This window comes from Lytechinus variegatus, chromosome 1 (assembly GCF_018143015.1).
Source record: "Lytechinus variegatus isolate NC3 chromosome 1, Lvar_3.0, whole genome shotgun sequence".
Classification (NCBI taxonomy): Eukaryota; Metazoa; Echinodermata; class Echinoidea; order Temnopleuroida; family Toxopneustidae; genus Lytechinus; species Lytechinus variegatus.
In genome coordinates, this window is record NC_054740.1 from 34,463,677 (window position 1) to 34,587,942 (window position 124,266).

The 124,266-nt window shown below is 35.6% G+C and overlaps 5 protein-coding genes across 10 annotated transcripts; 3 read left to right on the forward strand and 2 right to left on the reverse strand.

The window, feature by feature from the left end:
* Window positions 1-511: 511 nt before the first annotated feature.
* Window positions 512-33,950, reverse strand: LOC121412306 (OTU domain-containing protein 4-like). Of its 4 annotated transcripts, none has more exons than XM_041605195.1 (23): window positions 33,482-33,950; window positions 31,479-31,562; window positions 27,157-27,207; window positions 25,483-25,529; window positions 24,154-24,226; window positions 21,294-21,375; window positions 20,773-20,954; window positions 19,620-19,755; window positions 18,815-18,879; window positions 17,990-18,090; window positions 17,309-17,397; window positions 16,308-16,488; window positions 15,319-15,432; window positions 14,543-14,705; window positions 13,859-13,988; window positions 12,794-12,862; window positions 11,566-11,624; window positions 10,939-11,119; window positions 9,943-10,026; window positions 9,454-9,494; window positions 8,772-9,090; window positions 8,184-8,366; window positions 512-6,966 (listed from the first exon to the last, which is right to left on the reverse strand). In XM_041605195.1, the coding sequence occupies exons 1-23, from the start codon at window positions 33,596-33,598 to the stop codon at window positions 6,587-6,589; spliced, it is 2,931 nt and encodes a 976-aa protein (XP_041461129.1). In that variant the 5' UTR covers window positions 33,599-33,950; the 3' UTR covers window positions 512-6,586. The 4 variants fall into 4 exon arrangements, with proteins under 4 accessions (XP_041461129.1, XP_041461128.1, XP_041461130.1 ...); XM_041605194.1 differs by having other exon boundaries at window positions 17,261-17,397; XM_041605196.1 differs by lacking the exon at window positions 15,319-15,432 and having other exon boundaries at window positions 17,261-17,397.
* Window positions 33,951-40,264: 6,314 nt separating this feature from the next.
* Window positions 40,265-58,703, reverse strand: LOC121412352 (cyclin-I-like). 2 transcript variants are annotated; one of them, XM_041605198.1, is made up of 7 exons: window positions 58,460-58,703; window positions 57,113-57,278; window positions 56,037-56,171; window positions 47,456-47,530; window positions 45,987-46,127; window positions 44,944-45,174; window positions 40,265-44,411 (listed from the first exon to the last, which is right to left on the reverse strand). In XM_041605198.1, the coding sequence occupies exons 2-7, from the start codon at window positions 57,233-57,235 to the stop codon at window positions 44,022-44,024; spliced, it is 1,095 nt and encodes a 364-aa protein (XP_041461132.1). In that variant the 5' UTR covers window positions 57,236-57,278; window positions 58,460-58,703; the 3' UTR covers window positions 40,265-44,021. The 2 variants fall into 2 exon arrangements, with proteins under 2 accessions (XP_041461132.1, XP_041461133.1); XM_041605199.1 differs by lacking the exon at window positions 58,460-58,703 and adding an exon at window positions 58,198-58,309.
* Window positions 58,704-70,785: 12,082 nt separating this feature from the next.
* Window positions 70,786-79,929, forward strand: LOC121412378 (cyclin-G2-like). 2 transcript variants are annotated; one of them, XM_041605204.1, is made up of 8 exons: window positions 70,786-70,876; window positions 74,250-74,378; window positions 74,639-74,776; window positions 75,208-75,282; window positions 76,064-76,330; window positions 77,049-77,168; window positions 77,554-77,777; window positions 78,389-79,929. In XM_041605204.1, exons 2-8 carry the CDS (start codon window positions 74,259-74,261, stop codon window positions 78,603-78,605), a joined length of 1,161 nt encoding a protein of 386 aa, XP_041461138.1. In that variant the 5' UTR covers window positions 70,786-70,876; window positions 74,250-74,258; the 3' UTR covers window positions 78,606-79,929. The 2 variants fall into 2 exon arrangements, with proteins under 2 accessions (XP_041461138.1, XP_041461134.1); XM_041605200.1 differs by lacking the exon at window positions 70,786-70,876 and adding an exon at window positions 70,923-71,070.
* Window positions 79,930-86,660: 6,731 nt separating this feature from the next.
* LOC121412398 (serine/threonine-protein phosphatase 6 regulatory ankyrin repeat subunit C-like) lies at window positions 86,661-97,790 on the forward strand. The gene is made up of 5 exons (XM_041605212.1): window positions 86,661-87,426; window positions 88,467-88,516; window positions 91,159-91,324; window positions 95,968-96,093; window positions 97,126-97,790. The coding sequence occupies exons 1-5, from the start codon at window positions 87,393-87,395 to the stop codon at window positions 97,179-97,181; spliced, it is 432 nt and encodes a 143-aa protein (XP_041461146.1). The 5' UTR covers window positions 86,661-87,392; the 3' UTR covers window positions 97,182-97,790.
* Window positions 97,791-112,476: 14,686 nt separating this feature from the next.
* Window positions 112,477-117,759, forward strand: LOC121412403 (extracellular matrix protein 3). The gene has a single exon (XM_041605216.1). The coding sequence runs from the start codon at window positions 112,681-112,683 to the stop codon at window positions 117,742-117,744; it is 5,064 nt and encodes a 1,687-aa protein (XP_041461150.1). The 5' UTR covers window positions 112,477-112,680; the 3' UTR covers window positions 117,745-117,759.
* The last annotated feature ends 6,507 nt before the right edge of the window (window positions 117,760-124,266 follow it).

Below are 124,266 nucleotides of genomic sequence, written 5' to 3' on the forward strand. Positions count from 1 at the left end.
AAAGATATTTGGAAAATCTAGTTAAATTTTTTGTGCCCGATTTGTGTCTAACAAGCAAAATAACAGTAGCATAAACTGCATTATTCAGTCAGAAAAAAATGTCCTTATTTTCAAAACACATTACCTTTTATATATATTTAGTTACAACTGGAATAAATTAACCACAAACAAAAGGGGATAGAACTTAGCTTACTTCGGAATTTTGTTAAATTTATTCATAACAAAATATGGAACAGTACTGTATTTGTTTCTCCATCACTTTTTCTTAACTCGCATTTTGGGGGGCAATTTTCTCAAATTCTTCCAAGCCCAATAAGAATATAGTTCCCATGGTATTTTTTATAACTCACCTTGTTTTTCTTGTACTTTTAATATTTTTTTGTGCTTTTTTATGTTCCATTCTTGAACAATCTTGTTATTCATACTTTTGCTTTGGGGGCCATTTTCTGAAAAAAAATGATCCTTTAAATCTCTCTTTTTTTAAACAGACATTTAATTTACTTTAGATTTCTTTTTCTTTCTCTGAAAATATAATTTTCAAGTTAGTAGTTAAGATGCAAATATATGTACACTTGCAAGATTTAAAATGGCGAGTTATTTTTCACCATTAAGTTAAGCTCAAAAGTTCAAAAATTTATGGGAAAATAGTTCCAGCTATACAACAAAAATATACTATATGCAGTGACATATTCAGAAATTTATCTAATGAGAATGAAAAGTGCCTTATTAAATAAGATCAAAACATAAATATAAAAAGTTGTAAAGATTTTGTTAAAAGATAAATCCTTTGAAATGTATGTAAGAAATAAAATATAAATTTCTTTGAATAAGTTACACAAAACTCCACCATCTGTTGTGGTGAGCTATAATTTGCACAAGAGTTACTTAAGAAAAAGGCAAGTAAAACTTATCAGCCCATAAGATGGTAAAATGAATTAAAAGGATTCATAGTCACAAGTGGCTTATAGTTTGTTTTTGTTCCACCCACAAAGAAGAATTGACTCAGACATGCAAGCTAACTTGACACACTAATACCCTAAGGTAAAATATCTTTCAAAGTGGAAACAAAAAATCACTGTAACTGATGATTATCCATTTTTAAAAACAATCGCCAAGTAAAAAGTAGATCAGTTTCAGAGAGAAAACCACATCTTGTACTGGACTCATATTTTTGCTGTGAACTATGAAGAGAACTTTTTTTTATAATTATCTAAATCAATCTATCCAAACCATTTGTTTCATTAACTAAACTTTTGAAGAATCCTGCAATTTCTGATCATTCAATTTTATGTCAAAGTGTGAGGTGAAATTAACAAGCAGAATACTTCTTGGGTTTTTCATTGGGGAGGTTAGAATACAAAATGCATGTGCTTATCATATTTTTGTGATATATTTTTGAATATTTTAGATGTGTTTAAAAAGAATTAGTCATATCAACCTAAGTTAGGACTGATATAAATGTATGACTAGTACACATGATCTGCTCCTCACATAAAGGTTGTGTATAGTTTTGTAAAGATCAAATTACTGTGAATTATATTGGACTTTTATTTCTACTTCATTGTATCCTGAAAGTTTCTTCAGTCTATATTCATCCCAAAATATTTTTTATACAATATGGTACACTTTTGTTGTGTAGTCACAACTACCTTCTTTTAGCTGAAAAGAAAGTTTCTTTAATAGTACCAAAGTCTCCTTTTCGACTTTTCAACGAGCTCAAAGCTTTTTTTAATAAAAAGAGATCAAAAGAATGTTTTTGTTTCAGAATGGCATGCCTTATCTTTTTGGCACTTTTTTTTCTGTTTTCCTTTGTACATCTAACTTGTTTAATCTAAATCATACTGACATAATGAGGAACAATTTCTCATTCACTTTTATAAAAATCATGAAGACATTTACAAGAATTTAAATGCAAGATATTTGAGTCTCTAAATTGCATAACTTTATGCTACTTTACAGAAAATGACTAATATTAAATCAATGAAAATGATTAGCATCTGACTGTAAGGACTTAAGTAATGTGATAATGTTCCACCTGCTTCCTACTGGTCTGACAGAGATAATTTCCATTCCTTTTTTCATAAAATAAATTATCAATAAACTACTTGATAATGTTACCCGAACTTATTTAGCATAGTTTGGGTATTTTAAACTACAGCGATACTTGTCACTAGATATTAAAGTCTGTGGTAAAAATGAATGTCACCAACACTTGTTACAATTTACATTAATAATAAAGTAACTAATTATCTTCAATAGCAAACTTTTGTTATTTTACCTTTTCATACTTTTTAATTTCTTTTTCAAGGCAACGAAAATAAGACCTGCCAAAAAAAGAACTCTAGACTCATTGAAGTATGCAATTTGAAACAATATTTCATAATCCACTGGATTGTTTTTTCAACATAAATCTAATTTTTAAGTACTTACCAATCTTCGAAAATAGATTGAAAAGAATACTTAAAATAAAGCCTGTTAATGTTGCTTTATCTTGTATTTCTTTTATCATCGTTGCAAATTCATATCAAATCAATATAATATTTGATGATAGGGCCTACATATACACGTAACTGCAAATATCATAAAGTACTTTTTTCATCCTAGCTTCATACTTTAAATGTTTTCTTTTGCATCCTTAACATAAACAATTTACTTCGACTTTACAATATTCTAACAAAAGTAGTAGTTAACCGATTGTTAATTTCTTTTCTATCGACTTTTCCTCCATACAGGACAGAGCGTTACACAATTTCAATTGTTCTCTTAAAATATATGTATATAAGGCACGCAACTCTGGATCTGGTAGAAGATAAAAATATGTTCTTTCTTTCAGGAATTAATATCAATATTATGAATGTATCATTGAAATTGAAATTCCATGTTACAAAATAACCCTTTCTTTAGACTTTCTCTTCAAGCAGTGCTTCCTGCGAATATATGTTTTGGCACAAGCTTTGGTATAAAGATAATATATTTCATATATATATACATTTCAAGGTAACAAGATTAACAAGTTTCAACAACTTTATTGACATAGCTGTTTTATGGGGATATTTCTCTCCCATATCACTTTCATTATAAAGCAAGAAAAAAAAAATATAAAAACAGCTTGGTCATACTAACTTAAAACAGTTCTTTGTCTGTTGGATATAAAAATAAAACAATAAAACATCCCTTAGCTTGAATACAAGTCAATAAAAAAAACAGCTGCATATTATTAGATGCTGGAAACAAAGACATCATACATTTAAATAACTGTAAAGAGGAGTGATTTTCTTCTTTTCATATACATGTATGTTCACTCAATGACAAGTCCTTTGCACATATAATTTTGGTCTCTAATATTCATATAGGTAGGCTACTGGTTTAGCACACAGGAATTTCTCAAACTCAAACTGCATGTCAGGAAATATGTGTTCCTACTAACAGATAAATACACCATGCTCCAATTTCTTAGAAAAAAAATTGTCTGGCGAACTGCACATGCAGTGTTTACATACATGAGCACTGGACATTATTAGCATCTTTTTACATTTGCTATACACATAAATGGGATGTCTGTGAGGAAATTCACGTGGTGAAATGTTCGCTCTTCAACTAAAAAAACTGAATCAACTCAATCCTTGTAAAAATAGCATGTCATCAAAAACAGATATTCTACTATTCTAACTCTACAAGGAGTCTCATTTTGTCAAAATGACAGATTCATCTACAAATTTTACCAAGTGCTTCTTTATTTTCAGCTGACATTTTAAATACTTATATCAAAATAATAGTGGTGTACATATTTTCTTTTGTCATTTTAAAAAATAATCGCACACATCTGTTTCCTATATGCTAGAAGTAAAGCAATTCTTGACAATAGTTTTCAGCCAATTTTTAATACATACAAACTACACATTTAAATTAAATCTTGACATCATATATATGTACATATTACCCTTTGATGCATGAGTTGGTTATTATAATAAGAGTGTAATTTTCTTTTTCCTCCTGGACAGTTGAAATTCATGTTTAATAACTACATGCTGTTACCAACTACCTTTACAACACCCTGTTTACATGAAACTACTTTATCAATAATTATAACTGATCTAAAAATTTCTCAGTTGCTTGAAAAGATCTACTTTCCTGTAAATGCTTTTATACTTTCAATTAAATGAGTTGACTGAAACTTGGTGTCAATTTTACATGTATCTGAAAAATTAAATGGCAAGTTAAAAAACAAACAAAATTTTCAACACAAGTTTAAAATATTTTGGAAGGAATGTATATTAAATTTGGCAAATACATGTATATAAACATTACAGAAATTAAGGCATTCACACATTTGGTCTGATTCCAGCTGTTACTAAAGAGAACATCTCAAATTAGGTTCTCACCACTCCCCAATAGTTTACAAACTATGTTATGAAAAAAAATATTTTACAAATCTTTTAGCAAAGTATTCAAATGGAATATCAAACAAAATATATCATAAACATAACTGCAAATGCCTCTTAAATTTACACATACTTGAAAACATGAGTGATAAGTTTAAAAAAAAAACATAAATAGCATTGCAAGACAGTTTATTTTCAAACATCACGTAGTTAAATACAAACTTTGTAAACAGTTACTGTATGTTGAAGAAAAAATGTCATTGCATCACTACTTCAAAGGGACTATCAAATAACTAAACCATTAGAATCACAAACAAGGTTGAAAGCCAGTAACCAAACTCAATCATTGCTAGTATGTTGATCAGTTAGTTTTGTGTTCAAATGAATCAACAAGTTCAGACTATAAATGCACACAGATAAACAAACTCCTAATATTTTTAGATGTGACAAAATACTACAGGAACAATTGCTTTGTAAACTAGGTCACCCTGTTTTGTTTTGGAGCACAACCCATTATTCAACATAACAAAACACAAGATAAATACATCGCAAAAAAATCTAAACTAGGAATTCACGTTAACAACATGGGAGTAAACAATTATAAAATGCATATTAAGCATAGACACATGTAGCATATATTTCTGATGAAATGCATGTTATGTATGAAGATAATTTGAATCTAAAGAAGCACCCAAGCATTCGACCAACAGTTTTTTCCAAATTTTCTTTGATTTCAAGTTCAATCCAGCGCCTAGCTTAGGTATCTATAAGACAAGTTATAAATTTTACATCTCCCATACTGTTTTCAAACAATATATGATGGCACATTTTTCTCAGTTTTATATATTAAGATGCATGGCATTCTTGAGTATATATCAAAAAATATCATATATTGTGGTATATACATATCTATGGGAATGTTTTGAAGTATCATGTTGTAGATAATCAACATGGAAGACATAAATTAATAGCTGGAGGGGAGGGGAGGAGTATTCATTTTACTTTAAAAATTCTCATTTTAATTGTCAATTGTCAAGTTTAGGTAAAAATTATGCAGAAAAGAAATCTACAAATATAGATCAAGAAATGGTTGAGATGTTTTAACTTATATTTGTTGTACTTTTATGTAAAAAAAAACCCCAAACATGGTTATTAGTTGTGTGTTACTTCTAATAGGCAGTGCACATTCATTTCAGATTATAATAATAACAATGTAAATGTACTGTATTAATGAATTCAGAAGAAACCAGTCTCAGGAAGGAATATTTGCAATGTGGAAGATACCATATATTCAATCCACCTTTCTCTTTCTTTCCATCATTGCCAATAGGAAAGTTGCGGTGGCCAAATTTTATATCATACTTACTTAAATGTGGAAAACATTTCCAATTGCCTTTTCAAATTTCTTTTTTACATGTGCTTAGTATAGATCTCAAATACATACATTATTATATACATCTTTTTCTGCACAATTCCTTTTGAACTATTTCCAGTATGTTAAACTAGTTAACGTATATTAAACTAATGCGAGCTGTATTTTGTCCATGTACATACATGCATAAGGATGAATGCGTGTAATCAATGAGGAAATAATCAAATAGTATTTAATGAAGAGAAAGATCAAAGTAAAAAAAGTAAAATTGTTTAAAGCAACAGTAAAATTACATTTTACTTTCAACATAAAAAAACCCCTCAACTGTTATTGCATAAACTCTTTGCCTCAAAGGGCTAATCCACCATCAATTTTAGTATTGTAATTGCATAAACTCTTTGCCTCAAAGGGCTTTTCCACCACCAATTTAAGTTCATGACCTACTACATTTTCAACAGATCAGTCACGCAAGAACACCTTGTCACGAAAGAACACCAATTTGTACAACATTTTCCTAAATAAGGCACATCTCAAAAATACTTCATTTATAAACTGCAAACAACCAAATAATTTGCAGAAAAATAACTTGTAGGCATTCACAATCATTTTCTTCAGACTCTACTCAGTTAACACAATCACGCTCCTGTAGTCTTTGTTACTGATAGCACCATTGCATCATTTTCATAGATGTATTATATGCATTCCATTATTTCAGATCTAACACAATGGATGACTTGCTGACATTTACAATTCTATCCAACAGGTTCAGTAATTGTTCCTTATATGTGGCTTACCACTAAGTTGCTCACCACCCAGGCCGAAGGTCAAGTCATTACTGGCCACTTGCGGCATACGGCACCTGCGGAGGACTGCAGCTCAGGATACCGCTATCTTGGCTGCTGCAACTGCTGTTGCTTACCACCGAGGTGCTGTGAGTTGAATACTGGCCACTGCTTGATGCTGCTACAACATTGCCTTGGTTGTTTTGCATGGCCAAGCAGGTTTGTTGTTGATGTGGTGGATGATGTTGCTGCTGGTGAGACACTGCAGGTGAGGCCATCTGGACATAGGTAACAGGGTTGTTGGGAGAATAAGCTGCTTGGGGGTTTGGGTGTGGCAGCATCTTACCCCCTGTGTACCCCATGGGTGGGGTTACTGGGTGTGAGTACATGTAAGGGTTCTGGGTAGTAGATGCCACTCCCATCTGATTGGCTGTGTGGAAAAGAGCAATTTTAATCATTCAATGACTACAACTGTAGTTTAATCTCCAAACAAATCTTTCACTTTCATAGGCATATTTCTGAGTAAGTTTCAGTGTGTTTTTGTATAGATTCAGAAAAAATCAAAGTAAAAAATGATTCTCATAAATGTATATCTTTGAACCACCACTTTGCATTTAAAAGGTAAAAATCAACAACAATCTGTTTTTACACAGATCATGCTACATAAATTCCTATTTTTATTCTCAGTACAGTCCGACCTCTCTTATTCGGCCTCCCTTATCCGGATCTCTCTATTATCCGGATGCACAATTGCTGAGTTTTTTTTTTTTTCAATTCACTCTAGTACGTGAGGAAATGAGATTTCAATCTAAACTCAATCCTATACGTAAACTCACTTTGATTACATATATTTCCCAATATAGTCAACCTACAACAAAATTATTTTTCATGAAAATATCTCACCCAAATCACCAAAAGAACTTAGGCATGATAATTTCCAGTGAATCAGGGTGCAGCGCAAACATTTCATCATGTTTCTCTTTTTGCTACGCAGGAAAAACAACATATGCCTCGCTAGCTAACGTCAGGCCTCAATACGGACAGCGCCATCTAACATGTTTGAGCCTACAGCCTGTGTAATAATGGCTGACATTGCGAAGCTGCGATACCTGCCGCGATGATCTAATTGTAAAACTTGGTGTCATCGAGTCATTCTCTTTCTTTCGAGGTATGCTCGATGTATACCTCAGTCATTTAAGCAGGTAATTTATCCAAGAGTTTTGGCCATCGATCGACTTCATTTCTGTAAAAACACTGCCTATAATTTGCACTGAAACTGCAGTGAATACTGTCTGTACGCGCACTAAGATAGTGTAGCTACCGCCGTTGGCCTGGGGAGGCAGCCGACTGAGCAGCTGTGTGTATTTTATATTGGGTCTCCCAGATCCGGATAAATCCCTTATCCGGATTGGTGCTGGTCCCAACGTGTCCGGATAAGAGAGGTCGGACTGTATTATCATTTATGTCAATGACTTCCACTATAAAGAGGTTTAATCATTTTTTATCCCATTTGACAAAATATTCAGAGTAAATCATTAATACTCTACATTTAATGCTCTCTAGATTTAATACTCTCTAGATGCTGTTCTTGGTATTTTCACTGTAACAAGCATTTCAACAAGTACTAGTGTGACTGGGCAAACTAACCTGGAACTGGGCTTTGCTGCGGCATTCCTTGCGACTGGTAGGCCACAGGGACATAGGTTTCACCTCCTACATTGCACATGTTACCATAAACAGTACTGTTAGGTTGAGATATAGCTGTACTGTTGATGGGTATCGGCTCAGACATGTAGCTCTGGTTGAAGTTTCTTCCTTGACCACCATGAGCTGTGAATGGAAGATAGTGACAATTTGAAGTTAAAACTCTTGCAAGATGGACTGTTTGGGGAGGCAGTTGATGAACGGCTTGGATCTAGAGGAACTGTCCTGTAATGGGCAGAAAGTCATTAATCATGATCATGTCCATCTCCATTATCATCATCACAATCATCACCATCATATTCATGGTCATCATCACCCTCCTTCTTCTCCTCATCAATCATCACCATTATCAAGATCGTCATTTAATCATAGTAGTAATCAGTCATTATCATCCATCATCAATCTTGTCATCCTCATCATTCTCAACCTCCTCCTAATCATCATTCTCATCATCATCTTCCATATCACTATACTCACCACCTAAGCACGACACAAATCCTGAGCAACAAGGAAGAAAAAACATAATCTCACCCTCATATCCAACCTGTCCATCCTGCTGGTCTTCGTCTTCTTGTCCACCTGCTCCTCCACTACTGGCACCACCAGCACCGCAACCACCAGAGGTGAGAACTGCAACTCCACCTCCTACATCATACACAGCCTTACCACCACCACCGCCCATAGGTGGGCCAACCATGCCGACACCAGTGGCATGGGGCATCACGTGGGTGTAGGCTGGGGAGGTTCCATGTTGTGGAGGCTGCTGTTGTTGGGGGAAATGACCTGATGCAGGGAATTGGTAGCACTGTTGGTGTTGTAGCTGCTGGATCATACAAACCCTTCGGTAGTACTAATGACAGTTTGGGAGATGGAAGGAGAGGAATGGGTTGAATACATAGAAAGAGATTAATTACAGTTTGATTGTCTTGAACAATTAAAATTGAAGAATATTATAAAGACTTTTTAACATAAAAGAGCAACATAAAACCAAAACCAAAACCAAAACAAACGAACATGACTTGCACACAAATAAATACCCTATGAATCTAATATAAATACAAGAAAATCAGAAAGGTAAGTATGGTACATGTCCATGTCTTACAAAAAGGTAATTTTTCATTGCAATTGAAAAACAGCCATTGCTACAATTATCATGAAGTGACATTATTTCCATCAAAATGGGGTTCTGTAATGATGATTTTTAAATTCTTACCTCGACACCCAAATTGAAGAAGAATCGAGATGTGCTGATATCTGTTCAAAATTGCAATCAGAAATTGATAAATCAATAACAAATACCAGCTTCAAGTTTGAATTACATGCACAATACCAAGAAAATACATAATGAATCAAAATAAAATACCTATGGTTTGGGTTCAAGAAAAGGTTTGCATCAAGGCTTGCACAGTGTTCTTTTATTGTTGAAAAGCATTTTCATGTTATCATCTATATTTTGATATTTTAGACTTTTTTCTGTTTTGAAGATAAAATATAGGTGAATCTGACGATCTTAGTTTTCTGGGGATCACAGATCTGTCTGACCTGGGCATAACTGGACTTAGAAGCTTGATTTATGCAGAATATACTGTAGAAAGGGTTAAAAATGCTTTTTATCTACTGTTTAAATAAAGTTGGAGTGTTGCTTTGATAATAAGGAACTGAAGTGGAGCAATTGTACAACAGATGAAAAAAGGGTACATACCTGATAGTGGTAGATCACTGCCGTTTGGATCTCGTGAAATTTGTGTGTTGAAGTTGACATTTCCTGATATATTCCAGTCTGTCACTGTAAGCAAGACAAATCAAATAGTCATTCCTTTATATCAATTATACATAAAGGCAAGCATCACATCCGAGAAAACAATCTTATGAATGAATTAAACAAAAAACTATTTAACTGAAATATAGTTAGGGGAATGTCTCATGCCTAAAATAGTTCAATGCCCTGTAAAAAAAATAAATCTAATCGACAAACATATCACTAAACTAAACATGGAAAGTTAACTTTGTATAAAAAAAAACCCCACCTCCTTGTAAAATCTTAAACAAATCTTGTGAAAATCGTGAAGTACACATACATAATTGTACTGTTAAACTACTTTTAACAGCATGTTTTTCAGCATTGTTTGGCGAAAGCAGATGTGTATGCCTAGCATTTTAATTCATAAAGTCTTCCTGGAATGCTTCTCAGGGAATAGAAAAAAGTTAATTCATTATGAATGAACAAGACATATTCTTGATTAACAAGATAATATATCTTTAAAGTACTTAGAGATCTCATTCCAATCTTTTTTCCAGTCTTTTTCTGCAAAACTAAAAGTTTTTATTGATAAAATTGGGATTATGTTATAAGTTTTTAACTTCCAAAATGATCCCCTACATTTACATACTGTTTCTCTTCTTGTCTGTTTGTAAATAAGTATTTAGATTTCAGTTTATTGCTTCATGTAATGTTTTTCTTGGGGCATTGAATATTTTTATGTATATATTGTACTACTGGTGTATTCTGTAATGCCATTAATGCACTGTTTTGTAATGTTCTTTTTATAAAATGTGGAAATGAATGAAACAAACGTGGAAGATGATTTTTTTTCATTATATTTAAAGAAAACAACAATTCTTAATATAATTTTAGTGTCATATATAGACCTACATCAGTAATGTACACAATCAAAACCCCGAGTGTCCCAATACTCACATGAAATGAAGAAATGGTAGAATGGTAGTCCCATTGCCATAGGTGGCACGTACCCTGCCGGAGCTATGGTAGGAGGAGACCCTGATTGTGGGTCTAGAGAGGGGCTGACACTAAGACTAGACGGTGTAGCGCTCTTAGGTATGGATGGTGAGGTGGAGGGGTGTATCATGCCATCATCAGTCTGTGCAACAGTGTGTGGTGAGAGACATTGGTAATTAGATCAAAATTGAATCGAACAGAGAGGGGTTAGCACTCATGGTATAGACTGAGGTAGATGGGTGTACATATCATGCCATCATCTGTCTGTGCAGTGTAGAGTGAAAGGCATTGGTAATTAGATTACGTTTTAGTCAACATATGAGCTCAATGGGGGGCATTACAGGGCCAATTTAAAACATTCAGAATAAACAAAAGGTAAACATACTCATCAATCTGTCATATGCTGACATAAGAAAACGATCTTATGCCTAATCATAATGCTGAATCAGCAACTATGTCATATGCAGCGCCATTTTGATAATGATTGCATCCTTAGAAGTGAAAGCTTTTCAATACAAGTCAAATTTCAATTGAAAAAAAAAAAAAATCAGTCTAGTCTCTATTTGACAGGTTTATCGTTCTACTTACAATGGTGGTAATTGGACTATAACGTTGATCCATACAACCCGCATCTAGGCCCCTTTGATCTGTCAAGACAACATTGAAGTCACAATAAAAATGATCAAAAGCTGATGTCAAGTGCATTTATCAGGGCAATCTTTGCATTATTCCAAATTTCATGCAGAAAGTGGTCCATGTACAGTGATTTATTTTCTCAAATAACAACTAGTTTGAATCCATTTATTTCTTAATAAAAGTGTAAATGATGAAATTGAAGTCACAATATCACACATGAGAACACAAAAATAATGCATAAGCATTCAGGAATACCCGACTAATCAAAAAATTATAATCTTTCATTGTTCATTAGAGAGTAAACATTGTGCACTTAATTTCATAGGTCCCTATCAAGGCCGGGGCTCGGAGGCCCCCCCAACGAATCGCGCGATATTTTTGCCGTGCGAAATTTTTTGACCGTGCCGCTCACTGAATTTTTACTTTCAAATTTTGCGCAACTTTTGAGACCAATTTTGCGTCACCCGGATACGTGGTTCCAAAGTTACGCAACATTATGTAAGTGCATGTCAGACCAAAAATTGCTCAAAAACGTGGATTTGTGTACAAATTCCATGCAAATTGTGTTTTCAACCAATATTCATAAATGTATGATTATTTTTAGTTTTGCTGGTCTAAATGTATTTATTTTATGCTTTTTATAGTCTCAGAAGTGTCCCTAACAAATTTCATTGAAAAAACAATGAAAAAGAAAAGGTCGAAAAAAGAAATACATAAGAAATTGCAAAAAACAATATAATACATAAGAAAATGATTTTATATTGCAATTTTATTCATGTACGCTTGCTAAGAACACCACAAAGGGTTTCTATACCAAAAATTAGTACATTTGGAGCTTTATTTAGGGAGTAAGAGGAAAAAGTATGATTTTGCATACTAATTACGCATAAATTAGCATAATTACTTAATGGCGATTCACATGAAATAAATTACAATACAATCTTGTAGATTATGTCCCAGGCAACCCGCGTGCCAATTTTTCGGCGCGATCGCACGGTCGACGACCAACAAGATCTTAAGGGGGGCCTGGGAGGCCCCCCCATATGAACTCCCAAATTACCGCGGCCTAGATAGAGTTAAGCAACTGCAAATTTATACTACATTAAAATCACTCATTATATTGGATTGTTGTTATATTAAAAAAAAAAGAAATCGCCAAAGTATTGAAAAATTACTTTACCTTGACTTGACAGCATAATATCCTGAAACTGCCCTGGTAACATGGCATCCATAGGATCAGATCCTCTCTCTACACAAAAAATTAGATTTACAATGTCAATTTGACTTCTTCTGTTGCTAATTAATCATCTTATATCTTAAAGAGAAATGCCAGTAGTTGCAGTAAACACTGATTTCATGAGAAAGTCTGTAAAACCAGGCTTAATTGTCAGTATATCATCGAGGATCTAGATCTGGTACAGTTATATAAACTGAACTTTGTGAAATCTTGAAATCTACGCTGAAAAATTTTCACACTGAAGATCACAAACACAGATAGGCATACGTGGGACAGTGTATTATTATTGCTGGAATAAAGACCCGACGGAAGTGACCGAATCCGCGCTTATTTTGCTTATTTCTCAGCAATTACACAATTTCTTCCAGAATCCTTTGGCACATATTTTTTATTCATAAAGACACTTGGGTGGTCATTATATTAGATTCTGTAAAATGTCATTTTGAGATTGTTACCAATACTGGAATTTATCTTTAACATTTTTAATAAAGAACATAAAATTTAACACTGCTCGAACAATAAGGATGACAACTACAGACAATTTCTTCCATATCGTATTTCATAAAACTAGTGACTTTCCTCCCGCAATGCATTTATCCCCCTTTACCACCTCTATCTTGGTGTATTATGTGTACCTGGTAATGCTGAGATAACAGACGGGCCCTCATGAAGAACTTTATTACAAATGAGCCTACTATGAGCAAAAGAGATCATATCATTATTATTACTCTTGCTCTCACGGTTTCATTAATATTTCCTTTCTTCTTGTTTTCATTTGATTTTTTATTTCTACTGCTTTTTTAACTGTTTGGTAATTTCATAAATTATGTACGTCTCATCCCCTATATGTGGGAATATCCTGTGAAAAGTCGTAATGCTATCAATTAATCTTGGCTTGAGCAGGTATTGAAGTAAACTAAGAATTGGAAAAAAATGGGATCGGACAAACAAAAAATTTCATTATCTTAAATAATTCCATTGTTATTATGAAAAGCATCCCATTCTTACTGTCTGTCATATGTGGCGATGGCGAGTCCAACCGTTGCTGTGGTGATATGCTTCTCCTACCGTCTTTCCTCATCTTACTCCAGAATTGAGCTGGGTTGTTGCCTGGACCACCTTGAAGTCCACAGTTGGACTGCACAATGGAAATAATAAGTGTAAGTGTTATCAAGCCATCTCTGTCATTAACATAGTGGGTTTTTTTTATAAGTCTCAAAGAACATGAATTCCTAGCCAAAGTAGCAATAAGACGCAGCAGCAGCAGCAGATCTAGCCGGATAGATAGAATACGATTTTACGGTTCCTGCACAATGGTGGGCCCATCAAAGCACTGTATCTCATACAGCTACATCCCTCACTGATGAGGTACAATGGTCCAGATGCTCACTATGATAGAACAAACACAATATATTCCTTCTGTATTTTCTATATATTCTTTCTATACTTTGTATGTATTCTTTCTTCTAATAAAGTTTCGCTGAAGATGTATCTTGTTCCAAGCATCTACACTCATGTACAAACACAAACCCCCTCTTTCATTTTCTTTAGGAAGAGGGGGATAACAAACAAATGGATAACAGCTAGTTATTGTTTGGTAGAAAGAGGTGTGCATCAAGGTAACCTCCTTCCACCATACTCATTCATGGGCAACACAAAGCATGTTTAATGTCACAATTCAAGGGAACTTACATGCAGAGGTGGAAACATGGTAGGATCTTGAGCTTCGTAGATGGCCAGGTTCTCTTCGAAAGACTTCCTATCCTCCATCTCTTCACTGGATATACATGTATCACCGTCGTAAGGATACCCACCACCCTGCATACCGGGGTTACACATTCGTCCTCTGCTTCCCCTGTTAAGTCATCATAGAATCATGAAGTACAAATGTATAGAATACCTCATGTTACATTTCCTATTCTACAAGCACAGATTTACATTTTTAGAGTTTTATATTTCATGAGTTGGTAAAACACCTGGTGTCTCAAAATTTAGAATTTGAGCACAGCTAAGAAAAAATTGAGTTAGGATGACATAAGTAGCAACCTTCTTTTGCATAGAAAGAGTTCTATTCTGGAATTAGGAGACTGTTTTTTGATAATGTGAGTTAGCTACCATTGCTGAAATTTGAAAATACAGCTTTTTTCTGAGATGTCCTCAAAATGTTCATTATTTTGAGACCAAAGGATTTACCAGCACACCGAAATGTGCACTCATAATTAAATTCCATTTTACAAATCATTGATCCCTTTCATGAAGTACCAAAGTAACAATGTTAAAAATAATACCATCGCAAAGAAGTACAATAATAAGTATCATCTGAAACAAGTCTGATGAGTAAAATAAAATATCAAACAGGGCTATGTAATAAAGAGATAAAAAGTAAAATAAAGGATATTCTTCCCTATGTGCCACCTTAGTTGATAATCCCATTTCATTTGCCCACTCTCTCTTCGTTCCTTTCTGACCTGTTATCTTGCATCATGTGTGCTCCTTGGTACCCCGGAGCTCTCCCTCTCCCTATCTGCTCCAGGTGGCCCTCAATACCCCTGTTCATAAACCGAGGGGGTGGTGTGGTAGACCTACAGGGTTGCATGCATAAAATTACTCTTCACATGTTCAAATGGCTAATCTACAATGTGTATCCCCCACTGTCCAGAAGAACTGATTAAGTAGATCTACGGGGGTTCCATTCAATGTAATTATATTTCTGATTCAAAAAGGGTAATCTAAAATTCATGTAAAGTAACCATTGGTAATCATTAAGTGGAAATTCTATCCAGAAAAAAGACTTGTTTCAATAGTGGTACCAAGAAATGTTTAGAACAGGCCAGTGACATCTTACATTAATTGGGATAAAAAAATATGTTTTGATCGTTTTAACAGAATTTGGGATCTCAAAGGCAAATAAACACTACAATTATTACAGGATACCATAGAATGCATTATTTCATGCAGCGTTTGTAGAGGAATATTCTTCCACGATCACTTTGGTCAATCACACTAGAAGACTATGGCCCGTATAATGAAGTCAGGTTTAACTTAGACCATGGTCTAACTCTGTGCTAAAATTTTGGGAAGCCAAAAGTCTCAATTTTTTAATTAAGTTGTATGTTTCTTATTTTAGTTGTGCTCTCTCCTGATTCATCGATGGTGAAGATAATCATCGATTTATACTTCCTAGACAATCATGAATGAATTGAGAGCCAAATGAGCTGAAACATGACATCTCCACCATTAGTGATTTATGTAACAATTGGATATCCATACTTAAACCAAAACTTTAAACCTGAGTTTAAGTTAAACCTGACTTAAGAATACGGGCCCTTGAAAACATATCTGTCCCTGTACAATGCCCCTATGAAAAGTCAATAATCCCAGAGTGGATCCCATAAGCAACAACAATCCATAATCTCCAGCCAAATAAATACCTTGCATAAACTTTGCATTCACTTACCTATATGAGGAGGGTGATTTTGGTCCCTTATGACTTCCATTCTGCTGGCCTCTCATCTGGAAGGGTATATTCTGACCTTCACCCATGGGCTCTCCTCCAGGGGGGAAAGACTGGGTTAATACCATCACGCTCTGACCACGCGACCCCCATTTGACAGGTGGTTTGCTTCTTGGTCTGAAATCTGTGTAGAAAACAATTGCTGTGCATCATGACATTTCATAAAGACAGAAATCTTCATTAGTGAGGGTAAAACCAGAAATTATCACCCCAATCATAAAGTTAAAAAGGGAAGTTTTTAAATCTCTAGCATAAGAGCATTTCCCTATTGTGTGTGTGTTTTCTTCTTATTATGATTATTATTGTTAAATGGTTTATCTACAAATACTGAAAATAGCACCCAACAGGCTGAATTTATACAATAATATGATATATACAAACATATAAAAAAGACCGACAAATAACAGTGTCTGAAAATATCACTGAAAGCCTGAAAGGTAATACAATTTAAAGATAAGTCGAATGCATATGCCCACAAAGGAAGTGATAAAAACACACAAACTAGTACAATGTCTTTTACTTGCACGGTGCACATTAACTTTTAATGTATATAAGTGAAATTTCAAATTACTTCACCATGGCACCTCACACTGATACACAGGATGTTTTCATCCCGGGATAGCTTTGAAGCTGCTGAAAGGGATTACTCTTCAAGGTTCAAGGATGTCTGCTTACAGACTAAGAAAAAAAAAAATTCCCAATTTGGCCTATATGTGCATTAGTTTACAAGCGAAGAATACCAAACATAATGAACTTTAATTGTGATGGGCCGAGACTAATACTATAATCCATACTTTAATGCAACATACTTCCATCAAATCTTTCTGAAGTTAATTAACATGCAATGTTCATATCAGCACAAAAGATTCTCCATGATCCATCTGATGGTATCTTACCCCCATTCTGAACACCGTTACTATATTTCTGGTGATAGTTTGACGCACCCTTAAAGCTCCCACGCGGGCCTACTACAGTCCATGATCTTGGTGGATTGGAGGGGTGTGGTTTCACATTCTTCACTGGAATCTCATACCTGTACCAAATTAAATAAACAGCAGTAATAGTGTTATTTTTATAGTGCATATTTTGTAGTTGGTTTTAGCATTATATTATTTATTTTAAGTATTTTCATTGTAAGCGCTTTGTGCCTTATAAGAAAAGCACCATATAAGTAATAAGTATTATTATTATTGTATCATTTCCTGAGCTAATATTTTTATGCACAACACCAAAGGTCTTATGCAGCACTCAGAACAAAACATTCAAGGAAACAATCCTACTTTCCATAGAGTACATGTACACTTGATTATGTGCTGAACAAGTGTCCCATATCATCATTACCAGCGGTCCATTTCATAATGCTGTTCATAAGTTACATACAACTTTACAATGAAGAAAAAATAGCATCCTTATTACTATTCTTTACCACTTTGAATTCTTTCACTATGTCTCCTATATGTATCATAACTCAATACCTGTATGTATATATTCATATTGTTTGTTTACAGATTCGTAGACTTTATCTATGCTGTATATATTCTTGTAACAACCAGTAGCAAAATAAATTTCCTTTTGAAGGACATTAAAAAGCTTTTACGTATGTTGATTAAGAATAAAAGACTCACTTTTCTCCTAGATCTTCCACAAAGACTGTAATGGGTCCTTTATCTGGCTTGACCTCCTGGATATGAGCACTGTACCATTTCTTACTATCATCAATGACCACCTGTCAGTGGAACAATTATCAACAAAGAAAAGCTAATTAATCTTCATCACCAATGATATTAATTTTTGTGAGAGTGTCGAGGTCTAGTGGTTAAGACTATTTGTCTTTTAATTTGACAGACGTTGGTTTGATTCCCAGTCATGGCACATTTTGCTTTAACAAAAAAATTACCCACATTGTGCTGCACTCAACCCATGTGAAGTAAATGGGTACCAGCAGGAAGAATTCCTCAAAAAGCTGTGCACAACGGAATAGGTAGACTAGCAGTCGGGTAATATAGGAACGCCTTGAGCACCTTACTAGGTAGATATATGCACTATATATAATTCCTATATTATTATTTATCATTTATTAAAAATGAATAACTCAATAAGAATCACATCCCATATTAATTCTACATGCATTTAGAAGGTGGGTGAGATCAACTTCATATATTATATAGCAGGTCTTTGCTAAATATTTGCATATCTAACAATAACAATCTAACTTATTCTGCAATATTTCAAAACAAACATCTATTGTTACACTAGCATTTTTAAGTATTAGATATAAAAGAAGAAACTTTTGAATATAAGCTGTATTGAAAAATTCTTATACTTGTAGATATGTTGAAATGCGTTTACATATTCAGTATGCACGAGTGAGAAATTTTACCATTGATGACAGTTTAAACAAATAATTCAACTGTCTTTTTTATCTTAATGAAAATCAATCCAAGGTTTACCTGTACTTTGTCTCCAGGACAAAATTGCAGACCTGTGGCCAGTAGATAGTCCTGATGTACTTGCTCTAAATATAATAATACATCAGATTAAAATGTTGAAATAGAGCACCCGCAAAATGATAGCTCAACCCTTTGACAAGTTTATCGGGAAGAAATTCATGAAATATGGCATGAACTATTTCTGCTGTCTCAGTATAAACCCTTCACTTGATGAAACTGGTATGAATAGGCAACCCAAGGTTCCTGCCATTGACTTTTATATGTAAAGAAGAAATAGCAAGTGTTGGTAAAGTTCCAATCGGGGTCTGTGCCCGCAGACTAGTCTTTCACTGCAGCTATGTCTTCAGGGCTCACTCTATATAATGTCATTGATAAACACTATAATTGTCTTCAAATAAGGACACACATACTTTTGTAATACCTTTGTGCATTTGAAATGTATATCTATATTCAAGGTAAAACTGGTCAATTAATGGGGTTATTGTAACATATGTCATAAATGACTTATATGACTCCTGCTTTGACAGACTTACCAACAAAAGTGAACAGTTTGAAATGTATACACAATTGTCATCGCTATACCTATCAAAAAACCTTTTCAATCTCAAACAAATTGAAGATAAAAATTGTATTTATCACCCAAGTTTATAACCACAATAGTGACTCTTTCTTAATCTAGTTTCTACTGGTCAGCAGGGCAAGAAAATCATCATAACTAAACAAATGAAAATGATAAAACCAATAAAAATGAACAAAAAATATGCATGTACTCTATTAACAAAATGTATAAGGGTAAGAATAATACCTTTGTTTCCCGCGTTCCAGCAGTCATATTCCACATTCCTGTACATATCTGGATCCAAAGCCTTGGCTACCTTGTAGGGCAGAGGAGGACGTCTTTTTTCTATCCTCAGTCTTCCAAACCTGTCACGTTCCTCATCCTGTTGATAAAACAAAAGAAACGTGTTTTGGGTACTCTTAGATTATTAACATAGGGGGTGATTTCATGAGCTTTTTTTGTCCAATTTTTCTTTTTGGGGGGGGAGGAGACCTTATTCCATAGGCTCTTGTACACAATTTGAAAATCAGGATTGCTAGTTTGCTACCAACGAGCATCAATATGTGATGGGGATCTAAGAGATGATTTCGAGATGAAGAAGCCAGGCCCAACAGGATTGAATGATTTGAATGTACCAATCATTAATTTTGTTAGGCACTGCAGATGGTGATGATGTACATGTTATATTGATGTATTTTAATTCAATGACCTATCTTTCCTCTCCCTAACAGTTTTATTGATAACATTTGCAATACAAACACACAGACACATTACCTAATATTTTAATGTTTTCCCCACGCAATATGTTTTATTTTATGCTATTCAGACAAAAGATTCTTAATCCTTGACTATCCTTAACCCATATCTTTTTTTTGAGGGGGGGGGGGTTCAGACTATCTTTCTTAACCCCAAACAATTGCTCAGTCAGGGTTAACACCTTAACTCAGGACTATTGCACTGCTCATGAATATTGATGATTTTGCCACACAACACACATTCAATGTGAACTTCAACTTCTGTGATTGGCTAATGATTAGCCCCCCTCCCCCCTCCCCTTTCTAAGCCTGGTTTGGTTTCAGACTACAGCTCACAATACCATAACTGCCTAGCTAGAATAAAGCCAGCTAATCCCCATTTTTAACAAGGGCAGATTGTACCTTGCTATTTACCATGTAAAACTAATTTGGGAACAATTTGTTTGAAACTAATGTGGGCTGAGCTTACCCATGTAAAGAGGTGGGACTAATTTTCTGGGGTCAAGGAAAATGTGTGTGGTCGGATACTAGTAAGCATATTTGAGTCTACATCTTCAGTACTCCTTGAATAAAGTGTGGAAACTTTGAATGATCAAGAACTATCATTTTTCTTCCTTTTCATTCACCCTAAAATTGTTTAATACCTCATGTCTCCTTGGTGATCGTTGATTGAGTGAATCACCTCCTGCATTGGGCCCATGATCTGAGTATCCATAATGTCTTGAATGGGGCTTCTTGCCTGGCGAGTTCCGTAAGACCTCTACAGCTTCATCAGCCTCCTTGGCAATGTTGAACACTCTCTTGTATAAGATCTCATACACAATGGCTGTATTATAGAAGAGAGATAGAACAAAATAAACCCCTTGAAGGTGAAGCTGGACACATGCACTTTCATTATTTTACCTTCAGATTTCATTCACATAAACACCTTGATAAGGCAAATATATGTTTTTTAAGAGTTATCACAACAATATGCAATCTGTACAGAGAATAAAATAATGTAGCCTATACAAATATAGTGCATAAAACTAAAGTTCCAAGAATGCTACGACAAAATTCCCAAACAAACAGCACGAGTTCAGTAGCTTATAACGGAAGCTTTTAACATACTGCTGACAATTCCTCTTATGACCTACAATAAATCCTTCAAGTTGTATATACTTACATTGACACACCCCAAGACTATTCTGGTACTGCTTGGTGAATACACTGTCATAATGATTATTGTTGGAGAAACAAAGAAGCACCTGTAATGAAACACAAGGCAAAAATTATTTATGTCTCGCCAACTTATGAAAATAACCACAAATATTGATTTGCAAGGGCACATAACAAAATTGTGTATTGAAACTTTATTGTGAAATGACTGGGATGGAATAACACTTGTCATAAGAGCCTTGCACATTAACTTTAATGTTGACCTGAAAATGACCTTTGAACTTACCATGTGACCTCCGACTGCAGCATAAGATGCAGGTCACCTAAGTCCATCTACCATCCAAGTTTGGTTGAAAAGTGACTTACAGTTGCGGAGCTAGGTGTCATAAGAGGGTCTTGCATGTAAACTTTAACATTGACCTGAAAATGACCTTTGACCTTATCATGTGACCTCCAACTGCAGCATAACATGCGGGTCCCCCAAGATCATCTACCATACAAGTTTGTTTGAAAAGCGACTTACGATTGCGGAGTTAGGTTTCATAAGAGAGTCTGGCATGTAAACTTTAACGATGACCTGAAAATTACCCTTGACCTTACCATGTGACCTCTGACTGCAGCACAACATGCAGGTCCCCCAAGTCCATCTACTATCCAAGTTTGATTGAAAAGTGACTTACGGCTACAGACTTAGGTGTCATAAGAGAGTCTTGCATGTAAACTTTAACGTTGACCTGAAAATGACCTTTGACCTTACCATGTGACCTCTAACTGTAGCATAGCATGCAGGTCCCTCAAGTCCATCTACTGTCCAAGTTTGTTTGAAAAGCGACTTACGGTTTAGAGTTATGTGTCATTAGGTTTGTGACGGACGGACAACGGAAAAAGGGATAAATAGGCTAATGGGTTAATACTGTTCATACATGTATGTCATTTTCAAGAATATTGTATCTTGATACAAACTTGAGCGTAAGATTGACTTGTTCCCCCTATACCCCCCCCCTCCCCTGCACATTCATTGAAGGACAAGTCCACCCCAACAAAAACTTAATTTGAATAAAATGGGAAGAATCTAACAAGCATAACACTGAAATTTTAATCAAAATCAGATGACCAAATTGACTGAACCCTAGGAAAATAAATATTTTAATTTTCCCTGTGGTTCAGTCATTTTGGCAATTGTTGTCAAATCTGTGAAAATTGAAATATTGTACAATTCAAACAATACAAAAGAAATAGTGAGCGAGGGAAATCGTTGACTCTCTCATTTCCATATCACTGAGTTGTGTATTTACATAAACTGTCTTATGAAAATGAAGCGAAACTTTATAATGCATAACTTTCTAATTCACATCCGATTTTGATGAATTTTTCAGTGTTATGCTTGCTTGATATTTCTCTATTGATTCACATCAACAACTTTCTGGGATGGACTTGGCCTTTAAGAACCACCATTATTTATCAGGATGACTGTTTTCAGAAGAATAATTGACATTGAAGTTTGTATATAAAATGGAGATTGAACTTTTGTACACTATTAATAAGCTGCAACAAGTATAAGTTTTACTTCATTTTATGAACTGAAATTTGTTAATACCCTTTTTACACATGACTTTCAACATCTTTTGTTTATGATTTTTGTATGAAGAAAATCTTTAACCCTTAACAAATTGCAAAGTAAATGCCAATGCCATTTAATGAAGACTTAGTGTACAAAAGATTGAGAAAAGCTCTATGTAATTATTCAATCAGATAATTCAGAGCCTTTGAAAGGCTTCAGGAAAATCTAGGTAATCCTTTTGAATCTCTATCTATTGTTGACATCTGCACAAGTATCCTGACAGGAAATTCTTTCTTTCTGAAAATGTGTGATGGCTTTGCATATAACAATCAAAGAGACTCCTAACGCCTCCTGATCAATGATTATGAAATCAGGATGAATTAAAGTCACAAAGGAGGTTTGAAAAAGGCAGGCTAACATTCTTTGTCTGCATCATTAACAACATCCTCTTAATACTGCTCTCACATGCTTCAATACAAGTCTCACTTTTGAACTATGAATACCCACATCATCAAGCTCAGCAGACAAAGCCAATGGCAAACTTTACTGAGAGGCCTGCCGCTCTAGTATTTTAATTCAAACATTTTCTGACTTTTGATTCAGAAACTATTTGATCAATCTGTTACATGCTTGGCAATGTTGAAGGCAGGTTATTTTTGCATAAAACCTATTGTCTCCTTTCAATCTGTCTAAGATCAGATTCTGTACAAGGTTCTGTACATCTACTGTATGTAGTCAATGCATTTGGTATTAGAAATTAAAAAGCATGTAAACTCTTTCATTCTGAAAAAAAAACCTTGACTATCATATGCATTTTTGCAACACCTGTAACTTGCCCCCCCCCCAAATAAAAGAGTGGGTTTAAAAATGTTTTGCAACACATAGGCTCCTTCTGTTCATACATTTTTAACATATGTCAAATTATCAAAATCTGATCTCATCAATACTTACTTCCCCTGTAATAATCAGAAAATCCCTAATACGTTTGAGTAAATATGCAAAACATATATTAGTTGAGATATAAATCCCTCCAAATGATATCATCAGTTTAATGTAACACAAGCTTCAAATTTACAATATTCTTGGTTCTCTGCTCAAAATTAAAGAACCAGGTTTAAAATTTGTTAATAGTAATAATAATATTCTACATTTTATAGCAATGTATAGGCCTACATGTACATCAGAATAATGCCTCTCAGGGCTTTTCACTTATCTATGTTCAACACTCCTAACATTTTAAGTCAAATTAATGCCAATTTTGTATCTTTTGATGCTGTGATACAAAAGTCGAATAAATGAAACTTACTTTGTTAGGATATCCATTCTGAGTCACATTACTTGGGGGTTTCCCAGGATCTTGATATATGATGAAATCTCTCCTGTGAAATATAAGAATATCATAATCTTGAGCCCGACTCTGCCCAGGAGAACATTCAGTTCACACCATTTATGACCAGTACAAAAACATAATATCAAACTACCACAGAACCACACCATTACTACTGCAGTAGACTGGTAGTATAAGTAGCAGTCGTAACCTATGGTGGAGGTCGGTATCAGTGTCGCAGTCGTACATGAAGTTGTAGTAGAAGGTGCAGTAGTAGCAGCAGATGCATACAATTGTATCTGTCTCGTACCACATGGTAAATTCCTAAAAATCTACATACAAATACTCCCTGTCATAGGAGCAGGTTTTGTAATGTTCTTTTAGGGAAGACCAAAGTTCTTTTTATGGTCTTTTGACTTCAAATACTTATCCCCCCCAAAAAAAAAAAAAAAAAACACCAAAACACTAAGCTGTTAAATGAGCTGTTCCCTTTCAAAAAAATATCTAACAGTACATGAATAACATTCTCTTTCTCTCTTTCTCTTCTCCCATGCCTTATTCTTTCTACAAAAATTGGGCAATATCCAATAGACAGGAAACTTGTATTTCACAATACTAAACATACTCCACTTTTGTGTATTACACATTAAACATGTGCACATAACTGTACATACACGTATCACAGAGCTTGGAAAGTATTTCTGTTTACCATTTAAAAGAAAAAGAATTGAATGGAATAAAAGTTCGAAGAATGAAAAGAAACATACAAACATACCAACTTCATCTTTATTATTACCATTCAAAAGACTAATAGTATATCATTTTTGTTGAAAGAATTTCATGCAATCATTTAATTGATGTATACAATCGTTTAATTGAAAGCATTCAAGATTCAAGATTGAGCATACAATTTATTACCATGAAAGTGAACACATTTCAATATTCTATTATATGTGTACAATGTACTGCAGAGCCAGATAATAGACGTTAAAACGTGAAATACATTATTTTTCAATGGACGCTCATAAACCATAAACAATTTTAACAATGCTGCTTACGTTATGAAAAATGTCGATTCAATCTATATTTAGGAATAGGCAAGCCCTAACTTTTTCAATCATTTTGGTATGTTGCAAGGCCAACAATTACACAGTTCACACTTCACAAGCATTCACAATGAAAACACTCCAACCTGGAGAAGAAACGTCATTTTGTATTGATCTCCTGTGTGGTTAATGTTTTAGACAACAGTATAAGAAAACAATGTTTTCCATTCACATTGCTATAACAGGAAACAGACAGTCTTACTTGTACATTAATGACAAAGCACTGATTTCCACTTGACCAGCCCATTCCTGTAAAGGGGGAAACCAGGTGAATATTAATACAGAAAAAAAAACTATCATATATTTACTGGCAAAGTAGCAATAAGAATTGTTAATGCTTTTTTAATGTTTAACATTTTAAACAATGTGGGGAAACCCCACAAACTAAATCAAACGTGCATAAATCAACACTTTACATTCATCACTATCCCATCAATAGAAAACAATTACTAATATGACTGTTTATTCTTGGTGGCAATAAAGAATTTTCAACACTGAATTTCACTGGGTTTGCTTCTAAACTCTTATCTTTCATTAAACAATATAAATTATATGGTTAATGAAAGACCCATTTTGATGAGTTTAAAAAATGTGAATTTCAGTAAATAAAAATCTTACTTCAGAGCAATTTCCATCATGCATCGGTAAAATTAATTGGAAAAAACCACATTATTTCTTTGAAAATGTACGCATTATTGTTATTTCCATATGATCTTGGTTTGTGTCACAAAATATCACCCTCAACATGTTCCAATGAAATGGAACAACGTAATTTGAAACAGGGGCTGATTCACCAGAGGAGGTTGAGGGCAATTTTGCAACAAGAATTACAAAGAAAAAAATGAGCACCACTCATATGGAGGATTTTCATGTAAATGTTTTGAAAAGCAAATAATTTTTTTTTTAAATTGTTTCAGAGGGTGCAGGGAGCTCCATACCTGATCATATGTTCATAGATCAGAAGAATCATTTTGACAATATAGACTTAATTTTAAAAATACTTTTATTTTAATTTCAATCAATTCAAGAATAACACCAAATTAACACAAATGGGGTTTTCTTCAACTTTACACAATTTCCATAATTTTGCAACAAGAATTACAAGGGAAAAAGCGAGCACCACTCATATGGAGGATTTTCCTGTAAATGTTTTGAAAAGCAAATTAAAAAAATGTTTCAGAGGGTGCAGGGAGCTCCATACCTGATTATATGTTCATAGATCAGAAGAATCATTTTGACAATATAAACTTAACTTTAAAAATACTTTTATTTTAATTTCAATCAATTCAAGAATAACACCAAATTAACACAAATGGGGTTTTCTTCAAATTTACACAATTTCCATAATTTTGCAACAAGAATTACAAGGGAAAAAGCGAGCACCACTCATATGGAGGATTTTCCTGTAAATGTTTTGAAAAGCAAATATTTTTTTTTTAATTGTTTCAGAGGGTGAAGGGAGCTCTATACCTCATTTTATGTTCATAGATCAGAAGAATCATTTTGAAAATTCTTTTATTCTAATTTCAATCAATTCAAGAATAACACCAAATGAACACAATTGGGTTTTTCTTCAACTTTACACAATTTCCATAATTTTGCAATTTGAATTACTAGGGAAAAAGCAAGCACCACTCATATGGAGGATTTTCCTGTAAATGTTTTGAAAAGCAAATAAAAAAAATGTTTCAGAGGGTGCAGGGAGCTCTATACCTGATTTTATGTTCATAGATCTGAAGAATCATTTTGACAATATAAACTTAACTTTGAAATTCTTTTATTTTAATTTCAATCAATTCAAGAAAAACACCAAATAAACACAAATGGGGTTTTCTTCAACTTTCCACAATTTTCATATGAAACCCCAGTATATTACCTTTGCAGTCTGCAATTTGTCTAGGTGCTGTTCGAATGGACCTTCAACAAACTGAAATATAAAACAAGCAAAAAAAAAGAGAACTGTGAATACAAATACATAAATAGACAACACAACAACCTTTGCTTCTGACAAGATTTACAGATCTACATCACATTTTTATGAATTGATTTGAAGCTGGATTAAATTTCATAATATTCATTAAGACTTTGGATGGGGGTAACCTATGCTGAGAGAAGATACTTGAAAGAGGGAAAATAGTAAGTTGTGATTTTTTTTCATAGCATACATTCATATTTGATTTATGTCTTTGTGAAATACCTACATTTGAAGTCTATGTTTTAACTTGTTATGCTCCAGGTACATATTTTTAGTTTTTTTCAAGCACAAAGAATTGCATACTCCATATTTTTAAGTTTGGACAAGTTACAAACCTAGTAAAAACCAATGTTTCATTCAATCATTCAAAGTCTTACTAAAGAAGTAGAATACCAAGACTACAATTACTATGTCCCAAGGAAAGAAATTCGAAACAGGTATTGTAATGCGCTGGACTTTTGCATCATAAAAAATGCACAAGGAAGTGTTGATTACTAACAGTTTTTTGAACAAACATGCATACAAATCTTCTGTACCTACATGTTTGGTAGACACTTCATAAACTAGGCTAATATGCATACAATCCCATTACAAGCTGGTGTTTTCACATTTAACAGGTGAAAGGAATAGTTTTGTGAATGTGTATTCTAACTCTAATACACACTTGAACTCATACTCGGTCTCGATCTGTACTCAATAACTAGGCATGTCTGCTTGGCTTGGAGTCACATTCACAACTAACTTTATTCTCTATATTAAACTACAATATATAATTCACTGTACATAGTTACATAATATTCTGAGGAAGGCAATAGTATCCCTAAATTAGACCCCAAAGTAGCCAATCTGGAATAAAATTATTGGAAATGGTTTTTTGACTGATTTTAGTAGGTATGGGTGTCAACATTAATTTTACCAAAAAAAAGTTAGGATGAATACGGGTTGGGAAAGTGCTTTTTTTCAAGGTCAAAGGTCAATGACCTTTTCATATATACTGTATAATTGTATCTCTGAGATGGAAAGGTGCAGGTTGGTGATAATGGTGTCAAAATGCACAAATTCTTACCAGAATATCAAATAAAATAAAATTAAGTACCTAGAATGCATATTCACCGATAAAATTCAAGGTCAAAGCCTTTCAAAGGTCAATGACCTTTTTTTACATTATATACCATACTGCATAATGGTATCTCTGAGATGATAAGGTACAGGCTGGCGATCATGGTGTCAAAATGTACAGATTCTTACAAGAAGATAAAATAGAATGAATTCAAGTACTTAGAATTGACATTCACCAATGAAATTTAAGGTCTAAGGTTTTAAAAGGTCAATGACCTTTTTACATTATATTTACCATACTGTATAATGGTATCTATGAGATGAAAAGGCACAGGTTGGTGATCATGGTGTCAAAATGCACAGATTCTGATCAGAAGATCAAATAAAATAAAATTAAGGACATAGAATGCATATTCACCCATAAAATTCAAGGCCAAAGGTCAATGACCTTTTATACCATATTATATACTGGTATCTCGAAGATAAAACGGCGCAGGTTGGTGTTCTTGGTGTCAGAACACACAGATTCTTACAGGAAGATCAAATAAAATGTAATTAAGTATCGACAATGCACATTCACCCTTAAAATTCAAAGACAAAGGTCAATGTCCTTTTTGACATTAGATAATAATAATGGTATCTCTGAGATAAAACACCGCAGGTTAGTGATCTTGGTGCCAAAATGCAAAGATTTGTACAAGAATCTTCTGAAAATGGGTAGGATAGGTCTAACTCTCATGTCACAGCTAGCATCATCTGAGAGCATTTCCAAACAGCAGAGGGATGATGATGAAGTGAATGCCATCATTAGAGCTGCATGTATATCAACTTCAACAAAGATGAATTCCCGTATTATTATTAATTGCCTCTCATTGCGAGCTGCCAGAATCTTTTGAGATCTTTTTGAGCTAATGTTGCAGGACAAAACTTCATATCTGCTCTTTGCCGTACGTCACCCATGATGCTATTTCTACTAGGTGTCAGTTTGTACAAGGATCATTATTTGGTCCAGAATAACTGAGTGTTATCATGCACAAATTAGGCATATGATAATGAAATTCAACAGGAGATAATAGCTTAAAAGTACACATCCATTGACCTAACAAAACTACAGCATCACGTCCAGTTCTTGAGAATCAAGCTATGCAACATATCAGCAATAAAATAGACCCTGGTCTGATATCCCTTGACAGAACGTTATTAGGCTTTCATTGAATGGGCCAGATCAAAGTCCTGAAAATGTCAGGTTTTCAAAAGTTTAATTACTCTTTGCTGAAGTTGAGACACTTAACTTCATTTACTATGACAAAAGCTGCAGCTGTAATGATTGCCTTATTTTAATTCTTCATCATTGCCCCTGGCTATATGAAAATGTTCTTAGATGATGCATGCCATTATATCCTTTCCATTTACAGATTAAGTTAAAGCTTATAGTATTGATTGTAGCAATTGAGGTTAGTGACCTATTGCTACAGAAAAATTAGATTTAGATTTAGATTATATCATACATGATTTTTTTTACACTTTTGGCAATGCATGACTACAATATATATTAAAAAGTGCTATTTGATATCGATTTCACCTCGAACTTGTATTTTGACGTCATCATTGGTCAAGGAATCAACTATTAAATTTGTGTTCATTTTCCATGCAGGTCAGTCTTTTTCCCATCAGAATCACTATATACAATGAAGTTATCAAGTTATCGACCTATTTACTTAAATTCCCTGACGTTATTGATCTAGTTGATTGACTTCTAACCCTTAAATATATTTTCCATGGCCGCCATTATTTATCCTTATTTCAGAGTGAAATTATTAAACATCTAAGTTTTCATTACAAATAGGTATCTTTCTTTCTATAATTCACAAATAAAATGTGAATATAATAATTATGAATTACTATCTTTTTTTTGGGGGGGGAATCATGCATGGATGTACAAATATTTATTAACTTTGACCTTTGACTCAAGTGGAATGCCTCTGGCCGTCTCACCTGCATCACGCGGTTCAATATAGCAGCAGTGCTGACTTTGAATACTACTCTAACTCGCACAAGATGTTCAGTGATACATGTACATGGTTACTCTTATGTCCACTTTTTATGAACTAGACCAATAAACTTACAGAGATATGGTTATTCAACAAAAAACCCCAACATGGCCAAAGTTCATTGACCTTACATGACCTTTGACCTTGATCATGTGACCTGAAACTCGAACAGGATGTTCAGTGATACTTGATTACTCTTATGTACAAGTTTCATGAATCAGATCCATAAACTTTCAAAGTTATGATGGTAATTCAACAGATACACCCAATTCGGCCAAAGTTCATTGACCTTGGTCATGTGACCTGAAACGTGCACAGGATGTTCAGTGATACTTGATTACTCTAATGTCCAAGTTTAATGAACTAGACCAATAAACTTTCAAAGTTATGATGGTAATTCAACAGATACCCCCGATTCGGCCAAAGTTCATTGACCCTAAATGACCTTTGACCTTAATCATGAGACCTGAAACTTGCACAAAATTTTCAGTGATGCTTGATTACTATTATGGCCAAGTTTCATGAATCAGATCCATAAACTTTCAAAGTTATGATGGGAATTCAACAGATATCCCCAATTCGGCCAAAGTTCATTGACCCTAAATGACCTTTGACCTTGGTCATGTGACGTGAAACTCATGCAGGATGTTCAGCGATACTTGATTAACCTTATGTCCAAGTTTCATGAACTAGGTCCATATATTTTCTAAGTTATGATGACATTTCAAAAACTTAACCTCAGGTTAAGATTTCGATGTTGATTCCTCCCACATGGTCTAAGTTCATTGACCCTAAATGACCTTTGACCTTGGTCATGTGACATGAAACTCTAAAAGGATGTTCAGTAATACTTGATTAACCTTATGGCCAAGTTTTATTAACTAGGTCCATATACTTTCTAAGTTATGACGTCATTTCAAAAACTTAACCTCAGGTTAAGATTTGATGTTGACGCCGCCGCCGCCGTCGGAAAAGCGGCGCCTATAGTCTCACTTTGCTTCGCAGGTGAGACAAAAAGGGCACCAAAATATCAAAGGTCAATGAGGGGCATTGAGGCCTATTAATCAGGGCATCCATTACCTTGAATTGATTTGAAGCATGCGGATTACTTACAGGTTCAAAGTGCTCCTTATTGCGCTCCATAAACCTGATACAGGCTTGGCGGACATCGTTGTGGAGGGCTTGCGTATGGAACACCTGAGGGATTTAAACAAATAGGCTAGTTATTCCAGAAAAAAGTCAATTGTGTGAACTTCAGACTCAAACATGTACCAGAGAGTTGTGCTGACTAAAGTAAAATGAAATTGAGGTAATGATAACCTTGATGAATTCAGAAATTTAGCAACCAAACTTTTAAATTTTATTTCAAATAATGACCTCTTTGGACTTTGTGGCTCAAAAATCTCATTAGATCATTGTCAGTCTCTTGTGCATACATGTACAGTATATGTACCTTCTTGTACATGGGTCAAGTTTGAAGGTGATCCCTCATTAGGTAATATTTGGTTATCACAAGAGCAAGATATTTTCAGATATATACATGTATGGCCAATCACCTTTATTCCAAAGACCCAAAATATAATCAACCATCAACACTCTAATTTGAATTCTTGAAGCAAATTGTATTACAGTTCTGAGAAAGAGATCATTGTTAAGACCTATATTTGACTTCTGACCTTTGGATATGTGACCCCCTGAATTGACCCAAAAGTACAATTGGATTCTTCAGTAACATGTATGGACATATTTAAACCAAATTCAGGTTGATCCTTCAACTCAAATTGTTCTTCATTTATCACTAATCACTACATCAAACAAGTGTCGCGAAGTGTCGCCCACCTGTAACACGGAAAATGGAGTTACATGTATTGGTCAAGCAAGAAAAGTGGAAGGTGGTGACTTCACTTTTGACCTTCTGACCTCAAAATCAATAAAATTCCTGTGATCTATGCTATTATCATACACACCAAATTATATGAGCCCAGGTTAAGTTAAACTAAAGTTATCGCATTAACATAGACTTCAGAAGGGTAAGATGAAAACATGTCACTGTGACCTTTTGACCTCAAAATCAATAGGGTTCCTGGGATCCATGCTAGTATCGAACACACAGCAAATTATATGAGCCTAGCTTTTAAGAAATACAAAATCAAATCAGATAGGCAAAATCATCGATGTGCAAGAAATTCAATGTGCCAAGTTTGAAGTTTATTCTAAAATAGTTTTGTGGTTATCCAATAAATTAGGCATTTCAATGGATTAAACATCTTTGACTTTTGACAAATGTCACTCAGATCCAAACAAACATTTGCTAAAGATTCAGGAATATACATGTACATGGACCATTTTTCAATCAATAATATTATAAAAATGCATAGGTTCAATTCATATCATTGATTATCATTCTCTTGTCATTTAAATCTTAAATTTGAAATTAAAGCCCTCTCAATCTATCACACTCAGAAAACACATTTTCCTTGAATTCCTAACAAATAATTATATAGAGCTTTGAGGTTCAATACTGTCACTGGTCACATTTTCAGGTGATAGATCAGGTGCAAGATACTCGACACAAATCTGTCATCAATCAACCCCCCCCCAAAAAAAAGAAAAAGGACTGGCAAGTCAAAGTCAAACAAAGAAAGGGCCTGTTTAAGTTATTTTGAACTGCAATCCATAATATAAGCACAAATACATGGTTGATACACACATCAGATAATAAGACTCTACATCAAGTCGATGTAGAGCTAAGGATAAATATTTCCACTGCTAAATACACTCTGAATTCAACTTCTGAAAACTGACAGGAAAACAACAATCATTCGACTTCAACGCAATACCCAACTGATATCGGTGCGGAAACAGCCACATCGGGTATTCCCCCATCTAGAGAAAATCAGGCAGCAGCGGCAGACGGTACCGTAGGCGGGATACGGTACCGATACCAACACAGACATCTAACGATATTCCACGGTAGACTAAAATAAAAGAAATGATCATATAGGGCCGTTCAAAGGGAAAACGTATACAATACACAGGGAAAACATTAATAAACATTAAAATGACATACCGGTACCGGCCAAATACACAATTATATAAATTTCACAATTTTTTACCTGTTCTGCAACCGCTCGAAAAAGGCAAGATCCATCCTTCGCCGTGATTTTCCTCACGAGTCCTTGCGAAGCAAGAAAATCATCAATGGGTTCAAAAGTTTTTATATATCTCGGCATTATGCGAATAAAGAAATCAAAATAATCAAAATTTGATCCTGCTTTGGATTCCTGAAAATATATGTCAAATAAATGAAAATTAATGCAGAAATGACGAGGCCATGCGGTCTGCCTTCCTTGCGTGCCTCGTAATGTCGAGAAAATACATGCGCAATATATGCCTGCGCTGCAGCTGCATGCGCCTGCATGCACAGTACAGCGCGCTGAACGTCTTCGAGCTGCAAGCTGTCATCGCCGCGGCCCAAGCTCCGGGGCATTAATTGTGCAGCTTGCGATCGCTTGCTTGGCCATGGGTTGCCTTTGACATTATTTTGCTATCGTGCGTGATTCCTTTGCACGTGTAGTTTTGTTTATGTTTTGTAGCGGTAAGTGGTCACTCGCCACCGCGCCAGATGCAGAGAGCATCCCGCGCCGAGAGCATCTGACAAGTTGTCGAATATGACTTTTCTTGATTTTGATTGGATGAGAAGCAGAAGGATCGGACGGTTACTATGGAAACTAACAGATTTAAGAAAAATGTTGTCGGGTAAAACTTCACCAGAAAACGTCCGCAACGGGAGACAGACCCTGAACCACTCCACGGAATATCAAAACTGTTTTAATCCACCATAACTTTTTTTTGATGGACTATCACAAGGGGGGGGGGGGAGCAGGGGGCACTTGCAAAGGCGCCGGAAGCGGGGGGGGGGGGCAAAACGAGATTTTGCCCCCCCCCCAATGTGACCCCCTGAAAGTAGAAAAATTATAAATTATTTAGGACAAAAGCAAACGAAGGCACTTTTCTGCCTGAAAATTGTCATTTCCATTGTCAAAAATGAAAAAATTTTGCCTCTGACGGGGCAAATACATTATCATAGTTAGCCTCGCGCGTCTTTTGACGAACAGTTCCTCTGTGAAACATACCTTTGATAAGCCCCTTTTCCATCTTATTACAGTGTGATAACGTTTAACCTTTTTAATGGATACATTTCAGACTAAAAGCGAATGGCAAATTGATAGTGGTCCACCAATGATTAGGTTTTGTTCTCTATGATACTGGCTGTGTCGTCTAACAAACGCGCGGTCGCCCAGAAACGCTCAGACCGGACCCGATATCACCAACGCGCGTGAACACTAGTTACTCGAGCAACATAATATGGAATCTATGTAGCTGTCAAGCCCAGAAATAACATCTCGAGAAACTTGTTTCAATTATTTCATTTTCAACTAAATATAAATTGAGTTAGTACAGTGCTAACAAGTCAGTGCCCTAAAGAAACTACCAAGGTCATTTCAACTCAATATAGACATGTTATCAGAAAATTACACTCAGAATATAAGTGTATAGAGGATTATAATTTATAATTTGTGAAAATGGTGAATCCCACTCGAAAGCAACTTGAGATAATGTTTAGACATGAAAAAATAAAATCATCTGTGAAAGTGTCTTCTTGACCGGACTCATTATCCGAGATATGAATAAAAATGTAAATAAAGAATATAAAAGAAAAAAAAGCCTTACAGTACTGCTCTACTATAAAAAAAATCTTAAGATATTTTCACAGCCCCGTATTTTCCGCTATTCCTTTTCATTGGCATGATTGGAAGGCGTTTTGTCTGATACTATTTCAGCTCATATGATATAGCACTTATGTATTTTATATTCCAAAACTTCTTCCCATTACCTGTTACTAATCAGATCGAGATGGCAGCTATGTTCTCTGGTTCATCCCAGATTTTGTTATTCATGGACGTTTGCAAATATAAAAAAACAATCCGGGAGTGGGTGGGGCTGCAAGACCTAAATTTTCGAAGAAACTAAAGAGCGAGGGGGTTTGTGATGGGGGAGCTTAAAAATTTTCTAGAATAAAATTGAAGGATTTCGTGCACACTTTTGGTGAATTTTGTGAATTTGCCCTCTCGATCAGCGGCCCCCGGCTGCGTACGGTCATGTTTGTCATCTTAAAGTCTTTAAAAGGCCTATATTACATTGGTTTGAAACAATTTCGTTTGCAATAAGGCTCGAAATTTGCTGGAACTGCGACCCTGATCATGAAGAAACACCAGTCTGGGTCAGGAGCAAAAAGAACTCCAAGACTGTTTAATTCTCAAGAAATTTATTTTTGAATGCTCTTAGAAACGCAACTTTTATACTCCATTTTTACACAAAGTCCTTACCGTGTGGGGTGGGGGTCCCACAGCCTCTCCCGCTGGATCGCTCCGGTATCTCACACTGTCAAAAATATTGTGCCCCCTTGGGATTTTGCCCCCCCCCCCAAAACTGAAAGTGTTCCGGCGCGCCTGGGCACTTGCCTTCCAAAATCCCCCCCCCCTAGGAAAAAACGCCCTTTCATAAAAATGAAATGTGCCTTTATTTGAAAAAAAATATATAAAAAACCGGGGGTAAAACCTATGCATTTTAGGTTAGAGAATCACAATTTTTTGGCTCGCGCTTCGCACTCGCACCAATTATTATTTACTAAAGGGGAAGTTCACCCTGACAAAAAGTTTGTTGTTAAAATAGCAGAAAAAATAATTAAAAATATTGCCGAAGGTTTGAGAAAAATTCATCAAAGAATTAAAAAGTTATTAGAATTTCAATTATTTGATTTGTGACGTCATATGCGAGCAGCATTCCTACGTAGCAAATGGTAAAAAATTAATGAAATCTAATTTTCTCAGAAAATTGAAAATGGTTTTTACTGTACCTTTTGTATATCAATAGACAAATCATTTCACACCCAATCATGAATAGAAAACAAAATTAAGTCATCATGAACCATACAAAATTTGAAATTCATGCATTTTATATTACATAACATATGGGGCAGCTGCTCGTTTATGACGTCACAAATCCAAAAATTTGAATTCTAATAACTTTCTTAATCTTTAGTGGATTTTCCTCAAACCTTCGGCAATATTTTTTATTATTTCTTCTGCTATTTTTACAACAAACTTTTCTTCAGGGTGAACTTCCCTTAAGGTACTCATCCTCTTCATTATTACAAAAATGAGAATGTCCAGTTTTCAGGTCAAAATACGACACACTTTTGGCTCGCGTTTCGCTCTCGCGTTAATAATATTGTAACTCATTCTGTTTCTGGTTATAAATATTCTTAGAACTCAGTTGTTCATGGTTGTTAGGTTGAACTTCGATCACAAATAATTGTCAGCTCTTGTGTTTCGCGCTCGCGTTAATTCTTTACTAACATAAGATGATCTTTTTCATGATAACTCAGGGGCGGAAATCTCCGAAGGTAGGGGGACAAGGGGCTGGAAAAATTTGACAAGCAAAAAAAAGGGGATTCATGATCATCCCAAAGGTAAGGTCGTCTCGTCCTAAAATACATGTTTTATTTCGATTTTGAATGATGTATTTCTAAAGTACCACAAATAGTATACTAGGGGGGACATTTTATTATTGTGTCCCCCATTATATCTGATTTTGAGTAGGGGAGACACGTCCCCCTGTCTCCCCTGGGATTTCCACTCATGCCCAAACTGCTAGGAATGTTTAATCTTTATGTATTTGAATGACAAAAAGTTTGAGTTTGCGATTCGCGCTCGCAACATCTCCCAATTTATTCCTTGAAATGCCGATCGCTGCGGAAGCAAGCTGCTTGAGCATACAGCCAGTGTAACAATATCCAATTGGAAGCGCATAGAGACATTATTCAAAATGTGTTATGCGCTATATACAAGAACTGATTACTATTATTATATTAATTAGTGCCATAATTGAAAAAAAGCTCAATTGCGACGCTTTCTCGCGGAAAATAAAGCCTAAATATATATCTTATCAATCAGAAGTCACTTCAAAAAAGCTTTGCTCAATTTAATTACTACAATAACACACAATTACTTCGCGCAGATGATAATCTGGAGTCCATCTCGAATTGGTCATTTTCACGGTTTTCATTTCATTTATTTAATTTTCAGCCATAAAAGGAAACAATAAACAAACTTATGGCATCGAAATAGTTGAGAGTAAATAGCACATGACGTATAGATGGGGGCCTGCCTCCCTTCAGCAAAAAATAAGAAATAAGTAAAATAATGAATAAAATCATTCCACGACACCAAAAATGACAAGAAAAAGGTATGGGAAGCTATTTTCTGAATATTTTTTTTCCAAAATCTAACATAAAACTAGATTGTCATTTTAAACAAGTACATTTTTTGTTTTGTGCAAGATGCCATGCTGTGCCTCTCTCATGCCGCTATACGTGGTAAATAGTTTGATTATTATACATAAAAAGTGTATGACATTGATAATTTTTATTTTAGGAAATTGAGAAGGCCAAATTAAAATACAAAGCTTATACTATAGTGGGCTCCTAAAAAAATGACAGTACATGGTATAAGGGCCTATATGACACTTTATATAAACATTTTACATAGAGGGTGCTATTCACAAAATTTTGAAGGCTGCACAGGCTATCAGGAATTAAATTCATAAAACATGGCCTCAAAACGAAAACAAAAATGTTTAGATGAGCCTTGTCGGGGTATAATCATGTTAATGATCGAAATAACATAATGATGTTTATTTGATTGCACCGTGATTTAAAAGGTGTAACACATGGACATATACCCACGGAGGATTATCTATTGTTATTATCTACAGGGGGTGCTGTGACAATGCTCAGCACTTGCAATAGAATAATCCTCCGTGGATAGGTCCGTGTGTACACAATATAGGAAAGGGGAACATGCCCTTACCTAAAATCACAAAAGTGTCAAATATGAATGAGGCGCTCAGTATTTTTGCCAGGTATACTGACCTAACAGAGACATTTTAAGGACTGTGTAATTACATGATTATGTATCTCACTGATCAACTGCGAGCTCGAAGCGCGAGCAGAATTTTTTTATATTCAGACCTAAAATAGGGACATTATAAGCAAATTTTTGTAATCATGATTCGTACCTTTCTCACTAAAGAAACAATGCGATCGCATGGCGCGAGCTGAAATTATTGTATATTTTTAGGACTATTTTTTTAGGAATTCATGAAGAGCATACATATCTCACCATAGTAATCAAACGCTAGCACCAAGCGCTAGCTTATTTTGTTAGAATTACACGTAAATACATGAAACACTTTTTGTAGCCATTGTAATCATGAACATGATACGTATCTCACTAATCAGATATTGCGAGCGCGAGCTGAAGATTTTTGAAATTCAGACCTTATGTATTCTAACAAAATATGTTTGTAGGAATCCACTAAGATCATACGTATTTCACTAACCAAATGATGCGAGCGCGAAGCGCGAGTTGAACGTAATGGATATTCAAACTAAGAAGGAACATTTTAAGAACTGTTCATAGGAATTCATGAAGAGCAAACATATCTCTACAATAATGTTTTACATTCAGACCAGTGGCGTACATGATTTTCCAAGGGGGGGGGGCAAAAGTTAATCCGCCAAAAAAATTGACAAGCAAAAAAAAAAAAAAATAAAAATAAAGGTCTTCAAGTAAGTTCAAAGGAGTGGGCCACTTGTGCCTCGTCAGGGATCAGTTGTGATTCGTCAGGGGGGGGGGGGCAGAGATACGTCCCTTTGAATGGGTTGTGACCACTGAACTGGAAATACGAATTTCCAGTTCAGTGGTTGTGACTCGTCAGGGGGGGGGGCAGTCTGCACCCTCTGCCCTCCATAGGTACGCTAATGATTCAGACCTTAAACGGGGGCAATCACTCTATAGTCATGAAAAAGAAGCATAATATTATGTCACTACATAAAACAATAATAACTCGTAGTGCGACCTAGACCTATTTGGTGTATATTGACTTGGAAACGGGATGTTTTAGTGCAACGGAAATTAAACAGGCAGTACGAGCACCAGGATTGAAGAACACATAGACCCTGCCCAAATCATGTTTCATATTATAAAATCCTGAAAAATATTTCTTTATGTAATATAATATGATAGTATAAAACATAATTATGATATACAATAATTTCTTCTCCCCCCACATTACGTTTCTCTTGCTTTCTCCTCCTTTTTTTTTTTGGGGGGGGGACCAGCCAAGGGGGGGGGGTGGGCACGTACCCTCCCGTGCCCCCCCCCCCCCCTAGGCCCCTTAGTTACGCCAATGTCGCAGGATGGCCCGATTTTCCTGTCAGCTTTATACCTAACCCCAAACCTATACTGGCGTATAGATGGGGCTTGATGAACAACCCCCCCCCCACAGCTAAAGTTCTACGATGACCCCCCCAAGAAAAAATAAATAAGTAAAAAAAAAGAAATGAAATAAAAGGAAATATACAAAACAGGATAGAATATATCATTTTCTGAATATTGTGTCACAATCTATCACAAATTTCGATATTTTTATTTTCAAAAGGTCAAAACTTTCGCTGGCGGGTTCACAAGTTTTTTTTTAGCAACTTTGTCCCCTTTTGACCTCATGCATGCAGTTCAGCCTCTCTAAACCTTCTTATTCTTTTTTTTTGGGGGGGCTCTTACTACCACTGATTTTGCAATAAAAACAATTGTGAATTAATCAATCAACCTCTTTTCATCTGCCCCCCCCCCTCCTTCTCACTCAATTGCTCTCTCCCCCTACCCCCTCTCTATCCTCTTTGCACATGTTTTTGTTCTCCCTCTTTTCATTTCGTTTTAATGTGAACTTAGTATGAACACAAACTAACATTATGAGCAAGAACGAACATAATATATTTTTCATACAACACAATTTGAGGCATTTAATAATCAGAATGTTCTGCCATAAAAAATCCTCTTCTGAATGAAATATCGCTGGTGTAAGTTTGAAATAGATATACAGAGAAAGATATAAGTTCACAACAAAAAGCATTTGAAATCATTATTCAATGAATAGGAGTATAGAATAAATATCTGTTTTAATATGGATCATCAATTGTTTCAGTTGATGTTCAATGCATGCAGTGAATGTCATTTCATTTTGGTCTCCTTTATTCGACGGCATAAAAATGCAGTCTTCACTCCAAGATTTGTTTTCAATCAAGCTTTACAGGATATTTCAATTCCTGTACCCGTTGCCTTTATCTTCTGCATGGATCCTACATCATTCTATATTTTATAACTTGCGGCATGGTACCTCATTTCCAAATGAAAATCAACAATACCTTCACAAGAAAAAAATTATGTCAGTTTAAGACAACAAAAACAAATACCATTATACAACTTAAGTGCTTTCAGGTACACTTTAAATTAAATTCTGTCATGAGAGCATAGAAGTTTCTTCCTAACTCCATAAGAGTAATCGATATCTATCTGTATTGGATACACCTTAGAATAACAGGAGGCATATATCTTGGTCTGTATCATGTGTGTGTGCACATTTCTTGGAACTTGTTTGACATATCACACAATAGTCACAAATTAAAATAATACCAAATAGCAGCCCAGAAGAACACCAGTACAATAAAATGTATCTGTTCATGTGTGTCAATTTTTTTTAAACAAACAAATGTCGACTAATTCTAAAACAATTAGTTACTCAGTACTACATCTAAATCAATAAACAGATATATCCAACAAAATCTCATTACAATAATTTTGTTGAGCCTACTGCACGAACAGTTTGAATACACTGAGCCTATTTATTGTGTAAATAAATAATTAAATCAACTGATATATAATATATTTAACAAAAGGTATCTTGAGTTGAAACTTAAAACACAGGGCATTGGCAAATCATGATTTACCTAATTATCCCTCTTTATGAAATAAAATGCTTTAAAAATTACCATGTCACTAGAGAGGACAGATTTATGAATTTCTGTGCTTTAAGAAAACCAAGATAAAGATATAAATAAAAGAAATATACATGCATATTACACTTGTCATCATTGGTCAACTATTTTTTCATCTGCCTTGTTTCTTATGCATTATAAAGGCAACCAGCCTGACTGAAAATGCATTATTTTCTTTACTATAATAAAATTAAGAAAAGCACTTCTTTTTTCTAATCCCCATTAATCAAAAGAAGTAAATAATAAAACTACCGTTTTAAAATATCAATTGTGAAAATATGGGCAGAAGAGAAACAAAAACCCATGACAGGCATTAGTCCTGGTGTTATTTGAAAATCTTGACTCACAAAAGTCACAATATAAAAATATATATCTATTGCAATAAAACACAACCAAGACATAACCAAACTTATCTTAAAGGGAAAGCCCCAGCCAAAGCGTTTCGACACCAGAGTACTCCGATAGAACTCCTACGCTTCATAATCTGGGAATACTGATGACATTCAAGAAATACATGTAACGACATCTGCTGCTTATTTTCCCTGATAACAAAATGAGCAGTGTCTGAAATATGGGCAAACATTTCTGCCTATACATAAGAGTGTATAACCGACATCGAAAGACCTTTATGACCATCTTTGAAAAAGAGATCAATCACCATACCCCTCCTTCATTCCCTTTTGAACTTAGCGGTTAAAAATCTTGACAATCTCAATGGCAGGTCTTAATCCCTGACCATATTAAAGATTAACTTTATTTCCTTTTTGCACCCATATAATATGCTCTACTAAATTATACAAAACTATATACATATAAGCTAAATTAAACATCATAATGGCAAGGAAATATCAAGACTTTTTTTTGCATACTTTTTACAAACTATATTTTTTAGTATTTTTTTCAATGTTTGGCGTTAACTTGGTGGAAAATAGGAAGTAGTCTTCTTCCAGTCCTTTCTTGATTGTACAGAAATCATGTACATAGTACATCTTCATGGCCATACACACAATAAATAACATTTTAAGATTTTTTTTCCTTTTCTTGTTTTTACATTTATACATCATACATAAAATGCCTATACAAAGATATTTTCACCCTTCATATTATCTGTACAGATAGATTATAAAAATGGCAACCTACATGTTAAGAATGTCTAGATCATAATAGAATTTTAAGCAGCACCACAAACAAGATACACATTTAGAAATCAATAGCACGTGAATTACATAACAAAAAGTGCAAGTTGGACACAAGAAATCAAAGACATAATCAAGACCAAAGTGCTTGAGCATAAATTTTGCCGTGATGAAATGTAGCAATAAAAACACTGGTACAATGTGTACATAGCAACAGACATCTATTCTAGAGCATACTATCTCTTTGTGCATGCATGAGTGCAATATCCCTGATAAGTATAAAACTGGCTTGATCTTGAATTCCACTCATACATTCTTATTCTTCATTATAGACAAGTGACTACATGTATATCTACACACTTTTCCACTTTTAAATCTTTTGTTGAAAAAGTGTCATACATACTTATAGCAAAGTAGGTTATCCTAATATGCAATGAATTTGAAGTAATTCACCCATCTTCATGCCAGAAGTGGTTAGTCGAGTTTTCTGATAGTAGTACTAAATGTGAAAAGCTAGCTATTTGAAAGCTCAGACTCAGTTTGCACAAATACATCAATGTCCAAATGAAGGTTGATTCAAATCCATTATACACAGAATCTTTAGAGATTACAAGTAAGCCACTTTAGGGAGATATGAGGAAAATACTGTCTGTGAGATATTACAAGTATTACCTTGGAATACAAACTGTATCAGTACGACACATACACTCAAACTGCAAACACGTAGTGAGAAATATAAAGTTGGCACATAGCTCTCGCCCCTTCGGAGGCTATTTCAGCCCAACATTGACAATAATAAATTATGATTTGCAACATCCAATTGCATACCAGTCTATTGATATGTTTTAGATGATGTAATACAGTTGATGGTATCAAGGTTGTGTAATTTTAGAGAATTCAAAAGATCAAACTTTATCAAAACTCAAACCAAGAAGAATAAACATAGGTGAAGATTGCCAGCTTACATCATCGAGAAATGATGGGCTTAAGATCGATTTGGTTCAAGACTGGGCTTTGAGCATCCATGGAAGAGTGAGGTGGTTTGTAGAAAATTAAAGTATAACTTAAATAATAAACCAAGCTATAGAAAGGATATGCAGCAGTTATATCTTAGAATTTGATCTGCAGCCATGTTGTTGAGCAAATGCCCTCCATTATCACAGCATTCAATACTTCCATTGTTTCTTAACAATTCAGAGAAATATTCATCTTATAATAATCTGTTAAAATATATACATCAAACCTAAATCAGTACACTGCTAATATGCAAAAGCTAGGTAAACAAGGTCTAGGCACTCTTCTTACAAAGGAAGTCTACAACAAACGTAGGCTTTACATCAAGAGTAAAGAACACATATACATTTTTTTTCTCAATATATTAGTTTACTTTTTACATACATCAAAAACAATATATCTACACAGTGTTTCATTTGATTTTTGGTGACATAACATTTCATACATGCCATGATAAACAAGACCTACAAAAGAAACATATCTTCTGGGCTGACATTTTACAAGTAAAACGAAGGTGAAGCTATCGCTTTGCAAAAGGTGAAACCCTTAAGTGACTGGAATGGAAGTCAGAGGGGGGTGGGACGACGGGAGACTCTCGTCCCCGTCCTGGCGCACCTCCTTCCCACAGGATCCAGGGGGTGTCACAGTGGCCTTGCCCCCCTGGGTGGAGATGGCTGCAGGGACAGGACATGTCGGCAAGGCCATGTCAGACTCCTTGTCGATGAGCCGCTTCACGTTGCCGTACACATTCTCATGGATCTCGCTTTTCTTGCGCTTGGCCTTGTTGGGGGTTGCTTTCTGGGAGTTGTCCACTGGGGCTGAGACGGGGTTAGGGGGAGATATGGGGCGTGTGCTGGGCATGCGATGGGAAGCCGAGTGTCCGAAGAGTGTGAAGGTTATCAGCTCTCGGCTACGAATCAACCATTGGTTATCAACCTGTGTGATATAAAGGAACGAAAATGTAACAGACATTATTCGCATGATAAGAAAAACGATGAGCAGAAAAACAAAATCTCAAATGGTAAAAAACACTAAGTTAGTAAATACCTTATCTGATTTTCAGGAAGTGTCTAAATGCAAAACAATAACTCAAATCTATCTTTGCAAATAACCTGCCTAACCCTAAAATCTTGAAGACCTTGCAATCCGCCTTATGCACACATGAATGAACTTCTGATTGTTCAATTGTCTAGAATTTTAGTAAAAGTAGGATTTATCCAGTGAAATAGATCATTGTGTGCAAATACATTTCATAACACTGTCTGCATTTGAAGGTCACACGATGAAAAAAGCAAGGTATAGAGAATGCAAGCTATTCTTGGTAACATTCAATCCGATCACAAAAGCTTTGTTTATCAACCTGTCCAAATGGTGTTGAAGTCAATGGAAGTCAATGAGATAACAGTTAATTCTACCATATTTCCATTCCCTAACCCGCGTTGAAAACGGACAAATGCTCGGTACTCACCCCAACCATGCGCTGCAGCACTATAGTAAGGGGCAACCAGTCCTCTGCTAACACCTCCAGTTCCAAGCTCAACATGGCCAGAGCCAGGGTGGAGCCCCGGCAAGCAGCCAGCTGATGGTTGGTCATGCACTGGCTCAGCCGGCCAGTAAGCATGGAGAGGTGACGGGATGGGGTCATATGGTGCAGGTCTTCCAGTAGGGTTGGGCGTTGGGTCATCAACAAAGCATGGAACTACAAAGAAAGTGCATAGAAAAATATAGGAGAGAGAAATCAATGACTTAGCTAGTGTAATAAAAGACATTGCAGGGTGCTACACAACTTTTTAGGGGCGCTTGCCCGGTCGGGCAGGTAAATTTTTAAATAGTTGGAATATACTTGCCCAAAAATCTATTTCACTTGCCCCAAAAAAATCCTTGAAAAAAAGTTTTACCTCTTCAAAAGAAAGTTTTGCGTTTTTAAAAACCAGTGACCTTTTTCTCTCTTTTGACATGAACTGATCTACCTTGTTATTGCATTTCTTTTTCCAAAATGATTTTATCTTGCCTGCCATGACCAAAATTAGGGTCAATATCATATCATATCGACCCTAATTTTGGTTAATCTACTGTGAGAATTTTGCTTTCTACTGTGTGAATTTTGCTTGCTTAATTCGGGCAAGTACTTATGTAGCACCCTGCATTGTCAGAGCTTCTCTTGAAATTATTAGTCTATTCATGAATAAGAACTAATTTTGATGAACTTGATGGACTAATCATGTTATCTGACTATGAGACGATCAGACTTACACACTTAAACATATATCAATCTCTCTTTGTCGAGAGTACTTCTTGGTATTCATTCAAAGTTAATTATTCACCTCTTTAATGTAGTTTATTGGTACTTTTTCAATAGAAATATGTACCTACATGTTTGACTTTACGCAAACACAGTAACCATGCCATGTTATAAATCCATCCAGGAGACCATGGATACTGCACGTAACACACGCAATAAACCATCAATCAGCCTTTCTTTGTTCTATGGGAAAGTTGAAATAAACTTACAATCTGTAGGAAGTCCAAGCCATTGACGAAGTTCAGCTCCCACTTGAGTTTGTCGAGCACGACACGTTCCATGCGAAGCACTTCACTCACAGTACAGCCACACTGACTGTCACGTACAAAGTCCTGAGTTGCAGGGACCATCTAATAGTGTAGGGAAAAAAAAATGTTAATATTGATATTATAGAACATATGTTGACCCTAAAAGGACTGGGCTATTTTAGATGTATTGAGGGCTGAGGGAAAGGGGGGGGGGGCATGAGTGCCCCCCCCCCTCCTGCTCTCGGCCGCCGTTTGTGCGATTGCGTCAAAATTTGGCACGCACATTCTTTACCACATAACCTACAAGCCAGTATAAAAAAATCCGAAAATATGTTTTATATTGATTAAATTTGGTCCTAAAAGTTGCGCCAGACTTCAAAGAAAAGTCACTAAATTTTTAAATATCACGCAAAGTATTGGGGGAGTCATAATGTCCCCCCCCCCATCCTTGTAGCAAATGAAATCATTTGATTTGAATAAGATTGACTCAGAGGTAGCCATGTCTCTACAATTAATAGAATTATTGAAAGACTGTTTTTTTTTTAACCTTGGATTGATTTAAGCCCTTTACCACAACACCGCTGAAAAGAAAAGATATAATTTGTTCCTAAAAAAACCAAACACATGTATATCACAACACAGATCCTATCACATTAGAAGGTTAGCACTATTTCATAACATCAGGTTTGTCCTTGTGGTATCATAAATACAATGTTTATCTGTTTTAAGCTTGACAGTTGATATTGAGTTCACCTTCCTATTTATCAAAAGTACTGATAGGGTTTGAAACAATGTTGGCTCAAGGCCATATTATGGTTTTTGTTATCTAAAGGAATCAGACAGTTGTCAAAATGGTTCAGAATTTGTCTGATATGTACATCCTATAACTACATGGGAGATGTGAAAAAAGTGCAATACATCTTAGCACAGCTGTATTAGATTCTTTTTAACACTTCCATATTTACATCTACATGTACTGGATTTTACATTACATGAAAATGCATTGAACATGAAAAGTGGTGTTTAGTGCAGTTATGCAGGTACAAGTAGAAATTCTGGGAATTTTGCAGCTTTACAGTGACGTCACAATCCATTACACTTCCACATCGTGCTATGAAACTAGAACTTTCCTATAAACTTCCTAGAAATCCTACATTACATGTAACTTGAAACTTCTATTTCCTTTCAATCAAATTCCCATCTTTTCCCCTAGTTTCACCATATATCATGAAACTGACATGAAAAAAAATGTAACCACATAATTTACAAATAGTAAATCAGAACCTGCTATTGCACCAAATTATACAATTTTCCTTCCTTTAAAAAAAAATTAACAATCATTTTTTCCATCATCTTTCCGCTCAAATACCAATAACAGTCTATATGTTTTTAGATAAAATAAGAAATATAAAACTCTGATTTAATTTTACCTCATCTTCTTCTTTCATCTTAGCTGCCAAGAAGAAACATGTGATGGTGATACAGCGCAGGTACTTGGGCCTTGCCTGTAGCGGAAATACAAAATGAAATAAACATGATACTTCAAATTACCAGTACCGGGTATTATGTGTACATACATTAATGAACAATTTACAAATTTATAGCATGAACCTAGAGTATATTAGAAAGGTATACATGTACATGCAATTGAATCCAGTGTTTAATTAGTTTGTGTCATTGAAGTATGTACCGGTATTATTATTGTGTTATTGTAACAATTACTTTTCATCATTGTATTTGATTTGTTTGATATTCTGCCAAGTAATAACATCGGCATTGTGATGTATGATGCACAAACCTGGAGAGTATCACATTAATTATCAGACTATCACAAAGATGACATTACATTCCATGTACATATTCCTGTCTACTATTAATATGCACACATTTTTATGTTTGCAAGTGAAAATCACAAGTTATCTGTGTTTTTACTGTCTGATATGGTAAATATAAGTTTCTATAACCAATTTTTTAAGATAACTGTTTGAAGGGCACTTAAAAATTAAATAATGAAATGTTACAGAAAGAGAGTGTGCTACATGTACAAATTAGGTACGCTGTACAACTCAAATTTTCACAAAGAACCAATCCATGTAGATAACAAATTCCACGTCCACTACACTTTTGTAAGACTAGAATCTTACTGTACTACAACAGGCCTATAATTCATTTTATTGAACATTAACCAAAGCTGTAGTTATTCGAGAGCAGAAACTTTCAACCAACCCTGTTAAAGAAATGTACACTGTACATACAACTGTCATATGCACAGCGCATGACATCAGTAGGGATTGCAGGGTCAAATTTGCAAATAACAATGTTATCTCAAATAATCTCTTTAGTTGACCTCTAAGATGTGATATCTAGGCCTATCTCAGAGGTGTACACAGCATTTCTTGGCTTGAGATCGTCTGCAAATTGACAGTGACCTTACATGTACATCCACAGTCAAATTAGTCAATTGTCTTCGTACAGAACCCCCCCCCCCCCTCTGCCCAGACCCACAACAAACAAATCAAAATAGAGAAAATTAAGAAGTTATAAATCCTGAACTGTTAAAAAAATGGAAGTCATGTCAATTGAAGAAAAAGACAGAAATGAAATTAGATATCATAGGCATTATAGGGTATGAGTGAGGGAAGAGAATGGGAAGGGGAGAGAGGGGACAAGAAGGAAATGTTGGGAAAAGGAGTGGAACAAGTACGAGAAATAGGAAGGGATGATAGAATTGAGTCTGTCTAAAAAGGCAAGTATAATATGACTAGGCCTTAGTTTAATTTGCTTAAAAATTTGTGTCTCAGTGATTCGTTTCCAATACATGTTGGGGGCTACATGTGTCTCAGTGATTCGTTTCCAGTACATGTTGGGGGCTACATGTTACACATGATATTTCACGTGATCTGATGACAAGTAAACAAGAGTGATCTAATCAAAAGGGTCACATGTCCAAACAGCTGTAGTTCCCCCATCTTCTTCCCCCTTCAAATCTGTCGGATGTGATTAGAATCAAAAGCTCACCCTATCAATGCTAAATAATTTTAGCCCCTGCATCTCACTTTTCTAATGAGAAGAGGAAGTCTGTTAATCTCTAAACTCTAAATACAGACTTACAGTGAGTAGAATGATCATATTCATCAAAACCTTGAATCCTCTCTCTACATGGCAATCATCTCCGTTAGGATTAATTAGATTAGTCTGACACAGTTTTGAAATCCATTAGATGAATAAATTTGAATCACTAAAAATGTGCTGATCTGATCTCAGAGAGAATGGTAATTCAATAGATTAGGCCTATATTCTGTACTCCATAGTGTACATTAGATCAAAACTTTTGATCTAATTCAAAAGTATGTATCGTAAACCAAAATGGGAAATTCGCACACTTAAGTGCATAGTAGAATTGAAGTTTATACATGTACTTAGGCCTATACCACTGATATGAAGTTAGCAAATTACAGTTATAAAAATATCATCGTCTCCACAATGCATAAACAAAACAATACCCCCCCCCCTAGATAAAATGAAATGAAAAAAATGAACAAAAAAAAAAGAAAACTGAAATAAAAGAAAAGGCCTAAATAAATAATAAGTAAAATGTACTTAAGTATACAGAACAAATGAACAAACATGATAAATAAAAAGTAGACAATTTAAATTCAAATGATTGGACTACAAATGCATAAGTGTAGGCCTATTGCCAATCAATCATTCCTAGGGCTCAGTATTGACTTGTGAGCTTTTCATGAAACACCTTTATTTAGTTCAGATAAACCATAGAGCTATTGTGATAGCTCCATGTATAAACTGTGTCACCTTGATAGGAATGACTACAATGAGAGTTCGGTCTGACTGAATGAACCTCAGTCTGCACAGGGAGTCACGTCCCTGGTCTGAATGACACCTCCATTCTACTGTAGAAATACTGGTAGCAACAATACACTGCATTCACGTATGAATACAATACATCAAGACACAACAGATTTATGCTGTGCATGTGACACTTGCATGATCATTATATCCATGGACATGTACATGTATAATAAATAACCGGGTGTTATTTAACGTTTTCCCATGTGTGACTGGCCTAGGAAACTGTTCAAACATTCTGGAATACCCAACTATTTGACAGACCAGAGTTCACATTCCAATAAAAAAACAAATCAACTTTTTAGCCTGCTGACATGTACATCGCTAACACTACATACAGGGGTCTGGGTCTGTGAAATATCATCCTGTTTTGTACATACATGTAACATTTCACATAAATATATGTAATTTTCAATGAAATAAAAGTACACCAATGGTACAATGGTTACAGTTTCTAATTGTAAGAATCAAGGAGACTCTCCTTGTAAAGAAAAACGATTATAATAATGCCTTATAAATTTAACCCAGGGTAGCTACATGTACTTCAGTTCCTATTCTAAGGCCTAGTTATTAGGAAAGGGAATAATATTGCTGATTTAATATTGAGTAGGCCCTACTGCCTATAAATAATTTCTAAGGCCTAGTTATTATGATAGGGCATAATATTGCTGATTTAATATTGAGTAGGCCCTACTGCCTATAAATAATATTGAGAGGGGTACATGTATGAAAAAAAAGGAAGAACAAAAGAAAATTACAAAAAAAATCTAGGAATAAAGAAAATCAGCAGTATATGTAATTACTTCTTGACACAATGATAATGTGATCATAATCAAATTCTTTTTTAACATTATCTAACTTTTTTTTCTTTTTTATAGATTTTTCTAAAAAAATAAAAATAGCCAGATTTTTAGGAACAATATAACATAAGGTTTATGAACAATATAACATAAGGTTTATGAACATGTACTTGAAAACAAACCTCAAACATCTCGAAGCTGATTAACAGAAATTTATTTTGTCCAAAAGTTTGAAATATCGTGTTACCATTTTTTTCCCCTCAAATTAACTCAAAGGGTTCTCTTTGCTGCCATATGAGAGAAAGAAATCCCCACTGAACAGGGAATGAAAACAAGTTTTTCTGAATGGTGTTATCCAACTTTCTATGGATTTTATACATGTATGACAAATGTGTGGGATATTTCTTATGTAAATGCACATTACATGTAATAAGTCATGATAATTGCATAGAGCTATTCTCCATGATAATTGATAGGCCCTTCATTTGGGTACCGTACTGCAGGCTTACATGTACATGTACTAGCTCTATGCATGTACATTTCATTCTCCTCTCAAGGCAATTGCAGGACCATCAAATGCACCTGGTTATCATGTGCAATCATTTAATTGCATTGGATAGGAGCATGTGCAAACCATTAACCTCTTTTATAGACCCAGTGGGTAATTATGTAGCCTACATATTTCTGGGTTTATTTTTTATTTTGAAGATCTGTAGTGAATAATGGCTTATGTTATTGTACATGGTTAACACGTTAAGCCTTCAATAAGTATAAATTCTCATTTTTTGTGTGCAAATGTCCATGTATGTAGCTCAGCTAATTATTCAAAATATCAAGATATTTTAATAATGGCATGAGATTATTCATTTATTTTTGTATGTACAGTAGGCCTAAAAGTAAATTTATGTGTATGTAAGAAAGAGGAACAGTGCAGGGGGGGGGGGGGGGGCATGCACAGGTGATGGCACACACTGCACTGCATACATGTAGGACACTGAATATGCGTACAAGGTACCTTCTACACTGTAGAACCATGAAGCTATTATAGCTAAGCTCCAAGGTGGAATGTTCTAGTGCAAATGGTAACTTGAGCTAACAGGTGAGTCAGGTCAGGCCATCAGGGTCAACAAACTATTCTCATCAAGTGACAAGTCAAATACATGTAGAATTATGTGGTCTTGGTAAAAAACATGATCATGCTTGTCAAATGGGCCTACATGTGGATTACTGTGTGCATATTTATTTCAAATATTTCATCCATGTTACATCATTTGCAGATTTTACAATATGTGCAGAAAGGATAAAAGATCTGTGGTCATAAATCATAAACACACAAACTTGCATTCTGTGGCTGTGACTCAAATATGAAGGAAAGGAAAACTCCATGACACATTTGGACAGTTACATGTATGTGGTAAACAATCTGATTGAATACCCTGATAGCATTATGAACAAAGTTCACAAACAAACACACTTGCTATGCATATTCTCTGTTAACCTTATCTAAATATCCTTACCTTGGTTTAATCACAAGATTTATAAATAACTGTCATGTCAGCTTTCAGTATTACATGGAGCTGATACTGTTCAATATGTAGGAATATCACTACTCACTTTACCTACATGTACATGCATGTTGCAACATTTTAGGGAAATACCGGTAAAGCTTTTGCAATTATGGCATAAAGTTTGGCTTACTGATTTTGCACGATTGCATCAGTTGTATGTAGGCCTACATGTACATTATGTGCAGCCAGCCCCTGACAGTCTTGCAATTTAAGAATGAGATTTATGTTTACATTAAATATACATGTCATGTACTTTATGTTCTCACTTTCCAGTGACTTCTTATTTAATCCCCCCCCTTTTCAATTCTAATTAAGAGTCAACTGACAAAATATTACTTGAAAAGAAAAGTATTAGTCTCAGATCCAGAACTTCCATTATCCATTTCTTAAAGAAACAACTATTCTCTGAGGTAATTCAACACATGATCTACATCATACATGTACAATGTACATGTCGATCATGTTCATCGTAGTAGTTAATTCATTTTGGTCTAAATCATGATAGACCACAAAAAAAGTTGTCGGCTATTAAAATGCAAAAAAATTCCCTTTGTGTTTCATGCACAGATGTTGGATATAAGAATAGTTTCCCATTAATTAAGAATGGATTTCCATTTCCCAAACACAAAATCAGAATAAATCTATTTCACACCCAGCACTGTAAATGCACTTTTGAGTGACTACAGTTTATCACCTATAGATTTCAAGTCAGTTGTTGTTTTTCTCTTGAATTATGTTCCGTATTGAAGAGTTTATTACAAGTTTAGGACTCCAAGTGAAAAAAACAATCAAGGAATCCAGTGAGTGGAATAAAGGAATAATTAACAAAAATACTATACAATTTTTCATCATAATCAGTATAAATTGAACCACAATTTGTGAAATGCCCCAGTTTGGAAGACCATATAGTATAATCTTGAATAGAAAAGATATTGGATACATCACAGTGGATACACTCACTTGCTGCCTTGTTGGCTTCTATTTGAACCCCACCCAGATATGGTTCACTGCATTTTAGGACTGGAGTGAATTCAATGCAAGTTCAATCCCTTTGCGCTTTCCAATCTTGTGTACTACAGGTAGCCAATACATGTACATGTATGTGTTAATCATTGAGAAAGTCAACTGACAACTGGGGACTACTAAAGCCAAGATAATGTGAATGTGAACACTGCACTTTTGTAGATTTATATAGACTTTTAAGTTCTACATGTAAAAAAGTTATAAAAAGTAGCAATTAACCTTGTTTTCATTATTACACTGTGCCTATGGACTCAATCCTTGAGACATGAAACAAGTTCTGTATCATCTACAGTATGTGTTTTGATTTCTATACATGTATTTACTTTTACATGCAAGAACAGATTTAATATGTCTGACTTTCTATCTTTGATATGGAAAATACACTTTGTTTATTATGATCAACATATAAACATATTTTTTTTTAAGGGGGAAATAATGCAAAACCAAAATCATATTGAATTGTCCATGGAGATATACAGTACATGTAAGACTATTGATAATTACCCTGTACATTGCACACAAATGTATTCAATGCAATGTACAGTTACTGTACAATAAATACATTGTACACAGCATCTCCATATAGGCCTACATGTAGAAAGCAAAATACAGACACGTACAGTATGTATGAACTATGTACAAGCAGTGTCCCTATTCTATTGACAGTTGCCCCTACATCTTACGCATATCATTCCCCTCTGCTGGGGGGACTTTTGATGATGATTGTTATCACAGTGATGACTGCCCCAGATATCTGAGTCACATCCATCTAATTTAAGAAACCTGTTGTCAGTGATAGTGACCTGGGTGAAGGCCTATTTAGGGGGAAACCCACTGACTAACATGACTAAAAGAAACCTGAGGCTAAATCGGGCAACTCGTCAATTACCACAGCCTTCCCAATAGAATTGGACAGGGTCAATAAGCCTATTTTCATCCACAGTCATACCTAATTCAGCATTATATGTAGAGTACATAAAATAAATTTATAGGCCAACTGCATTGGGAAATTATAGCAAAACTTGATGTGGGGTCATTTATTGAAGGTGAACATTTTCAAAGCACATATATGTCTCCTCAGTAGACAAGACATACAAAAAAATAATAACAAGTGGAATGCCTCTGGCCGTCTCACCTGCACCACGCGGTTCAATATAGCAGCAGTGCTGACTTTGAATACTACTCTAACTCGCACAAGATGTTCAGTGATACATGGTTACTCTTATGTCCACTTTTTATGAACTAGACCAATAAACTATGATGGTTATTCAACAAAAAACCCCAACATGGCCAAAGTTCATTGACCTTACATGACCTGTGACCTTGATCATGTGACCTGAAACTCACACAGGATGTTCAGTGATACTTGATTACTCTTATGTACAAATTTCATGAATCAGATCCATAAACTTTCAAAGTTATGATGGTAATTCAACAGATACACCCAGTTCGGCCAAAGTTCATTGACCTTTGACCTTGGTCATGTGACCTGAAATGCGCACAGGATGTTCAGAGATACTTGATTACTATAATATCCAAGCTTAATGAACTAGACCAATAAACTTTCAAAGTTATGATGGTAATTCAACAGATACCCCCGATTCGGCCAAAGTTCATTGACCCTAAATGACCTTTGACCTTAATCATGAGACCTGAAACTTGCACAAAATGTTCAGTGATGCTTGATTACTATTATGTCCAAGTTTCATGAATCAGATCCATAAACTTTCAAAGTTATGATGGGAATTCAACAGATATCCGCAATTCGGCCAAAGTTCATTGACCCTAAATGACCTTTGACCTTGGACATGTGACGTGAAACTCATGCAGGATGTTCAGCTATACTTGATTAACCTTATGTCCAAGTTTCATGAACTAGGTCCATATATTTTCTAAGTTATGATGACATTTCAAAAACTTAACTTCAGGTTAAGATTTCGATGTTGATCCCTCCAACATGGTCTAAGTTCATTGACCCTAAATGACCTTTGACCTTGGTCATGTGACATGAAACTCTAATAGGATGTTCAGTAATACTTGAATAATCTTATGGCCAAGTTTTATTAACTAGGTCCATATACTTTCTAAGTTATGATGTCATTTCAAAAACTTAACCTCAGGTTAAGATTTGATGTTGACGCCGCCGCCGTCGGAAAAGCGGCGCCTATAGTCTCACTCTGCTTCGCAGGTGAGACAAAAATAGCTTTAACTTACGTGAGACCTGATTGAGTGGACGGTGAAATCATTATTGAATTTCAAGTAATTTCATCATCCAGACAACCAGTCTAAGTATAAAAGCAAACATCCTTCAAAATGAATCATTAGATTATTTGTAAAAATTTATTGGCAAGAACTTTATGATGTGCATGTACTGTTTTAATTTGTCCTATAAATACTCTATCAATACTAATGCTTGAAATCATATCATCCTACATGTAGTTTGCCAAGTATCTTTTCACAAGTTCTGAATGCATGCCAAATAATTCTGGTCATACTCCTAAGAGGGATATCAACATTGTTCATTACAAACATTGAACACTTGAAACTGATGTCTTACATGCATGGCATGGAACCATGAAACCCTTTGAAATAAATTTATATGGACCATTATGCATGCTTTATCAATCAAATTAAATCAAAACACTTAAGAAGCAATATCATGTTTTCTTCATTAATAAAAGGCTTCACAGCAATGTAGACAGATTTTACGGTTTTCTTCAAGTTCAAAATAAATTTTGAGAGATTTGATTTACCTTCACAGCCATAAGGAACTGATCAAGCAGGGTAACACTCAGCATGTATGTCTCGGGACAGAAGCGGAACTTGATGTTCAACTCCAGCAACCACTGCACCATTTCATCTCGCTGACTGGGCCCTATCTCAGCCTCCTGATAACAAAATTATATAAAAAAAATCATCATAAATTGTCAGTAAAACTAAAAATGATTTTGGAATTCATCAGGAATTTAAGGCTTCCAGCTAAATAAAATTTCAGGTACTAGACGTGCATACTCATACTGCCATCAGCCTACATGTACGTGGAGATGGATCATAACATTATACTGTACATGTATGAATATGATCAATCAATTATATCAAAAAAGTACAATACTGATTGCTTGCTGATCACAATAATTACATGTAGCATTCACCTTTTTTCATTTGGATTTGGGTGAAATTCGCTGGTACAAGACATTACTTTCACTGTGAAATAACAAAAGTATGAAGGCACCATGCAAACCCCACCCAAAAATAATGCTAACAAGAGACAAGGCACGACCTGTGCTGTACTTGGTTTTGAAATCACTCAGATGTTACCTGTATATTGTTATCTCACACTGAACCCATTATCACTGCCCGCCTGCACAAATAAGAGCACTCATTGAGCAAACAGGGCAAACAGCTGACTAAAGTAAACAAAGTTTTTATGTTGACCCCATTGTCTGACCCTCCCCATTCCCAACTTTAAGGGAGGAGGTGGAAGACAACATTTGAATTAATTTCAGAGAAATTTTTCTTTTGTGTATTTTTTCTTAGTGCAATTTCAAATAAAGTTTTAAAACAAAGAAATACATGCATTGTCACCAACAAATATGAAATGACCCATTTAACCCAGAAAACACAATAAACTTATTACAATAATAATAATAACATAAATAATACTACTAATAATAATAGCTGGATTTAAAAAGCGCTTTTTGACTGAGGATACAAAGCGCTTCATCAAATTTCAAGTTACACAGTAGTACAGCACATGCGAATAATTTTCCACTTTGATTAAATACTCAAGGATTAGATCAAATTAACTTAAGTTCAGTTTCTGACTTACAATATCCTGAGGGTCCTTGATGAGTAGAGGTTTCCATGACTGGCGTTCCTTGTTGATGGCGCTACACAGACGACTGTTTAGCTCCTTCAACTGGATACGATTAATTGGAGAAATGTCCAACATGATGACGCCAGTCTACTTTTAAACTCTCAGCTATCAAGGGCACCTGAATAACAATGGGACAGAAGGAAAACCAACTTGAAATATAAAATCATCAATGGTGGATCTTCTTATAGTTTAAGTATTTCACAAATAAAAAGTCAGTGGCATGGAAGCTGATGCAATTATCAGGTCAATTTTGAAATCATTTGCAATAAGCCAAAGTTCTCAGAAAGGAAGTTTCATCTATCAATGTTAGTAATTGGAAAGTTTTACAAATTTTGCTACCCCAAAAAATTCAACCCTAAAATAAATTTAGAAACATGTTTGTTAGGACCAGAACAAGAAGTGAGAATTATCTTATTTGAAACAAAGTGTTAAGACAAAAACATGTTTAATGATAATTAAACTAAACTTTCAAGTGAAGAAAGCTAAAAAAAATTGATAAACAATCTACAAACAATTCATCAAGGCAAGATCAGAACAAAAGCTCTATAACGTAATAGATTTAACATAGATCTAGTCTAAAGTTTGATCTATTTCTATCGACATCAGATCAAAGACAAAGTTCTAGACTAGACTAGATCTTAATACCAATTTCCACGTCTACCTTTGTTTGATAGTCATCTCTCAACTGTAACTGTTATGGTACTCTTGGATCTAAACCTCTTTTTTTATAACTTCCGATTTACAAAAAAAAATGTAAAAATGTAGATCTAGATCTAATAGACCTAGGCCTAATTTGAAATTGAAAAGATGTCTAGATAATCATGCTGGTGCCCCTCCTGATCCTGTTCCACCTGATCAGGAGAATAAAAAATAAAATTAACAAGTTGTGAACCCGATGAGGCAAGATGAAACAAAGAAAACAAAACAAACTAAGATTCCATTGACGTCTGTTGAAACTTGAATTTAATTCTAGGCCTACTACTACTAGATCTAGGCCTAAACTATGTCAAAATTTACAAGAATGCAAAAAAAAATACCTTCATTAAATTCTAGTCACCAAATATAATCATCCATTTCGAGACAATAACACTGATCATCCAGCACAATTTAGCCTAATAGAGTTTGATCCTTTCTACTTGCGATCGACCGTTTGTTTTGAACACTTCGTTGATTGATTGTCCGTTAGGCGTTACTGCAGAAACCGCCCAACATACAAAGCCAGTGGGCCGGGCTGAAGCCTACATCTACCGGCTTCACACTCACAGTCACAGAATATTTTTAACAGAATCGGTGACTTACCTTCTCCCCAAAACAGCGGCACAAGCGATGCCTAAACGAACCACCCTGATCCATAAGCGTCCGTGAAGACTCTGAAGGCCAATTTAGTTCATGGTTACCTCCATTTTTATTATTTTACAGAATATTGGGTATAAAAAGAAGAAAATAAAATATAACCCCGCACAAAAAAATTAGTGACGATAGCTTCGTACGGGATCGCTTGTTTACGGAATCGACGGGTCGAAAATTGACATTGTTTACTGACCGCATAACTTGCCCTTGTAAGACGAACTGTTCCGCATTTCCAAATACGTATTTGTTTAATGCGTAATTTTATCAAATAATTAGTTCGAAATATCATGAAATAATATATATGCTACATAATATTGGGAGTTTTCGATTAACCACCATTTTTCCAAACATCTTTTTTATTGTATTGGGATTATATTTTACTACTCTGTGAGCGTACGATTACCAATCAGCTGATTGGTTGTGTTGCGGCTAATCGTCACGTCATTCTCAAACCCGGAAATCCTTGTCCTTTTATAACGGTATATTTCTTTATTATAACATAAATCTATTAATTCTAACTACAGATTTTACTTTAAAAGGTTCATCGTGTTGAATACCTTCTTAATGAATACTTTGTGAAGATTCACTACACGTAAATGACATGTATTTAACAAATATGGACTTTCAAATTCACGTCATATAATACCGACGCAGACCATGAGCAGACGACGCCAAATGAATCAGCTGGTAGCTTGTCCGCCAAATTTGAAACGGCTGCTAGCGGTACCTGGGAACAAAAAAATGGTTGTTTACGTTTAGCACAAAGGATTTCGGACTGAATGGGCTATTTACGGACGTCTGGGCGTGCCTCTCGCCTATAGGCGGGTCGAAAGTTTTTTTTTTGGAGGGCGGGGTGGTAATCACTGTATTCGAATTAGGAAAGTTGCTTGTGCACATTCATTTCTCATTTATGACGAATATACCCATTCTGACTTTCTCTCCTTTATTTTTTTTAACTTACGTTATCTTGTCTTGTACTCTCCTGTCTCTTGTTTTGTCTTGTCTTGTATATGTCTTGTCATTTCCCTCTCTCTTTCTCAATTTTCTTCTGTCTATTGCGCAACATATCATTCACAGCGAAGACCTCTTTGTGTGAATAGCTTTGCATTTGTTCTGTAATTATGTCTACATCAATATGATTTCGACCTTTTTGTTCCTTCTCTCTTTTTTCTTTCTGTATTATATACGCATATATTAATAAGTCGATTATATTATCTTCATTTCCAAGGGGATCCACACTTTACAAGCTTTGCATTTTATGTGGAGCCCCCTCATTTCTGTTTATGCTCAATATTATACTGGGTTTTTGTTGTTGTTGTTTTGTGACGTAGTAAGAATACTCGTCTGTAAAATTGTATTTGATTTGTATTACTTTATATTACTTTGTATCATGTTTTGAATGGAAATGGAATAAAGAATTGAAATGAATGGAATATTGAACCTGTTTATTTTGTGTTGATCGAGATATTATATAGCAAGTCATGGAGGTGGAAAGACTAGTCAAGATATTGCTTAGCCAAACATTTACATATTTATTGAAGGACTATTTCTTAAACATTTAAAGGAAAAGGAAACACCGTGTTTCATATATTGTAGTGGTCTATTGATAATAATGGAGTCAGATGGCTTTATAATAAATTATATAGTTTACAAATTAATTATGCGTAGGGCCTATTCTTTTATTTTCAGATGATAATAAATGCCTGTTCAAAATACTATTTGAAAATCATTGATATATTTTCAAAATCTAAATGAGAGAGAGAGAATGGAGGCAGGGGCGATGACCCGCAGTGGCGTAGCTACGAGGGGGCCTGGGGGCACGTGCCCCGCATTGCCAGAATATTATATTTTCAGGACAAAATACATGAAAGTAATAAAAAAATCGCTCGCACATTTTAAAGGCTTATGAGATTATTTCATGTTTATGTTGTTTTTATAAGAATAAAACTAAGAAGTGACTGATCGAGGGAAATATAGGTGAAGACACCGGGCCCCGTTCCCTATTGGCGAAAGTCGGATCCGCCCTTGTGACACATACACACACAACGGGAAAAATGCCCCCCCCCCGAAAAAGCAAGGACCCCCCAGTGCCCCCCAGGAAAAAAAATCCTATAGCTACGCCACTGGCGGTGGGGGGGGGGAGAAGCGTTGACCTTTGAGAAAACAAGAAGAGATATAAAAGCGAAGCCGATAGGCCTACGGCATGCAGAGTGCTTCTTGGAAGGTAATAACTTTACCAGCAATTGGAAATGAAATCAGCTTATATCTGGATGAAAATTGTAAGGGACTATTTACCAGTACCTTCATAAAATCAAATTATTATTTTTGAATGACTTGTCACAGTGATTTTATGAATAAATTATAAATTAGCATAATAAATTTATATTATTTTTTTTTTTGGGAGGGTCAAATTTGCCTATATAGTTTCATGTAGTTTCTGTACTGTATAATATTTTCATCGCTATTGCACGATCCGCGACACCCCCTCCATCCCCCCGTTGGTGACAAGAGTCAAAATGGTTCCATGACTTGCTCCGAAAAAGATTGATCCGATGGTAAATCTTTACATTAAGACTAGACCTAAAACCTAACATCATGAACAACTAAAGAAACACTTATTCTAATCTTACAATAAAGGGATGGTCCATAGGTTGGAAATATTTATATCTCAATAAATAAAGTAAAATTCACATAGCAAAATGCTGAAAATTTGATCGAAAATCGGATAACAAATAAGTTATTGAATTTTAAATATATGTATGATTCCGATGAAACAGTTCTAGGCATGTCTTCATAAATATTAATTAGGGGAACATGCATGCAGTTTTAATTTCGGCTCGCGATTTGCGCTCGCATTGATAAAAAATAGGAGCACCCAGGCATCCTATTCATAACTAGAAATCTGACATGTCCAAAGGACACAGATTTTTTTTTTTTTTTTAAATAAGTGCACACCTAGTTACCAATAATGCATATAGCATTTCCATTTATTTGAAAGCAAGATAAAAGAGCATTGTTAGATTAAATGCTTTGCTCACGGGCATATAGGTGCCGCGGCCGGGGATCGAACCTCGGACTTTCCATGTACATCTGATGTATAGCCAGGCGCCTTAGACCACTCGGCCACGGCACCTCTAAGTAATGATTGAATTTAATATCGTGCAAAAACCAATATGCACATAATTATATAATGAACAAAATTAGACCTTAGACCTAAAGACTCATCCTTTCCATAATAATCTCTGACAAAAGATATGACAGCCATACAGGTCATTGATGTGACCTGATTGTATTTTGGTGTCATTTTCCCAAATTCGATCGATTTGACTGAATTAAAACAATCGGGTAATTCCAATTGTTCGGGAGGAATGAAACTTTGTTTTAGTAGGCCTATATGACAATAAGGAGAAAACAGAATATTTCATATTTCTTATAAAATACAAAGGAAATAGTAAGTGGGTGACGTCATCAGTCCCCTCATTTGCATACCGACCTGTGCATGATTATTCTGTGAAGTTAAACGAAAATTTAAAATGTCAAACTTTCTTATTTTACATCCGATAGTGAAATTTTCAGTATTATGCTTGTTGGATTTTCTCCATTTATCAATTCAAATAAACTTAATGTTGGAGTGGACTTGTCTTTTAAAGGACAAGTCCACCCCAACAAAAACTTGATTTGAATAAAAAGAGAAAAATTCAACAAGCACAACACTGAAAATTTCATCAAAATTGGATGTAAAATAAAAAAAAGTTATGGCATTTTAAAGTTTTGCTTCATTTCACAAAACAGTTATATGCACATCTTGGTTGGTATGCAAATGAGGAACTGATGACATCACTCACTCACTATTTCTTTTGTATTTGATTATATGAAATATGAAATGTTTTTATTTTCTCGTCATTATCATGTGAAATAAAGTTTCATTCCTCCCTGAACACGTGGAATTCCATTAACATTTAGTGCCTCATGGCAAGGAGGTCATAATCGTCAAATTCGTAAAAATTGAAATATTGTATAATTCAAACAATAAAAAACAAAAGAAATAGTGAGTGAGTGACATCATCGACTCTCTTATTTGGATGTAACTGGCTCGTTCATATAACTATTTTGTTAAAAATAAGCGAAACTTTGAAATGTCCTAACTTTCTTATTTTACATCCGATTTTGATGAAATTTTCAGAATTGTGCTTGTCTGATTTTTCTCTATTGATTCAAATCAAAATTTTTCTGATGTGGACTTGACCTTTAAAGTGCAGGGGCCGCGGAACCGGGGGGGGGGGCTTCAGCCCCCAAGCCCCCCCCCCCACTTTTTTCCAAAACCATGTACAAAAACGCAAAAATGACCATACGATTGTGATTTTTTGTATGGTCAGCCCCCCCCCCACTTTGAAAATCGTTCCGCGGCCCCTGAAGTGTGATACCTTTCCATGACCAGTGGCGTAGCTACGGGGGGGCCTGTGGGGGCACGTGCCCCCCCTGAGATTTGGTGTGCCCCCCCAGAAAAAATTGGCAGAGCAAAAAAAAGAAAAGAAAAAAGGAAGAAAGAAGAAAGAAAAAGGGAAAAGAAGAAGAAAGACAGAAGAAAAAAGAGGAAAATAAGAGGAGGAAGACGAATGAATGAAATAATGTGAGGGGAAGACTTGCAGTTAAAAAAAAATCTTTTCATGTTACTACATAAAATTTTTTGCTGGCGCTTCGCGCCATGATTCATATCTTGCTCAATATACTGATGTGGAGCAAGTTTTGAAGTCAATATGCAAAACACATTTTAGATCGGACATCGAGCTTTCATTATTTTTTTTTCCTTTACAAATTTAAGTGCTCTGTAAAATGTCCGTTTTATGGTCTACATATCAGCATTTTAAGCTCACGCTGCGTGGTCACATTGTTTGATTTGCCAAGTTCATATTGTCTACGTGTATTCCATAATGTTCCATTTAACAAATGTATTCAGAATGCCCAGATTTTAGGTCTAAATATAAAACGTGCGCGATAGCGTGCATGTTCTTTATTTAAAATGTACTTAAATTATCCAGTTTTACATCAGAATATCAATAATTGCCTGCTCACGCTTCACGATCGCATTATTAATGATACCCAATTGACTATATCCTATTTATGACTTACAAAATATGAATAGAGTTTCCCGCTTTTAGGTCTAAAATCTCAATTTTCTTCCTCTCGCGCTTCGCGCTCGCATCAATTGTTTAGTTACATACCTATCCCATTAATTAATACAAAAAGTGCTTAGAATGACCATTTTTTTAGGTCGGAATGTCAAAAAATCGCATTATTGAAATATATACCGTCTTCGTGGGTGACTGTAAGCAGTCCTTAACAGGTCCCTTTTCGATAATGCTAGAACAGTTGATAAAAATTTCTGTTCGCGCTTGGGGGTACATACGAATCTCGTTCAGGATCACACATAACATTGCCCAGAAAATTAAACTTCAGGAAAAAAGACATTAAAGTAAAAAAAAAATCGCTCGCGCTTCGCGCTCGCACTTTTTATAAGGCTTATGAGATTATTTTATGTTTATGTTGTTTTATAAGAATAAAACTAACAGGTGACTGATATAGGTGAAGATAATTCCGGGCCCCGTCCCCTATTGGCGAAAGTCAGATCCGCCTTTGTGGACACATACACACCGGAAAAATGGCCGGTGCCCCCCCTGAAAAAGCAAGGACTCCCCAGTGCCCCCCCCCCCGGGAAAAAAATCCTAGCTACGCCACTGTCCATGACTTCTTACAAAAACAAGATATAACAAAAATAAAGCAGGACACAAATTTAACCTCTTTCAGGGTCTGACTCTCTTGAGAATGTTCTTGCTTTACAGTTCAATAATGAAGCATGCACTTCTTTTTTGTTGCTCGTTATGAGGTTCGTTCGGTCACAAGAAATGGGATTCGCCCACCACTCATTAGGGGAGAGATCAGTGGATTCGCCAACTACATGACTGTATACAAGCAAAGGCCGAGTGATGGCGCGAGACCATTAATGCTGAGGGAAAATTCCGAAATGTATTTGCAGCAATGCAAACACGAGAGGTATGGGGAGATCGAGGCAACGCTCCGACCGTAAACATTGTAGACAATATACGACACAGATTTCGTTTTGTACCATACCTTGTGCTTGAAAGTGCATAGTGAGTCACGCACGGAGCGACCCCCCCCCTTTTTTACATGGTTGAATATCAGTTTGACTGAGATACCAATATATTTCTTAATATATAAACACAAACAGGTGTTATGCATAATTTAAGTTCAGGTCACAATCGCAATAACGTTTTTTCTACCTAACGGCTACAATTTAGTGCACCATTGGATTTGATGATCAGCAAGCGCTCCGGCTGTCAGGGGACTTATCAAGGCTCTTTTTCTTTCTTTGAAGTTAAATTATTATTCAAATGAACTATCATTCAATAAGGCAGGGTAATCACTGCCATACTTCCAGTAGAGAAAAATAAGAAGAAAAATGATTAATTAACAGGGAAGACAGCCATATAGTATTTAAAAAGAGGTGGGTCTGTAATTCTGTATAGAGAAAACAAACATAATGGCGATCGATCTCGCATCTTGCACCTTTCATTATAGAACGACAAAAATGACCTCAATGTTTTTGTTATTCTTGATTTCATTTTCTTTCTTTTTCAGTCATAATCAGTATTTTTCATTACTTGATATCCTTTTCTTATCTCACCCATGATTATATAGGAAGCGGGCTCTGGTCTAGTCCCTCGCTCCCGGGGGGGGGGGGCACTTACATTGATGAGTGGATACCATGCGCGACCCAAAAAACACGTAAAATGATGTCCTTTTCACGATAGGGCACGTACGTAACGTGATAAGGGTGTCAAAAACACAAAAATAATGAAATAATGTATCTATTTCGCAAGGAAAATTACGTGTTTAGGGTCGAATTTGCGGGGAGGATAAAACAAAATTAAAATGTTTTATAAAGGATGTCCTTTTTGCCCCAACACTTCGTGTTTAGAGTCCGATTTGCGCGAGGTGTAGAAGGTGGGGTCGTACTAAACCAAATAAGGTAAAGCCGACGACCGAAGGACCCGTAACAATAAAACATTCCTGTACTTGTTTAGAGGATCATTTCGGGGAATATTTGCTAATAGTATCGTTTTGTTTCCAATACTTGTTAAGGGTAGGGTTTCACACGCCAATACTTGTTAAGGGGTGCATTTTCAGAATATGGAAATTACGTATTTAGGGTGCTTTTCGAGACCCCATGGTCGCGCATGGTATCCACTCGTGAATGGAAGTGCCCCCCCCCCGGGCCCTCGCTATATTGCGTGGTCATTCTATTCGTCAACGCATCCAACAGAAACTGAATTGAGAAGACAAAGATCTTATCGGTGTGTTGAGATTTGTGTTACCTTAGTTTGGGAGTGCCAGATGGATGTAATTTTTTAGATTCCTATATACATGATATACATACATTTCCATGGCAGAAATCAGCAGAAAAAATTATCTAATAGGATTATCATTCGGATGCAACACAATTAATATGCTGCTATGTGAGTGGAATTTTATAGGTATAGTCCTATATGCTATGAACACTAACAAAATTCATTGGCAAATGCTATAAGCGTCGTATATAGTGTAGCGGTTCCGACTCGCGCCTTGCAATCAGAGGGTCGTGTGTTCGAATCCCATCACCGCGGCCTATACGTCCTTTGGCGTCAATCCACACTCTGGCACTCTCCACCCGGGTGTTAACCCGGTTGGATGCGAAAGCCTATGAAGTTTGCCTAGCAAGTCTTGTCGGAATGCTCCCCAGGGAGTGGGGAAAGTGTGTGTGTGGGCATGTCACATACAATTTTACAGATGTAACTATTATTATTTATCATTTTTACTTTCTTTCTATTAAAATAGAAGATTTTCTTCGAAATTATATTCCATTCGTTATTTTAGGATGTTTTCCACTTTAAAAAATTAAGCAAGTGAAGCCTATTACTCCATCAGCAAGTTGTTCAAACTTTTAAACAATGATATTGTTTAAACATTTAGATAGTTCAAACTATAAAAAAATCTGAACAACTTGATTAATTTTATAAGAAACATATTTGAAACTACAACGTGCTTAATACTTTATACAATTAACACTTTTAAACGGTTCAAATGTATAAAATCTAAAAACAATATATCAATTTGATTTTCAACAAATTAAGCACGGTTTTAACTTTTAAACAAATATACTGTAAATTTCATGTAGTAAACAGCGTTGTAATTTTAAATATCGTTTTTACTGTGTATTTGGTGAAAATTTGACGAAAATCCATCCAAGATTATTTTGTAACAGAGTGTCACAATAAATTTTAAAAGTTTTATTTTGGGTATACGTGCCTTTTCTTTGTGCAAAACAGTGTAACCCATGCATGCATGGTGCAATGTTTCTACAATATGAAAATAAAAATTCAGTCATCATGAACAAGTAAATAAAAAAGTAGGAATTGACAGGCCCTGCTATATGGCTGCCTATATATAACGCTACATATTAAAAAAATTAATGTAAGAGGCCTATATACTAAATACAAGATTTAAGTGCATTTTTGTAAATCCCGAGAACAGGGAATCACCAAGCACGAAGTGCTGAAGCATTTCGTACGTTGGACTGTAATAAGGCTCGTTAATACAGGGGCAGCGGAACCGGGGGGGGGGGGGGGCAGGGGCACTTGCCCCACCCTGAAAAAATCTTGTAGAAAAAAGTGCCCTAGCTCATTCAAAATACAAAATGCACTTGTTTTTTTCAAAATGAAATGTGCCCTTTTTCAAAATACCCATTTTGAAGCAAAACATATTTTAGGTTATAATATGACAAAAATATTTGGCTCACACCTCGCGCTCAAATCAATTTTTGTTTACTAAGGTACTTTTTTCTGGGGGTGAACTTGACCTTAGCACCACTGACAAAAAGCGAGTTTTATATACAACTTAATTCAGATTTGATTTTTTTTTCAAACCGCTCGCTCGGTACGCTCACTCGTGGATGAGCCTAATTTCAATCTATTCAACCAAAAATATCAATATATAAATCATACAGTGTACATAATAATGCAATAGATAATACAAAATATGCGACTATGATCGGAGAGCATATTGCTTGTAGAGAATGGACAAAAAGTATTTTAAAAATTCGCAATGTGAAAAAAATAACATAACAGTTTAGCTCCCCCCAAATAAAAATAAAGAAGCATGCAAACTTCATCTGCAGACATAATACGCAAACACACTCACACACAAACACGCACACTAACCCTGACAATGTAGAGTATAGGCCACCTATATGCCCTATAGGGCCTAAATAAGTTTTGAAACGGGGTACAGATAAGCGGCAATCTTTGATTCAACTTTTTTATGACCGGTATAGTGAAGGTTAAAGAAGAAAGTCTCATTTTAGGAACATGGAAATGATCTTTTTGTTGCATAATTATGAAAGAACACGGATTGAGTGAAAACATAGGCCTATTGCAATATTTTCAATTAGAAGTCACTTCAACATGGCTTTGCTCAACTTAAAGGACAAGTCCACCCCAACAAAAAGATGATTTGAATAGAAAGAGAAAAATCAAACAAGGATAACACTGAAAATTTCATCAAAATTGAATCTGGAAAGACGAAAGTTATGACATTTTAAAGTTTTGCTAAATTTCACAAAACAGTTATATGCACATCCTGGTTGGTATGCAAATGAGGGTACCGGTGACACAACCCACTCATTATTTCTTTTGTATTTTATTATATGAAATATTTGATTTTTCTCCTCATTGTCATGCGGATTTTTTTTCATTCCTCCCTGAAAATGTGGAATTCTTTTGTATTAATATTTTGTGGTTCCAACAAGATGGTCATAATTGTCAAATCCGTAAAAAGTGAAATATTGTATAATTCAAACAATAAAAAACAAAAGAAATAGTGAGTGACATCATCGACTCTCTCATTTGCATATCACTGAGTTGAGCATAGAACTGTTTTGTGAAAAATAAGCGACACTTTAAAATGTCATAACTTTCTTATTTTTCATCCGATTTTGATGAAGTTTTTAACATTATTCTTGTTTGATTTTTCTCTATTTATTCAAATCAATCTTTTTCTGGGATGGACTTGACCTTTAATTACTACAAAACACTCAGCTACTTCACGCGAATGATAATAGTGAAAAAAAAATCTGTTTGCACCAATCTTTTGGCATTTTTACATATATAAGTACCCTTGGCTTTGCCATCCCTTCATTGGCGGCGGAAGCATACAAATTTAGGGGGGCGAAAAAATATTTTCACCTACATTTTGCCGGTCGGCTGCTGAAAGCAGATTTTGTTTATATTTTTTACGGGGTAGTCCACACGAAAGTCTGAAGTTTTAACTACATCTTATGGTTTTCCTAAAAAGATGAAATATCAGTAGGCGCATACAGGATTTTAATGATGGGCCCTATCTGATTTCTTTTAGAAAAATTGCGCCCCCATGAACATGAATGTCGACCTGGATGGGTATCTAAACAAACATTTTATGCGAGCACGAGCTGAAATTTTTTATATTCTGACCCAAAAACCTGAGATTCTAGAGCACTTTTTGTGAAAATGAATGGAATGGGTATCTATCTTAACAATTAATTTATTGATGCGAGCGCGAAGCGCGAGCAAAAAATGACATTCTGAATTTCTGACCCAAAAGATCGGATTCTAAGCACTTTTTGAAAGGATGAACAGGAATGGCAATTCAACTAAACAATCGATGCGATCGAGATGAAAACAAGTGAAATACTGGAAACGTAACATTTGTACTGCATTATGAAGGGTAATGAATAGATCTCCCGGGTAAATCACATTTCGGGTTCGCCCTGGCACATGAAAGCATGAATGTAGAGTCACCGCCAAGATGTTTACTGAAATTGGGTTCGTATGTAATGGAGATATTTTACATAAATCTCCTTCATTTTGGTGCGAATTTTTTTTGGGGGGGTTGTCAAGTTTTTCTGAACAAAATCGCATTGGGAGTGAGTTTAAAATTTGTGTATTTTCCATAGTAAAGACTGACATTTTGACTATTCTATATAGGTTTTGATATTTCTTGTTTCAGCTGTTCAGTTTGCTTGTTATTTTTTTCCTTTCCTTTGTTCTTAATTCTTTATTATTTTTTTTTCTTTCTTTCTCTAAATTTCTTTTTTTAATGGATATCTGGTTTATCACAAACATAGTTACAATTTCAAAAACCTTGCGCTGCGTAGATGCGCTTGGAAGTTCCGTTGACTCAGCTATCCCCTCCTCCTGAAATGGGGGTACGTGCCCCCCCGGGGGGCCACTTACATTGACGAGTGGATACCATGCGCGACCAAAAAAACACGTAAAAAGGATGTCTTTTTCACGATAGGGCACGTAACGTACGTAACGTGATAAGGGTGTCAAAAACACAAAAATAATGAAAAAAGGGTATCTATTTCGCTAGGAAAATTACGTGTTTAGGGTCGAATTTGCGGGGATGATAAAACAAAATTAAATGTTTTATAAAGGATGTCCTTTTTGCCCCAACACTACGTGTTTAGAGTCCGATTTGTGCGAAGTGTAGAAGGTGGGGTTAGGTGGGGGTACTTAACCAAATAAGGTAAAGCCGACGACCGAAGGACCCGTAACAATAAAACATTCATGTACTTGTTTAGGGGTTCATTTCAGGGAATATTTGCCAAGAGTATCGTTTTGTTTCCAAGACTTGTTAAGGGTAGGGCTTCACACGCCAATACTTGTTAAGGGGTGCATTTTCAGAATATGGAAATTACGTGTTTAGGGTGCTTTTCGAGACCCCATGTTCGCGCATGGTATCCACTCGTTAATGGAAGTGGCCCCCCCGGGACGTGTCCCCCTGTCCCCACCGGCCGCCCCCCCCCCCAAGTTCCGCCGCCTATGTACCTCCAAACGAAAATACGTTCCGTCGCGGCGCCGCAGCCCTGCCGCCCTGCCCCCCGTGCGTGAAGAAATTGGTCTAACGCGGCCGAAACTGAAATTTTATATTCTTATTCTTCTTCCTTTGAATCTTCCACCATCTTCTTTGAATCTTCTTATTTTCTTCTTTGAATCTTCTTAGCTTCTTCTTCTTTGAATCTTCTTCTTCTCCTTTGAATCTTCTTCAAGTTCTGAATCTTCCCCCTTTTCCCGGGGGTCCCTTTTCTTCTTTGAATTTTCTTCTTCTTCTCCTATTTCTTCTTTGAATCTTCTTCTTCTTCTTTGAATCTTCTCCTTCGTTTTCTTCTTTGAATCTTCTTCCTCTTCTTCATTTTACTCTGAATCTGAACCCGGGATCTGAACTGAACCATGCATTGTAACGTCGATTTCATTTTGACCAACATCACACAGGGTATGGTGCAAAACAAAATCTTATTTTCTCAAGCGTTTTCTTTGTTTGACAACAAATCGCCGCGCCAAAAGGCGAAATTTGCGAATTTGACAGCTGAGTCAACGGAATTTTCAAACGAATCTACGCAGCACAAGGTTTTTCAAATTGTAACTATGTTTGTGATAAACCAGATATCCATAATCGGAGAGTGAATTGTAAGTATTAATAACAAAAATAAGATTTTATTATTGTTTGGATGCCAATGTAAACGTTTTTATTGGCAAAAATAGTTCGGAAAAGTGAGTGAGAGACAGAGTCAGAGACCGAGTGAGCGATAACGGTCCCACCCTAATAAAAAAGGTGACGGCATCAAAATGTTTCATTTGAACTGTTCCGTTACTCGTAATACGTTGCTCAGCTAATTAAGATTCATATGAATACTTATGGACAATATTCGAAATTGAACGAAGTTGTTAAGACTCTATATTTAGCTCCAATTCCTTCTCTATGATGATGCGATGGGGTGACCATTTGCACACAAATCTAAAAAATTATCATGAAGTTGATTTTCAATAAAAAAATTCTCAGTCACTGCACAGCTCATACAAAATTAATCAAAATCATGAATACCAAATGGAAGGCAAGATCTCAAAGTCAAATTTTCTTGACAGAATTATAAAGTAGGTGTAAAGCTGGTATCGCGATCTCAAATGGCGATTGAAAAATAGCACTCTGCTGAAAAAGTGTCATAAAAAAGTGTGGCTTAATTATTTGCAAGACTTTAAATCTAGCAGAGAAAGGGAAGATAATGAAACTTATATCAGATGGAGGTTGAAATGCCATGAATTCGCTTGGTGTCACATTTTACTTATTTTGGAGACGTCTGCTTGCAAACTGGCGGTTTCTTGATGCTTGTGGAGAATATCAGATTTTCTTGGAGTGGACGCAAAATTTAACAAAATTTGCCGATGTTTTGCCAATATTTTCACAAATAGAGACCTTACCTTCAAGAAAATTACCGTACTGAGTAATTTGAAATCGCTCTCTGTGTTGGTGTTATCAGTTTATTCAAGATATGAATAGATATTTAGATATTCGACCTTGCACAAATTAGGTAGACTCTTATGCAAATTAAGGTCACACTACTACTATATTTAGTTACCTGTACTAGTGTAGGCTGGCCGGATCATGATTGCGATTGGTCAGATAGAATTAAATTATGGTACGGTAGTGGATGGTATTACCGAACACCTAATGAATTTAATCATATCATTATCACAAAGTTCTCATTAAAATTCACCAAACTTTCACCATAACTACACATATACCAAAAATAGCAATAGAGGGGTCTACAGACCTGCCAACCAGTATGTTTTTGGCGTATTTTAGTACATTTTTGCAAACCCCCCTTTCCCCCCCCCCAAAAAAAAAAAAATGGTTATTAGATCAATGTAATTTCAGGTAACTTGGTTTTTTTTTCAATCATTTTGTTAAAAACCAGGGTGAGATATACATGTATACACAAGTTTCAATGTTTTTTTTTCATCTGCAAGAGCAGTGCGCATTTTAGCTTGCATGCAGCTGGAGCGCCGCGATGAGCGAGTGCACCACGCATTTTATTATGAAATACACTTTTTTGGGGGAAAATACATTTTTTTTATCACAGAATACAATTTTTCATTCCCAGAGGTTGGCAGGTCTGGGTCTATGTAAAAGTTTTGCCGAAATCGTTTTTCTTTTTTACGATATCAGCTTCCAATCGGACCCCTCTTTGCATGTGAACTATTTTGGTCACTTGAAAAAGGTATCGTATTACCGAACGTGTCTTTTCAATGGGAAAAGTTGAGAAAACAACAAAATCACTAATGTGCTATTTTGACCATATTTTGAGAATGTAAAGACTTTGAAAATGTGTTTTTGACCATTTTTCATCAGTTTTTTATTCAAGTTTCCTTTGAAAGGATGTTGCAAACTTTTCGATTCATCAAAATGTATCAGGAAATTTGTCATTATCCTCTGCTGCACACAGAATTCTGCGTAGAGTGCTGTAACGCCCTCTTGTGCTCAATAAAAGAAAGCTAACAAGTAATGACCAGTAGCAACCACACTAATGACATCTACAGACAGTAGAGGTGCTGGTCAGAAAATTGGGATTGTCCCAGTTTACAGGGACTCTCGGTTTTCAAAGATTTCTCCACACAAGAAATCTGGAAAGTTCATTCACCTGTGAAGTGCCGACATCAATTGAGTGCGCTAGTAGATATAAACATATCAGGTTTCATAACAAAATTATTGGAAGACAGCAAAAATAGAAGGTGAACTGGGGGGAATTGAGGTCACTGAATCTAATACTCCTCAAAAAAAGTTTGGAAATCTGACTGATCGATAATTCTTCCTCTGCTTTAGTGAATGTTAATTTGTAATAGATACCAGTGAATAGATCATTTAATTCCCTTTAAAATGAAACCCTACATGATATGATTATGGTTCACATCGAGTTGCAGTGAAATGTAGGGCAAGGTCAAAATTCTGAAGTTGCAAAATGACAATATTGAAAGTCACTGTTCTTTTTTTCCGTGGTAATGAGTGAGTTTCTCAGTGTTTTTTTTTTCATGCACCTTAACATCAATATTAACATGGAATCAAGCACACCTCTGCACAAGCAAACACATTACAAACATGCATGGGTATTTCAGATGACTCAAAACATAAATCTCACAGAACCATCACTAAGTACTTAAACCACAACAAAACATCCAAAATGAAGAAGCAGGGGCTTGATTTGAATGGATTTTCTTCTCTATTGACTCAGACAAAATAATCATGTTCGTCATTGACCCTTCATGAATATTTCTGCTCATTTTGCAGCTTTTCAATTTAGACCTCATTCAACACTTTTGAATCCTGCTCTATTCGTGCTGGCTTACTCATAACAAGCATCATAGTATCATTTAAAGAGAATTAAATGGTCTTTTGAATGATATCAAATATGCTTTGTGTAAAATTGGGAGTTGGGAGAAATGAATGGCCAAACTCAGGTTTCCAAAAAAAATTACGGTTTTATTTTAGCTTTGGTATTGCTAATACATATTAGATTGAAATTGCTGTATGTTTCACAAGGATTATATTTGGCATCCTATTCCCACATGTAGACATTCATGTCAGTAGAACTAGCTTGACATCAACTGAAATCAGTCTAGAGTTAAGACAGAAGGGAATATTCCAAATTTTCTTTGATAGTTCCCAACTTAATCAAAGTGATAAAAGGAAATCTGGAATATAGATAGCATTTCATAGATGCAAAGATGTGAAATGTGAAATTTTAGCAACTTAGGGTTTTTTGTTTGTCCCTATTTTTGTAGAATGTTCTATATTTTTCTTTTGTTAAACTCAGGATAGAAAGATGGAGAAAGAAACACAAAGCATGGATGCCAAGACTCATCTGGTGAAGATGATGCAGGTTGCCGTGGAAACAGAAGATTTCTATCAACCATACCTCGAGTACATAGGTCAACAACAAGAGGTATAGCCAACTTTTTACTCTAGCTAGGCATGTGACTACCAGTTGAATACCCGAGTTCCGCCCCAAAATTCATTGACTTTTCATATAAAAAGAACCAACACAGATCATTTGTTTCACTTAACTGGTAAACGGAAAATCACTGACCCTAAATGTAACATTTGTGAATTGTTGATACTTCAGAATTAATGCTGCTATGACCTATCTTGTGAATTATCCTAACAAAAAGTGTATATGATTTGATTGGACCATTTTCTTTTCAGGACTCTGATTGCATTCTACCATACATGCATGATGTGATACTTGATCGGCTGCGAAGCTTGAGCCGGTTTTTCCAGCTTTGTCCAGAAACTTTCTTCCTAGCAGTCAATACTATGGACAGATTCCTGTCCCTTGTCAAGGTAAGACGGCAATAATTATTAAAATTTAATTTAATACCTCAATTATTTCTAGAAGTATGATTGGAGTTGGTCCTTTTCAGGATCAACATTTACCCAGGAAAGATACATGGTTTAATATGAAGAACCTAATCAAATTTCAATTGTATTGTATACTTTTGCCTACAATTGGTTTTGTTAGTTGGTTTTGTAGTGTTTGTATCATATTGTGACATTATGTTGGAAATTTATCCAGAATTATATCTGTACCCTATAAAAGAGATAAGTTAAGGTTGTCAGTCATGAATCACTACTAACATCTTACTTTCCATTTGAAGTGCAGTAAATGCACACAGTGCTTGTTTGAAAATCTTGGAAGATCTGTGATCTTTTATTGTATTTTTACCAGAGTCGATTGTGAATGTTTTTTTTTTCTTTTCACCCTTTCCATATAGGCCCGTCCTCATCATTTGATGTGTATTGCAATAGCAAGCTACAACCTTGCAATTAAAGCACTAGAACCATCTGAGGTGAGACCTATTTTATTGCTTCTCCCCTCTCATTTTGTTTTCTCCACTCTGTCTCACTTGTTTTGTGTCTTTCTCAGCCTGTACGTGCATTGATGCCTGTTTCTATTTGTTACTTTGAAATCCCAAATCCATGTATCTCACTGTAATTTGAATATGTAACCAAACATACACTGCTTCTTTTCGAAGACTACTGTGCTATCACTTTCCAATATGTTGACTTAGAGTGTTTTGAAAGTGTGAACTGCATTTTGTTTAACAGCACAATGTTTGTTATAACAACATTTGTGATTATAAAATCCTGTTGAACTCTATTTGGCTTTTAAAGTCCTTTTGTGTTCCTAGTGCATATTGAGTCATTGATTCCTTTCTTTTAACTTGTTTGATTTGAAACGCTTTGTGTATACTATTGTATTGATCATACATCTTCATTTACATTAGAAGAGAGAGAACTATAGTTCAAGAAAGCTGGTCTGTAATACTAAGTGTTACTAAATGATATAGATATGTCATTGGTAATTAGTCATTGGCAATTTGGCTTGGTAAAAGAAAAGAAAAACTACAATAAGAAAGTCATGAGAAAGTATACAACACGTTGAAAGTATTACATCAATTGTTTTGAACACTTCTGAGTAGGAAAAAAAAGGGAAGTACTAAAACTTGAAAAATGAATAAAGAATTAATTGAATTGTCCTCAATATCAGCCGAAAAAGAAAATAGTAAGTAGTTTCAAAACTGGAAAAACGAATAGACTGAATTGAATTGTAAATTTTACTTTCCTCAGTCCTCAATATCAGCGGAGGACCTCGTTCGTATCAGCCAATGTGGGTGCTCTGTCAATGATGTCCTGCGCATGGAGCGTATTATTCTTCAGAAGCTTCAGTATGACCTTCAAGCGCCCACTGCTCACCGATTCTTCAAGCTCTTCCATGCATACAGTGTTGTACAAGGCATCCTGGGTAAAGATACGGCCATGCAGAATACCCAGCTTGAGATCAGCACACAGAAGCTGGAGGCCTGCTTGTGTTACTTCCCTTTAACTCTGTACAAGGTAAGAGCTCAACACCCTCACTGGCATAACACTGGCATAACATTACCTTTATTTAAAAAAGTTTAATATTTCATTTTGATTCACAGAGCCTTGTTGTAAACCAGCTATTTTATCAACATACATCTACAACGGAGGTGGTTACTCTGTATAAAGTAGTTTTGAAATAAATAAATTAATAAGTAAATTTATTTTCTAATTTTCAAATACTGATTATGATTCTACTCATATTGCCCATCATTACAATATTTGTGAACATTATTCTACATCAATGCCAGAAAGGCAATGTAGTTTGCTTCTGAATGATAAGTTAAGTTGAAGCAATTCTATTTAGAACAAAACATGTTATTTACACATCTCAATCAAAGTTCATCCTAAGCTGAAAAGATTTCAATTGTTCCAAGAGATTCAATATGGGAAGAGATTTTATAATTGACCAAACAATCTTTGAAGAACTTTGTTACTACATGCACATTGTATTTTTTCTGTTCAAAAGAAATATTTCCACAATCGTGTACTGTACAATTTGCTGTCTTTTAATTGAGGTATAGTACATTGACTCGTGGTAGAGTTGTAGTCATGTAATGGGTGACCTTGCTTCACAACCAAGTCACTGCAGTGATACCTTCCATTACAGGCTTAGATGCATTTCTTTAACAGCACCCAGCTGAAACCAGTCAACTGACCTTCATATATAATTTTTTTTCCTTCTTTCTTTTAGCCGTCAGTGCTGGCGCTGGCTGTCTTAACCCACGAGTTACCAAACGCATCTTGCGAAGTGCACAATCCTAATGATATAAGATGGATGAGGATTGTATGGGATATACAAAGAGTTTCTCAGGTAAGGGATATCACATTACACAGACCTTAGAAATCGATTGTAGATTTGACTTTTACCATTGATTGCAGATAAGATCACTATGATTTATCATGAAAATAAGTTCTCTGATCATCAGCCTTTGTGGTACATGACCATATTTATATCAAATTTTGTTAAGGTGTTACAATGCAGTCGTAGATTTAGTAAGAAAAGAATAAAGGAAGAGAAACTCACCATGAAAAGCCCTCAGAGTTTCCACAAATTGCTGTCTACTGTAGTTCAATACAAATATAGGTATTCTCCCTTAAGAACCTTTTTTTTCCCTCTAATTAAAATGTACTGAAAGTTCAAAAAAATAATGATTGATGACTTGATAGATGTAATGCTTTACCCTCCTTATTCTCAGGTTAGTGATACAGACCTGGTGAACTGCCGATCTCAGGTCAGCGAATGTCTCAGGATGTACTCCTCCCCGGTCTCTCGCATGCCTCACAGCCGTCTGACATGGATCGTCAGCACCAGGACAGCTAGGCAACTCAAGTTCAGTGCTCAGGTTTCTTCAGACCTAGCTCCGATCCCAGAGAACAGGATTCTCAACTGTTCGCTGTCTTCTGATGGAGATACAGATGAGTAAGTTCATCCTGATTTAATCAATTTGAGGAGGTACTGTAGCTCAGATTATAGAGCAGTTGGAAAATTGATGCACTTGTGCTCTTTGTTTTAGGTATTATCCTCATTATCATATCATAACAGGTGAGTTAGAGAAGACCTAAAACCATCTCTTTCTAACTAAGGCCTAAAAAAAAATTATGTTGCCCTCATGAGCCCAAAATCAGAAAAGTGGGTCGGTCAGTCAATTTTTATAGTGGGGGTTGACCCTGTTCTTTCACATTTTGCAGTCAGTCAAATGAGGGCAACTTCACATTTTTTAGGCCTAACGTTCATGTATTCTTTCTTAACAGTTTGGTAAAAGAACTACCATTTAACATTTTTACATCTTCAAAAGTACAATTTTGATGAAATCAGATATTGAAGTCAAGTTTTTCAATTAGAATAGAACAGTTGTGACAAGTTACAAGTGAAATACTGATCCTATGATAAGATATTGTTGAATGAAACTGATTAGATCATATATTATGTTTTTCACTAGATTTACCTAAAATTATGGAATGGCATGTACACAAGTATTGTTTTGCATTCAAGACCATAATATCTCCCATTCCCTGTTTGACATTCTTCAGGTCATGTGAGGTGCTGAGCGATGGTCCAGACAACCAGTCATCTCCTACAGACGTTGAGGTGGCTAATCAGTCTTCCCCCTCAAGAACTCTTGTCCTAAACACTCATCAACTTGCCTCTCTTTCTACGGACAATGAAATATGTGTGGAGAACAAGCTCTTCACATATGAAGACGAGTCTTTAGCACACTGTCCAACGAGAATCCATGGAGGTAGCTGACTAGAGGCTGACAAGGAATCTTGATTCCTTGACAAAAGTGTGACATGGACACCTAGATCCAGGGTTGTTGATTGCTGGCCGATCAAACCAACTCGGGATGTAATGTCTACGGCAGAACTATGCTGATCTGAATCAGTTATTATGTAGATTTGAGGGAAACTTGATTCCCTGACATTGAATAGGACACCAAACTTCAGGTAATGATCGCTGGCAGATCATACCGAATGTGAATGCATCATCTCGTTCAGAACTATGCTGGTCTTAGTTGCTGGAAGTATGGTTAATCACAACTAGTCTCCAAAGGACTAGTACTGACATTGGGGTTAGACGTACCTTCTGCAAAACTCTGTCAACTTTTCTTGTTGGTTTTATCACTGACATAGAGTGACTGATCTTCTAACTTAGGCCCATGCCGTCCCATGCTTGATTGTATTGTCTCTAAACGGACAATAGAAGCCTAGTGTCCTGAGCAAAGAATCGACCTTGAATGTAAGCGAAGATGGAGATAAACATTGACCTTGATGATGTTAAGACGATACTAAGACTGTTACATGTATGTATACACTCTGGGATATGAAGGAGCCAACTCCACAATTATATGTAAAATGTGTGTTTCAACATTAATGATGTATGTGAGTTCTTGTGTTTGAAACATCGATGGAACTTACGACTTGTGATCAATAGATGTATGTGCCGAGAAGGTTATGTTACAAGAATTGCAAGCCAAGATATGCCATTGTTTGTAATACATTGGTGATTTATTGACATCGCTACCAGAACTGCCTCAAAGGCACTATTAAAAGATATGTTTCCAGCATATCTTCTATGGGGATAGTGTTGCCAGTGGATATTGATGATGATGATGACCGTGTTTAGGAGAAGTGCATTTCTTCACGGCACAGTGGTACTTCCTAAAGCTTCAATCCAAGATATGCTCTTTAAGATGTGACTTGTAGGATATGTAGGGAGCACAGAGAGAAAAATGACAATTTGTTATGTCAAACCAAAGTGCAAATCCACTTCTGATGTTGAAACCCTGTGAACTGTCATTTGTTATGTAAGTACAAGTATGTGATGCAGTGTCTTAGAGATTAGAAGTAATCAAGTAAGTACTAAGTAATGTCAGTAGGATAGAAAATGAAAGGAGTCTTACATGTAGGATCTTTTGCATAATCAAATATACACCTTATTGGTGTGCAAAAAATAGTGTAACAGCTGACAAAATATCTGTATTACCATGAACATAAAATGAAATAAACATGTTTAATGTCTTTAAACAAAGTGGGATATGACAATGCTTGAAAAAAAAACATAAAAGGGGAAATCGCTAGGATCTAACATGAATAGATTTGATTGAGATTAAGAAATACATATTTGTAAATTGTGAGTAGAAAACTGAAAAAGAAAAAAAATGTGCGTTTTAAGCATCTTTTTCCTTGAAAAAATTTGGGGGTCAAAACTGTCAATATCATTGTAAGACAAATTTGTTGTTGTCCAATCCAGTCATACTATTTCAGGAGCTCACTGTTTACAACACATTTTGTGAAACGGCATTTGGAAAGAGCTTATTATGCAACTGATATGAGTGTATGCTGCATGTTTGGGGGCAATGCATTGATTAATATATTAACTCATTCTACATGTACAGCCGTCTTGTCTCCTAGGATTCCCTTTATTCATACGTTCAGTATGTACGAACTCGTTCATATTTTCTTGAAGTTGGAGGATTAAACCTAGGACACCGTTCTCACTACCTTCCTAAAACGTGTTTAGTGGAAACTAGTTTTAACGTGTAGTGAGAACGGTTGAACGGCGTTTGTTCAGTACCATTTCTTGGCAAGGAAATTCTCATGAAAACCAATTACATGAAATCAAGATATCGCTAACTACTGTAGAAACCAGTTGCAGACAAGTGAAATCATATTTGACTGACATGTAAAACTGAGGTAGTCATAAGTTTTTGTAATTTCTTTTGCTGTGAAAAGCAAACTTGAAGGAGTAGCTTTAAATTTTGTAGCACGACATTTGCAGGAGAATATATGTATTTGGTAATTTATTGGATGGTGCTAAGACATTGCTGCATTGCAAGTTGTGGTACGGTACTGATATGTGTTGGATTGTTCTCATGTCTTCAGGAACTTGTTTTGGGGCAGGTGTTTCTATGTTATTTATTCAATTTTACCATTCTATTGGTTTTTTTATTTCTGTAGTCCCATACGTGTGGTCTGATGTCATGGTCATGCAATTTATTAATTAAGGCACATGATTTATATGCACTGGTGATACAGATACTATATTTTTGTATTCATTCATGTATTACTTTTAAACGAATCTATTTTTTTCTTCAACTAGGTGGGTTGTTAATTAATTTTACTTTTTGTGTATGGCTTGTAGTTAATATTTAAATGTAAATCAATACGGCATATTCTATTTTCTTTTACAGTGTGCATGTAGCATTATACAATGTACATTTATGCCTACCTCAATTTTTTTTTCTAATACAAATTCATTGAGAGTTTTGACATTTAGAGGCTAAATTTTTTTATTCATCCCCACACCTTGAATAAGCATGAATATTGGCTTATGTTGTACCAGTATTTTTTCTTGTTTTAGACCCCCAACAACACAAATTTAATATCTTTATGAAAGTTTGATAGGTGTAATGAAATTATTTTACTACCATGCAGGTAAAAAAAGTTAAAATATTTTAGGTATATTATTCATGTGTATATCAAATACTGGTACAAAAGAATAAAGAAAATTACAAAGCTAGTCCTTGTAAAATGAATACATTTGTGGAGACAATCTACAAAATACAAATACTTTGTAAGAAGCTGCAGTGTAAGGGAGATCGGGGTTAGTTGGAAAGCGGGGTAAGTTGAAACATTGTAATTTTCTTTAACGCCTGTAAAATAAGTTTATGCAATAATGCCCTCAATTTATTGCTATTGTTGTATTATTAATAGCAATATATTGAGGGCAGTATTGCATACAATTATTTTACAGGCATTAAAGAAAAAAATTACAATGTTTCAACTTACCCTGTGTTCCAACTAACCCCGATCTCCCCTACTCTTTCTTTTATCACAACTGTAAAACTGGTTCAAATAATCATCTCCATCACAAAGCTGGTTAATGATAAGTTTTGGAAACTATGTTTTAAAGAATGATATCGTGAACACTTGATATGCTTTTTACACAGAATTTTCTTAACCCCGGACTATCACTCTTAGCACTGCAATTGCTCGGCTAACCCTGCTACTTTGCAGGGCCAAATAATATAGGTGGGGTTAGCCCACTTTGCAAAAATGCTGTGTAAAAGAAAGTGGGCTAAGCTTAACCCTGTTGTATGCATGTACGTAGGGCTAAATGGCAATTTTGCCGCACCTATCATACACAATTTAAGGGAATTTTTACGTGTGTAAAAGGCATACGAGTCTTCAACCTTTTTTTTTTCTTCTTTTTTGGGGGGAGTGATGTCTTTATAAATGTGAGTTCATAATGTCTTATTGTGCTGTTGACAGTATTCAGTTTTACATTCTGTTATGATATACTATAGAGTGAGTATGTGAAGTAGGAATTTTTCATGTTTTTATCATTCATTTTATAGTGTTAACACATGGACTGATTAAGAATTTGTTTTAGAGAGAATGTAAGGCAGTGAAATAACCAAGAAATGATCCCGTCCATCTACTGATTCCCATGGTCCTATAACACAAAAGTGAGCAATTCATTTTACTTGGATTTGTCTGAGTAATTGCACTGTTTCTCTATCATAAGGTAAACCTGAGGATCAATCTTAGAGCTTTTTGTTAAATAAATTACTCAGCTATATTGCAGGTTTTGCCTATTGAACTTTCATGAATTAATCATAAGCCCAAAGCCCCAAATCAGTTTGTCAAATTCACAATTGACAATGCAAAATTAGATTCTGATATCTTTAATATGTTTAGGCCACCTACACCACAATATGTTTAAGATTAAGATAGGCACAAAACATCTTTGTCTTTTTTATTCTTGGTTTGTGTTCTTTGATTTATATGACCAGCCAAAACCAACAATAAAATGCCCAAAATGAATTTTGACATTTTCATTATGCTTGAAAAAGCACAACCCAAGCTTTAAAATCATATCTAATTTTCCAAATTGATCAACAATGACATAAGTACATACTTGATTGAATGCAGAAGAAATTCAGTTAGTGCAAGCTACTCAGAAAATTGAGATTCAGGTTCACTCAAGCATGAGCTGTACACACTGCTTTATCTGTAAAATTTCCAAGTAGTCCGCAAAAATATGAGTGTCAAAGAAAAATCCTGGAACTAGTCTTTTATTCAGTATGCAGAATGAATTACTCTATCAGATTAGCTTATATTTTTCAGATGAGCTAATACATGTATTTGCTTTTTGAAGCCCAAATGACTATTATGGCTATCTACAGAGAACCTTCCCTTGCGACTTATTGGTAGTTTGGGGTTGGCTGGTCACCTACTTATTAGCATTCTCTATTGATTTAACACAAGCAGAAGGAGCTGTGTATAGTACAACTGATCAATTATTTTTGTCATGTCAACCAGTATAATTTACAAAATTTTATTTTTATGCAATACATTAAGTTTTAATTAAACATATTCAGAATTTATTTTTGTAATATTTGCATTGATTTTAAATGTTTACTTGCATGCCCTTATTGTCCACAGAAATGTATTGATCTAATTTTTTTTATTTTTTGAGTCATTGTAATTACCTTCATTTAAATGGCAGGCATGTGATTTATTTGATAAATACTTGGTCATATCCACACTATTCTACTAGAGATCTTAAATGACCACTTAACATTTTATACAGTACTTGTAGCTCCATGTACATGTAATTGCAAATTATTTTATACTGTGATAGATGTCTTAGTTTGATCACATATGAGAAAGAAATCTAGTTTTATAAACCTATAATCTGTTCTGTTTTCATGTTGAATAGTTTTGTGGATAATGGACATTTATACTTTCTCTTTTTCCCTTGCTTTTTAGATATGTTCTTATTTGACATCATTTCTTTAGTCAACAATTATTGCACATATTGATGTGGCCATGCTCATTTCTTATAGAAGACTAATTTAATTGGATTGCCTTCAAGTCTTGGAAGGCTTTTATTGCAGAATATATTTAATCTTCACATTTTCTTGTTCAATGCATATTTATACCATGGTCACATTTGTTCTACGGCGGCCGTACGGCGAGTCGAAAACAGCCGTTTTATCAATTTTGATTCAAACTACATACATGTAGTTGGACAAAAAATGTTGAAACGGCTGTTTTCGACTCGCCGTACGGCCGCCGTAGAACAAATGTGACCCTAATGGCATTATACAGGCAGCTAGTATTATGTGTATGATGCACTTGTCAAGAAAGTAGCCAAATCTTTCACTAATATTTCAGAGCTCCCAGACTTCACCAGTATGGTTTTGGAAGTGTAACCCTTTTCAGTTACCGTAATTTGGTCAAATTTCTGAAATCAATTTTGTAGGTATTGATTTGATTCAGAGCCTAGGTACAATCCTGATTGAATCCTGATTGCAAGATTTCTTTTTCAGTATTTACATCTTTGACAAAACATTGTTACAGTATGAAAGCGCACCCTTAGGAATTGACTTCATCCTTTATTTTTTCCGCTTTAAAGTGTCATAAACATAAATCCTTTGACATTCCATAAGTATATTTTTATTCACCTTGACAATCCAGTTGAGTGCCATTGGGGTATTTTATTATTTTTTTAACAAACAAGCAGTGTAAGTCAACCTAATCATAGGTTAAAAATGCTTCTGATTCGCATAGCAATTTTTCAGACCAGAATGTGCGTGAAGCATCAGTTACATGTACTTGTATATCCATCCCATTTCTAATATTTTGATTGATATGTATCATGGAACTTGTGGTTTTTAAATATACAATACAGGGCAGGCCTATATCCATCTAGGAATGTTAGCATTGATTTTTAAAATGCCTTCTAGCATTACATTGTATTTCTTTGCTATTGTTATGGAAATCATAATAATTACTGGCCTAGAAACTGGTATGAGTGTTCAGCTCTTTAAGCTGATTTAAGCTTTTTGGGTTTTATTTTCAACTTAATTTCAGCTTACTCTAGCTTTCCTCTGTACAAAAAGTATGGAAGCTCTTTCAATTCACCCGTAGTATCGCCTATTATGGCTAGCTAATGCATGAGTGGTAGAGGAATTGGTCTGTATTTATTCATCCCTTTCAGCATGTGGCTTTTGTATGCCATGCTGTTCATCTTCATCTATTTTGTTTATTCTGATTTTGTATTTCAAATCATCCCTTTCTCAACTGTCATGCTATTGTTCCAGCTTTCTCTCATACCTTCTTATTCTCTCTCTCTCTCTGTTATTCTCATTATTGAAGGTTCAATTGTTATCTTTAATATTATCATCTCTATAACTACTCAACTATAATCTTTATTACTGTCATTAGATATTACGTGAATTAGCTTATGGAAGTAAATGTATTTGACCTTTCAGTATTATGATCATTGCGATGATATACTTGTATTGTGACCAAATCAATGTGTCAACGTTCTTTAGGAATAGAAAGGGTTTAGAGTTAGTGTTTAAAAAGTGTTCTCGTTTTATGATAATAAAAAAGTTTCAAAAAAATATGGATAGGTTTACTGTGTTTTCTGTTTTGTCAGATGTCAAGACTGGGAATATGAAATGTTTCTTTCCAATATTTGGCTTGTAGTAATATTTTGAAAAAAAACGTTTGATTTTTTTTCTTTCATTTTAGTGGGAAAGAAGGAATAGGAAAGTTGTTCCTTTGAGGGGTTTCAATTGGGGGAGCGTTTCATTAAAGGACTTGTCAGACGTTCTATCCGACAAGTCCTGTTTTATCAGACAGTTACTATAGTAACAGTGCTTCTCAACCAATCAGAATCCAGGAAAGTTGTCAGATCTGACTTGTCGGACGAAAATATTGATGAAACACCCCCAGGAGTCCAGCTTAAAGGATTTTTTAAAGAACAAAATGGAAAATTGTGCTTAAAATAGATAGTGAAAGTTTTGACAAAACCGGTAAGTTATGAATATCCAAATATTTGAGCCATGATGCCTACCATTGCAGATTTCAACTTGGCTGCATCAGTAATGTTACCGGTGTAAATTTGTGATAACTCCTTTTGCTAAATGAATAAAAAAATATCTTTTTTCAGTTTGAGTCAGAATCGTTTTTTCCCTCGGGGCCTACAACAATTTATAGTACTGTCCAGAATGAAAATGCGTCGAAAAGAAAAACAAAAACTCCTAATCATGAAGTACATGATAAAGAAGGAAATTGTCCCTGCAATTTACTCACCAGAATTTTAAGCTCTTATTCATTGTCCGATTTCTTACAAACATTCACCAAAATGTTTATCTTATTTCATGTTTGCACACAAAGCAATTTATTGTCAGGGTTGAATTTTCATCAAATACACACCAATTTCAGTCAAAAGATGTACTATAAGACAGAAAATTGACAGGAAGAGCTTAAGGTAGAGGTGAATGTTGGAGGGGGGGGGGGGCAAAGGGCACTTTCAGGATCGCCACATAAGAAATTACTCGAAACGATGAAGACAGAGTAATGAAAGAACAAGGGAAATGAAAATGCTTGAAAGTTTAATCTTACGAATAACCAAAGTTACTAGTGTCAAAAATCGGAGAAGCGAGATTGCCGGTCTTGCCCCGGGTTTAGATGTTCAAAAGGGCGCAATTTTACTAATAGCTCCGGTCGCTGCAAATCTACAGTGGGGAAAAGAGATACATTCTAACTTAAATGAGATTGAATTTAGATTACAATGCTTTTTGATGGAAAGATCCTCCCTTTTCACGTCGCCTCAGATCCGTTACTATGGTAACAAAATATCGTACCCTGTATCTCCAAGCAAATTGGTATCTCGCAAGTGCAAAGATCACTGCACTCAACGTCCCTCTTCTATGAACTTAATACGTTGCTATGACAACAGAATCCCATATCTTTGCCCGCATACCAAATTAGCAGACCTTTTCGATATCAAAGCCCGTGCTGTGTGTCGTATGTCAACAGGGAAAAATGCTCGGTTTGATGCAGCTCGTGCTGAACTGTCTTCGTCACACACGAAAATTAAATGGTCTGAACTGTATACTGCTCGTGTGGATTTCTTTTTCTCCATGCGCGTGTACAAGCGAATTCCCTGTGCTCCTCACTCTCGACGGCATAAGCAATCATAATGGCTCCACCGTTGTAATTACATTTCTCCGATAGCATGGTGTAATCTATATTCACCTGATTTAATTGTATATACAACCCCTATTGTGTGCAATATTATAAAAGAAGTCGATTTTTGTAGGTCAAATCCATACCGCTTCTTCTCGTACATAACGTCGGCGCGCATCTTCATCCCAAGAGGAATCCACATGATGTCAACATCCATTCTTCATTATTGATTTGCTCATGTCATGCATTGTTGAAATATTTTAGTCCATGAAATCAACGATAAACCTGGTGAAATATACATGCAACGACGCCTTGGGTAGGCCTCCGTTACATTCCACCGCGCCTATTTGGAGACCGTGGAGTGAATACAATTTTGAACGATTTGTATGATACGTTGTCGAAATCGTCGATGAACCTGACATTATATCTGGTCAAGCATCAATCAACGAATTATTAACAGTTCACCCATTGCCTCCATCACTAAGAGACGACATCGAAAGTGGTGTTCTGTTTTGTCGGTGACCAAAGAATACAGAGTAGACAGATGAAGATGATGAAGTTGGATATTCACGAAGCAGGTTTGTTTTTTTCAGTTCTAATTTAATCGTGATATATTTTTCACATGAGGGGGCAACAATAATTATAATCTCACCATATATGATTCTAAATATTTAGTTTATAATCATGTACATATTGCAAATCAAATCAACCGTATATTATGTTCATCTCTAGCATATGTATAGGGAGACGATATAACTCCCATCTCCTGGGAGGGATTATTTACTGTTTAAGCAGTATCTCCGTTGGTTTAATACAGTTACAGAATGATGAAATTGTGAGACTACAAATATAATTCATCGTGTTGACTATACTCAGAATGGAAGAAAAGTTCAATTTTGGAATTTCCTGATGTCAATTAATAATTGACATTTATAGATCTGGCACAACAACAACAACATCAAGAATGAATGAATAAAACAATGTCCTTATCCCATTAGCAGATTAGAGTAATCAATATTGCTTATTTTTGTCATCAGTGCTAATGACATTATTCTTTATAACGATTGTATCATTGTCTGATTATATAATATACAGTAGACGTAGGCCTATGTGCATACGACGCTTCGAAATAATGATGACATTTTGTTATTACCTACCCCAGTTGCATGTTATATTATAATAATAATATAATAATAATATGCAACATTTATATAGCGCTTAATACAAATGTTTCTAATGTTTCTTACCCCGGCTTTAGCACGGCTACCATGATCGGGCGCATCGAGCATTCAAGGAATTCCTTCCTACCGGGTACCCATTTACTACACCTGGGTCGAGAGTGGCAAATGTAGATAAACGCCTTGCCAAAGGGCGCTAGTGCTGATGATTTCGTGATGATAATGATGATCCACATCATTTATATTGCGCCATATTTTTGTTAAAAACATTAATGCAGGGGATGCAGGCTCATCCAATATTCAGCTACTTACTACACATCAGCTGAAATAATTTAATAAATGAGATTTGAGTGACGATGAGTTCAATGTTGCCATTACAGACACTAAAATTATTATTTCATTTACTTTCTCTCATGTTTTTTTTTTTTTATTGAAAACAGCTTTTACTGGGGACACACGAAATACAACCGCAGCTTTGGATCAGGGTCAGGTAAGTTTGATTGATTTACCTTGATTTCATTTCATTTCATTAATAACATAAAATAATGATTTCATTCGCCCAACATAAACTGCTCTATCAGCATGACCGATTAGAGATATGGCCTGAATAGCAAAATATATACCCTTTCCCAATTAGTCGAGCACCTATATAGCTGTGGAAGACAGAAAATAATAGTCTTTGCACGGTTTGGTTCGGCCTGGGATCGAACACATGACTACATTTCTTACATTAAAAATAATGTTCTTATATTCTATCTCAATCAGAATTGCATTGTTCAACCTACCTTCAAATAGATTGTATAGACTTGATTCAAAACGCATCGAATCATCCACACAGGTTAATAAATTATTATTCATCTCTTCCCCAACTATTAGGTTCTGTAAATTACTTTATAAGGCGAACTAGCAATTCTTATAGCAAAATCTATGAGAAAAAATAATAATCAATTCCAAACATTTTCATTGATTAAAGGGATGGTCCGGGCTGAAAATATTTATATCTTAATACATAGAGTAGAATTCACTGAGCAAAATGCCGAAAATTTCATCAAAATCGGATAACAAATAATAAAGTTATCGAAGTTTAAATTTTAGCAATATTTTGTGAAAACAGTCGTCATGAATATTCATTAGGTGGTCTGATTATGTCACATCTCTCCTTTCCGTTTTCTTATGTTATTACATGAAATCATTTTTTTGTCTCCCTTATAATGAAATAAGTTGCAGCAATAAATATCTAATGACCTAAATCAGTTGTCAATCCAATTTTTCTAGTTCTTGGAGGTAAAAAAATTGAATAAACCTAAATTCATATAATAAAATACAAAAGAACAAGTGGGGATGTGACATCATCAGCCCACCTAATGAATATTCATGACGACTGTTTTCACAAAATATTGCTAAACTTTAAAGTTAAATAACTTTGTTATTTGTTATCCGATTTTGATGAAATTTTCGGTATTTTGCTCAGTGAATTCTACTCTATTTATTAAGCTATAAATACTTTCAGCCCGGACCATCCCTTCAAAACAAGTATGTTAGACTGCATGAACTTTGTTTCAAAATATAAACTTCGCTCTAAATGAAAATAACCATGGTAATTATACCATTATATATAGGATAAAAAATTAAGGGGGCTAAATAAAGACGGCTCCGGGGATCTTCCATCGTGTACATTGCAATTGAAGATAATTATTTTGAAGCATTGTCTTCAACTCGATTTTGAAAATGGTTAAATACATGAAGAAAATGAAATTGACAACTAAACATGAAACACCTGGCAAACTGAAGTTCTAGATTGTACAAATTTTAAGTTTAAACAGTAATGGATATTGATAACTCTAACCTTACGTCAATCAATTCATAACAGTGAAGTCATAAGACCGTCTCCTGATTTATATTTGGGCGATGAACCTCACATCATATGGTAGTTCAACTTGTCTTTACTTAAAAAACATGCAAATTTCAAATTGCTCATATTTGAATTGTATATAGACTGCATACAGTGTGTAAGGCGCTAAAAACATTTGGAGGTAGAACGAAGTGCATGTAGCAATTACGAAAGTTAAAATAATAACTATGAAAATTATAATCGGATGGGATGAGGCAAATAAGGGAAATGAAAGAAAAAAGATAATATGTATTATACAGACCTAATTTTGTGAAAGAATAGCAATATCAATATTCGCATTGTGTGATTTATTTTCTTGGAAAGGCTTATAAATGAGAACGATTTAAATGTTGCGTAACTATTCCTCTTACCTGCTAATTGTATAAAGAAGGCGATTAAATTATACTACCTATAAAAGGTGTGATATATACCATAAATTGCGTTAAAAGGGTGTGAAGTGTCGTCGTAATGACCATAACTGTTTTACAGGTGCGTCCTTGGAGGGCGTCACTTGGCGAGGTTGGGAGGTGAGGGAGGTTGTTGTAGAGGAGATGGTCGCGGGGGAGGGGGTGACAAAATTTTCAGTCATTCTATTTCATTCTTTACATCATTATTTTGTCACTTTTTCACGAAGGTTGGACTATTCCACATCTCTTCTGTTTGTTATTTATTATGGTACTGTCCTCTTCTATCAAAAGATGATCAATATTTACGATTTTCTTACTTTTTGCTCGCTCGACTCGCACTTTTCTACTTTTGTGAGCAATTACACACTGTATCAAACTTTTAGCTCCATCAAAATTGAATGCAAAATGGGTGCAGACGCACCATAAGCTCCTACAAAATAAAGCAAGTATAATGAAAAGATATTGCACGTATTTGCTTCCTCATTCCTTTTATTTTTATTTATTTTTTCTTTCTTTCTTTTTCTTTCCTTCTTTTCCCCTTCCGTTTTTATCAATATCTATCTTTCATTCATTCCTTCCTTCCTTTCTTGTTTCTTTCTTTCTTTCTTTCTTACATTCTTAATTCTTTCTTTCTTTCTCTTTTTTCTTTCTGTCTTTTCTTTCTTTCTTTTCTTTTCTCTTCTCCTCTTTTCTTTTCTTTTCTTTTCTTTCTTTAATTGTTTGTTTTTCTTTTACTCTTTCTTTCTTTCTTTCTTTCTGACTTAATTACTTATATACTTTTATGCTAACTTGTTTAAGATGAAGTTGAAGCTCAATTTCTCTTTTTTTTTCCAGGACCCAAAGGAAAAGGATCGAACGGGTACCACTGCTTTACACAAGGCAGCAGCGAACGGACATGTTGAGATTATAGAACTTCTTGTCGCTAGAGGGGGTGATATCAATCAAGCAGATATTACTGGATCGACATCGCTCCACGCTGCAGCGAGAAATGGGCATATGAGTGAGTTAATTGTGGCAAAATGTTTGAAAAAATATTGTGTTAACACGTCCGTCGAAGTTGCTTTACAATTTGTATTAGTGGTGTATGAGCCTTAAATCTGCATAAGGGACACAATTTGGCGTATGAGGAATGTTTTCAACATAAAATTTGATTACAAATAGAAACAATGAAATGATAGGATATACTTGTGGTCGTTTGCAGCAGGGGGGGGGTAGTTGCCCCTCTTTGAAAATTTGGAAATAAAGTTTTCACAAAATTTACAAAAAGTGTGTGCATGAAATCTTTCAATTTCAGTGCAAAAGCGCCCCATGACAAGCTTGGTTGCTTTGCTCCCTTGCGGCCATGGATATATGTATTCATGTAATATTCACTTTTTTCATTAATGTATTCATACAATCGAGGCGAAAGGACTGTCCAAGTCCTTAGTCTGGTCTGTTAGCGTCAAAAATGCCCTACTTGTGGACACGGTGGACAAAAGCATGATTTTTTCTCCAGACCTTTGTTTATGTATAAGAATTAAGAATGGGGTATGCTCCAAAAAATCTGGCTGCAGGAACAGTGAAAAAATGGGTGAAAATGTCAGAATTTATGAGTTCAGATTTGTCTGATATATAGACTAGCGCTAGTGCAAAACTCAATAGCAGTGTATTATTTTGCATTGGATTAGTTCTTGAATTCAGACCCTTTTTGAACAGATCTTCTGTTTGTCCTCGCATCTCAATGCACCAAGTATCTGAATGAAGATGCTAACCAAGCCGAAGGGTGACGGTGGAGGGGGTTGAATGTTGGTGTGTATGTACATATTTTGGTCTTGGGGTAAAGGTGTGCAAGACACATTTTTTGCATGTGTTGGAAATTGTGTTGCCATGGTAACAGTGTATTATTGCAAAAATAAGGTAAAAATCTTGCAGTTAGAACCAGTTCCTCTGTTTTTAACCGATTCTCATGAAATTTGGCACACACATCGGTCTTGAGGTAAAGATGTCTAAGACACACTTTTGTGTGTCTTTCAGAAATCTTGTTGCCATGGTAACAACATATTATCTGGTGAAAATTGGGGGAAAAACCTTACAATTCAAACTGTTTCATCAGTTTTCAATCAATTTTCATGAAATTTGGCACACACATTGGTATTGAAGTAAATATGTACAAGGCACTTTTTGTGTGTGTTTCCAAAATTGTGTTGCCATGGGAACAACATATTATATGGCAAAATTTAGGTAAAAACCTTGCAATTTGAACTACTTCATCAGTTTTGAACCAATTCTCGTGAAATTTGGCTCACACATTGGCCTTGGGGTAAAGATGTGCAAGAACCTTTTTTTTTGCATTTGTCAGAGAGTGCATTACCAGGGTAGCCACATATGATAGCCAGAAATGTAGGAAAACTTGTGGATCAAACTTCTTCCCCTGTTTTTAGTCAGTGCTCATAAAAATTGGAAGAAATATTCATCTTAGGGTAAGGATTCATATTAAATTCTAAATGTCTTCTCTGCATTAGAATGTGGGGGTATTAATCACCTTCATTAATATTTCTGGGTTGGGGGAAGGGGCAGGATTAGTCCTTTAAATCTGACATCAAAGAAGGTTAAAGGCAGTGGCCATTAGAAACATAAAAATGATAAACACTCTTAAAAAAACGCATCCCCTTAAGGGCATATAGGCTGGAGGTACACTGGGTGAATATGAAACCTTCTGCTGAAGCAGAGGAGTTCCAACACTGGCAAGCAAAACAAAATGTGTACCCCTTCTACTTTCAACAGCTGATTTTCCAAACCTTAGTTCCACCTCCCCAAGATGTGCACCCCTCCCCATACCACTTTTAGTTCTACTTCCCCATGCTCAAACCAGTCTACACCTTTGTCCCTCAGTCAGGGGTCAATGCATTTTTAAAGCTAGACATTACTCTTTTTTTTGGGGGGTGGGTCTTTAGAAAATGACCTCATTAAAATTACAGTTAAAGGATTATGACTAGGAAATTAACCCCCCCCCCGAAAAAATAGGGGGCTGATAATACTTTTTAGCAGAAAATGCCCCCCCCCCTCCAAAGGTATATAAGAAGAGTCCTTTGCACTTCAGACCATTCATTTGAAGCTTAATGCATTCTGATTTGATAAAAAAAAATTTACAGTACCCAATTAACCATTGTTTATTTATATTCTCCTACTCAGTCTTTTATCCATATTCCGTTCCTACTCTTTCTTTTTAACTTTCACATCACTCTTGATTTTGAGCTTCACCATTCCATCTCCTTCTGTTTCCTGTCTCTCTTTAAGTATATTTTTTCTGACATATTTCAAAGTGTACCTTTAATCAATATCATGCAACTAATTATTATAGAAATATAAATATATACAAAAATATCTGCATTTGTTTTAGAAATTCACTTGCAAATCCATGACTCAGTAACATACCATATCAAAAATATACCTAAGTGCACAATAGATTTTAGCCTCATATTTTCTTTCATTTAATTTTTTTCAGTATATTTCTGTGACAGCCCCTGCTTCATGCTTCAAATAAAACATTGATTAATTGGACACCGGAAACTTTTTTTTTCAAAGCAGAATGTTTGAGGCTTTAAATTAATATGCTGAAGTGTAAAGGATTTCCCTTTTTTTTTTTGGGGGGGGGGGGTTAAGTTCCTAGTCGTTATAATTTCATTTTAATCTTTATGTGGCAAGTTTCTAAAGCCCCCCCCCCAATAAAAAATGTAAGGGGTGATTTTTAAGAGTGTTAAAGTTCCTCATGGTCATGGCCTTTAACCTATATTTTTATGTTGTCAGTTTTTAAGGACCTTCTCCGCCCCCCCCCCCACAAAAAAGCCTATAAATATTATTGAACGTGATTAATTCCCTGCACTATTATATGACATTATAAAGGGGACTCAAACCCAAATAAACACTTGTTTTTAGAGGAAAATGAAAAATCAGACAAGTTTATAGGTCAAAGTTTGAACAATATCGGACAAACCATAACAAAGTTGTGAAAATATTAAACTTATAACAGGTCAAACATTGGTAATCACTATACCCATGAAGACTTCAAATTGACCGCATATGTGATGTCACAGTGATTTAAGAAGGCAAGGACCACTCTTCCATGCACTGCTGGAATAATTAATTAGCTAAAATTTCTTTTTTCAAAAGTTTTACTTCAAATTATATCTTTCTTTCATGAGGACATAAAACATACTACCGGGTTTATACTACGGCCCCAATGGAATAGGGATTTAGGAGAAAACCAAAAATCCTGATAACTACTAGTCTTATGGGAAAGTTGTCCTTGCGGCCCCACCCCTTGTCATAATTTACTTACCCAGTTACCAATTTGAATTCTACATACTTGTAGCCTTAGGGATCTTAATTTTAAAGCAGCCATAACTATATTTTGCTTGTCCGATTTCTTTAAAACTTTCACCATTCTTATTTTTCTCCTTTTCCATGCACACAACATTATGACCAAGGCTTGATTCCCTTTTAATACTGAATATGAATCTTTACCCAAAATGAATATTTGTGTCAACTTTTATGAGCACAGGCTGAAAACTGAGAGGTAGACTGATCCACAATGAGTTTTCCCCATATTTCTGGCTAAATGTGGTTACCAAGGCAATGCACTCTCTGACAAAAGGTTCTTGCACATCTTTACCTCAAGGCCAATGTGTGAGCCATAATTATTTCATGAGAATTGGTTAAAAAAACTGATGAAATAGTTCAAATTGCAAGGTTTTTACCTAAATTTTGCCATATAATATGTTGTTCCCATGGCAACACAATTTTGGAAACACACACAAAAAGTGCCTTGTACATATTTACTTCAATACCAATGTGTGTGCCAAATTTCATGAAAATTGATTGAAAACTGATGAAACAGTTTGAATTGTAAGGTTTTTCCCCCAATTTTCACCAGATAATATGTTGTTACCATGGCAACAAGATTTCTGAAAGACACACAAAAGTGTGTCTTAGACATCTTTACCTCAAGACCGATGTGTGTGCCAAATTTCATGAGAATCGGTTAAAAACAGAGGAACTGGTTCTAACTGCAAGATTTTTACCTTATTTTTGCAATAATACACTGTTACCATGGCAACACAATTTCCAACACATGCAAAAAATGTGTCTTGCACACCTTTACCCCAAGACCAAAATATGTACATACACACCAACATTCAACCCCCTCCACCGTCACCCTTCGGCTTGGTTAGCATCTTCATTCAGATACTTGGTGCATTGAGATGCGAGGACAAACAGAAGATCTGTTCAAAAAGGGTCTGAATTCAAGAACTAATCCAATGCAAAATAATACACTGCTATTGAGTTTTGCACTAGCGCTAGTCTATATATCAGACAAATCTGAACTCATAAATTCTGACATTTTCACCCATTTTTTCACTGTTCCTGCAGCCAGATTTTTTGGAGCATACCCCATTCTTAATTCTTATACATAAACAAAGGTCTGGAGAAAAAATCACGCTTTTGTCCACCGTGTCCACATAATTCCGCTAACTGACCAGACTAGGGTAATATAGGCTTATTAACATGCGAAAATAAAGGGTGCACTACATTGTATTTTCATAATTCGAAATGTTAGGGAGTAACGATTTGTAACAACCTAAAATGATTTTAATCCGATTTCAGAAGCCGTAAAATGGTTGGTTAACAACGGATCTGACATCAGAGCTAAGACTCGGAAAGGAAACACAGCTGAGGATGTAGCAAAGACTCACAGTCAATTTGAAGTATCTTCTTTCTTACGAGAATGCGGTATGTCTAGCCGTCTTGGAATGGCATATTTTATTATCTATTTTTCCTACATTATGATAATCATTCTGATAATAGATGATGATTACAATGCATGAGACAAAATAAAATAGTAACTTCCTGTCAACAATAAAGTTGCCTAGCAATCTCATCATCAATGTTACTGGTGAGAATAATTAGATTAGATGAAACCCTACAGTCATGGCTCAGGGATCGAGCTATGTGGTTTTGTTACCTAGAAACATTGGTCCAAATATTAGTTGATGAGACGTATCACCATTAACTCATTTCAAACCACATAGAATGGGTTGGAAGCTATACCACTCCCATATTTCACTTCTTTCTTGTCGTTGTATGGCTTACGGGTGAAAAAGATTATTTCAATTAAAAGGGGTGTACTGGTGGTAATCTTGATTAAAATGATCATCTCAATGTTTTGTCTGTTTAACCGAATATCCTCACCCCTCCTCTGTTGAGGCGCCAAAATAGCCCAGTCTTTTTAGGGTTGATCCATACCCTTTTTTTTCTTGCGCAAGGGTCTAATCCCATTATATTCATCATTATTTTCACGTTGACACAAAACTTTTATTGGTTGGAAATTGCCAACAATATCCAAGCTTCCACAGTGAGCCTATAGGATTTTCAAAGTGATCACTCACGCGTTTTCTATGCGTCGCCCAATGTGATTACTGGATCAAAGCCATGTGATATAGGTTTGTATAAATCTTAAGTACATGATTAGGTATTACTTAATCCCTTTTACATCAATTTAGACTAGGACCAACAAGTTGCTTTGAACATTTTTAAATCAATAAAAAAGGCTCCACCATCAACCCAACGTCCCGCGTTTGGGCGTGTACAGCTAACGCTAAATACGGAATGAAGGAATTAATCAGGGGTCTCTATTGTGTTTTTAATAACTTATTAATTGTTTGGCGCTTTCCAGCGCAGACCTATTGTATTCTTTGCAATTAATCTTGTAAACAATATCCGATCTTTCGTTCTTTTGAAACTTGGTCTTGATTCATCTTGCAGGAAGAGAAAAATTTGACTGGGAGATCGACAGTGGGAACTTCGGCGGAAGGACATGATGAATTGACACTCTCTCTTCGGCCCAGGTCTGCAGGTCCATGTTCTATAACAGCTTTTACCAAATTTTGTCGAATGTTTTTGTACAGCACTATTGAAGTGATGTTGTAAGACCCATCCCCTAAAAAAGCGGGGAAATAAGGGGCTATGACATTTAATCCAGTGCACGCTAAATTGCAAATATACAAAATAACCCATCTGTGGTGAAACCTTTAATGAATTGCACTTTTGTTCTCATCATGTAATATCTTCTACCAACACTACCGATCTTTTATGATTTATCTTTAAATTGACAATTATTTAAATTCAAATCTTTAAGATTTAAATTTAACCCCCGAGTTCAATTGTTCACTATCCACATGGCCAATTGTGATTCATTTTAAATCACTTTGATTAGAGAGTGCACAGTTTCCCATTTTTCTTGAATGCTACCAAGCAATAATTGATGCAAATAGCAATTAAAACTTTTAGTTAATTGATTGAATGGTTTAATTATTGCTACATTCTTATAAGAAAACAATGCGCAAGCAAAATGGCAGAGTATATAACAATCTGCCACAGATTGAAATAAATTAGATTCAAATTATTATTGAAATCATGATGTTGAAATATCAATTGTTTTTCTGATCATTCTTTGATGTGATGAACAATTATTGTTGTCAACTCGTTATTGATCTCGATTAGTCTCGTTTGGTGAGTGTGTGTGGGTGTGCGATTAATGAGTAATTCCTTCTTGTAAAGCTAGGCCTAATTATCACCTCTTTGTGAAACTCGTCAAGCTGCCTTACACATGAATGGGTTTTACACAATGAGTGTTAATCACTATAAAAGGTTACGCATGGCCCTGCATGGGAAGCGGGGGTGTTGCGTATATTATTTTCCATAGGCAGCTGGCGCCCCCTGGAATTCTGTTAAGTGTGTCACAAAGGAAAAATGTATGGAAAATGACCAACATCTTGTGTTGAAACCTAGATTTTTTAACCTGTCAATTTTTTATTGGGGGGGGGGGGCACCAAAACGACCATCATTTTACAATGAAACTTTTTTATTTGCTTGTCAAATTTACATATGCGCTCCAGGGGGCCCGCCTCTCCCCCCCCCCCCTATTGGCGGAGCAAAACGATAGAAAAAGGGGAAACGAAGAATAAAAAAGGGAAAAGAGGATGAAGACGATGAAGACTTTGAATAAAGAATTTTAAAAAAATCTTTCATGTCTTTTCGCTCGCGCTCGCATTACATGTTAAATAGAGTGAACCGATTTTACGTCTAAATCTCAATTTCTTCCGCTCGCATGGTTTAGTTAATACCTGTCCTGTTCATGATTACAAACTATGCTTATGCTTAGCAACCGATCGGGGAAAAAAAATGGGTGATTTTTTATTTCCCCCCCCCCCCTTATTAGCGAAAGCTGGATCCGCCCCTGAATTTAGGCCTACTTCAACACCCCAGCCCCAAAAAATCGTTCCCAGGGCCCTGAGGTTACACAGCAAAAGAAATTCACACACTTAGCCTGAATGTTATGGCTTTATACAAATTATTATCTTTCATTCATTTGACCATTACACCTGTAACTATCCTTACATAGAAACAGAAAATATTTTGCAAATAATCTTAAAACGTAGCTACAATAAATTCATGTTTTATTGACGTTTGTTTGTCTAAGACTTAGTGTGTAATACTGAAGCAAAGTGATTTTCACTGTTTGGGTCTATTGAAGCTTTATACTTCTTTACTGTACGCTGGCTGCATCATGATGCTTAAACTTGGTGTTAAAACTGACACCAATTGGTGTTATTAGAGGACCACACTCTGAGGTGTTAGAATAACACCCTAGAGATTGAACATAACACCAAAGAGTATAAATTAACAGCCATAGGTGTTGTAATAACACCTATAGGTGTAAAACTAACACCACCAATTTAACACCGGTGTAAAATAACTGGTGTGGTCCTCTATGTACACCGTTTAACACCACAGTTTTTGCTGTGTTTGGATTAGTGATTATCGATATTTTTCCATGTTTTATTTTGTGTATAATTATGATCGTTTGATTTCTTAAGATTTATATTCAATCCTATTGATCGAATGAGGTCGGGTCTTTCGCAAAATGTGTAATATATTTTTGTCTGTTATCAAAAGTGAAATTGTCCTTATCAAACATTACGAATTTTGTAATTTTGCACAAAATCTACATGACTATAATTATCATTAACAATACAAATGAAGACCAAATCGATGGCGTCTATCAGTATTATGCTTGTATTTTCTATAAGCGGTTTCATAAATTTTTTTGTTGGTGAGTTCACCTTAGTCCATGTCATTCCCACTGTTTCTTTTGTTTTTTTTTTCTGATGTGGAGAGTAGCTCACTGTCTGCATTCAGTTTGACTTTAAATGATCATGATGAACGCTCCTGCGTAATATCAAGAACAAAAAGGAACCGGGAATAACATCCTCCAGCCCCCCCCCCCTCAGTGTTATTTAGGGTACGCCTATATGCCCGTCCCCTCCTTTTGAAAGCACCCCCTATCGAAGGTCTGCCAGATTTCTGAACCCCCCTTTCGAGGGCTTTTCCTGCCTTGAAGACCCCTCTAAATCCGGGACACTGCTCAATGTACCCCCTATCTCAGGTGAGCTCTCATTCCAACAAAAGGTCCGTACTTTGCTTCTCAAAATGAAATAATCCTGAATGAGCTTTCAAAACTAGCAGGAATTTCAGGAATTCGATCAATTTTTCTATGTTATTCAAGATATTTTATAACCCCCTTTTTAAATTTCTCAGGAGTCCAAACAGAGAGATAAAAAAAGCCCCCTTTTGAAGAAATCTCCAGGTAAAAAATACAAATACACCCCTTTTTTACAATTCGCGGGCCGAAAAAGTACCCTTTTACCGGACATTTTGGGAACACGCATGCGGTCCTTCCGACCCCGGAGGGGGGGGGGGGGGGGGCCTTCAGTACAAAATGAACAGGAATGATCCGGAGTGCCACGCCCTCTTCGTTTTCCTCATGCGAAGGGGCCCATTCCAAGAGACCTTCATGCGTCAACTTAAGTCAACATCCTATACAGTAACGGACCGTATTCATTAATAAGGACCCCATGGAAGAACATTGGTATCTTATTGATACCGCTGAAATGGGCCATCCTCCATCTGTATGTTATGTTAAATAGATCATGTATATATTTTATCTTTTTATATGGAAATAAATACAAACAAACAAACAATTAATAATATTTCTCCTCGTTGTCAAAGAAGACAGACTTAAGGTAATCTCGTGAAACGGGGTCCATAATGACGCGAAGAAAAGTAATACAAGTAACATTGTGAATTCAAATCATTATTTGGATACATCTTTCGAGTAATAATTATTTTGAAGGCCCTCAAGGGGTGCGCTAGGCCACGATCAACGATAATAAACCAAACTCTGTCCAGCTATCATAAATATCTAAAATTCATATTTGTGAGGGAAATAACGCAGGCTTACAGAGGACTAGAAAGGCATACGTAGTATTTTTTCAAGAATTAGGGGGCATTTCATGATACGAATAATCATTTCTGCTGACAATATATTGTTGTAAGCTATAAAGCCATGCAGTTATGAACCTGATTTGTTCAGAGTAAGTTTGTCAGTAAAAATAACTAAATCTTCATGAAACACTTTTAATCATGATTAATCTTAATCGTGTATGTTGAGTAAATTATTCCCAAGGTTTTCATTAAATGTTTGATTATTATTTGAATAAACCAATTTCTCCATTTATGTTGTCATTCTTTGTCTTCATCTGGTAAAGTTTTTCGTCTGGTAAAAATGTTGGAATACAAAATAAAATATTACTTTGAAAACATAGTAAATACATAGAAGGAGGAGAAACGGGAATGGGGGGGGGGGTACTGTCTCGATTCGTTAACATATTTTCCTAATTTGAATTATTGGGGTATCGGAGTTACTTGGCCCACATATCTCCTGTAATACATTTCTTCATTATTTCTTTCCTTTCTCCTTTTTTCTCAATTTTTCTTCCTCTTTGGGTTGAGAATATTTGAAAAATTATGAGAGCAGGTGCCCCCTCCGTGTGGCGCCGCTACTGTTTATCCATTGTGTCACCTGTCCACTGATGAGAAACTATAGAGAAAGAATTTAAAAAATAATAAAAAAAGATCCGCACTGTTCCTCAATCAAAGAATTTTCTATCACACCATAGAAAGAGCCTGCATGGTCATTTTCTCCGCTTATCTTGCACCAACTGACTGGAGTATCGTAATTCTCATTAAAAGCCTATGAGAAAAGTTTCCTTCAATCTGTCAGCATTTCAGTCTTGTGAAAAATCAAATTAATCTCGATTAGTCGTGTCCTCTGAAGAAGGGAAACGAAAAAAATTAATACCAATTTGCTGGTGATTAGAATCATATTCAGTAGGAATTCTTTTACGGACCAGGTGTCATGTAGTACGTGTCAGATTGAAGGCAAAAGGTGATGGATTAATTGATCTTCCTCTTGTCAATTTTTTTCTCCTTTTTCTTTATAATAAGGCAATTTTATATATAGGTTAAATACTAAAACCTATTTAGAATTGATTAATAAATAGGGTAAGAACTAGATTCCGTGTAAATAAATCAAGGGTAAAGAGACAAAGCCTGTCACTGAAAAAAAGAAGTTACAACCAAAAACGTGCGAGAATTCAAACAGAAAAGTCTCAAGGAAGGAAAAGTTATATTTTCACTTTGCCCTTACCCTTTTTTATAATATGTGTTAAGCAGCTCCTTTTCATTCATTTATTCATACGTTTATTTTGCTTTACTGTAGACATGAAAATTTTCCATTAAAATATACCCAGGCCACTAATAGGCCTTTTGCTTATCATTTTGCGCACTTACTTGTTAAATAAATTGCTTTCTATTTATTAACATCTTGTATTTTATTATGAACAAGAGGAGCGAGCGAGCAAAAAATTTCAAAAGTGTTGTATCATTTAAAAAAAAACATACTTGAATATCGACTATTGCATTTGCCAAATACATATTTTTTTAATGTATATTTGCCGTCGAAACATATTTGTCTACCGGCGAGCGAAGCGAGCCATCACAAAAAAATATTGTTTAAGCCATCCAAAAATATAATCAAGCCTGTCCCTTACAGTCATGCACCTTATCGCACAATCATAACAAATATTTTGACAATAAACATTGTGTTACTGGAAATCGATTGCAGCCGGAAAACATCTTGAATATGGATTTTACGAGCGAGCACAGCGAGTGAGAGATATATATTGATTGCGTGACTTACATCCAATTACGACTTAACACATCTCTATTTAGGCATACTTGGAACATATTTAGACCATGATTAGACAATTTAGACAATTTAGGCCATGAATAAAGTAGGCCTATTACCGAAATAAATTGCACTTGATCGTCAATTTGTTTTAAATTTCTATTTAATGTTTGTTTTTACATTTTATTCTTCTTGGTTTACAACGGTTTTTTTCTTATCCATGCTTCCCTTTGCATTTATATTTATTGATCAGTATACAACTTTCATTAATGATCATAACGTCTATTTAACATAACAGAAGGCTCGAAGAAACTTACAATAAAAACATTTCGGACTTCCAGAGCTATAGCCCTTACCAGAGTGAGATCAGCTGTATGATTTTTAATTGTTTCTGAATGATCTCCCCTAGAGAAATCAACAAACGTCTTTGAATCATCTCAAACCGAGCACTATATAGCAATCTAATAAACTTTCAATGTTTTATATAGTTGCTCTAATAATCAAATATCAGTTTGGCTTCATCCCAATTCGTGTTTAAATCAATATCACACCCAGTCTCTTCGCAACTAATTCAAATTTTCCTTCATCATACGTTTGCATTTTCCAAACACGTGTTTTTTTTATTCATGACAAATTGTTATTTCTTATATATACTTAAAGAAGTTATATAGAGAATATACTATATCTTACAAATGGATTGCACTACTTTGAACAGAGTGTTCATATGAGTTTTGAACCATTTATTTTATTCTCCCCCTACCAACACATTTTCAACTCACTTTGAATGTTATAAGAAAAAGTTCGTACTAAATGAAATTTTGGTCAAAATCGTATGCGTAATGATTAAGATCCTAATGATATTAATGTCTTTGAAATCCTGTTTAAATAAGAAGTGTGATAAACGTGACAATATTTGGGTTCATCTTCCTGAGTTAAAACAAAATACAAGGTGGATAACCTTTATTTTAGACAGGAAAAATGTGGTCTAGACCAAGGAAACAATTTGCGGCTCTATGACTGTCTTATTGATTTTTAAGAATGAGTGGCTAATTATAGCTGATAAAACCGCGCGTCTTTTCCCCAAATCCTTCCTTCCTACGCCAATCGTCTGCTTGTAGACCTCTATGTTTCTCCACGTCCGGGGTGATATAGTTTGTATTTATTTAAATGTGATTAAACTTTGTTGTCATGGATTTAACTGCTTCAAAATAACGCCACATACAATTATTGTAAATGGGCTAATGCTTTTACAAAGTCATAAACCTACATGATTTCAACTTGTACTATTTTCTTATAAAATAGATTTAGATGAAATTCCTTTCACCTTTCCAACTCAAAGGTAAGAAGTTGGTTTGGTCACTATTTCCTAGTAAGTCCATGCTTTTGAAAACGTATGACAGGTTCAGTACTCAATTGAAAGCACTAATTACCTTTTTTGTGATGAGGGAGTGTCACTGACGACAAACTAATTTTTTTGAAATGTATAAATATCAATAATTTTACAGTGAACATAAATCACTGAATAAAAATAAAAAACGAAGAAAAAAAAAAACGGTTTTGCACGCCGACGTAAGTTTTGGATGGTGTTATTCAATGAACCTCGTGTATCATTATTAGACGTCTCTATTCGTCTCTATTAAAACCCCGTGACATCCAGACGCCCCCATTCCCCACACACCTCAATTCGTCTCGTCAGTTTAACTCTAAACAAACATTTCAATTGAGTGTTTTCGAGACAGATATCATCCTACGCTTGCCATTATAAGGGGAAAGAAGAAAAAAAAATGTAAAATTGAATTTTATGAAAACAGGAATGCGAGCGAGTAGTTGTTGACAGAGGAAACTGACATCCCAACTTTTTTTTTTTTGGGGGGGGTATTCGAAGATCGATTCCCAGTACACCATGAACACCTCACAGACACCTCACAAACCCCAATTCACAGAAAATTTCTGTCATGAACACATATAAATTATACATGGCCTGAAAGAGAATCTTCTCCCAAATAATTTGATACCAAATTTACGTGGATATATTAACGTTTAGAGGTTTTTTTTTTTTTTTTTTTTTTTTACTGTGATGTAAAGTTCGATTTGCGCCAAATTAAGGCATGGTTACATTGAATGAATCCAGATGCCAGTGATGTCATAATCCTATACATTAGTTAGAAACACATATTTGTAAATCCCTTTTCAATGAAATTATCTGGAGGATTGATACTAAAAAAGGCTCTTAAACAAATTTTAATGTAAATTATTGAAAATGTGTTTTGTAATGGAGTTTAATGCAACCCTTGTAGGGATTCATCAATGTTGCAGTCATGCCTTACTTTGGCGCAAATCGAAACTTACATCACTGCAAAGAATACCTACTGATTACCCAAGCGTGACGGCATACCACGTGAATATGGTATCAAATTATTAAAGAGAATATAGTTTTCCAGCCGTATAAAATGATTATTGTGTTCATGACATATTAATTTCCTCAAATTGGGGATTTTTTAGGTGTCATTTTTTATTTACTCGCATGCATGGTAAGCCCACTTTATATGTCCTTTGGACGTTCTACACAGGGCAGAAGGTATACCCCCCATCACGGAAATTTTGAAACCAATTCTGTTAAATTGCAAATTCTCACAAATGTGCACGAAATAACCTTTTTTAACTTTAAGATGTACAAAAATTAACATAAAAACCGAACATTTCACATCTTGTCCCCAGAAAAATGCATGTCCTATTTTGTTCCCCTTTTATATATTTATTAGCATTCTTTTCATTTTCGAAATAAACTGCAATTCCATAATTTGAATTGATTTAAATTATGATTGATTTGGACACAAATGTCCTTATTATGAAAAGTGGAAGTAAAATGATTTTGAATGTTTATTCCTTCTTTTTTTTATTGGGGGGGGGGGCTAGATGGAATACACGCGATCGGGTTATAGGTCAGATTAATGAAAGAACACAACTACCTATCGACTAAAGACATCATCCTGGTCTCAAATTTTCTTCTTTTTTGGGGGGCCTACTTATTATTTTGTTTGCTTTTGCACGAAGATTATTTTCCAGGCTACTTTATATCATGGGGATTTCTATTAATATTCCTTTGAATTACACGGACTATTCTTCGCTTCGGCAAGTTGTCGCAGATGGGGGGAGGGGGGGGGGGCAGACCATCACGATCTGGACTTCAAGAAAAAGTTCAATCTGCTTGCGGGTTGCACCGCTTCAAATATTACCACTGCATGTTATGTTATGTTATACCGAGGTTGTTTTACCTGACTGCTAAGAAAGCACGAATGCCTGTGAGCAAGCAACTAGGGGACCAACGGCTTAAGGTCCTCTCCGAGGGACCTGGTAATGAGGATAATTGCCTTACCAAAGGGCACTAGCGCACCACTTGGGAATCGAATCCGGGTCATCGGGATCGAGTATACCCTCGACAACTGGGCGTTGTATCGTGCGCTGTAATCCAAGCTATGTGGAGGAAGTTATAAATTGATGCAGAGGTTCGAGCTCTGGTCACGTCTTTCGGATGGTGACGTTAAAGGTCGGTCCCAGACGTAAATAATCATATCTGATTAATACACGTCTGACAAAACTCAAAGTACACACACACACAAATACACACATAATTAAGAAAAGAATAGCAACTCATAATCTGAACGCCATTTCGTGTCTAGTATTACGTAATGTTTATTCAAGTTCAATGATAGTAAACCTATGGACAATAAGTTGTCAAGAAAATCAGTCGCCCGTGTCTTCTTGCCAGTATCATAATGTCGTCACGCCAATGGGGCAAAATAATGATAGAATTACCGATGGCATGAGGAGCAAGAACAAAAAATGGCGTAAACAAAAGTACAAGATATCCATTTTCTTGTTTTTGCTAGGACTTTTCTCTTTTCGGGCTCTCATCGTAAAATTTGATATTCCACCCCACCACTGGGCAAAAACACCGGTTGTTTTTTTTTAAGATGGTTTTGAAAGACTTGTCAATGGTCAATCGCGGGGGGGGTCAAACGTATTTATGGCATTTTTTTTCCAAACTAGCCAAACGTGTTCAGGCCTATTAGGATATTTTTTTCCCACAAGCTTTTTCCCGGGGCTTTGTTGTAGCTTAAGCCTAATTACACGGGGGGGGGGGGGGTGCAATATTAGTTTTGTCTATTCAAGCTTATTGTTAGCAAGTATAGACAAAACTTGTTTAGGGGTCATATTCTGGCGACAACTTATTTAGGGGGCAACATGTGTAAATGAAGCCCGCAAAAAACTTGTTAAGGAGGTTATTTTGCACACAGAGAAAAACTTGTTTAGTGGGTGTTTGGAAATAATTTGATCACGCATGTGATACACTTTACTGCCCCCCCTTGAGATCCCAACCTCTTTCCCCCATGATTGCGTGACATAATTATCTGTCTCTTTCTTACAATGATGAAAATAGATGGATCTGCATGCTATGATATAAAGATGATTGTGTTATATAGGACCTTCTAATCTAGTTGGTCTAGATATTACCGAAGAAATGGAATACGAAGCAAACACGCGACTTTATTTAACAAAGGGTCAGGATGTTACAGTTTGTGTTTGAACATCATATTCTAAAAACAAAAAACAAAAATGGCTATTCTCGGTCTGTGTCCCGTCAAAAAAATAAACAAAGAGAAAACGAGCATATGACGTTCAGCCGTATGTTACAAAACCCTTCTTTAGAAACCCCATACCCAAATATTATAGAGAAATGTTTGAGCGGACATTTAAGTTGCACAGTCTTACCGCAAAAATGACGTCCAACTTGTTAATTAAGCACATGCAGAGTCAATACCCTTTTAGTAACTTAACATTATGTTTATTATTCTAATTTTGATATCGCAATCAGACGAATAGACAACATGATCAGAGGCAAGTGTTTACCGGTAACATAACATTTTGGAAGGGAGGTGGGCCTGAAGCGAAAACATGATATAGAAATGATTGTTTGGAAAGGTTTAAAATCAAATGGCAAAACACACACACGATATATATTCCCCAGGTTAAATAAACAAACAATTCTACTATTGTATTCAAAATGTGCAATTAATGTGCCTACATACTGTTTGATAAATTTTCAAAGTATTAATTGACAGAAATTCGTACTTTTTTTAGTAACCATCTCCTGAGCCCTAAACGCTTGGAATTTTGAGCGATTTAAAAACATATTATCTAGTCTTCAAGGTGCGGTGACATCCCAAAAGAAATAAAAAAAACTGGCACGACAGAAGTTAATTCATCAATTTACCAACCCTTCTGCATAATCATATCCGGATCTGAAATTACATTTAAACCAAACAAAAAGCCACAAAAGGCTTGTCTAGGCCATTTAAAATATCCTCCAAGTAACGTTACAACCTTACGAAGACTATTTTTTTCTCCTACGCAGGAAATGTCTTGCAATCATTTCCCTTTCAATCTGACTAATGTTACCACATGTCTTTGTATAAACAAAAAAAAAGGAAAAAAGAGACATTTCAGAGCAAAAAAAAAATAACATAACGTCTCATAGTCTGCGGTATTAACTTTGTTTACACGCATGTATCCACTCATCTGATTCTGTTCTTGTGAACTTTTGTTTTGTTTTGACATGATCAGGAATACAGCCCACAGTATTTGTTGATTAAAGCAATTAAAACATTCTATTTTCATTATTATGATTATTTTGGTTTTTGTTATTAATATTATTACTTACTTATTTATTATCATTATTATTAATTATTATTATTATCATTATTATGGTTATTTATTATTATTGTTATTATTATCATAATCATTATTATTAATATTATTATTATTATTATCATTATTATTATTATTATCACCATCATTTTCATCATTATAATTATGATTCTTCCTGTTGTTCATTTTTCTTCTGGTTATTGTTAGTATCTTCTCTCTTTTTTACTATTTACCCTTCCTTTTCCACATCATTTTAGTTCAGCTCATTTGTCAACCACTATCATATTTGAACAGTACTATAGCATTTCACATTGTGACATAGATTACTTTCTTTTATTTTCAATCAAGTTCTGCACTCCTGCTTCACCCAGACTGTGCATTGGAGACGGAATTTAAGTGGAAAATAATGTCCCTGTTTTCCCCCTCTCAAGGAAATCATCATTGACGGCGATTCGTTGAAGTCGTCAGCTTTAGCTTTGTAGGTTATTTAGATTATGAAAAACGTAAGTGTAAGGAAATAGTCTGGATGGAACAGGGGCATTAAATGCCTTGTACGTTTTGCAAGTATATGCCTACATGATTATGCAAGATGATTTCAAATAACTGAAGTTTATTCAACACTCTTAAAACAAATCAGTCAAATTGACTAGACCAGTAGTCAGCTGGGAGCAACTGATATGGCAATCACTGATATTCACATTTCTGACATATATTCTAGTCAGAAATAACTCTTTTCTAGTAAAATGTGACTAGAAAATAGTCAAATATGACTAAAATAACAGTTGCTCCCAGCTGACCCTATTAACCAGTCATTTTTGACTGATTTGTTTTTAGAGTGAAGTCCACCCCTGCAAATTTTTTTATTCCAATCATTAGAGAAAAATCAAACAAGCAAAATGCTGAAAATTTCATCAAAATCGGATGTAAAATAAGAAAGTTATGACAATTTATAGTTTCGCTTATCTTTCACAAAACAGTTATATGCACAACTCAGTGACATGCAAATGAGACAGTCGATGATGACAATCAATCCCTATTTCTTTGGTTTTTATTATTATTTGAATTATACAATTTTTTTATTTTCACAGATTTGACAACAAGGACCAAATTGACTGAACCATAAAATGTTAAAAGAATGGCAAGACCACATGCTCAGTGAGGAATATATTTTGTTTCACAGGACAACAAAGAAACAAATTTAAAAATTTCATATTTCATACAAAAATACAAAAGAAATAGTAAGTGATGTCATCAGTTCCCTCATTTGCATACCGACCAGTATGTGACTATAACTGTTTTGTGAAATTAAGCGAAACTTTATCCGATTTTGACGAAATTTTCATTGTTATGTTTGTTGCACTTTCTTTTTTTTATTCTATTTTTTTTAATTCGAATCAATCTTTTGTTGGGGTGGACTTGTCCTTAAATGAATCTAAGCTTTGATTTTTAAACAAGATTCAGTTTAATCATTTAGGCCTTAATGTAGACTATTTTAATGTAATGACTTGAAAATGGGACAGATTGATCACTGTTTGAATCAATAAAAATAATGTCGCTAAACAAATAAGCAACGCGAAGCGCAAGCTGAATTTCTTAAAACCTTGCAAGGAAAGCGTGATTATATAAGCACATTTTTGTAAGCATGAATATCGTTCTAAACAATACCGGCACGCGCGAAGCGAGAGTTGAAAATTTTATTTTGGGTAGGCTTCACTGAAAAGGGTACATAAGGACTGATCATATTAAAAAAAAACACAATTCATCTAAATAGACCCACCTAAGCTAATGGGTTCTGAAGTCGAATGTGTTATCTGGCGTGAGGATTTCCTTTAAACACCAGCAAATAAGCACAGACATCATCGACTATACAGTTTGCATAATTAAAACCTCGAAAGCCTACCGCATTCTTTGAAACAGAGTGAATGACCCTTGTCTAGAATACAATCCATTTAATTACTTCATATTTTGCACAAAATTAATGTTTGTTGTTCATAATAATTGACATTCAATAAACCTATGTACAGTTATGTGCGACTCCCAATGGGAATAGATTTAGATAAAATATAATTTATGATATCAAAATAATGTTCGGCGTTATCATTGATTACAATTCGGATAGAATTTCCACCAAATTTTGTTTTGGTTAATTCTTTTGTTACATATACTAACAAAAATCTACCTCAATTTATATTGTTTTGACAAGTTAAATGCATATCCCGGGAAGAACAAAATTCAATTTTTTAGAATGAGAATGACACGATGCCCGTTTTTAATAAATTTTCGACTAGTACATTATTTTTTGTGCATTTTTCCTTTTAATTTGCACCTTTTAGTGACTATTTTGATACAGATCAACTTCAGCAGCTACCCCGACCCCCCATTAGCCCCGATCACCCACTACGTACCGATGCTAAGTTGTCTTGCTTCGAAAAGGATGTACGAGATATTACGTGTATACATAAGATGGTAACTCTGTGGTTTCAAGATGAAATTGCGCCCCCTCTTGGTGATATAGCAATGACGCTGATATCTGTGATCTAAGAGAAGAATTCTAAAGAATAAGTGGAAGGGGGGGGGGGGGGGCTAGGAAGACTGAAAGACAGAAAGAGAGCATTGAAGAAAGGTAGAAATAGGGGAAAATAAGAGGACAGGCAGAAGAAACTGACGATGCCATAAATATGATATATGTATATGGAAGAAAGGAATAAGGAGAGATAAGAATGAGGAAATGAAGAAAATTGAAGACTACGTTTACTTCTAGGTCTATGCATGTAGGTGTACTACTACCACTTCTACTACTACTTCTACTACTACTACTACTACTACTACTACTACTACTACTACTACTACTACTACTACTACTACTACTACTACTACTACTACTACTACTACTACTACTACTACTACTACTACTACTACTACTAATACTACTACACCACCACCACCACTACCGTCACTAGTGACTACTACTACTACTACTACTACTACTACTACTACTACTACTACTACTACTACTACTACTACTACTACTACTACTACTACTACTACTACTACTACTACTACTACTACTATACTACTACACCACCACCACCACTACCATCACTAGTGACTACTACTACTACTACTACTACTACTACTACTACTACTACTACTACTACTACTACTACTACTACTACTACTACTACTACTACTACTACTACTTCTAATACTACTACTACTACTACTACTACTACTACTACTACTACTACTACTACTACTACTACTACTACTACTACTACTACTACTTCTACTAATACTAGAAATGAGGGATGCCCCGTCATTCGAATCATTCAAAGATTCCCTCAAATCTTACCTGTACAATTCTTTCCTTTAAGTTTTAAGTTTAATCTTGTCAATATCAAACGAATATTTTTTCTTGTTTTGTTTGTTTATGTATAGCTATTGCACTGCTTTATCATTCGAACGTAATTTATGAGTAATTTTATTTCTGATAATTCACTATGTTTAACTTATATTTCCAGCTATTTATTTAATAAACGTCATTGCTTTCATCATTATCGTTATTTTGTGTTTCCCATCTTGAGTAGGTAGTTTCTTACCTAATTTGTAATTTGTAATATGATGATACTTTACACTGTACATTTCCTTTCTTCTTTGTTAAATATTCAATTATATTAATGTATGCTACTTAATCGTTATGTAAAGCGCTTAGACACAACATGTATTAAGCGCTATATAAAAAGAATGTATTATTTGGGGCGGCTAAGTATCAATGATCACAAATCATGAAAGATATATAATAAATGATGAAGTAACGATTCCTGCCAACATCAGAATCCTTCAGTGCACAAATGTTTCTGTGTATGTTTTTTAACCGCAGAATCCGCATTACAACATGGATGTCTACGAATTATGTGACCGTGTCTAGTTCAAACGAATGGGCCTACTTATTTCCCCTATTTCAGTCAAAACAATTCTTCAACCCACGCGAGTGTGAAAAATTAAATAAATTGTTCGCCTCCCAATATTTTCATCATTATTATGTTCATTTCAGAAGAGTAAACTTCGATTTGTTAGTTCTCTCTTTGCTGAAAATTTTCTTATACAATTTCTTGAGAACAGTCTTACTTCTCAACTACGTACTGAGTGCAGTGAGCATGTGATATGTAACTTGCCGTTTTTCTGAGTTGACAAAGAAACTTTATGCCTCGAGGACCAATCACTCTCGAGGAGTGTATTAGCCACGCCCTACGGGGCTTTGTACGCATGCGTTGTGCTGTGCTCGACGGTACTACCGAGCAGCTCGTTGAGAAGACTGGAGTTTGGCTTCAATTCTCTCCTCTCATCACTCTTGTTCAAGCTGTCTCGGGAGCTGGAGTGCGTGACTGAGTGCGGCGTCTGCTTGCAAAACTTTTGTGACTGGAGTTGGCTTGCAGGTGCAATTTTTTACAGTGTGATTGTTGCATCGAGAGCTGTATTAATTTGAACTGTTCTGAAGTTCACCAACAACTTTATTCACCATGGCTTCGGCTCTCTTGTGCTTTCTTGCCGCTATCCTGCCCGGCATGATAGCAGCACAAAATACGTGGGTTCTTGGAACCAGCGATGTAAGAACTGTAGAACCAGTCAACCCGGTCGGCGGCGGAGTTAGTCTTGGTGGAATCGACATTGACTCGACGGAAAACAGAATAATTGTGCAAAATACTGGAATTGCTGTGCCGTTTGGACGTGAAAAAGCTATTGACCCCAACTCGGAGCTGGTAATAAATGTTCAAGCTGGTGATTCGTGCAGCATCAAAGTGCTTCCCAGGCAGAGTGACCCTCTTTCTCAGATTCCAGGCCGGCTTGTACCACCAAGTTTTCCCTGTGATTTCTCACCCGGTGAAGTGAAATATGTGCACTTTGGTTCTCGTAAGCCCCAGACTGATAAAGTCAAATTGCAGCTGAGATATGACACTGCTACAGATGTTTATATCATCCCCTTCACAATTGATGTTCGCGTGGAATCCAAGCAGCTCGAGATTGTTACACGTAACGTGCCGCTTGAGGTCCAGGATCTAATGGGAACAAGTGATGCTCTTGATGCTGACAAGTTGGAGTTCGAATATGACAGCAATACTGAGGTTTGCAAAGTGACAGTGCTCAGTTCAACTTCAGGACTTCCACGATATGGTGAGGTTATGAACCATGATGAGCAAGGCCAGATGATTGATTGTAATGATTTCTTGGAACTTGGTATCCAGTATCGTCACACTGCAGCAACATCATCCCCTCGTGAAGATTACATCCCTCTTGTTGTTGAGCTTCAGAACCAGCAAGGACAAGTGATTAAGCAAGAATACTTCCAGAGTATGGTTAGGATCATTCGCGGAGATGACAATACCCCACCAAGTTTGGTTCTTTCCAGTGACATGATGATGGAGGTTGATCAATTTGTGATGACTGCCATTACCCCTTCCATTTTGGCAGCTGAGGATGTTGAAACACCTGCTGACATGCTCATCTTTAACATAACCTCACAAACCCTTGGGCCAGACGATGGAATGATTGTGAGCACTGATGACCGTAACCAGCCAATCACTTCTTTCACCCAGAAGGACCTGAGAGATCTGAAGATTGCTTACAAGCCCCCTCCTAGAGACACAGATGTCCAAACCATCTACCAAATTGAGTTGGAGATCGTGGATTCTGAATTAGCTACTTCTGAAACTCACTCTCTATTGATCGTTGTTAAGCCAAAGAATACCCTTGCACCGGTTGTAACAACGAACACAGGACTGGTGCTGTTTGAGGGTCAGTCACGTCCTCTTGTGGGTGGCCAAAATCTTGGAATTTCTGATGAGGATAATCTTCAGGATGTGATCATTGCTCCTATCAATGGTTCAAGGTATGGTGAACTCAGAATTGGAAATCAACGCATCAAGCAATTTACTATTGCTGACCTCATTGAAGGAGCTGTAACATACCACCATTATGGAACGGACACTTACAGTGACAACATCATTTTCCGTATGACAGATGGCCAACATGAAGTTGAATTCCTCTTTCCAATCACCATTGCTCCTATCGATGATGAGGCACCAATCGTTGATGTCAACACTGGAGTCACAGTGAACGAAAATGAAGTAGTTGCCATCACAAATTTTGTCTTGAGTGCGACAGACATTGATTCAGATGATTCTGAAATTCGTTTTGTTCTTGAGCAACCACTATCTGACATGGGCAACTTGTTTCTACGTCAAGTAAATATTCCAGAGGACCCTCAGAATTGGATTTCTCAGGACAATTTTTATGAGCGTGAAGTCACTGAATTTACTCTTGAAGATATTCAGAATGGACATCTCTTTTACCAACATGGTGGCAGTCACAATGCAGACCCAGTTTTTGACAGAATCCTTTTCAGAGTGGTTGATAGTGCTGACCCGCAACCAAATGAATCACCTGTTCAAGAATTATTAGTAAAAGTAATGCCACAAGATCTGCAGCCCCCTGAGATGTTTGGTGGTACCACACTTCAGCTCTCTGTTGATGAATTCCAAATCACTCCTATCTTGAAGAAGAATTTGAGGTTCACTGACATGGATAGCAATGACAGGGAATTGAAATATACCATTGTCTCTCCTCTCACAGACTCTGATTCAAATAATAATCTCCCAGTTGGTGACATTGTTCTCACTGATGAACCAAATACTCCAATCAACATGTTCACTCAAGCCCAAATTAACCATATGAAAGTATCGTACAAACCACCAAGTACAGAATTAGGAATTGCTCCACGTGCCATTACCTTTCAATTTGTTGTCCAGGATACTCAAGGAAACATGGGTAGTCCACACAATTTCATCATTCTGCTCCGCCCAGTTGATAACCAACCACCAACAATCACTAATACAGGCGTCCAGGTGTTTGAGCGGGGAACTGTTATAATTGACCAAACAATGCTTGATGCTACTGATCCAGACACGGACAGAAATTCTATCCGTGTTGTACTTGTACAGCCCCCTGTATTTGGAACCATGAATTTGAACGATATTGCTCTGGAGAAAGGTGATGAGTTTACTCTTGGTGACATTGAGAATTCTAGGGTGAAGTATGTTAGTGGTGATGCTGAAGAACAAAGTGATGAGATTCATCTGGAGATCACTGATGGTGTCCATGTTGTGCCTATTGTAATCCATATCAATGTAGCTCCTATTGATGATGAAGCACCGACCCTAGATCTTCCACCAGGCACAATTGGTTCTTTCCTTGAAGTGCAGGAGAATTCCTTCAGCCTCATCACATCTAACATTCTTAGTGCTTCTGATCCCGACACTGAAGATCTTCTTCTCACCTTCATTGTGGACAGACAACCAAACGAGGGAAGGATTGAGAGCAATGGTGTTGTTGCTGATGTTTTCACCCAGCAGGACATTGTCAATGGACTTGTTCGGTATGTGCATACTGGAGGAGAAATTGGACCTTCTAAGCGTGATGATTCTTTCAACCTCACTCTCTCTGACATGTCTCCTGACTGGATTTTGGGAGGAAACGAGATTACCCAGGTAGAAGTCTATGTAACCGTCCTCCCTGTTGATAACCTTGCTCCCAATGTTACAATGGGCGTTCAGTTCTATGTTGATGAGGCAGGTAAAGGGAACATCAACATGACTCATCTCCAAGCTCCAGATGTTGATACTGAAGACGATGACATCTTGTGCACAATAGTCGTTGCTCCAAGTGTTGGATACCTCGAGAACATTTCTCCCGCACCTGGTTCAGAGAAATCTCGCGGTGGTATGCCAATCAGTGCCTTCAGCATCAAAGATCTGCGCTTGAATCACATCAACTATGTCCAGAGCATTCATCAGGGTATGGAGCCAGAGGAGGATCAATTCACTTTCCGTTGTACTGATGGAGTGAATGAATCACCAAATTTCTTGTTCCCTATCAACATCATCCCTGTCAACGATGAAGAACCCCAGGTTTATGCTCGTGAGATAATTGTGGATGAAGGTGGGCAACGGATCATCGATGAACCCCTCCTCAGAGCTGAAGATGGTGACGTCCCTGCTGATGAGCTTCACTTTTTCATTGTTACCCCACCTCAGCATGGTACCATCACATATACCAGACTTGAAGGTGACATTCCAATCCTGAACTTTACCATGGATCAAATTGCTAATGGCAATGACATCAAGTACATCCACGATGATTCTGAAACAACAGAAGATTCTTTCACTGTCCTACTTACTGATGGAAAGTATGAAATTACTAAGGAAATCACTATCACAATTCTGGAGGTAGATGACGAGACACCTCGTCTCACCATCAATGATGGAATTGATATTGAAATCGGAGAATCCAGAATAATCAGTAATCGAATCCTGAAAGCCACGGATCTTGACTCTGCCGATTCTAACCTCACCTACACAGTTCGCTATGCACCTGAGAAAGGATTGTTGCAGCGACTCAGCAAATTTGATGGCTCTGTAGTCGAGAACATCACCCTTGGCATGAATTTCACTCAGTGGGAAGTAGACAACCAGCGCATTCGATATGTACATACTGATGGCGACGGTGGTCGGGACCTTATCAAATTTGACATCACTGATGGAACAAACCCACTCATCGACAGGTACTTCTATGTGACCGTTGACCATATTGACAATGTCCATCCATCGATCATTAATGCTGGTGTAACAATGCAGGAAGGTAGCAGGGTCACTCTGACAACTAGCATTATCAGCACAAGTGATCTTAACAGTCCTGATGAGGATCTTCTTTTCACCATTACCACAGCTCCAACAAAAGGTCACCTCGAGAGCACAGACAATCCAGGTATGCCGATCAATTCTTTCACTCAGCTTGATCTTGCAGGAAGCAAGATTTACTATGTGCACACAGCTGATGATGAGGTAAAAATGGACAGCTTCCAGTTCCAGGTCACAGATGGTTTCAACACAGTGGTCCGCACTTTCCGCATCTCTTTTACCGATGTTGACAACAAAGAACCTGTCGTCCGTTACGATACTATCCGACTTCAGGAAGGAGACAACAAGCTCATCACTCCATTTGAACTTGGCATTGATGATAGAGATACTCCTGCTAATGAGCTCCGCTTTACCATCACTCAGCTTCCAATCCATGGTAACATCTTAAGAAATAACACTGCTCTTGTCACAGAGTTTACCATGCATGATATCAATGAAAACCTGATCAGCTACCAACATGATGGTTCTGAACAGACGGCTGACTCTTTCTCTTTCATTGTGACTGATGGCACCCACAATGAGTTCTATGTGCTTCCAGACATCACCACTCTAACCCGACAGCCGCAGCAGGTCCCAATTGAGATAGTTCCAGTGGACAACGGAGCACCCCAGATCGTTGTCAACCGTGGCGCTCCAACTCTTGATCTTCTAGGGACTGGTGAACTTGGCTTCATGATTACCAACAAGTACCTTATGTCTGAGGACCGGGACAGTGTGGACAACAGTTTGCTGTACGTGATCACCACTCAACCCCAGCATGGCTACATCATGAACATCGCTCTTGGAAACATCTCCATCACCAACTTCACTCAAAGTAAGTGCCATGTGTGATTGATCTTGTTGCAAAAAATTGTTAGTTTATTCTTCTGAATCTTTGAATCCTCCCATATTCGTGTCATTGACTTACATGTATATGCAGCTTTAAAAATATAAATTTCGAAAAAAATTAAAAATGTTTGGTTTGTTTAATCTAAGTAAATTCTCAGATTTCTGAAAGATAAAAGAAAATTAATTTCAGGAGATTTCTTTCTCATATAACATGTCAAAATTTGTTCAAATTAAGACAAAAGTATGAATGAATTCCTTTATTAGAAAGAAGAGAGATAATATAAAAGCCTACAATTTAGACAAATTGACAATTTTTTGCATCATGAGATGATTTGTGTGGTGATGTTTGGTTTATTATTGCAATTGAAATGGCTGTGATTGATTGATTGATTGAAGGTGTTTCACTATATTTACAAAGTATCTGTATGTGCCATAAAATAAAGATAGCATTTTGCAGAATGCTTGCAAAGAAATTTAATATCCGACATTGAAATTAAACGGCATTAGGGATGTGCAATATTTTTAATATAATACATTGAATTTGTTACAATGCTCTAAAAGTATATTTTTGAGAATTCTAATTTGTTTAGAAATAACATCTCTTACCTTATCATCTTATCATATTTCTATTTTGAAGTCTTTTCTCAAATTATGATTTTTCTATTATTATTTTTAATATCAATTTTTTTGCTATCAATTTTTTGCTAAATAGTATCTTCATTTTGTGGCACACTGATATTTCTATCATGTGTTTTTGTTTTCTCCCTAACCTATTCTAAGATACAAACTAATAGATTTATAGATAGACAGAGAGGGTGAGAGAGAGAGAGAGAGAGGGAGAAATATGAATGAGAAAGGAAAGCGGGGGGGGGGGGTTACTTGTATTCCCATTTTGATTCATCTGTTGTCTTGTTAACTGCCTCTTGGGGGAAAAGTAAAAAATCTGTATGGGTTTATATAGATTTTCTTTTTGAAATATATTTATCATTTTTAACTGTAATGACATTACTTGCCTCCTTTTTTGTTTTACCTATAGCTCCAGCACGTTAGTAGTGCCTTTTTAGTTGAGTATGTTTAGTACATGTATAGGCCAATGTGTTATGGTATCAAGCACCTGCATGGTATCAGTTTTTCAGGAGAATGATATATTAGTTTAACCTTGCTTTAAGTGTCTTCCCAAGATTTTCAGCAAATATATCATTAGACATGAGCAAACACTGATCCAAACCTTTGATTTTGACAGCACATCTAGGGAACATTAAATCAAGGCTGTATACCATGGGTAGTTAGATAATCATACAAGATAAAGAAGTCCTCTAGTCATGCAGTTTCCTTATGAAAACATCTATTGTACATTGAAGAAATTGAAAAGCCTAATTGTGAATATTGCACAATTGGTGTTTACTGCAAAGTTTTTAATAAATCAAAATTGCATTCAAACTTGGCCTTTTGTTGAAGGCTATGTTCGCTGCACACAGATATAAATTATAACCGATTATAAATGTGATCAGTCACGAATTGTGATCTTTTAGTTCTATTTGTGATATATCAGTGAAGTGCAATGATTACTTTCAAATTTGTCAAAAAGTGAATAATGTGAATTTCGTTGTTTTCATCATAATTTTTGTATTAGACTTCGAGTATATCTACTTCATATGATTGCCTCATCTGAAAAAACACACAAAAATATTTATTTGTAATGAAATTGCACGACTAGTTTACTAAATTGCACTCTAATATTTGATAGTTAATTGGGATTTGCAGACCGCACATTTGAAAACGGCAATATAATTGATTTAAAAACTTTTTTCAGATTGAATTGGTCATTTCATTGATCCACCTTCAGATATTTGCATCTTGGGGTTTCCCATAGAAGAATTGAATAGTTAGTATTTAGGATCAAATTTGTTTCAAATCTTAGGTTGTTCACCTTCCAAATCTTTAAACTTGGCTGAATATGCCAGGTGAACTCTTCAAAAATATAATAAGCGATTCAAAGATTCCCTCTTCTTTCTATTTCATTGTGTGCGAAGTCATATTATGAAGGGGTTTGGTCTGGGGTGATGTCTTGCTCTAGATATTGAGATAAAAGTAATTCTAAAGATTGTGATTGGGATTTGGATTGTGATCATTGTATCATTGATTTTGCAATTAGGCAATGTCTATTATTCAAAGGGACAGTCATTTGGGGGACCAAAATCAGCAGTTTTATCAAGGAGTCGTGAAGATGGTATTTAGCAAGGATTTGGGTTTAGTTGTGTTTGTAAACATCTTTAGTGAAACTTGGACTTGGGGGAGATTAGTAATTTCAATTGGATTAATTAATAGTGCCAAATTACAAAGGCTTTTGAAATTAGTAACCACTTGATAATGATTCTGGTTGGAGCCATACTATGAAAGACAAAGTGGCTGTCTGTATTTTACCTTAAAAACTGAAATAAACGTTGTTTAGTTAGTCCACTAGAGGAGATTCATTGAATAAGAAGACGTGTCTTTAGTCTGGTAGAACAGTGAGTCCCAAAACTTTTGAGTGGAATCAAATCCACAAGCTAGTGTCTTCTGATAAAACATTAATCCTCCAGGAGAAGATACAAGAAGAAGATCAAACATATACATTAGGTGGTTTCAAACCGCCTCGATCACAAGAATCCCCGTTAAATTACGAGAACTTTTTAAGGCTAAAAAATACCCGTTAATTATTCCTGCATTCATACCGCCCCGAAACACATCCTTCGGGATAAGTTCCCGAAGTTACGAGCATGCGCAGTGTTGTCTGATAAGCAGGCAAGGCGGGAGATTCAAAATCACGAGCCCAGCAGCTACCCACGCCGCCGCACCCAACGACACGCTGTGATAAAAGTTCCCGTAATTTGCTTTCACATCGCCAAAATACCTGCGACCTTGGAAAAATCCCCACGAAAGTTCTCGTAATTTCGCCAAGTACCTACTATTTAGCGGGTATTTTCTTTCGGGGATATTACGCGTAGTTTGCTTTCACATTACCAAAATACCTGGTATTTTCTGATCGGGGTAAATTTCCCGATCAGAGAATACCTGGAACTGGCGAACTTCGAGGCGGTCTGAAACCGCCTATTGAGTTATCGAGAAGCATTCACAAGCTCTCATTAATCCCATGGAATGATTCAGGGCCAATTACATTCAGTATAATTTTTCAGTTAAATTTGTTGGGTATGATTTAAACGAAACTTGAGCAAAATGTTATCAACGAAAAGATATCAGACTATAACTTTCACACTTAGGGTTTCTGTCAAATTTCACTCCCCATTTGATATCGGTTGGGATTTTTGAGAGGTACCTGAAATTGTCACGATTCAACAAATACCTGTGAACATTTTAACATTTCAAAACAGTGCTGTCTAGTTGTTGCATGCACTCTTCCAATTGTACCCATATTTGATTTTGTCACTTCGATTCGAGATTTATACCATCAATATTTCTAATAATTTCTGAAAGTTTTCCCATAGTGATATGTCGGCGTAGAGTCATTCGGTGTTGTTATTGGTTGCCTTTCAGTTATAGGTGTTATGGTGTTAAAACTTCCTTTTTTTTAATACTCCGATAACAAAGAGACAGTAGGGCGCCCGAAGCCCGATTCGCTTTGTGATTCCAGTCCAGGAGTCGAAGATGTTCTAATACACTCATGGTGAGGGTTTGCCATTGGCTTGTTGGGTTAATTCTGGAGGTTGTGCAGTATAGGGTAGTCAGGGTCAAAAGTTCAAGTTTTGATTTGATATTCTACGCTGATTATAGTGACATAGATCAGAATTCTGATTGTTTACATATCACTTTGCGACCCTTGGTATATATGATAATGCTGGTAATTTTGTTTTGTTCAGATTTTGGTATAGGCTACACATTGCTGTCTTGTACTTTTCCATATCTTACCACTTTGCAATGATTTCTAGCCTATGTGTTGTATTCATATCTTTTTATGGTCGGTAGTGGTATCTGATGCTCTTTGAATTTTTATTTCTCCATCAGTTAACTTCTTTTTCAGAGAACTGTGGGAGTTGATAGGATTTGGGATAAGAGAAGAGTAAACTCTTTAAAAAAATGCCAGGAAAGGGATGGAAACAACTTTTCAATATGAAAATGTGATAATGCCCATTCTTGCTATTTTTCCCTCTGAAGTTAAACTTTATACCTTGTGTGCATTTAGCAGAAATAACAAAATCGTGAGAAGCAATCATGTTATCTTTTCATTAAGCCTTCAACATTATCTAAATTTGAAAGTATGTTTTCTATAACTGAGCTTGTATTTCTCTTTTGGATGAACATTTTGAATGTTTGCTAAATGTAGCAAGATTGATTAGATTCTGATTTTCCATCATTTTCTTGAAGGGAACTAAGCCCTGTAATGATTCAATCCGTCTCTTGCAATCATTCAAGCATTTAACAGGATTATGTGCTGGAATCGCACTCTTACAAAAAAGTTATTACCAGAATGGGTAAAAATTTCAAAGGTTAAGTTAAGGGTTTTGTAATATTATTTAATCCCTTCTAGAGAGTTCTCTCCTTTATATAGTCTAGAAGTATATAAAGACCTAAGATGGAGGTATGTCAAAATGTTCTGATCATTAGTGATATCCATGAAAAATATTCAACTAATTAAGTATTTTATATATTCAGTTCACTCTACCATTGCAGTATCAACTATCAGTGTTCCAAAAAGACTTATTAGAAATTGTATCTTTGACATTCTTTTTTAATTTCATATTTTATTTTTGTTCTTACAACATCTTCCTCTCGGTAATATTTAGGAAAATTTATCCAAAATTTTGTGAATACCCTTAAAATTAGGCTGCACTTTCAAAGTTCATCCCTTTTAATCAGATTAGATTAATGAATTTGTTGGAATACAGAACAGGAAAGAGACTCAAGTGATCTGAGCTATCTATGGTATCCTTTGATCATGGACCCTATGGTAGGGTCCATGCTTTGATGTGTTCAAGATATCAAAATAACAAATCCTCTTGTCAAAATATTTCTCTTGTACCTGTTACTCTGATGGTTGCATCCCATATTTATCTCCCCCCATTGACTGGTAGTTCAGAAATACAAACAAATACTATTACAATAGTCCCCCTTTCCATTTAAAAAAAAGAGAAGAAAAGAGGATGGGGTAGAAAAAAAGGGGTCATCAAAAGATCAAATCTGGCAGGCCTGTTTTATTTTCTTTTTAATTTCTCCGTTTTTGATATTTCTGTGTTGGGGTATTGAGGCAAAGTGTATGCATGATAGGTATGGATACAAAGACAGGGATTTCAAGTTCATCGGTGTGCACAAAACCGTAACAACTTTTTGTGATCAGGGAGATAATGGGCTCCTCTTCCACTAGCTTCATATTTTTGTACTGATGACGTTGTGATGGCATCTTGTTCGTAACAATGTATTCGGTCTTGCAGAAAGGATTAGGGTAGGAAAACTCAAATAAATTTCATGTTTTCCTTCTTGTACAGTAGTTTGGAAAATTGATCAGGCTTTATTAATCACTCCAGAATGACAGAAGCTCTACTCGTGTTTCAAAATAATTCTCAAAATCTGAAGTGTACATAAAATAAAAGAGATATGAAAAGTCAATATTGATTTCAAATCAATCCATGTGTACTTATCTACCATGAAAATACAGCCTTCCGGGTGTGCACTACTATGCAGGGATTTAGATTGGAAAAGTCAATGTTGGCATTAAAAAAAAGAAGATGGAGAATGTATTTCAGGTTGAAGATTGTGCTGCCCCATTAAATTTGGCATCCTTTCACTTGACTTTACCCCATTATATGTTTATTTTTATGATGGCTCCAGGATTGCTATGCTTTGCATGGAAGTTTGTATAGAAAGATTGCAGACATGAATGTTTGTAAAATTTTCAAAACGTCTTTCTGGACATTTGTCCATGTCCACGACGCCACCAGGTCTCGACTGCAACAGTCCAAATCAAGATATGGATGAATCTTCAAACAGAAGTACCGAAAATATTTGCTGTCGGATTTAGGGCTTATCGTGAATAGGAAAGAATAGCTGATTAGGAATCTGTATTTGTGGGAAGTATTTCAAGGTGATAATTCCAAAGATCTTGGACGATTTACCGCCAGTGTGTAGAGACTTTGTATTATAGGTGTATGAAATCTTGTGAGTTTACAAAGAGGTGCAATAGTGTGGTTTAAAATAGGCGGGTAATCGGTTGTCTGGCCTGAGCAACATACCAACAGGGTACTGTCACGTGTTATTTGAATGTCTGATGATGTAATTCTTTGTTGGCTCATTCCAATAGCCCAAGTTTCATGGTAATTTTTTTCCAATGTGATAAAACATTTACATGGTTGAGGCTTTACATGTGTATGAGCAGGAGAGGGCCACCTTTGCTGAGCATATATCCAACCAACGAAGAGAGGAAACTTTCAGCTGAAAGATTCATCATGCTATTAACGATGAATAATTATAAATTGCCTTTAATTATTTTTAGTGGCATCAAAATAATACTTTGTTCAACTTTCAAACCAATTG

What these genes read in the sequence shown, in the direction of transcription:
- LOC121412306 (XM_041605194.1), bottom strand. Translation starts at nt 33,598, where the DNA reads ATGCCGAGATATATAAAAACTTTTGAACCCATTGATGATTTTCTTGCT. An exon ending in CCATGTTTCCACCTCTGCAT is followed by an intron (nt 13,989 to 14,542) that starts GTAAGTTCCCTT and finishes TCCATTGTGCAG; the next exon opens with TCCAACTGTGGACTTCAAGG. An exon ending in CTACCATTTCTTCATTTCAT is followed by an intron (nt 10,027 to 10,938) that starts GTGAGTATTGGG and finishes TCTTGCTTACAG; the next exon opens with TGACAGACTGGAATATATCA.
- LOC121412352 (XM_041605198.1), bottom strand. Translation starts at nt 57,235, where the DNA reads ATGTTGGACATTTCTCCAATTAATCGTATCCAGTTGAAGGAGCTAAAC. An exon ending in AGATGAAAGAAGAAGATGAG is followed by an intron (nt 46,128 to 47,455) that starts GTAAAATTAAAT and finishes CTACACTATTAG; the next exon opens with ATGGTCCCTGCAACTCAGGA. An exon ending in TGCTGCAGCGCATGGTTGGG is followed by an intron (nt 44,412 to 44,943) that starts GTGAGTACCGAG and finishes TATATCACACAG; the next exon opens with GTTGATAACCAATGGTTGAT.
- LOC121412378 (XM_041605204.1), top strand. Translation starts at nt 74,259, where the DNA reads ATGGAGAAAGAAACACAAAGCATGGATGCCAAGACTCATCTGGTGAAG. An exon ending in ACATAGGTCAACAACAAGAG is followed by an intron (nt 74,379 to 74,638) that starts GTATAGCCAACT and finishes TTTTCTTTTCAG; the next exon opens with GACTCTGATTGCATTCTACC. An exon ending in TCTGATGGAGATACAGATGA is followed by an intron (nt 77,778 to 78,388) that starts GTAAGTTCATCC and finishes GACATTCTTCAG; the next exon opens with GTCATGTGAGGTGCTGAGCG.
- LOC121412398 (XM_041605212.1), top strand. Translation starts at nt 87,393, where the DNA reads ATGAAGATGATGAAGTTGGATATTCACGAAGCAG. An exon ending in GTTGGATATTCACGAAGCAG is followed by an intron (nt 87,427 to 88,466) that starts GTTTGTTTTTTT and finishes TATTGAAAACAG; the next exon opens with CTTTTACTGGGGACACACGA. An exon ending in TTCTTTCTTACGAGAATGCG is followed by an intron (nt 96,094 to 97,125) that starts GTATGTCTAGCC and finishes TTCATCTTGCAG; the next exon opens with GAAGAGAAAAATTTGACTGG.
- LOC121412403 (XM_041605216.1), top strand. Translation starts at nt 112,681, where the DNA reads ATGGCTTCGGCTCTCTTGTGCTTTCTTGCCGCTATCCTGCCCGGCATG.